The 142078-nt window shown below is 40.6% G+C and overlaps 12 protein-coding genes across 14 annotated transcripts in view; 6 read left to right on the plus strand and 6 right to left on the minus strand.

The window, feature by feature from the left end:
- Window positions 1-2297: 2297 nt before the first annotated feature.
- On the minus strand, window positions 2298-10265 carry si:dkey-229b18.3. Its single transcript, XM_026376452.1, has 7 exons — window positions 8949-10265; window positions 8625-8698; window positions 8182-8410; window positions 4433-6432; window positions 4135-4353; window positions 3522-3666; window positions 2298-3255 (listed from the first exon to the last, which is right to left on the minus strand). Exons 1-6 carry the CDS (start codon window positions 9292-9294, stop codon window positions 3562-3564), a joined length of 2973 nt encoding a protein of 990 aa, XP_026232237.1. The 5' UTR covers window positions 9295-10265; the 3' UTR covers window positions 2298-3255; window positions 3522-3561.
- Window positions 10266-11325: 1060 nt separating this feature from the next.
- chaf1b (chromatin assembly factor 1, subunit B) lies at window positions 11326-19488 on the minus strand. 2 transcript variants are annotated; one of them, XM_026376505.1, is made up of 14 exons: window positions 19403-19488; window positions 18886-19032; window positions 18196-18328; window positions 17962-18082; window positions 16463-16566; window positions 16191-16287; window positions 15996-16080; window positions 15663-15756; window positions 15483-15552; window positions 15309-15400; window positions 15028-15187; window positions 13985-14554; window positions 12622-12710; window positions 11326-11905 (listed from the first exon to the last, which is right to left on the minus strand). In XM_026376505.1, the coding sequence occupies exons 2-14, from the start codon at window positions 19009-19011 to the stop codon at window positions 11805-11807; spliced, it is 1842 nt and encodes a 613-aa protein (XP_026232290.1). In that variant the 5' UTR covers window positions 19012-19032; window positions 19403-19488; the 3' UTR covers window positions 11326-11804. The 2 variants fall into 2 exon arrangements, with proteins under 2 accessions (XP_026232290.1, XP_026232289.1); XM_026376504.1 differs by having other exon boundaries at window positions 18886-19013; window positions 19403-19472.
- A 1624-nt stretch (window positions 19489-21112) lies between these two features.
- morc3a (MORC family CW-type zinc finger 3a) lies at window positions 21113-29396 on the minus strand. Its single transcript, XM_026376503.1, has 19 exons — window positions 29317-29396; window positions 28559-28631; window positions 28050-28182; window positions 27610-27836; window positions 27193-27349; window positions 26868-27006; window positions 26611-26739; window positions 26325-26444; window positions 26121-26218; window positions 25854-25961; window positions 24834-24962; window positions 24431-24505; window positions 24227-24266; window positions 23947-24054; window positions 23740-23851; window positions 23584-23656; window positions 22278-23160; window positions 21927-22120; window positions 21113-21810 (listed from the first exon to the last, which is right to left on the minus strand). The coding sequence occupies exons 1-19, from the start codon at window positions 29353-29355 to the stop codon at window positions 21636-21638; spliced, it is 3012 nt and encodes a 1003-aa protein (XP_026232288.1). The 5' UTR covers window positions 29356-29396; the 3' UTR covers window positions 21113-21635.
- A 1238-nt stretch (window positions 29397-30634) lies between these two features.
- dop1b (DOP1 leucine zipper like protein B) lies at window positions 30635-48153 on the minus strand. 2 transcript variants are annotated; one of them, XM_026376088.1, is made up of 38 exons: window positions 47945-48153; window positions 44979-45156; window positions 44272-44453; window positions 44015-44185; window positions 43617-43806; window positions 43366-43464; window positions 42691-42814; window positions 42478-42587; window positions 42091-42202; window positions 41873-41993; window positions 41641-41760; window positions 41306-41414; window positions 40786-41022; window positions 40388-40692; window positions 39876-40279; window positions 39501-39772; window positions 39265-39417; window positions 39035-39135; window positions 38514-38704; window positions 36801-38397; window positions 36540-36639; window positions 36235-36426; window positions 35946-36068; window positions 35723-35857; window positions 35582-35637; window positions 35378-35482; window positions 35170-35236; window positions 34897-35056; window positions 33975-34057; window positions 33775-33884; window positions 33551-33700; window positions 33288-33349; window positions 33031-33120; window positions 32732-32868; window positions 32588-32643; window positions 32366-32509; window positions 32111-32243; window positions 30635-31829 (listed from the first exon to the last, which is right to left on the minus strand). In XM_026376088.1, exons 2-38 carry the CDS (start codon window positions 45114-45116, stop codon window positions 31572-31574), a joined length of 6897 nt encoding a protein of 2298 aa, XP_026231873.1. In that variant the 5' UTR covers window positions 45117-45156; window positions 47945-48153; the 3' UTR covers window positions 30635-31571. The 2 variants fall into 2 exon arrangements, with proteins under 2 accessions (XP_026231873.1, XP_026231872.1); XM_026376087.1 differs by having other exon boundaries at window positions 33031-33159; window positions 47945-48152.
- Window positions 48154-55812: 7659 nt separating this feature from the next.
- On the plus strand, window positions 55813-62614 carry slc5a3b (solute carrier family 5 member 3b). Its single transcript, XM_026376623.1, has 2 exons — window positions 55813-56037; window positions 58180-62614. The coding sequence occupies exon 2, from the start codon at window positions 58474-58476 to the stop codon at window positions 60607-60609; it is 2136 nt and encodes a 711-aa protein (XP_026232408.1). The 5' UTR covers window positions 55813-56037; window positions 58180-58473; the 3' UTR covers window positions 60610-62614.
- A 4306-nt stretch (window positions 62615-66920) lies between these two features.
- Window positions 66921-72924, plus strand: LOC113172808 (potassium voltage-gated channel subfamily E member 2). The gene is made up of 3 exons (XM_026375837.1): window positions 66921-66928; window positions 72298-72319; window positions 72595-72924. Exons 1-3 carry the CDS (start codon window positions 66921-66923, stop codon window positions 72922-72924), a joined length of 360 nt encoding a protein of 119 aa, XP_026231622.1.
- Window positions 72925-74011: 1087 nt separating this feature from the next.
- Window positions 74012-78866, plus strand: casq2 (calsequestrin 2). Its single transcript, XM_026375775.1, has 11 exons — window positions 74012-74524; window positions 76020-76104; window positions 76248-76348; window positions 76464-76575; window positions 77057-77130; window positions 77202-77332; window positions 77427-77472; window positions 77583-77637; window positions 77881-77981; window positions 78069-78143; window positions 78239-78866. The coding sequence occupies exons 1-11, from the start codon at window positions 74288-74290 to the stop codon at window positions 78470-78472; spliced, it is 1251 nt and encodes a 416-aa protein (XP_026231560.1). The 5' UTR covers window positions 74012-74287; the 3' UTR covers window positions 78473-78866.
- Window positions 78867-79532: 666 nt separating this feature from the next.
- On the minus strand, window positions 79533-95390 carry LOC113172699 (vang-like protein 1). The gene is made up of 9 exons (XM_026375708.1): window positions 95272-95390; window positions 90813-91062; window positions 89909-90080; window positions 85665-86093; window positions 85400-85575; window positions 84472-84605; window positions 82300-82450; window positions 81847-82081; window positions 79533-81517 (listed from the first exon to the last, which is right to left on the minus strand). The coding sequence occupies exons 2-9, from the start codon at window positions 90881-90883 to the stop codon at window positions 81257-81259; spliced, it is 1629 nt and encodes a 542-aa protein (XP_026231493.1). The 5' UTR covers window positions 90884-91062; window positions 95272-95390; the 3' UTR covers window positions 79533-81256.
- A 2718-nt stretch (window positions 95391-98108) lies between these two features.
- LOC113173630 (helix-loop-helix protein 2-like) lies at window positions 98109-99069 on the minus strand. Its single transcript, XM_026377097.1, has 2 exons — window positions 99056-99069; window positions 98109-98508 (listed from the first exon to the last, which is right to left on the minus strand). The coding sequence occupies exon 2, from the start codon at window positions 98481-98483 to the stop codon at window positions 98109-98111; it is 375 nt and encodes a 124-aa protein (XP_026232882.1). The 5' UTR covers window positions 98484-98508; window positions 99056-99069.
- Window positions 99070-105458: 6389 nt separating this feature from the next.
- Window positions 105459-106807, plus strand: LOC113173328 (ribosyldihydronicotinamide dehydrogenase [quinone]-like). Its single transcript, XM_026376741.1, has 6 exons — window positions 105459-105513; window positions 105628-105792; window positions 105878-106008; window positions 106112-106225; window positions 106298-106399; window positions 106469-106807. Exons 1-6 carry the CDS (start codon window positions 105510-105512, stop codon window positions 106766-106768), a joined length of 816 nt encoding a protein of 271 aa, XP_026232526.1. The 5' UTR covers window positions 105459-105509; the 3' UTR covers window positions 106769-106807.
- A 9661-nt stretch (window positions 106808-116468) lies between these two features.
- Window positions 116469-121504, plus strand: LOC113173751 (atypical chemokine receptor 3-like). Its single transcript, XM_026377285.1, has 2 exons — window positions 116469-116660; window positions 119082-121504. The coding sequence occupies exon 2, from the start codon at window positions 119151-119153 to the stop codon at window positions 120285-120287; it is 1137 nt and encodes a 378-aa protein (XP_026233070.1). The 5' UTR covers window positions 116469-116660; window positions 119082-119150; the 3' UTR covers window positions 120288-121504.
- A 19656-nt stretch (window positions 121505-141160) lies between these two features.
- rpe (ribulose-5-phosphate-3-epimerase) overlaps window positions 141161-142078 on the plus strand; it is a 2862-nt gene continuing 1944 nt past the window's right edge. The window contains exons 1-3 of the mRNA XM_026375665.1: window positions 141161-141328; window positions 141714-141793; window positions 141916-142055. Of these exons, the coding sequence (XP_026231450.1) occupies window positions 141207-141328; window positions 141714-141793; window positions 141916-142055 (342 nt within the window). The 5' untranslated portion in view covers window positions 141161-141206. The remainder of the gene's footprint in view (window positions 141329-141713; window positions 141794-141915; window positions 142056-142078) is intronic.

The raw sequence follows: 142078 nt of genomic DNA on the forward strand, positions 1-142078 counted from the left end.
CTCTCTCTCGCTCTCTCTCTCTCTTGCTCTTTCTCTCCTTCTCATCCCGACAACCCAGGCATGCTCTTACCCTTTCCATCCTCTCCATTCCCTCTTCAGTCCTCTCTCTTTCTCCCCCATTCCTCCCTCCCCACCACCCCCTCTTCTCTCTCTCCTGCTCTCTGAGAATGTGGGGGCCCCACTAGCATAAATTGTCAGCTGTTCCTGGGCGTACTCTCCACGGCTCCCTAAACTCACATAAGCCTACATATGCAGTCGCTGTTGGTACAACGGTAACCCAAGTCAGCCCTGTTGGTGAGGAGTCTGAAAAAGTACACCAAGGCGCCCAAATAATGCTGCAGGATGGAGGCACTGGGAGTTTTACTCTATAATAAGCTGCAACAGACACTCAGGCTAATGGTATTCTAGGGTTGACGTCAACATGCTTCCTTTTTGGCCTTTTTAATTTACTAAATGCAAACACACTATTATTAGTCTTCACTATGCACAAGCAGTGTTATACATATAATACTGCCTTTGTGTATTGCTTGCTCTCTGCGTGCAATCAAGGACAGCTACCAAAAAAAAAAAAAAAAAACACCACTCACAAATGGGGTCGCTCAGTGCTGACCTCCATAGACTTAAGATTGTGTAAACTGATCATTAACCTTTTTTGCATTTTCCATAATTATCACTGCAATGTCTGCTTTTAGGGATAATAACATGCAAGAATGTGAAGGTAATTAACATTTTGTACCGAGCCAAAAGTCATGAAAAAGGTTTTCTTTCACAAAAGGACAATAACAACCTTCTTGTTTTCCCCTCGCTCTGAGATACTCCACATTGGGGGTGTCTTGAGGTTTCCAAGGGTAGGGGTTGATGTGGCTGGAACCATTTTGCATTGTATTCTTATTGTTACTGAGTAGCCATTGTTTTCCACAAGTGTACGCTGTCATCTAGTGTTGAGTTTAGGTACTGTTCTGAAGAGACATGGTCTCGTGGAAGCACAAGAGGTTGGATGAGCACCACAACTTGTACTCTTCAGTACTTGTACGTGAATGTTTGTGCACTTGAAACACCAGCGACCAACATTAAAACAGAGCAAAAAGATGCAGAAATATTAATGTATATTTGCTTTAGGGATTAATTCCCTGTTAGTGAACAATCAAAGAAACAAATGCAAGAAATGCAAAGTGTGTCACAAAGACATCCTCGCTATGTCTGTCTGTCCCGTTTGATGAGCATACACCACTTATAACAGTAAGTGTCCTGTCAAAACACTGCAACCTCACAACAGTTTGGGTTTCAGTGACTCGATCAGAAAAAATGTGGAGGTTTCAAGACTTCCCTCAGGCTGTGCTCAAACCGTTGGAGGCATAAATTAGTCTCAGTACAGTACATTACAAGTGTATGTCAATTTATGAATGCATTCTGCTGTCCATAAATATAAATTCACTTACTATACATGCATGTGCCCACCTGCTTGAAAAACAATGGGTTAAAATGATTGTGGTACCAAAGCATATTGTGTAAAATCTACTTATTGCTACAAAAAAACTTTTATTTAAACTATAATCAACCAACAAAATGTTATAATTCTTCTTTTAGATGGAAACAACAAACAGATAATCATGAGTGTAGACAAGATGGGTGGGGTTATTTTATATTTGGTGTGTTTAATTTCTATATTTGCTTCACTGAACATTTCCTACAGCTTTATCTGATTGATTGTGTTTACAGTTTAACTTTTAGTTGCTGCTGTCATTGCTGTATCTTTCCTGTTGCTGTAATAGTAAAATCTCCACCCACTTACTCTTAAATTGCTTGAATGTATTTAATCTCATCTTGTGCACAGTATGTTCTAAAACAGAGAGCTCCTTTTGTGCTGCAGATGAGTCAGTCAGAAAGGATGCGAAAAGAGGTGATTCACGTCTAAAGCGCTTCCTTATTCCTCCTGGATTAACTTCCACAGACAGAATTCTCCACCCTCCCCCTAAATAAATGCAGCGAGCCCATTGAAGACCGAAGAGTCCAGTCTCTTTGGTCTTCATTATGGATCTTTGAAGAGGATTCAATTAAGACATTTCTACATTTTTAATTTGTCTGAAAACATTAACTACTCAAAACATACACATCATGTGAAAAGCTAACATCTATCAATTAACACAATAAGAGAGGATCTTCTTGAGACACCAGTATATGAGTCCCAACTTTACCGATGCTCATTTGTCAATATATTTGCATTAGCTACCCAGTGTTACTTTCAGCCACAAATTATACATTGAAGTACATGTAATTAAAGAAATAATACCAACATATGAAAGGCAAAAATTTATTCAGTCTTTTAACAGATAGCAAGACAGCTCATTTATTTCTAAAATCAATTTGTGAAACATAAACTCTTTATGTGCATTTGCTCAGTAGGAGAATGTGAAGTAGACCAAGAGTGTCTTGTCTTTGATTAAACGTGGAAGAAAAGGTCAATAAAACATCAATAATGACACTGTGGCTTTGATTACCATTGAGAAATTCACATTAAAAACAAGACATTTCCCTTTTTAAAAGTGGCAGTCTTAGAAAAGACAGTGGACTACAAATGGCCTGCAAATACACATGCAGTGACGTCACCATACCAGCCCCGAGTCATGGACTATGTGAGGCTACAGGACCAATATGAAAGGAGGGAGAGACTAGTCAAGTCATTCACAAGTTATCACACCAAAAGGACACAGACCTGCTCAAACACCCAAAGGACAGGAAGGTCTCATGCCTTTGACCCCCTCTAACTTCAAGTATTCCCTCCAACGCTTGCAACACTTCAAGTATTCTCTACACGGACTCCGAACCTTCAGTTTCATCACCACTTCTTAGGTTTACAACATAAGCTATAAGTGCACTCAAAATGTATCTATACATAGAAAAATAATGAAAACAATAAGTAGCAGTAATAGTTATAACAATTACTTTACATTTCATTTTATACATAACCATGGTGTTATATCACTTTATACTGTGGCAAAACATTCCCCGCCCCCTGAGTGTAATGTTCAAGCTTAACCATCTGTAGCTATGGTAACGCATACAGGAACAGCAACCTTGGTTTGGTTATTTAAATAACATTAGCAATCACTGACAAAGGCAATGATTAGAATCAGAATAATTATGCCTTTCCGCAGACCGTTGTGCACGTGTGTGACGGATGCATTATGTACAAGCTGCTGATCGATCACGTGCCTCTGGAATCAGTTTGCTGGTGTCAGACAGATGGCCTTTGTCCTGGAAAAGAAATCAAGTGTTAAGAAACACAGAAAGACAGGACAAGGAAAGTCGGTGCAGATACTGAAGGTGTCATTTTTTGCGATGCAGTGTATTGACAGCTCCTTCTGCCATTAACGGAGTGACAGTAAAATACATACTCCTACCTCCTCATTTAAAACTCTGCCTTTAGATAGCACCACAAAGGACGTCCAAATAAAGCTTAATTCAATATCAGCTATTGAATTAAGAGTGGCTCAGTCTTGAAATGTGTCACTCTCACCCACCTCATTCAAACTCCTTGAGCAGACAGAGCTTTCAGCTGCTTCAGGAACCAGCAACAATGCAGCTGCGGCATTTGTATAACTTGGGGTCATGGGTGCGGATGTGGTTGCGTACATTCCTCAGCCGGAAGAACGTCTTACTGCAGAGCTACAGGGCATAGACAGGGGAAGACAGAAGGTCAGAGGCACAGAAATGACCAGAGAATAACGAGGATAAAGCGTTGATCTGCATGATGTCATGTAGTGTAGTGTCTGGATCAGCTGTAACTGTGTCAAGAATGTGCATTGTTCATGACGACAAACACATTCAGATGTATCACTAGCACTGATAACAGAAAGGGAAACAGTTATAAAAAAGGGGAATTGAGTTTGTGTCCTACTCTGCAGTTTCCCCCAAAACACTGTGGCTGCACAAAGTACCCCCCCCCCCCACAGTATTACAAGGCTTATTTTTTTCCTCTCTGCAGTGAAAGATGTAGCATGAACTAGACCACAACCAAAGCAACACCAAAAGCTTTATTCACATGAGCAGAAAACATGTTTGCAGATTTTTGGATTCATGGTTGCTACTTGAGAGCAGTGAGGTTCTAGGTTGGTTAGGAGAGTTCGTGCTTACCGGACAAGGCCAGTGCTTTCCCTCGATGTGCCTGAGGCGATGCATGATTAGAGAATCACAGTCCCTGTAGGAGGCTGGGCACTGCAGACAGGCATGTGCTGCTTTAGGGACCTTAGGGGCTTGACTACGAGGCCCTCGAAGCTGCTTTAGCCTAGCCCGGCGTACTGCATCCAGCATGGCACAGCTCCTGCTGCTCAGGGCAAGGACTTTACCTTTTTGCTAGAGAGAAGACAGAAAAAAGATGATTAACAAGAGGGTTATTTTTATTTTTTCACAATATACCACTCATACGACCTACCTTTGGCATTGTCCGTGTAGCCTTTGACCTGGCAGGTTTGGCCAGATGAATATTGTTATTTCGGGAATTATGCCTGGGTCTCTGAACCCTGTTTTGGCTCACTCCTCTCTCCTCCCTCTCCCTCTTCACTATAGGTAGAGTGGGCGGCCCTCTGGCTCTCAGTGTCCGGTGGGGGGGCTCCACAGCTCCAAATTTCTCCCCAACTTGTGACACAGAGCGTGTTAAGCAGATATCGACACTCTCCTCCTCTTTCTTTAGTACCGCCATGGGCCCCCCTGCTGGCCGGCAGAAGCCGAACAGAAAGCCAGAGTCCAGTAATTTAATGGGTGGCTTGCTCTGGCGTTTGCCGAGGTCTGGTGAGGGAGGATCAGAGAAGGGTCCACCAACTGGCACTGGATCTGCTGGCTCCTCTTTAATGACTTTGTACAAAGGGTGGTTGTAGATGGATGACGGAGGAGCATGCTCCGAAAACTTTAATGCACCAGGTTCATTATCCTTCACTCTCAATCTGGTGTCCGTGACCCCACTCATCCCCTGGCTTCCCAGCTTCTTTCCCTCCTCCCTGGGCTTACACTTTGTCTTGTCCACCTCTCTCGAAGAGCCCCGCCTAAGCTTGGCCTTTGTTGCCGGTCGGCTGCTGTTGTAACGCAGGGTCCTGACTGTCTCCACAGTGACTTTGTTTCTCGTCTGCGTCCTCTGTGAAGGAGGGGATTTTTGAGGCGTCTGGCCACAGCGACCGTTTGATGAAAGAGGGAAAGTTGAGATGGAGTACTCAGTTGGTTCAGATTTGAACCTGACAAGGGTTTTGTTGGTTTTGCGGCGCAGAGGCGGCTTGGCAGGAATTTGGGAACCATCACCCCTTCTTACCGACCGCCTGAGTTCTCTACCCCCAAAGGAAGACCTTGAGGCAGGCTGGAACATGTCTGGTAAAACACCTTTGCTTCGCATGCTTCTGTCACTTGGAGGAACATGTTGCTGGATGGTTTTTGGCCTCTTTGTTGGAACCTGCTCCCCTCTGACTGGACCCATAGGCTTGGTCTTCACCGACTTGCTGAGCAGGCGATTGCTGACGGGGTCACAGAGAGGAAGCGACAGTGCCATGTCTCCGTATGGCAAGGCTGGGGAGGTGGAGCGGGGCTTCCTCCGCTTAGTCAGTGAATAGTTGTTGGCCTTTAGTTTCCTCAGTCGCTTCTTTTGTCTCCAGCCAATCAGATCTTCTGGTCTGGGCAGCAGAGCAGTCCTTTGTAGTCCGAGAACATTCATCAGCTTGTACTTTTCCTGTGCTCTCGCATAATCCTGTTCATCCTCTCCAACATCCTCCACTTCCTGCTTCACTCTCACAGGGCTGCATGTAGCACTAGGCCTAGATCTTGAGGTGCGTGAGAGGTTGGTGATGGAATGAGGTTTTCTGTTTTGTCGAGGGCTCTCTGGCATTGGCAGCAATCTCTGAACCTCCTTTGCAGCTCCACGACGGGAACGGAGAAGACGAGTGTTCGATGGAGATATGGGCGAGTAATTCTGTGACTGAATATTGGCTATGGCTTGTCTAGGTGTAGCAGCTTTTTTGGAAGAGGGAGATTTGAAGTCCATGAGCTTCATCCTGTGTGAGGGACTCAGAGGCAGCCCGTTATGGCCCTGGGGTTTTGCCATTCCGCGCAGTTTACGCCTGGGACTCCCTTCTAAAGATCCATCTGAAGCATCTAATGTCAGACTGTAGCCGGCATTCATGTTGTCCTCTAGTCCCAAAACCTTTTTCCTTTTTCTTTCCCTGTGCTGTTGATGACGCTCATGGCATGCAGCAGCACAGGTTGAGGTAAAGCCTTTGCCAGTTTGGAGATGCAGTTCCTGCTCTTTCATGAGAGCAGAGCAGGCTTCCACTGCAGGCCACATGCCCAGGTGTCGAGCCATGGCAATGACTTCAGGCAGGTCCTCCTGGCGTACACACAGAGTGGAGGAGTAGGAGAAATCCAGCAGAGACAGAAGGCTGTCCTCACTGAAACCTGAGGGAAAATAAAGGCTTTAATTAGATATGTTGAGCGGCGGTCAATCAGCAAGTGAGATGAGGAAGATGAAAGCAACTTGGTGTAAACAGAGGATCAAGAAAGAGCAGGAAGAGTGGGAGCCAAGTGTAAACATAACAGTGGAGAGTTGGAGACAATACAACAACTGCTTTAATCATGGACACTGCTGCTCCTCTGCAGGGGGATCCTCTGATCCTCTGTAGTTTTTAGATTTGTTTGAGCAATACTAAAAAATTAACACTGCCAATCTATTAAGTCGGATACATAATGTGACTGCTTATTTACTGGATTTTTTTCATCTGGACTCTCTGGTAGATGTATGAAGCCATTTGCTCCTCTGCTCCAGTCTGGAAGTGGTAATCACAGTGAACTGCTGAAACACTGCTGACTGTAATTAAATTAGTCATTGATTAAAGCTGCAACAATTGGTCAATCAATTGAGTTGATAAAGAGAAACTGATTCATCAACTATTTTCAGTAATTTTCCAAACAAAATGCACACACAGTGTATGTGTCAGCTTGGCTCCTGTAACATTTGACATAACTTGTATAATTGTATAGAAATTGAAAAACTGTATTTATTTGGAAAATAAAATGATTAAGTTGTGCTAGAAAACCAGTTTGTGGAATGTACTGGCCGGCATTGCAAAACTGTCAAAGATGGGATTAAAATCCAAAGGTCATCGAGAGGAGAGACATTGATTCTTGTTTAGAAACAGAGTTGTGTCTTAAAGTCCAATTAGCCATTTTAGGCACCGATAATTCCAGAAGTAAAATCTGACTTATTTGTACATTAGATAATGTTCTGTTCATTAGAGCACTTCTACAGCTTGCATCAGCAAGAAACCCAGAGAGTCTCCTGGTTACGTCATAAGTGTCAATGGCCACAACTGTGCTAGAAAATGTCTCGTTCCATGAATAACAGTAAAAAGGAGTTTTTAGAAATGCACTGGAACCCTGAAGTTCTCTAGACATTACCCAGAGGAGCTGGGTGTGAGAACACAAATCTCCAAGTCAGTCGGCCCGGACATTAAATGTACATTCCTGTGAATACAGCAGGTAACTGCCTGGAAGCCAGGGTTATATACATGTAGCACTGTTTGTAACAATGTGTCTTGCTTTGCTTCGCTGTAAACAAAACAAAACACCGTTTTCCACTGTGCACATCATCGCATCGTGCATCCTGCATGCTCTTTACAGGGACCATCCCCCTCACCAAAACTAAACAGACTATTTCCCCACTCAATCACCGAGCTTATTATTGTGTGATTTAATTTACTAATGGGGTAAAGAGCTAAAGAATAAACTGCTGAGAAAACCGAAATGCAGTGTAAAGGAGTACATTTAAAATGTTTACATTTACTCATTTGGCACTAGCTTTGCTCCGTCTTGCGATTAATATAAATTCAGATTCAGTGTCTTGCCCAAGGAAACTTCAACAGCCAGGGATCATGCTCTACCTCCTGAGTTTAGCCACAACACTTACTTTGCATCAGTTTTAAATTTTGAATTCAGCAGGTATGGTGACACATTTGACACCAAGTGTTTGGAATTCCTATGAGTGCTTAGATAAACTACCAATTGGAACTAATTATTTAAATTTGAATTGCGCAAATGCACCGTTTTGTCACCTGTGTGGAGAAACTGACTCATGTGGGTTTTAGGTCCAGATCCACCCTCTATTACTATTTGTTACCCTCATTTTGACTTCCAGGTATCGGAGCTTACCAGTGAGATCTATGTCTGCTTTCGTGCTCGAGTCCATGTCTGTGAAGATTTCCTGGAAGTGATCGCTGACAGCTGCCAGGACGGCTCTGTGGGCCGAGTAGGATCGCCCGTTCGTCCGCAGGGTAATGTCACAGAACAACCCTGCCTCCCGCTGGCTCCTCAGCTTGCTCAGCATGTCAGCGCTATGCGACGCCCACGTCTTTGTGACACAGCCTCTGCCACCCAGCTCCTGAAAGGCAAAGATAGCAAGACAAGAAAGGCAACATTTCAGAAATATAATGTGTCACAAAACACTCGCAGGTGACATCTAGAGGCGTATGGGCACGACTAAGAGAGAATGAAAGCAAAAAAGTGAGTTTAGATGCAGACAGAACTTATTGAACTACTAAAAACTAGTGTTATTACTAGTGTCATCATCGTCTGTGACTCCGTCCTGGCATTACCTTTGTTTTCAGGGTGCGCTGGCGCTGACACTCAGGACAGCTCAGGACAAAGTCTCTAATCTGGAAGTACATCCCTGCAAAGAAAACAATTAAACATCAGAATATAAAAGGCAAAAAAGAGTGGGGATAACTTCAAAGATTCATACAAAACAAAATAATTTGTGCCTAAGTAGGTTTAATGACCACTGATTGATTTAATCAATAGTATGTGACTGCTTTCAATATGTTTACACTAACTTAACAAAAAGTGGGAGAACCAGTAACAAGCTAGAAGCTACAAAAGTAAGCAGCCACATGCTGTAAGGAAGACAGTGCTGTTCATACCCTCCCACCAGTAGTTTTCAGCCACACATTTGTAGGTCTCCTCCAGGGAGAGGTGGCGCTGGCCAGGCCGCCGCCGGTGAAAGGTGGAGATCGCCTCATGTCTCCGGTCCTTATCCAAAACCTCCCGGTAATTAATGAAACCCTTCTCCAGCTTCTTGCGGTACAGCAGTCCATCTATCACCTCAAAGTTGGGAGACGGTCGTGTGGGAGGTCCACTCCCCTGGGAGTTCCCGAATAACTCCACATCCCGGGGTCTCTGCGTCTCTCCATCCGCCCAGGGACGGGACGCACAGAGAGTCTCACAGTTCCCGTAACGAGTGTTGGCGTGAGAGCAGTCGCCGGCCATCTTAACCGGTTTCTATTCAGACGAACAAAGTAAAACTTGATACAGTATGCGAAGATCACCGTCTGTGAAGTGGTCAGACGAGCTCTCTTTAGCTCCGTGTGCGCGTCCACGTGGATACGGTGACAGCAGACCTAACAATGCCCCTCAAACAGCACCACACACCCTGCTAGCAGCCATCCACACGCTGAAATCAACACCCACTCCTCTCATTATGGCTTCAAAAGTCTCTAAGAGCTGGGACTGGCTGCTTTGTACTCTGGCTGTCAACGAGGGGCATCACTTCTCACTTTCCCAAAGCAGTTGCGAGCAACATCCCCAAAAATCTTACCACAGCTGCACTTTCTGTTTCGACAACCCTCGGTCATGTGCCTGTGTAGTTTGTGTGCTTTCCTTTTCTTTCTTTTTTTTTCTTTTTTAAACACCAAGCTCCATCAATAGAAATGTTTCCCTGTTCATCCGAGTGCAGATAATAAATGCAGCCTGGAGAGGATCGCGCCAACAACACGGAGCCGACTGATGGAAAGTCACCAGTTTCACAGCGGCCACGCAAACAGGCTTCACCGCCGACCTCTCGCCAGCAGTCGGTGTTCCATCTACCTCAGGGGTCGGGGGTGGTCTCCGGAGCTGGATGTCGGCAGGCAGCCTCACCTCTGGCGTTAACTTGTGATTTCTTTCCGCCAACTCGAGTCGGAAGCAACATGATGACGCAGCTATCGGCGCAGCATCGCCACTTCAACGACCTAAAAGCGAGGCTGTCTCCGCGAACGGCACGAAATGTTGCTAATCACCGCCGGGTCCTCTCAAAAAAACGAGCCAACACGCTCCGGCTAGAAACCCGACATAGTTGATGCCCCGCTTGCTGCCGCAAAACCAGCCTGGTGGTCAAATAATCCAAATTTCCAAACTCGTAACCTTCTGTTTGTTGCTAATCAGCAGCCTAACCGAACCGATTCCTCCCCGCCTCCAGACAAAAGCCATTAGCAGAAGCTTTAAAGAGCCTCCGCCAGGCGAGATGTGATTGGCTGTAGGAGCTGTCACTCAAGCTAGTTTTCGTCCCCTGGTTGTCAAGGTAGGTTGCTCGCTCACGATGCCTGTCCACTAGTGTTTGCCTCACTAGCTGCACAAATGAAGCACGAAGCAGCCACTAGGCTGCAGGTCCATCCCCTGAAAAGAAGAATAAAACAGTATTATTTATCTAGAGCACAGGCCACTGTCTGCTGTCATCTCAGTGTCACTTAAAAATATTGCATTATTCATTTTACAGATGCTTATTTTTCAAGACACACCTGACACAAAATGCAAAAATATATATTCTAACCCAGAAACCTGACGTAGCATGAGAAATTAAAATAACTATGACATGAATATATCATCCAGAAGTCTGTCAACATTGTAATGTAGTAAATACATTTTAATCATTGTTGAATTCTAAAATTATCTAATATATAGCTGTCAAACATTAACTTATTCAAATCAAAACAGAGCAGTATCCAAATACAAATATGAGCAGATATGACCTTTATGCAAAATCTAGATATTTTCATTTATTAATTTATCGTATTTTTTTAAAAAAATGTCTCATCTAATTTTCCAGTATAGAAAAATTCATAAAAAACACAACAAAGACTGGGACGCTTTTTTACTGCATTAGTTTTCTACTGTTTTCAGTTTGTGTGGATCAAGGACATACTCACTGCATACTTAGATATATATATATATGCAACTCAGTCCAAACAATAATAAAATACTAGAATACACTCAGATCATGGCTGTTGCCTTTCTTTATTTGAGAAGTAACATCAAGAGTAGTTTTGATTACACCAACTCCTACAACTCAAACATGATCACTTTATTTTTAAAAGGCTTTAAGGGTTAAATTCGACCTGTTTTAGGACAGGTTTTCCCCAACAGTTCTTTCCTGGCGATTTAGAGCTTCTTGTAGTTAATTACAATTATTGAAAAACTGACAAACTGCATACAAAACAGTCCTGTATACATGAAGACAAGAGTTCAATCGAAACCACTTTAACATGTACTTCATATGAAACATCCTTTATTAGACAATAACAAAAATGCTCTTAAATGCTGGACAGGTCATAGGTTTTCGCTCAGCAAATATATATCCAAGTTGTATGTGCACAGCCCACAGCACCAAACCTTGTATTCTTTTATTCAGTTTTGCAGTACATGACAAAAAATGACAATTTTCCTTTTTACAACTGCATCCAAACTCTCGTATATAACACAGTTACCTCATTACCTGCTTACTGTAGGATACAAAACACACACGACTAAAAAAAGAATGAATTTAATGACACTTAAAGCAATGCAGTTTGTTTTAAAATTCTGTATATTAAATGAAGTTTAAGCTTCATCTAATTGCACCAGGAGAGGACTTCTCACCCAAACGCTATAGGATTAGATCCACTAGGTCCTGGAGCTTTAACTGCCACAGTCTCTGCTGCATGTGCTCTTTTCTGTTATAGCATCACACATTTTCCAGTAAAACACTAATCCTGGGTGACACTGGTCTTTGCTGGGGGGTCTGTGGTCTTGGGCCGTTTGGACTCTGGAGGCTGGCACACTGGATCAGTGGGAGGAGAAGGACGTTCTGGGGAAATACAGATCAAGGGATCAGTGACAGATGGGTTACACATGACACCATGATTCTGTTCACAAGGCTTCTGCTGCAACGTAAGAGATGTATTTGATGATGACGATGACATACACAGTCATGGCGTAATGCTGTATGTTTAAATGTCAAGTTGTTTCATCCACTTTATAGAATAATTCCACTTCACTGTGCTTAAACTACACCACACTTCATTAACTTGTTGGATTTGTTAAAATCATATACAGAAAAACAACAATAGCACAATCTGTCACAACTATAAATGCACCAATTCAATCTTCAGCTTCGGTACTTGTCCAATCTGCCCTAATTATATGGACTAGGATCAGATTTAGTCTAGACAGTTTTATTTCAGTATTTCATAGTTTCAAGGATCATTTACATTCAGTCCTTGTGGACAGATATCTAGTGCCATAGTTATGGATAGCCTCCTTCTGCTTTACATAATAGTGATCCAAATGGATTTTGGAAAAAGAGATGTCTGCTTTCTGTATTGTCAGAGACCCAGTGCTGAAATATCCAAATTAACATGAGAAGAGATAAAGTTGGATTGTGCATACCTAAAAATAACAGAAAGTAGAGCAAGCATGGATGATTGTTTTTCATCAGTATAAAAAATTATTTTAACCATCAATATTTTCTTGTACTATTTGGAGCATGAAAGAACAACGGTCACAGAGGTTGCCCTCACTAACCATGTTTGGCCTTCTCAGTGGAGGAGGGAGTGCTGAACAGTGAACCAACAGCTGGAGATCGGGGTGCAACAGGAGTCAAAGACACTCTCCTGTAAACAAATACAAAAAGCACAAATATTAAAGAGGCTACAAGCATAAAATCAACAGGAAAAAACACAAGAAAAAATGTTTAATAGGGTACAAAGTTGGCCACAGTTGGTTGTTGCCTACTAGTTCAACTAGTCAAGACAAACGTTCCAGGTTACACATACAAGAAAATACCATGCGCAGACTGGCCATTGTTCTACGAGCACTCTGCCAGTGTGATTATTTTAATAGCAGTGGGGGGTCCAACGAATCCCTCATGCCAGACTGGGCTTTGTTCTCACTGCCAGCACATTTAAAGCAACCAAGATATCAGAAGCTTATCACAGCTACTTCTACTTCTCCTGTATTAGTACTAGTTACTCTGGCCATTAGGAAAGAAAGAGGTGGTAAAGTGTAGTCTGTGTACTTACTTCCTCAGTCTGACTGCAGTCAAAACACATTTAAATAATTCAAATATTTTCATAAATTAGCATGTATACACGTGTGAGGCAGCACCTGGCTTCTACACTACAGTACATACAAACACAACTTTTATTACCCAAAGGACTTATAAAGTTTAGAATGATCTAGCAGGGACAGAAGTTAAATTACATATTACATTTATTCTTTGGGCTTTCAGGATATTGTGTCAAATTTAGTAATGAAGACAAAATGTTCTAACTGCTCTTAAAGCGTTATGTAATTTGGCTCCACTGTTAGTAACAACTTGTGGTGACAAAGCTTTTTCTGTCTTAGCTCCCTGATGATGAAACAAGCTCTGGGGTTCACATCAAGAAACTTCAGTATTTTAAACCTCATATCAAAATGAATTTATTCTCAAATGAATTTTATAGATGCTTCATTGCTCTGATTTTTTTTCTGTTAACAACTGTTGCTTGTCTAATATCAGCATTTATTACTTATTGCCTTCTTTTGTGCACACTAGATCTTTGTAACGCTCCTTTTTTAAATGTTCATTTTCATGCAAATTATAAGCAGCAAAAGACATGTGGTAAAAACTTTAAGTAATCAAAAATATAGTCACCACAGAGACAGTTTGATATTCATAACAAAGGTAATCAACAAATTTGACAATTTAAGTTTCTGATTAGTTTGAGTTAGTTTACAATCTTAAGACACTTGACAGTTTTAAAGTCTTAAGGCCTAAAAAATGATACTGAAAATAACTAATTATAGCCTGAAATATTCCAGATAATAATAATAATAATCATAATAATTTTCTTTCTTGTTTCATTTTCTCTCCCTGTCAAAATCAATAAGGACACCTCGTGTTTACCTTGGGGTGGGCCCCTTTGGGGTGGTGGTGCCCTTGGGCGTTGTGGGTCCCGCAGTATTTGCACACAGAACTTTAGGGGTGGAGGGAGTAAGGGGAGCAATGCGTGGTTGGGTTGTGGAACTGTTAGGGGTGAGGGGTGCTTTGCGTGGTTGGGGAGTTGATGGTGCACTTGTACTTCCAGATGCTGGTGTCTGGGCTGTTGAAGAAGCAGTGACTTTGGGCGCAGTGGACTTTCCCCAGCCCTCCAGAGTGTTTAGGGTGATCCTACGTGGCTGAGGTTTAGCCTTAGCAATAGGGGTGCTCTTCTTCTCTTCTGGTGGGGTTATAGGAGGGGCATCTTTGCCAACACTTGTTTGAGGTGAAGGAGTTGGGGCTGAGTTTGTTGGCTGGGACACAGGAGATGATGTCTTGGCTGACTTCTTGCCCTTTTTCTCAACACCACTGTTTGGGACAAAGACCTCCAATGTTGGAGGCTCCTTCAGGGGAGTACCCAGCTCCTCAGGTGAGAAGGACAAGAAAGAGCAGTAGCCGTCTGTGGAGGACACCGCCAGGAACGAACCATCACGAGACCTGAACAGGATATAACAGAGCATTCACATGAAATGTGATCTGAGCTTCACTAAAGTCACATATATAAATAACACAGTATTTTTAAGCTAATAAAACATGATCAATCATGATCTTTTACGTCTTTATTGAACACACCCAATAAACATAGAAAGTAATAAAGGAAAAAGTAATAACGTGTTGAACCACCTTTGGCAGCAATAACCCGAAGCAAGAACCTCCTGTAGCTGTGGATTAGATCGGAACTTTAGACAAGTCTTACTTGTTGAACTGCCTCATGTGATGTTAACTCTTGAGATCATTTACTTTGTTACTTTTACTTGCCACTATATGCACTGTATTTTGTTAAACAGCTATCAAAACAATTCCCCCTTCCTCAAAACTAAACCATCAGCTAAACAGGGAATGTCTGCCTGAGGGGATGAAGTAAAAAGACAAGACAACTATAGAACAAGGTGTTGTGCATATGTGCTTACCATGTAAGATCACTTAGAGTGTGGTAGTGGATGTTCGACACCAGACCAAAAGGAAGAGTCTGCTGAGTGTCATATAAGAAGATTGAGTCCTCTGACGCCACTGCAAATACCATACGGTACGGCAGCTGGAATAGGTTGGGAAGAGCCTGGACAGAACCATCTGAGGAGGATAAATAAAAAAAAAATGTATAGAGAAACTGAGAAAATAATGCAGTTCAGACAATTAAAGGGAATAGATTTTATTTGTTTTCTCTCTTAACCATTGGCAAGTATGGTTGTACCTTCTCCCTTCTTGGTCCTCAGCTCAAAGTAAACAGGGCAGCACCGCACAGCCAGTGTAGCTTTAGTTGGACACGGCAAATGGGCGATAGGCCTAAAAGACACAGATAGAAAGTTCTATTACCAGCATCAATATAGCAGACAGTGATTCTGTGTAGCATGTCAACAAAAGTTACCTCTTAAGGCCCTTTCTGGAAAAGATGTAGGTGGTATTAATGATGTTTTCTCCAATCTCGACACATCCAGCTAGAGTTAAAAAAAGAAGGAGCTTGTTTTATATAAATTACATTAATTGGATATTACAACCCCACAGTGTTGCCAGGTGAAATTGCACTTTTGACATAATGTGGTTGTACCTGGGGCAAGCAGGAAAGACCCATCTGGTGTGAATGACAGACGTCGAAAGAAGGATCTCATACTATCATCATGAAACATTCTATACTGCTTGACCTGCAGCAATGAGATTATGTATGTAACACGTCTCACTAAAGATATCACAGTTTAATTACATAATTCTAAAATCAAATATGTGGAAGCACCATAAACAAGCTTTAGTCAAGACTAACAGAATTTATTTTGTGGAGAAAAATGTCAAATTTGGACAAACAAAACATGATTAAGTTGTACCATTTAACATTTTGTCACATCTAACACACTCAAGTATCATTAAGAGTAAAATGTATACTGACCTCTCCATCTGCAAGTGGCCCAGAGCTCATTTTACTGATAGAGAAAGCCTTCTTCTTAGTGTGTGTACTATACACACGCATCACTCTAAAGGAAAAAACAAAACAAAAATATATTTGCTGAAATCCCGCTGTCAGTACTTGGATAAGCAAAAGCAAATACATATGGTCTACAGAGTGTTTAGAGTGTTGTTGTACCTGTCACAGCTGAGGGTGGCAATAAATTGCCCCAGAGGATCCCAGGTCACCCCCTGCACATAGCTCTTATGGTCATTCAATATACACAGCTTCTGTCCTAAAGCATAAAAACAACATAGTGCAATATAATAAATACAATGCCAAAATAAGATATAGACTCATACATTCTACAGTATAATTTGCATCACTAAGTACATAACAAACATGATGACACCAAACAGAAATATTGTATATGCAATACATGCACTTTGTATCTATGACTATGAACAAACCTTTGTTGATATCCCACATAATAGCAGTGTTGTCAACAGATCCAGAAACCAAGAAGTTTCCATCCCGAGTCCAGCAGATGTCGTACACATCCTCTATGTGTCCCCTAAAAACAAATTAAATGATGTTAAAAAAAACACTTTATCTTGGTGAACTTAATCATACAGTGTGTCATACTAACCATCCTGCTCAGTACCTACGGTGAATGAAATGTTCAGCCAGAGCACTGAATAAAGATTTACATCTTTGATAAGTAAATGAAGTAATGTACTGTAGCTACTGATTAGTAACATCAGTAAAATTACATTCACAAAGCATCCAGTCACATGACTGGGAATAGACTAATAGGCTATTTACAGTATCATTTAGCAGACACTCGAATAAAGCTAATGATCACCATCTAACTAAAGACACAAGCTGTGCCCTGCTCTTTCTCTGTGGATAACAGGAGTCACCAGGAAAATAAACCATATACCTATAATACAGAGCTAAATAGAAATATGGCCTTTATGGAATAAGTCTAGTTATGCAACACATAACTAAAGGAGAGGAGGTGACTTGTTAAACTGCAACCACTTTACCACGTGGCTACATTGACGCTAACATTAGGTTTTGCTGTTTTGCAAACATAAGATAAACAGAAGTCATATTCAGATAGGGAGGGGAGTCTGTTTGAGTAGGTACAAAACTATAATATGAGGTGTCCTCATCACGGTGATACACGTAATATAAGTATCACTTTGTGGTCTTTATGTATTAACAATAAAGGACTCATCTTTGTGGCCAAAAAAATGTGAGTGGGACATCTCTATTCAGAGGAAGCCTAATTTAACACATATTGTAGCAAGCTATTTAACCTTAAGGTCTAACAAACATGTTCAATGTCTTTCCTTCCTCATTAACAGTGTAATAATAATTATTGATACTGATCAGTAAGAAGAAATATGAATAATATTTTGCCCGTATTAATAATATTTTGCCCGTACAACTCAAGTGTTTTAATTTGAAAAACAATTAAAAAGATGATGACAACTGTATACTCACAATGCTAAAAAAGATATTTTAAAAATGCAGAAAAAAAAACCCAAAATTGTTACCAACAATGGCTAGACTGAAATATCTTTAATTTTTGTTAACTAAAGCTCACAAAAATCTAACACCACAATTTCCACTGCTGGATAAATGCCAGGTGAACAGCAGAATGATGCAGTTTCCCTGCAGAGTACTTTACTTGGAATGTGTACTTGCATTATTGATTGGTCAATGTAGTGCACCGTCATATTTCATTGCAGCACAGCAAATCTTCAGTGGGGGTTAAACTGTTCTGTTGACACCCCCAGTGTTTAATTAAACAAGGAGGGTGTGTTTTTAAAACAATGCTATCGTCGGTCTGAACACAGTCTAAGAGTCTTTGGGATCAAAGCAAAAGAGGAAATATTGTCATTAAAACATTCATACTTAATGATTAAAGCTGCAAGATTTGAGAACCTGAAACATTTACCTCAGTGTCTTGAACACAGACCAGCTTTCCTTATTGAGCTGAGCATCTTCATCCTCCTGAAAAACAGGTGCCTGCTCAGGCTCCTTAGAATCATTGAGTTTCCACAGCAGAATTGCTGCATCTGTATCAAATAAAAGAATATGACTTAAGGATCACTGTATTACCCTTTCCTTTAAATAGTAACTCATAATTTTATTTACTCTATATGGCATTTAGGTAATATGTAAAACATACCATCTCCTCCTGAAGCGAGAAGCTCTCCGTTAGGACTAAAGCGTACTACGTTGACAGCCTTGGTGTGTCTAGCAAGATTAGACAAAAACTCGACCACCGCCTTCCCGTCTGGGCCTGTGTCTACCCGCCAGAGCTGCAGAAATAGAGCAAAACGTCTTTAATACCCCATAAAGAGCTTTAAACAAAATACCATTGTTGCAAATATCTCTCTCTGTCTCTGTCATTCATCTCTTTTATTGTATACAAATTCATAATTGTTTTGTGGGGTTGACTACATTGTATAGTTTTAATGCAGGCTGCACATAGCTGTATTCATATAGTTCTTTTTGCACTGTCCTATTTAGTACAGTACTTTTACTTCTTCCCTCTGTCTGCTGCTGTAAAATTGCAAATTTCCCTACTGTGTGACGAATAATGGTTTATTGTATCTGTTAGCTTTCCTAGCTTTTATAATCGAATTCATGCAAGCAACTAAAGCAACATAAGTGTTTTGCCTTTTGTCTTGTGTTTATGTCTTGCAAACAAGCTGACTTTTAGGGTCATATTCATGCAAATAAGTAAAGTCACATTTGTGTTTTGCCTTATGTTGCGAGACTTTACAACATTTTAACAGCATTCAGGTCAGGATGGTCTGTTTTCCTTTTACAAGGAAGCAGATGCTGTGCAGTGCTCATCCCTGTCTCCACTCACCCTGACTGTGGTGTCCACTCCAGCAGTGGCCAGTCGGTGAGTGCGTCCATCAGAGCTGTGCTGGAAGTCCAGACTGTAGACTGGCTCCTTGTTGTGCCATGCAATCTCACACGTTACCACCTTCATTTCTTTATATCCAACACCGACCAAGGGAAAAAACGCATTTACGTTAAGCACGGTAACGTTACTCCACACATTTTTACACACAACGGCTCCGACTGGATAGCTATCATAGATGGTTAGCTTAAAATAAGGTTGTATTACGGGTTACAGACGACAGGGAACCAATTTAAAACAGTTTTGCCCACACTCCCACTAACTTAATGCTAACTGTTAACTACACAAGCTAATATCGTTAGCAATAAAATTAGCGGCTCTGTCGGATGGTTTGTGTCTGACGTTACAGATATATGCGTGCTTAAGGTGTTGTCAGCTAACGAGTACGTTAGATGTAAATACGCATTACTTGTTTCTGTTTATCACTTGAAGCGAAGTTATTTCGAAATAACTATTTTACCTCCTCTGTTGTCCTGCTGAAGACTTCAGGAATTTCCCGCGTACGATTCGTTCAAAACTTCCGGTTCGCTAGGCTGCAGTGATTGGTCAGATTACCGGAAGGAAGACTGATGACTAAAACAGCAGCGTTAGTTTATTGAATTTAACTCTGTTCAAAAAGTTTAGACAGCTCTATTAAACGCAAGTATCCCAATCAGCCAGGGTATTAATCTGAAATATGCAAAGAAAACAATGCCCTATCTTTTTCCATCAGGTCTTGTATTACTCCTCAGTTATTGGCCTGTCGGAGCGACCTATGGGGTAGAAGTGAATGAAATAACTATTACTCCCACCGGGAAACTGCTGCTCTCCGTTAAACAATAACAAAGCACAACAATACAAATACAAAACAACACACACAAATTAAAAGGAACAGTTATGACATTAATGATTATTATTATGATTGTATGATAATGCAAAAACAGTCATAAGTTCCTAATGCAGTTTCAGTCCTATCCAGTTTATTGGCAAATAAGACTGAATTTCTAATTTCTGAATTTCTACAGCTGGCTACTGTTTTTCATTGTTGATGTGCTGGAAATGATTAAGCCCACGCATGCCCACAAAGCTGGTCACTAGTACCTGGTAATCAGTGACGTCTCCAACCTGAAAACATCCTACATCATCAGAGAACTTCTGAAGATGGCAGGATACTGAGTTGAACCTACAGCTTGGGGTAAAGAGGGAGACTAAATTGTCACTTTCAGAGCACTTGTGCTGCAGACCACAGTGTCAGACACATATTTCTGGAAGGACAGTCAGTGAAGTATTTTTATATGTGAAGACTGTACAACAAGATATCCTCTAACTTCTCAAATTACGGACAAAACTGAGAAGAAACTAAATGTGTAAGTCTAAAGAGACTTATCTTTAAAACACAGAATCTTTCAAAATCAAAAAAATTATCCAGACTTTCATTATTGTTGAGGACTTTCTCCTCTCTCCTGTTCCTTCATATGCAGGTCCATGTAAAACAGCTGTAGGTAAAATATATTTCACATACATCAGACTTTTGTGGTAAAATGTATTCATGCTAATCCAAAATAAACTTTCTAGTGACCTTTGCTTTTCTTTCGAAGATATACTTTTAAGGAGTTTCACTATATGAGGCCAAAGATAAACCCTTTTCAATCAATATTGTTTTGAAACATGTAAAAATACCAAAGCAACAAAACTGCTATGTATATGGGCTTTTTCTAACATTTTGACTCAAATATGTCCTTCTTGAATCTTAGCCTACTTTTCTTTTATTTTTGCAATTTACAGGTCTATTTTCGCCCCTTAATCAATGAACCCAGTCACACTGTTTGTATTATATTCCTGTTTATTGCCTCCTTACTAATGTGTAAACTAAATTAATCTAAATTAAAATAGGGAATAAAAGAGTTAGCTAAAGTCTAGTGGTGAAGCAGAAAAAGAAGAGGAAAAGAAGACAAAATACAAAATCTATATAAAGCAATTAGAGTTTGAATTAATTTGACATCTGGTGCCAAAAGTCCTTGATGTTAACACTATACTTTTTTTTTTTTTGTTCAGTACACATTGTATTATCTCAGTTTCTGACTACCATGTTTATTACACCTTTTTTCAGTTTCTCTAAACCATAACAATAAATGGACACTTTTATTAAACATTACAGTGTTTCTTAATAATCTACACTTAACTAAAGACAAATGAGAACATATTGTTAAAAATGTCGGCAAATTTATTTAGGAGCATGGTTGATTTTTTATTTGATTCTGATTTTTTAAGCATTTATAGCAGACATGTTATAAACAGAATGTTTACATTTCTCTAAATCAGTTTTTACTGACAGATTCAATGCACAGAGGAAACTGCTGTTACTGTTAAACAGACCGGTGTTAACAGGGTTATTCTGCAGTTAGGAAAACTGTAACATAAGATGTTATTACACTACAGTGGACTGATCAATAACATGAAACGGTAATTGATTACTTGATTCTAACCAGACACCTAAGATTAAACATTTGCTCTATAACACTCATATACATATTTATGTATGTTTTAATATATTGATTTTTAGAAAAGTAGTGCAAAGCAATGTTGCATTTCCTGCATACAAATATAAAATCTGTAAATATGTACACACTTTCAAATAGACATGAATTAGTTTCCACACTCATAGGACTCTGTATTAAATATGTACGAGCACGGTACTTCAGTCCAAGATTGATTCATTCATCATTTCTTGGTTCGTCCCTGTGCCCCCCCCCCTGCTCAAACTGTTGTTGGACAACCTGTTCTAGGATCTCATCAATTACATTACACTCAAAATTCACTTGGTCCAGGTCCAGAGCCGGCACATAGGTGACGAGAAGGTGTCCAATGTTTTGCCGAAGTTCAATCAAACTGACGGAAAAGAAAAAAGGGACAGCACAAATGAACATGACTGAGTTCAGAAATGAGTGATGGTTCTACGATAAATCTTACAACATGTAAGGGGGAGGATTTTCTAACAATCTTACCTTTTCAATGTGTCAGAGGTTGAATCTGTGCCTGAATCTGCAGCCCCTCCTGTCTCTTCTGGGTCTGTTTGTACAGAAGAAGCAGTGACTCTTTGTGAAGTTCCTTGTGCATTTTCCCTCTGCTGCTGCAGGCTCAACTTGAGCTCTTCACACTGGGATGCCAGGGTTGCTCTTTCCTCCTCCAGACTATCCAACTGGTGGTACAGCACACAGGAAACCCCAGGAAGAGAGGTGATTATACATAATCATATGTATGAAAGATACATGATGAATTATACGTAACAATTCATGATTTTAATGTAGTGGCACATTGGAAGCGGACTTTACCAACAGCTATAATTAAACCCTGACCTGTGAGCGCAGTCTGTCTTTCTCCTTGTTGCTTTGATCCAGTTCCCGGAGCAGATAATCAACTTGTATGAATATATTTTCCTCATCTGGGCTATCTATCGACTCATTAACTTTTTCTTTGGCATTCTCTGTCTGAACAGCCTGGTGAGAGCACTCCTTCTTTATGCGGATCTGAGACAGTTCCTGCTGCCTGCTCTGCAGGTCTTGCAGCTGGCATGTAAGCTTGTGAACTTCTTCTTTAAAGGCATCTCTCTCCTGAGCTGTCTCTTGCACCATCTCCAGAAGTTGGTCTTGCTGTTTCTGTCCCTCGTTACAGTAATATGCCAAGAAAGATTCTACATCTTCGTCACTCTCCATATTAGGTGTCACTTTATTCTGCAAGGTTTCTCTATCTTGATTATCACTTCGAGCAACACCATTAGATGTGCCCTGCTCTGCTCTCTCCTCTATTTCATCTTTGATCTCCCTCTCTTCCTTCTTCACTTTGGGCATTTCTGTCTGGGTCGTGGTGCTGGCTAGTTCTGGAGGAGGTGCTGACAGGGGACTGGTTGCTACACCTGGTGACCCTGTCGAGCCTGTTCCTGTGCCATTTGTCTCTATTTTGACATCCACAGCAGCAGCATTGTTACAGTCCACCAGCATATTGATATCAGCATCACTTTGCCCCGTCTCGGTCTTCACTTTAGTCAAATCAAATCCTGGATTTTTTGGCTTAGGTGTACTGGCAGTCTCCAAGATGACAATGTCATCATCAGTATCATCACCATTATCAACAGGCACTGGTGGGGAGAACAGTGGCCTCACGTTTGTATCTGAGGTGCGCCTTTGGACTCTAGGTCTTTTGGGTGTTGTTTCTGGACTAGCAAGTTGTGTTCTTTTTGCCCTGCAGTGTACAAAAAGTTAACACACTCCATTAATGGATATATTGAACGTGAGCATGTATATTTCAATGCTGTTTTCACAATTTGAACTTTGTTACTAAAAAGCTGGAGACTTGTGTTTGTGGCTGACATTCACATCACATTGAACAAAACTGATGCTGTCTTTGTAAATCTGTTCCCTTTGCTACGATAAGCCAAGCTAGCTAGCTGACATGGTGCTGTAAAGTGTTGTGCAGCTTGTTGTGCAATGGGGACAAGTTACATAGTGCAGGAACAGTTTGTCTACTACTAGGCACCCAGTGGAAATAAAGATGCCACTTGCCCTATTAGCAGTCTGTCTACCATCAAAAATTTTGAAGCTGTTATTTTAATGTACAAATGATACATGTTGGTATTTTAAAATTCCAAACTACAAAAACTCATACCTAGGGGTGTCTGTAAACAGAGAGCATACACTGGAAATAACTGGAAGACCACTGAAGGTGGAGGGGCTGCAAGCTACAGAGATAGAAGAAAAGACACATTTTAATATTTAAAAAGGTTTTCTTTGTCTCTTAAACACAAATAGTAATTCTTCTTACCAGTTTGGGAAATGGCACAGGACGTGGATTCAGCCCTTGCAGCACCACCTTGAAATGATTCAGTGCAAATCCTTCTCTTTGGAATAGTGGGAGTGGAGGGGGAATTGATAGTCTAGCAACAAAAACAACAACAAAAAACATTATCTAAAATGAAAATGAATAAAACTCATTAATCCTAGATCTCTGAGTGTCTAATGGAAAACGCACCGTTTGATGCAGCTGCCGTTTAAACTTTTCGTGATCCTGTGTAAGAACTTCAGTTTGTTTGGTGAGAAGAGACAGACGGCTGTCGCGGTGCCTTCGTTCCTCTTCATCCTATATGAAAAAAGTAACTTTCAATGCTATCTATCAATGCTGACAGAGAGTCAGAATTAATCAAATCCATAGGAAAACTATTAAGACATCAGTTTATTCCAAATTGCAGTGCTGTGTTACAGGAACCATTTGGAAGAGTTAACAGTTGCGGTTAAAAACAGTGTTCCCTTACCTTTTGTTTTTTTTCTTGTTGCTTTTTGTTCTCCCTCTCTCTGTAAAAAGTGAGCCACAGAGATGAGGACCCAAACTGAAGCCAGTCAACCCATTAGAACTGATGTAATTAAACAGCAGCAGCTTAACACAAGGCTGCAATTCTTATGGAGTCTAAACATTGAGTAACAGTTTTTAGGCAAATGATGTGACATCTGTAACTCACTGTAATTTATAGGTCTTGCGGTATGTAGGTTGGTCATTATCAGAGTCCTCAGGCTCCTGCTCTACACTGCAGCTCCTGGGAAGACAAATTAAAGGGAGGTCAAACATTTGCAAACATCCTCTGAGTTCTTTGGGTTAAGCTTTTTTTTTTTTTTTTTTTTTTACTTGCAGGGTAAGCAAATACATACTAACCCTAAAACCTATCATGTGCATTATTGTGGCATGAACAAAAAAGGTTCATGAGTTATTCTAACTAATGCTACTTTTTTCAAAATAAGCAACTGTAACCAATTTATATGTAGAAAGAAATTAAAAATACAGATCTGTGGATAGGAATGTCAGTATATTTTTTTCAAATCAGATTGTGATTATTGCTGTTGCTTTATTGGCAGTGCTCTGGTTACCTGAACTGAGGATCAGGATTCATATGACAGAACCATTTGTCTGGAAGCTTCTCGTGGTTGATCCCATCTGGGAGTTTGCGCCACTGCAAACATTCATCACACTGCACCCAGTTTTGATCTGGTCGCTTCCTAAGGACACAGATAAAGACCAGTATGAGTACATGGAGAGAGTGTCCATTGTTCAAAATTCAGTGGCAAGAAAATGTATCTAAACCTTTTGGAATTTCTTATTTTTCTAAAATTCATTTGTTAAAAAATGTGATTTGATCTTCATCTAAGTCAAAAGTCTTAACAAAATGATGTGCCTAAAATAATAACACAGCTCTCATGTTTTCAGCTTTTATGTCTTAACTGAGATCAACCATAAAAACCTTATAGAGCTAGTGGAAAAAGTAACACATACTTGGAGTCTTGTTAAGAAAACTAGTTTGGAGGTGTGGGCTAGAGCTACTTTGACTGACAAAAAAACACTCAAACATTTGCTCTGCAAAAGAAGAATATGCTTATTTGAGCCATGCCTCACCAAAAGGAGTTTCAGAGGATCTATGGTCAACAATTGTTGATTTACATAAAGCTGGAATGGGTAACAAAGTGATGTCAAAGAAATTCACCAATCTGCACCCCCGAGTGACAGCCAAAGATTTGAAGGCATCATTGGAACTGGCTAACATCTGTGTTCATGAGTCTACAGGAGGGAAAACATTGAACAAGCAGGGTGTCTATGGCAGGACACCATGAAGGAGGCTACTGCTTACTAAAAAGAACATTGCTGCACGCCTGAAGTTGCCAAAGAGCACATTGACACTCAACAATGGTATTAGTAAAATGTTTTGTTAACTGAGGAAAGTAAGTCAACCAGTTATTAATTCCAAGGGTACACACTTTTTCCATTAGCACTTGTAGGTTTTTATAGTTGTTCTCATTAAAGATATGAATGATCAGAATTTTTTTGTGTTGTTATCGCTTTAGGCACATTATAGTATACAGTATACAAATAGTCAGTTAGTAAAATGTACTGACATGGTATCTTCCACTGGTGTAGTGCAGGCTGGATTGTCTTTGTTCCTCGTGTAACGGATTTCTTTCCAGTACTCTTCCAGTTTGAGCCCCAAATTGTAAATTGTTTTCCTGTACCAATAAATAAAGCACTTCAGACTTGTACATTTCAGGAATATGACTATTACATGAAGATTATATGTTTTATTTGATGTTAAATGCCTAAATACACAAACCCTCACTGTAATCAAACTAATATCATCAATATGAATGCAGCACTGATGCTTTTACCTGTACTTATCTGTTTCAATGAAGCTCTGTTTGTTGTGGGTAGGATCCAGAAAATTGCACTCTATTACTCCAATGACCCCAGCACCTTGGTTGTTGGCCTGTAGAAGGCAACAATTGACAAGAGATGAACGCCAGATGAAAACATTTGGAACCCCTTTTACAAAATGGACAACAAACACACTCACCATAACAGCAGAAACTAACCTTAAGCTGGCAGCCCACACGTTCATAGGCTTTGATGAGCCGATTCTTGTGATACATCATGATGCCGTACTGGTCTTTACTTTTGGTGTTATACCCAAAAGTAATACGAATACGTTTGTTCTAAAATAACATATAAGGAAAACTCAAGAGCAAAGATATGAACGTTTGATGTAAAGATATAAATCTACAGTTACATACACATTTTTACATATTACCTAAAGACATATTTAAAATCTACAAACAAACAAACAAAAACACTCCAGAGAGCCAGTAAAGCAAAGGATACAAGAAAAACAGGCTTGTAGTGGTCCTTTCTAATGCAGGCCAGACTCTTTTCAATGAGCTGAGATTTCACCTTTTGACCACGTATGACAACCTGCATCCGAGGCTTCAGATACAGAACGCTGCAGTATGCCTACACCCATTAAATGTATTTATAAAAACAATGGAAAAATTATAATAATATGTAAAGGTTGAGAAGGTCAGGGAAAGTCAAGGAAACAAAAAATGTTTTTTAAGGACATGCTTAATACTGCTCCCTACCCGCAGTGAGTAAACACTCTCAGGGGTGAACGAGGTGGCCCTGTCTGGATGCTCATTCATTGTCTCACAGACATCAATTGGAATTCGGATGTCGTATCGGTCCTTCACAAAGTCAAACTCTAATGTTCCATTAGATGTCCTGTAAAGAACAAAACATAAACAATATATGCAAAAAGTGCTGAATCACAATAATGTCTCATGAGTAATCTTATCTCACTAGATTTGACTTGATGTCTGTTAGACTGTTGAATGAGAAACAGGGCATCAGGGTACATTATCAACTACACCTTACATCTACAAGTCTCTGTGTGTGTCGACTACCAACCTGCGGAGATTCCAGATGATGATCCGTGTACCAGTATTTTGTGTGCAAATGGGGTGACTGATGGCATTGAGTTCATTGAGAAGCTCCTTCTGTGTTGTGAAAGGGGAATACTTCAGGATGTCCTGTAGACTGGCTTTGTGCTCGTCTTTTACAGAGAGTAAATCTGAAGTTAAGGACAACTTCAGATTGAAGAAATTGATTTAGAAAATAGGCCTTTTTAAAACATGTCAATTTCAAAAGTAGATTTCTATCCAACTTAAAAAAATACTAAGAAATGCTGAATAACTACACTGGCCAAACTATAGATCTTACAAACAACACAAACCCAATTCAGCAGACTATGAGACACTTACGATACCAATACATCAAGAAGATATGAACATGTAATGTGGATTCATGCATTACATCAAAGGATATTCTCATCTGATTCACTCTGTTCAAAGCAAACAATTGGTACACTTATTTGCTTAGCACCGATCCTTTCCAGGTAGGTCTGAGAGAGCATCCCAACACATGAGGTACTCTTCGACTTGGAAAAGACAATGGCGTCTTTGCCAAGACGCATGGATCCAGACTTGAAGCCATTGCCATAAATTCCTATTGGCTGTACACCGTTTACAGCAATCTTGTCACTGTACCCAAAGCTTGAGGGGAAAAATGAAAATACCCTTTAGTAAGTAGAGTAGCATGAAAAAGTATGTGAATCTTTTGGAATGACCTATATTTAGGTACAGCAACACATTTTACAACAAAATAACATTTAAAATAAAATTAAAAATTTTGATAACCAAAGGCAAAACTAAAATTTGTAAGTGTATGAACAAGTAAACATATTTTTACATAATACCAAGCAGTACCTGAGCATCTTATGCATAGTTTCATGGTCCAGGCCATTTCCATTATCCATAAAGGAGAGGCATTCTTGTTCATTTACTATAGTCTTATCAATCCATAACTGTTTGGCATTGACATCCGGATCATAGGCATTGTCTGCAAAAAACATGACATAAACAATATAAATAAATATTATCATTCACAGACAGAGGCATATTTACCAATTTATTTAATCATCTTTCCTTCTAATTACAATTTTAAATAGTTTGTGAACTTTTGATACAATTTTTTGAGGTTTAGCAAGTTAATTTTTTGTGCAATTTCAGCTCAGCGGGCCTTAGTCGCCATTGTCCGATTTTCATCTTTATGATGTGGCAGCATGTAATACTACAGCCACTGACGCTCCCCTAGTCGGGATGGTGTTTTTCACCTTTGGCACAATAAAACTCACATCAGTAGTATGTAGTAAAACAAACGTTAAATAAGCATGGTATCGATCTGTAACCACAACTTTGTGCTGATGATGACTCACCTATGAGCTCAGCTATGGCGCTAAAGGGCCAGGTGTGGCTGGTGGAGTTGGCGTGAAGAAACTTTGGACAAAGCTGCAAGTGGAGAAAACTGATTCAGTCTACATCACCTGGATCTTATGAGACAGTTTTATTATGACCATCACTAGGGATGGGTTCTATCCTAATGTTTTCACTGACAATGTGAGAGTTGTGCAGTTCTATTCAGCAGCTTTCAGTTTCGCTTCAGGTCAATTTTGTACTAAAACCAGTGTGTGTACATTTCCCATTTGAAATGAATGTGATGTTCAAATAATACCAGCAGCTGTGACCAGCACAGTTTTTTAGTATACAGAATATAATTTGTCACACCTACCTAACCTACAACAGTAAACAAATCTGAGTGTCAGAGGACTATGACAGAGTTTAGTCCTTAAGATTTACACCTGTTTGACAGTAAATAGAAACTTTAGAAACCACTAAACCGGAAGTCAACCTTGGCTCTGATTAAACCCACATTTTCCTGTCAAGTTAATTCACATTATACTTATTATACAAACTAATTTATCGCTGCCTCTTCACTAACTTCACCAACGTCCAGCTGCTCAAAACGTAACCACAGAGATAACAGTGAACAGTTTGTCCAACATTACAGTCAACTCTGCAACGACACAGCTCCAGTTGCTCGCTAACCCGGTTTCCCACCTTGTTATGAGTGGTTCACCTGAGACAGTCCCCAGGTGAACGGGGCAGCACGGAACATGCTAACGCTGCTACTCACCGTGCTCAGCGGCACACCGCGGTCCGTCGCCGCCGCCATCTTCACTTAAACCCCGATGTCAGTCACGGAAGGGCACGTCCCACTGAGTCAGCGCCGAAAGTGATTAGCTAAACAATAACAACGTTTATATTTTCTTTCTTTTACTGTTTAATATTTATTCTACAGTATAGAAAAATAGAAAAACACACCTGGAAAAACAGTCAAAAACGTCACGTCTTCTTCAGCTCATGTTGTTTCAGATCCTCACTGTGTGTGGTTCATTTTCCTCTGAATATTACTGCTATCTATTAAAAGTTGACAATAATAATGTTAAAGAAATTTATTATATCTCCGTTTATATTAAATCTCCGTTTTAATGGAATATTAAGCTCTCCTGCGACCACTTCCGGTTTAATTTCAGAATAAAAGTAAATACATTGTTTAAAATGCTTTTTTTAAAATGGTGAAAACTATTCTCACATGTTTAAAGTGTCCCATCATCTCCCGACTTATGACGTGTCTATGGTTTAGCAATTAAATTAAATTTAGTAATTATATAAATAACCTGGAAATTATCTATGGGCAGTCCAAAGCCTAAAGACAATTGTCCAGGTGGGAATGGTTTCAGTCCTGTAATGGACATGGACCTGTCCAAGGTGAACCTTCCTCTTTTCCATTGACAGCCAGGATTTACAGCTCGGTTACCACCTTACCAGGAAAAATTGTTAAAATCAGTAAACACAAAAAGTGTGTTTGCACCACACCAGTGGAATATACCATGTCAGTACATTTTATTAACTGACCGTCTGCACATACAGTGGCAAAAAACAGTATGTGACCGTTTTGGCATTTCATGGTTTTCTGCATTCATTTGTCATAATATGTGATCTGATCTTCATTTAAGTCATGAGTATTAACAAATAATGTGCCTAAAATACTAACACAAAAATTCTTTATTGAGAAAAAAACATAAAAACCTCATAGTGCTAGTGGAAAAACTATGTGAACCCTTAGAATTAATAACTGGTTGACTTGATCTTACTTTCATCAGTCCACAAAACATTTGCCAATACTGCTATGTCAATGTGCTCTTTGGCAAACTTCAGGTGTGCGCAGCAATGTTCTTTTTAATAAGCAGCAGCTTACTTCGTGGTGTCCTGACATAGATACCCTGCTTGTTCAATGTTTTACCTACTGTAGACTGATGAACACAGATGTTCAGAACACAGGTTGTTTCTTTACCTCATTAAAGATTGTTTGTTGTGCTGCTGGGGTCATTTTGACTGACCGCCCACTTCTTGGTAGAGTAGCCACAGTCCCAAAGTCAAAACAAAGCATATAGGCTTAATATTTAATTTATTGAGTCTCATCTCTGTTAATACAGAATCTGACCTCTGTCCTTTAAACATCCAAAATAAATTACATAAACATTCAGCATCGTGGAAGAAAAGACAACGGACAGCTATCAATGAACAATTCCAAAAAAAGGCTGATTTCCCTTAAACCCTAAAAATGGCAAGCATATATTTTAATTGTGTACAACCAGTAATACTTTCTGGTGTACACAAATCACATTCAGTAACTTACTTAGAAAACATAACATATTTAGTGAGGGCCTGCAAGGTCTCATAATAACTACAAAGAAAGTACTTCTACAACAATGTTCCTGAAGAAAATCAATCAGAACATTCTCAGACAGTCATACAGTTTGTATGCTTGTACACAGAAGGTGTGGTTAACCAGAGTTAAGAACAAGTCAAAAGAATGTATTAACAATACTCAACAAGGTCCTTCACAGTAAATCTGCTATTGGGGGTCAAACTAAAAAACATTGTTGGAGATATGGTTATTTTAGGGTACATTGCCTTGTAATGACTTGGTAATAATCTGAAGTTAAGATAGTAGCTAGTTTAATGGTAAATTCTTTCTAATCTAAAACTATATGAAGCAGAAAGAATAAACATTAGGACACAATCTTATTGTGTGAAGATTTTGCAATTGAAATGTTAGAAGAAGCTTTCCTAAGTAATTAATACCTGTAATAGTACCAATCATTCTCCAAAGCCCATTGAAATAACTACAACAAAGTCCCTTGGGTTTTCCAGTACTGATTCAGTGTGCAAGCACCTCAGAGGTACATTGATTTATGAGGAGTTAAAACATTAAAACAATTCCAAGTTCACAATACCACATTGCCACCGGTTGTGCCTACTGAAGGCATTCCACCTGTATGACTGCAAGTCAAAGCATGATAAGGGAACCTAGTTCATGAGTTTTTAACTCTCCATGGAGTCCAGGAACTCTTCTTCAATTATCTGCTCTAGCCTCTTCAGGACTGTGTCTGAACTGGCTGCTGGGTAGTCTGCTACTGGGAAGTGGGACATAGAGTTGGAGCAGGAGGGAGGGCCCTGGAAGGAACAGCAAAGGGTGCGAAAGAAAGGCAGCAGCTGTGTGATGGAGGACAGGAACCGCTGAGTGAGGAGGGGGAACTCCAAATGGTCTGTGGAAGATTCCTCACTCAGTCCATTCAGAGTCTGAAATAACAGAACAGGCATGATCAAGAGTGAGATGTGGTCATTCCACAAAACAACATCTTTTGAAGTCTTTTTTCCTTCATTTTTTTTTACTTTAACAAAAAGCTTCACTTTAATTACATTTTATTTATGTTTATTCAGATGATTTAATTTTCCATGATCACAGTATAACCAACAGTAATTCCAAGCATTTCCCTAAATGACCATTCAAGAGTGCAGACTTTTCAATGGAAACAATGGTAAGTTTGAAGGTTATTGTTCCTACTGTTGTATGCTCTTACCCCATATCGCTGCTGTATCCTCTCCAGTACTCTGACAACATGTGGTGTGCATTCCTGCTCGCCCTCTATCAGCGCAGTCTCAGGACCACCGTAGCGGTTCACATCCACCTCAGGGACAAATGCCCAGCGATACCTTCACATATAGAACATAGAGTTTAATAGTTAAGCAGAAAATAACACCCAAAGAAAAATAACTTAAAACAAATAACATAACCTCTTACAAAATAAGTTATTTGGACCTAAATAAACTCTTACATCTGAAAGATTGGTATCATTTCTGGAGGAAATGCCAGGGAGGTGTCCAGAAACTTGCAGGCTGACAGGTACATGTCCAACTCTGCCTGAGAGAAATTCACTGGTCCATTTCTTTCAAGGGTTCCTCGCAATACTTTAGTTTGCCTAGGTGGTACACAAGAATTTAGGAAAACACCGAAGTGTCACTGAAAAAGGAATGTCAATAAAAGTCAATAAACTTACTTTGAGACGTCTTTATCAGTCTGTAAAGCTTTCTCTAGACGCACAAATATGCGGATCTGAAAAACAAGTTAAAAAAGAAATTACATTACCATAGTTAAACCAGTATAGTTCATTAGCACAGACTGTTTGAGGATGAGATATTACCAGTTCGGTGACCATAATTGGCCAAAGAGATGTCAGGTGCTGGGATGAAATTCGCAACAAGAGAACACGAAACATCAAGAACATCTGGGCTGAGACAGCAGGGCTGGGGTTCATGCGTAAAGCCTCAGTGAGACGTTCTAAAATGGGTTAAAAGTGATATATTCATCAAACAACAGTAAATTCTAATCTGTTTATTGTCTGCTTATGTTTAGTTATCCGTTTTTCCTCCAAATAACATAATGAGATAAAGCAAATAACTACACAAAACTCTACATAAATACTGAGTAACAGAACGAAACCTTGGATTAGTGGCAGATAGAGATGATACTGGTCGAGTTCTCCACTGAACATGGCAAATGCCTGGCGCTTCAGCAGCATTGGTTTCTGGTCTACATTAGAAAACAGTTTGAGGGAGCCACTCTGCATGCCTACAGCACCAAAAAACAATGGTTTGAGAAAGCAAATAATCTAAAACATCTCTGTCAAAAGACATTTTTTTCTTCTTACATATCCAGTGACAAATTAGCTGAGCTCATGTCCAAGAGGCTGTACTCACTCATGAGGTCTTTAAACATGGTCTTCTCATGAGTCAGCAGGTGGTCAATAATGGACTTCCAACTACAGGAAACACAGGGCAGCAAAGCAGCGGGCATTAGATAATGGTGGTTTATAATTTTTTTTACGTAATATAATAAATACACAGACAAACATACTTTAATTTTCATCTAAATTCAAGCAAAATAATAAAACACTTTTTCATAAGTTTAGAGTGATGATTGATTACCTTGAAATAAATTCTAATCCAACAAACAAACTCACCTGGGTGCACAGGATGCATCCATGGTGAAGAAGAGGGGGTCCATAAAGAGCTCGAACACCTCTTTCTTCCAGGCCCTTTTGGTGTAGGCATACCCACTCAGACTGCTCAGCAGCTGAGCGCCCGCTTCAAAGCTGGGCATGTTGTAGGCACTAGAGGGGAGACAGAGATAGTTAGAGGGACTCTAATAAGATCAAAGATCAAAGTTAAGTCATACAATGGTTACCTGTGGTTCTTCAGGTAGGGAAAGACATAGTACATGAGTCGAGAAATGAGGGGAACTGCTTTCTCCTTCTCATCACTGCGATATACCATGTCCAAAAGTGGTGCCAGGACCTGCAAAAGAAAACGGTGTGTTAAAGAAGATATTCCCAAAGGTTTATTCACTCACTCAGACAACATGAATAAGAAAACATAGAGTTCTACCTCAGCTAGGAGTACCAGAGCTTGCACACTGTACACTGAAGGAGCCGAAGAAGAAACCATGGTGCTAGCTTGAGCCACTGACTCTGACCGGGGGATAAGAAGAGAAAGAGAGTGAGTTCACATGTGACTGCTATCAAGCGATGAATGATTCTAGTATATTCTTTATGCTAGCTACCCTAAGAGGCATCTCGGGGCTGTGATCAGCATGCGTAGCAAAGATGTTTGTTTTAAGGTTCAGAGAGAGCAACAGAGATGTCAATGTATGATCAGAACAGACATGTTTAATCATAGCATGAACATCTTTCAGGTCTGTAGTTTCCATAGATCTAAATACGGATACCACTTCAGTGACTGCTCTTACTTAAAAACTAGTCAGTCATTGCAGTTGAAGCTCTTGTGATTTGAGCCCAGTAATAAATTTTCTTTCAAAGTGAATTCAATCTTTTCCTCTTGTCATTTAGATCATAGTTTTCCTTTAACCTGTTGACTGTCACTGTGTTTATACAGAATAATTATTTTATTTTGAAATAAGCCCTTCTGCATATTTACAAGTTAAAATCTGCTAACTGCATATCTACCAGTGTTATCACTTATTAACACTGCTTCCAGGTGGTACCTGTGGTTACTGCAACACTTGGGTTTCCATGGATACAGAGCTAGACCTCTAGTCTTAGGTTGAATTTAAAAAGAATACTAAACTCAGGTGTACTGTAGAAGGAGCAGTGTTTCCATGGCAACAGCAGTGCTTTGTAGGCACAACTTTGTCCAGTCTGACAGAGGAATATATTAAAGGTCCCTTATTAATCACCTTTTAGGTCACCTTTGTATATTTATGTCTCTCTGGTATACGTAGACACAAACCAAGTAAGTTAGAAGTGCACAAGCTGGCTGTGCATGAATGTATTCAAGTATCTAAAGTTACCATGATGATCACCATCCATGTCTGCTTCATCAGGTTCATCTGCTTCCTGGCACACCTGTGGCTGCACTTTGACCTCAAGGCTGCGGCTAAGCCAACTGGTCTGCTCCAGAGATGAACCTGCAATCCCACCTACTGACTCAAGGATCCGCTGAGTCACCTCCTGATAATAATATAATGATACTTTTATTATTAATATGACAACAGTATTTTACATGCATGTCTCAATCAAGAGCTTTTTGATTTCTACGACTAGCAAATCATCATGCATCTTACCTGTAAATCTCGAGAGTCCTTCTTATTGTCCATGTTGGGGAGCCTATTGACGAAGTCATTCAGGATTCTAAAAGACAGATAACTGGATGTTATATTTTCCAAATTAACAAATGTATACAAGAGGAAAAAATAACAGTAATATACAGCAGAAGCATTATTATTACTGCTAATCGGAGTATAGAGTAAGTACTGAACGTGTAGAACTTACCCTAGCAGTAAGAAGTGTCCAGGTGGGGCCAAGTTGAGCTGAACAGACTCACGCAACAGACTGAGGAGAGGAGCAACATTTTCCTGCAGTGCCTGGGCTGAAATACTAACCACACAAACAGAGGTTATCAAAAAAAGAAAAGCATTTGTAGAATGGATGTATTAAACTCAGTGTTTGGACTTGTACCGTGCTTTCCCCATTTACCTCTGTATATAGGCGTAGCTGAACTGTAACATAGGGATGTCTACCAGCGTTGACTTCTGGTGGACAGAAAGGTGGACAATCTTACAAAAAACATTTCTAGAATATTGTTATATATCTGTCTGTGCATGTGCGTAATTATACCTGTTCTCCTTTGATCTGATGTGGTTTTTTTACCACCTCTTTAACCAACTGCAGGATGGTTTCTGTGTGCAAGGTATTCAGTGATTTCACCAGATCCACAATGGTTAGACGAGACTCACTGGCTACAGGTAAAACCTAAAGAAGACAAGTGTTTATGCCAACAACCATTCTAAAGCCAATCGGTGACTTAGATGTAAATGCACCCATTCACTGAAGCTCTTACTTTGTTTCTATGTCTCCTTTTATTCTTCCTGTTGCTCCACACGGCTCCAAGTGAAGCCATGAGCTGAACCCCATACTGCCTAGTTAGAGGTACTAGAAACTCCAGTATTCGTTGCCGTAGGATCTACACATGGATACAACATAAATGTATACAGTTTTCCATAATAAGAAATTCACATAGCTAAATATAAGGGAATATGTAAACATGTTTCAAGACCAAAAAACACATTCAGCATTAATTAATTGTTTAATTGCAGACATGAAGAAGAATGCATGTTTGCTACATATACCTTGGTGCTTTTAAAATACACAGAGGTAGAAGTGTGTCTGCTGCTCTGAGCAGAGTCAGATGCCCGCCTCTGAAATTCTTCCCTTGTGACTACACCCCACAACAATGCCATACTGCTGAGCATATGCGGTAGTGCCTCAATTACTGCATTGCGTGCATTACGGACATCCACAGGATCACAGGCAACTAGAGACTGACAGAGAAAGAGAAAGGAAATGAGCATTCAGTTTACCACGGATGTGATCATAGATTGTGTGTGTGTGTGTGTGTGTGTGTGTGTGTGTGTGTTATGTGCTCATTCCTAACCCTCTTGTTTTCCAGTAGACAATAATGTGTAATGGTGGTCAGGCCTTCTAGTAGAGTCAGAGGGTAGTCAGGCGCGATGTTCTCCCTCCTACCACTCAGGCTGATCAGACACAAACATATCTTAATCAGCACATAATAGTGTTTACGCAGTAAAACAACAAACCTCCTGTTTAAATGTTAAAATATCAAAGCAGGGAAGATTGTACATCTGTAAATATAGCGTCTGTAAAGTAAGTGAGAACCTGTGTTTTTTAGTAGTACCTCTGATTTGTCTTTCCACCATCATGCTCGTAAAGTTTGACTAGCTCGTCTAAGTTCCTGCAGATCTGACTGATGACTGGAGTCACAATGATGCCTAAAGAGCGTCCCAAGTACGGCAGGGAGGAGCACAGCAGTGACACCCAGTGTGGGTGCATGGCATAGCCGTACTGTGGGTGCAGAGCCCTGGCTGCAGCAGAGACAAACATTCCTTGGGCTGTGATGGGATGGCTTTGAACATACTGGGCTGCCTTGATGGACTGCTGGAAAAGTACTGCAGTTTGCCATTCACGAGCGAGGGGGGAGCTGGCGGTGGGGGATTCACGGGGCTCCCCAGGCTGGCCAGATGCTCCACTGGACCCATTTGAAGAGACAACTCCTCGAGGCCAGACGTGGTACTCCAGGGCTATGAGAGCCTCAAGGAGTTTAAGTAATTCCATTTGTAAGGGGTATTGCTCCTGCCCCCCTCCTGTTCCAAGATTCACCAGGCTCTCCTCTGACAGGCCTCCCTGTTCGTCAAGTAGCTCCAAACTCCTGTGTGGTCCCTTGTCTGTTCCCCTCTGGCAGACATACATGGATGCAGAAAGTGTAAGCAGAGCATATTGCTGCACTTTACATCCTGACAGGAGTTTGCGGATTGGCTCCAGACTGGCCCCATTGCCTTCCTGTCCACGTGCAATGCAGCCAAGCTGGCTCACCATCCGGGTCAGCACCACCACACTCTTCACCTGGACCTCCCTGTTCCCCTGCAGGTCTAGTGGACCCAGGCTGAGATAAGAAGGGTAATGAGAGCGCAGGAATCGTAGGCACAAGGATACCAGCAATTCAATGAGCAAAGATGGTGGAGTGGAGGGGAAAGAGGTCGGGGACAACAGGCTGCCATAGAAGCCTTTGCCATCCTGAGCCTGTTGGTGGCGCTGCAACAGGTTGGACACCAGGTTTAAATGTGCAGCAGAGCTTGTGTCCAGAGAGGTGGTGGAGAGAGCATCGACCAGAGGACACTCAGCACTGCTCCTCAGTAGGCTGTCTAGAAGCTCCAAGCCTTGGAGCAGATGGCGCCAACCACCCGCCACTGGATACAACAACACATGTCTGAACAGAGAGTCGATGGCCTCTCTCTTCTCGCGCTCCTGTTTTAACAGGCGAGACCTGGCCATGGCCTCGAGCTCTAAATCCTCTTCGTCCTCACTTGACAATGAGTCAGATACCTGCGTGTGCTCAGACTCTGCCCTCCGCAGGCCGTTAACCATGGCTCCTTCCTCAATGCTGTGGGACGGGATGGAGCCAGAGCTGGAGTTCTCTGTTGATACCTGGGGACCACTGGTGTCAGCTGACTCAGTATGTTCACTCTCAGCCTCTTCCTCCTCCCCCACTCTATCCTCCTCCTCCTCTTCTGTCTCTTCACTCTCCGTCCTTGATACCACTAAAGTGTCTGGTGGTTTAACCAGTTCTGGATCACTGTCTAACTCTGCCCACAGAGATTCACGGTCCACAATGTTAATTAAATTTAAGCTTGTGACCTCCGTCACCATGGAAAATGCAGATGTATCAGACGTTTTAGTTGAGCTTCGAGTTCTGTTACTTAGAACCTTGAGGTTACCTTGAAAACAAAGACAAGTTCATGGTGGTAAAACACACCCAGCAAAGCATACAATCAAACCAAAGTTAATTATTCCAAAGCAAACATGCACCAAACATACTGTGAAAGACACTTACCAGCAGTGAGATTTTGTTTGATGCTCTGAATAGAGCAGTGCTGAGTGGAGGGATGAAGCAGTAACAATAGAATAGGTTCCAGGATTCGAATGACGTCATTGAGGGACAGAGCCCTGACAAGCCAGCACCGAGCAGCTGCACTTATTGAGCCATCGGTACAGCTCAGACTGTCCACCACAACACACAAAGAGCTGAGGAATATAATAAAATTTATAATTTTAATAAATACAGAAACAACAGACTACTATAAGACTTGTGGGGCAAACAAAAGGTTACTGCAGAAGGTAACCACAGGCTTTTACCTAAACTGAAAGAGGTTTTTCCCTTTTCAGTGACCTTCGTAGAACACCTGCTTTATATCAACATATAAATGTGTTGTGTAGCACACTAGCACTAGTAATTTAAATGCAGAAGATGTAAACTTTCATAAAACAAATATTCATTTAAGTTGCGTGCATTAATATCTAATAACTATCTTTAATTCGTCTTATCAACACACTGCTTTTCAAGGATGTACTAACCGATCAAAGGAGCGATTGAGCGACATGGTCCTGTTGTTTTGGATCTCCCGGGTCAGGTGCCACAACACTGTGAAGCGGTGTTGAGCTTCTAGTCTAACAGCCTAGGTCAGACAAACACAGGGGAAACTTTCGACTTACTTTAATTTGTTTGCAGGTCTGTTATTGTGTCCTATTTAAACAGACCCATCTAGAAGATAGTGGAAAAACTAAAAGTGTGCCAGCATACTCACCTTGTCTTTGTGCAGTAGCGCCTGGCAGATAATGTCTTCACAGATAGACACTGATGGAGCCAAACAATGAAGCCTGTAAAAGAGCTCCACACAGGAAATGTGCTGCTCTCGCCGCTCCACGTCCAGCTGGCTCCACAGTACCTGGGACACCCTCTGGGTCACAGCACAAAATTGGAAAAATCATAAAATGCCACAATTATAGTAAACCTAAAGTATTTTCCTTTTTATAACCTAACCTGATAGAAATCTGTGCCCTCTTCTATAGCACGTAGCAAGGCGGGGTAGATAGGAGGCACAGTGACCATCTGCAGGCGACCACTCAGAGGGTTGGAGTCAGATGTCTGGTAGCGTCTGTGCTTGTCCTGAATGACCAGTGCTAAGGACTGAGAGTGGTTGATTAGCTCCAAGAGGCAGGCCACTGCTGTGTGTTGAATGTTATAGTCTCTGGACAAGCAGCACAGCGTCATCAAGGACCTCAGCCACAGAGGCAAGCTGTCCACTTCACTGCCTGAGAAAAACAAAAACATTTTAATCACTTCTTTGCTGGTTAAATCGTGCAGCTGACAGTAGTATAAACTCAGTGGTCTGAACATAATCCATTGTGTGCTGACCTGTGTGACCAAACATGTCTGTGTGGAGAGCCAGAGTCTCCTCTTCACTTAGGTAGATGGGAAAAGTGGTGCATTCGAGCAACAGGTGACAGGTGGCGGTGAAGGCCTGTCGACAGGCTTCTGAGATCTCTGCTTTGCCACGTGGCATGTAGCCTGCTGCCCAGTCCAGACATCCTACATGCCCACGTGCCTTTGTCTTTTTGGTGGGGGATACTGAGAGCTGGGAGTCAGATAAAGGTCGGGCTTTAAGTTTGTTTGGTGTGAACAGTTCAGTCAGTTTGTCTTTAATTTCACGCCCCCCTAGATTTGCCAACAACGTCTTCTGATCCACAGAAGTGACTGTTAGATCAGGCGTGAGTCTTTCCTCTGGTTCCCTGACATCCTCCACCTGCACCAACAGGTATCTGAAACATGGCAGGAGTGGAAATATTAACAAATTACAATGAATAAAAGTGTGCTTTAAAGAAGTTAATTTAGAATATAATGGATATGACAACAGCTCAATATTTTACCTTGTGCTTATGAAGGCCAGGATATCCTGTAGACACTGAGTCATTGTGTCTATGCTGCCTCCCCTCCTCCAGACTCTCTCACCTTCTTTGCAAATTCCATTTTCCTCAGCCCCCATTCCTGGTGGGAGATGCTGCTCTGATGGCGAGGCGCTGATCCCCAATCCGCTGTCTTCAGACCTGAGTGCTGGATATACACCATTCGCAGGCTCTGCCTCATCTCCTCCATTTCTGTTCAGCTCTTCATTTCCATCACAACCAATAACCTGATCGATGCCGCCATCTTTCTCTCCCTCCTTTTCGACATCCTACACAAATTATCATTTTCTGATGAGCCACAGTCAAACTTGCAAAATGTATAAAAAAAAAAACACAATGACAGATACTGTAAAATTCCCAACCTGAGATTTTTCATCTTCCTCCCCTGGTGTCTGTGTTTCCACCTCCTCTGTTTGTGCCTTTGCCTCAATGTCCATATAAGCCACAGGCATTTGGATCTTACTCAGGACTTTGAAGCAGGCGCGCAGGCCCTGTGTGACATCCTCCAGGCTAACAGAGTCCATGTGGCTGTGCATGGTCCGCAGCATAATTCCCAGCATCTCCGGGAGAAACTGGGATGGGATGTCAGCATGGAGCTCCTGTGGATAAAAACAGTCAAGTAGAAGATGCTGCGTATAGTTTTTTTTCTGTGTGTGTGTGTCAGACTTGAGTCATATATTGTAGAATAACTGTCCGTATTTATTTAAATATGGTATGTGGTGGATAGGAGGAACAGGAGATCAAACTTGCCAACTCTGTGACTAGCTCCAACTTATTAGCTGTTGTTCTGAACCTGAACATAGAAATAAATATCTCTCTGCCTCATATCTAAAGCTTCACTGCAATTGGTATTCATAAGAAAACTATGGATGTGTAATTTACCAGAGGAAGGACATCTAGTAGGAAAATGATGAGACTGGACATCTCTGTGACAGAGGGAGCATGATGACTGCCGTCCTTGTGAGGAGACGTTGGTGGATTGTTTTTGTCACTATAGAGAAAGACAAAATAAAATGATCCTTTTTTTTAGCTTGTAACTTTTCAGCTTTTGCCTTTCTTTACTATTATTTCTGTAATAAGCTCTACTATACTTTGAATGAATGAATGCTGAACTGTAATTATATTCTTGCATTTTCTGTCAACACTACATATTGTAGAGTGAGCACCCAACAGGTTTACATTTTAAAGGTAAACACATTCTGTCATGTCTGCCATACCTGAGAGAAGAGCAGAAGCATTGAGTCATGTACTCCCATAGGTATTCACTGTTCATGGAGCTCACAAGCATATTCACCGTCTTGATAATCTCTGAAGCATTTTTATTCTCTTTTATCTTGCTGTATAAGAAAATGCGACAATAACACCATCTGTATTAATGTTACTGTTTGTAGTAGCTCAGCCAAATATGAATTCAACATTGAACATGTGTACATCATCCTTCATGGTCACCTGGCTAGTTGGTTGCTTGAGAGCCCTGAGCTAGCGATGGTTTCCTCCCCCAGCATCTCCCGACAGTAGCTGTAGAAGGCTCGAACCACCTCCAGCAACACACTGTTCAAGACAGCTGGACCTGAGCAGTAACATCAGTCATTAACACAGTAAAACGGGCCTAGAACAAAGAGTGAAGGGTTATGTAAATTGATGTGCTTGTGTACTGTGCTGCCTACCTATCTCTGGTTTATCCAGCAGACTGATGATAATGCGAAAGGGCTTGAGATATCCAATCACATTCTCTGGATCACTTTCCACATCCTTCTGTTTGAGGATGTTAATCAGAGCCTGAAGTGAAACAAATAGTTGAGAATAAGAGGAAGACAAACACGTCTTAGCACACAGTTTAAACAGAAACATTTAACCAAAAATCCCTAAAGAAGAAGTTTCTTTTTGACATTTAACATGGTTTAGTTAGATATTCTAAAAAAAATATGCTAATAGAGAGTTTTGAAGTTTTGGATTTTACTACTTTAAGACACCCAAGCTAGATGAAGACCAACAACAGCATATGTCTCAAAATGTCTGTTGTGCATCTGTGCACTAACACAGAAGACAGTCACCTGTACAAGGAAATCTCTAGAGTAGGTGTTGAAGTAGAAAGACATGTGTTCCTCTATGGTGGTAGATAAAGTGGGATGTGGTGCGACCATTTCTCCTTTTATGTTTGTGCCTGAAATGACACACATAAGAAGTCAAACATTAGCACATAAACTGACAGAACCAGTAACTGGTAACAGTAACCAAACTCTGTCTTGTATTTTAATGATTAGCACCTAACAGCCAGGCGTAGAGACGTCTGTTAAGGGACATATCTCTGCGAAGTAGTGTAAGTGAAGCTGCCGACACTACTGTAGCCATGTCTTCGGCACTCATAGCAATACAAGCCTCTACCGGGTCCTAAACCAAGAACACACAGTGTGACAATCAGCAGAGGAACAAGAGGAAAGAAAGTCAGAGTTTAAAAATAGACTTGCTTGTAAAATCAATTCACAATATTTTCACCATAAAAGTGATCCAACAAAGCCTTGGTTACACCTGCTGCTGATAACAGGTTTTATAGCCAACTCAGTATACGACTAACAGTATCATAAATAGCGGATAATATCCTGGCTTTTATAAGGGAGAAGCTGACTGACTTCCTGTTGGCTCCCTGCACAGAAGAATGCTATAAAATAAAACAATCATATGACTATGATGCTGTCACACTGAATGGATCCGTTTGTGATGCTCAAAACATTTTATTCACTGTTGATTTTTTCCAACAATTGTGTACGGCTAAATGCTTTTGGACCCAATGTTGCATAATGATTGTTTTGCCCCCCCTCATTTCTATTGATCAAGATAAAATGTAACTCACCAAATAAATAGTTCAATCCCAGTTTTAACCTGATAATCTCAACCTAACTATTGAGAAGAAAATGCAAAGCAGTTTGTGTGTGTGTACCTACCAGACATGAAGCAAAGGGGAAAAAATAGAGCAGGATTTCAAGCATGTTCCTCTGCACCAGGACATTTGAATCTTGCAGACAAAGACATACTGACTTCACCTGGAGTTCAAACAGAGACAGTAGAACTAAACTGAGACATGGAAAAACTAAGGTGAAATGTGTCCAGAATTGGGAAAAAAACATCTCTTTAGTAAACATGTTCAGATGTGGGCTGTACACCTGTGCGCACTAACACACAGATAGGCACTCACCACTAGGCGGTGGTCGTAGCCTAGCATGTGTGTTTGCTGGCGAAGGGACACCATGCGGTCAAAGTGAGTCACTATAAAGACAGAGGCAGGCAGCCGCACCATGGGGCTGACCAGCATGCTGCCCCACAGAGCACCATAGAAGACCTGCTGACCCACCAGCAGTGACAACTTGACCAGCAAAGCATCAGTCCTGGACAGTAGGAGAGAGATAAAGGACAAAATGAAGAGAGGTCAGTGTCATATTAAATGATATGTCCAATGATAAAACCATATTTCTGAGTAGCAGACTGGCTATTAAATACACAAAATAAATTACAGAATAGAGTAATTAAGACTTAGGCCTATAAATTAAGAAATGAGAACAGTTTAAAATGACAACACCAGTGTCAGCAGTCTACCTGTCGTAAACCTCCAGCCCCTCCTCGAGGCCTGGCAGGAGTCCAGTTATGAAGGCCTGAAGACTGGGAAGCAAAGCCCTCTGCAGAGGCAGATAGTATCGCTCATACAGCGTCAGCAGCACAGGCTTTACTGCCATGGCTGCATGGCTCAACAGTGGAAACAATCCTGAGCTAAAAACCAGACACACACATATTGATTCAGATGAAACAATGCACTTATAATCAGGCCAGTGACAGTTTTAGGCCAGTGTCTCTACCTGTAAATGAACAGATCCTTGGCCAGCCATTTAGTTCCTATGATTTTGAAGATGACCTCGTATGTCTCCAGAGCCTTGAGGTGTACTCCACTGGGCAGGGCCGGGTGTAGGCACTGAGCGAGACGTTTCCCTATGATGAGCCTCTTGGGCAGAAGAGAGTAGCGGAGGTTGCTCTGCAGGGCCTGACAGAAATAGACATATAAGGATGAGCTAGACTGGTTATTACACAAAGAAGGTAATACAGTGAGTGGGAATCTGGAAACACTGTACAAAAAATGAACCAAAAAAGAGGAAAAGAAGTTTGTGTATATAGCTCCACCACAGTTTCATGTTTATCAGACTAAACTTCTCTCTCTCACATTCTCCATGCACCTTAAGGGCCATTTTTTGTTCATCAATGCACACAGACACTCCAAAGTAAACATCTGCTCTGAAAGTCAAAAAAGAAAGTGACGCATTCGCTGGCCAAAATAAATGGCCCAAAGACTTGAGCAATATGGTACACAGAGTATCTCGTGGAGAAGCAAGAACTTCCTCATATGTACAGAGAACTGAAACATGCACAGCAGCCAAGAAACCGACACCTGCAGGTATCGAGACTATAAGAGAAGAGCTTAAAACTGTAAATGCTACATAGGTAATGCACAAGAAACAGAAATGAGAGAATCATTAGAAGCTACAGTGTTTGTATGTGCATCATACTGTACCTTATTAAGCTTTCCCAGGGAAGAGATAAGATCTGCCCACTCACTCGAAGACTCAAAGTTTCGCAGCGCTTTCTCAATGACTGCCGCATAGTTACGGTAGCGGTAGTCATTCTGCAGCTCCAACTCCTCAGGATCCATGATATATCAGTCTGATCCCAGCATGTTCAGCACAATATGTCTACAAAAAGAGCAGAGAAAGAAAAACTTCTGAGACAAAAAGAAGAATCAGTTCTGCTATGGTCTGCAACCTGCTAGATAGCCACTGCGGCTTGTTCATGGCAAATAAAATTAGCCAATTATCTCTGTTCACTGACATACACAGGCTCGGAGGTAAAGGAGACAAATATCCTCATTCATAACGACTCAGTGTTTGCCTGACTGACCTGTCTCTCACTCAGAAGGAAGGAGTGCTAACACAAACTGCGTGGCTCTGTGAGCACTTCCAGACAAAAACAAGTTCTGGGCTGGACAAACATGCAGAGAGATACAGATTATTTCTATCTTATGCACACAGTGAAATTTTTAGCTGCATTAAGTGATTTTACAGCCTCTTTGGGGCAAAATTAGGGCAAAACTGACATAAGATTAACATGTAAAGGTGTTATGTCAAAGACGACAGCACATAGTGGCATTATTTAACAGTGACATTATCATTCATTTGGAATTATAAAGTCCACTATTTACTATTTTTTTCTAATTTGCTCACAATATGAATTAATGCAGCTTTAAAAGGAAAGAAAATGTATTTTTTAGGCTACACAGGCAAAAAAAACTTAACAAAATAACCAACTTCTAAAAATAGTGTAAGTGTAATAGTGTAATCTAGATTTCATACACATGACAAACACAGTGATGCATGATCATGCAGTGTACTTGAATACAGCGAAGCAGAGATGGGCGGGGGAGCAAGAAGAATGGATTAGAGGAGCACAGACATCTGGTCTCCCTGCAGCTGAGCTCAGAGGGGTTTTACCATCGTGGACAAGCCCAACAACACGTGCTGGGGATGGTGATAGGGCATGAGTGCTGAAAAGCACAAGTGATTGACAGAAATATCTGCTGGTCAGGGTCTGAAGTTAACAGGTTACGTTCTTTGTATTTTGATGCAAAAATTAAATTTGAATGAAATTTATTTAAATGCACTCTCATATCTTTAAACACTGAATACTATACAGTAGGTTCATTGTTGCTTTCAAAACAATCAAATTTGAAGACAAGAGTTCAGGGTGTAATAACTTGCCATGGGTATTTTTTAAACAGACTCAACAATCACTCAGTAAATCTGAAAAAAATTAATTGTGAAAGGAAATAAGTGGTAATTGGTGCAACACACTGCCTAAAGCTGACCTTTAGAACAACAATAAAGTAAAAAACTGAAAATAAACACTAACCCAGTTCTAGACCCATGGGAATGAAAGGGATTTGTTTCTTGTTGAGAAAACACATAAGGAGGTGAAAAGGGAGCGAGGAAATTGAGGGCATAACAAATAAAATGAGTGAACAATTACACTGATGGATGGATGAGTGATGGATGGAGCATTTTTCTTCTCACTTGCTGATGGATTATTGCACATTGACAGAAAGAAAATCATCAATGATCCTCAAACTCCACAAACATCCATTAACCTGCTACAAGGCAGCATCTTATGTTACTCATCAGTCAAGGCAGCAGCCATGTGGAGCGTTAACAATAGATTAATTTTTATAAAGGTCTCCTGAAACTTAAATTAACCAAGCAAAACATTTTACAGGTGAAAACTCAGTTAGTCAGTTCCTTGTAAATAGTGCTTCTGAGCCGATTGTAATACATGACAATATTGAAACATATGTGATAAAATAAAGAACCACTTGCTTGTCAGTGGTCAGGGCCTGGAGTTTATTTATTTTGGGAGATTTATTTTATGGGTATTGTCACTTTAAACTGTTAAAATGTCCACAAAGTCCACAAAGCAAACTAACCAAGCATAAAACACTTCTTACCAATACAAGTCACATGAAGGGCTTGTGACCCATCATTGTAAAATCCTGGTTGGTAGATACACTTTGCGATGTGTGTTTACCCACTGTGACAGCCCTGATATTAATTTGATGAGTTCATTAAGAAAAGGTCAAAGATGAATTTGTCTAAATGCCAAACATTCCTCAATAACGCGACGATTTCTTTACACAAACCTATTTGAAATGTTTCTACCTGCTATTTTTCTATCTGCATACCAGGAGTTTGCAAAAATCAAACAAATGTGGGTCGTAAACCTCTTAATATCCAGTGACAACTAGATAATCAAATTTATTTCGAAGGCCGGACAGAACTAAATGCACATTCTCACTTCCTCATTGTATGTCTCAGCAAAACAGCAAGTGAGATAAAAGCATGCATTTCTGCAGGCTGCTGCTGGGCAGTGGAGTGTGTGCTTTCAGGGTGGACACACAGCAAGCCCCGCTTATGGACTGTGTCACCTGACTGACACCACCATTACAACAGGCTTAATGGGACTGTGTTTAGCTGTGAGATAACAGATAGGAAGACAGTGCTTACAACATCAACAGTTGCCAAATAATAGCTGGCTGCAGCAGGTTTTGGCCTGTGCTGTAGCATCAGTGGAGCCTACATCTGATGAATATTATGTAACTGCATGACCACAGATCACACGGGGTGATAAAATGTGTGACTGAAAAACAGCAAAAGGCTAAAAGGTTATTGCTTTAGTCAGACACATATGCTTGCGAAACCGTGTTAGCTAATGCACATTGTTGTGAAGCCTACACCTGAACTACAGGATAACACAGGACAATAGCTAGCTAATAAAAAACCTAACTTCACACACATTTATCCGTAAAGATTAAATTGTTTATTCTGTCAGAGTAAATAAAGGAATTAAATGAACACATCACGGAACAATGGCGTTAAAGCAGACTGCATTGCTGTTAACGAGATTAGCTAGCTATCAGGTGCATCAATGACTCACCAGAGAGACAAGACCAGGATGAACCGGAACCAGCTCGTTTCAAAGCCACATCCCGGGCCTCATGGTGCACCTTTCGCGGTAACGCAGCCCCGGCAGAAGGCGTAGCAAACCCGGTATTTGTCCTCACGGTGCGTCCGTGTGTGTGTGAGAGAGTCTCCAAACATCCCCAGAGCGCCAGGGGTGACAGTCGCAGCGGGGCGGGATCCTCAAACTCAGCTGATTCAGAGCCGGGCGGGTTCACTTCCGCGCTGAGGAGGGGTGGGGCGGAGGCATTTTAAAGAGTAAAGGAGGCGTCTGTCTTCGTAGTGTGGTTTGAAAATATTTACACAAAACGCTCTCGCTCGGTATTACCCACAGCAAAAGGAATCCAGTTTCTATTTTCACAGCTATTAAATGGAAATAGACTTACCGCGAGCTCACCGCCCTCTGGTTTTGGTACAGTCCAGGATGTGCCGTGTTTACAAACCTCTCACCTCACTGTCAGATATTCAGGGAGCTGCTCCATGCAGGCTGCTATATTCAGTATATATATTTACTGTAGATACAGATATTAACCATGAAATAGAATTACTCAAAAGACCGGTTCGCAGTTTTGCCTCAAAACAATAGCTTATAGCAGGTTTTGCTTGTTGTAACCTGCACTAATCCAGTTAATGAAGGCCTAAAAGATGCTTCCATAAGCTGGAGGGGGGGGCAGCCACTGTCCAGATGTATTGCATATTTTATTTAAACACAAACGACAGTTTCAAATCGGTTCACGGACCCAAATTGACCCTTTAATACTTTAACTGTGGACAACACAAAACTCAGACTCCTCACATTTTAATACAGTTAAACAAGTAACTGTGGATATTGTTCTCCATCACATTCACTGTAAGGAATTCATGACACTTCATAGGAATAATAATTACTGCATACAAAAGCTTAATCAGTATTTATATGAGCACTTGACTTTAATTTTAAGACTGACAAGAAAAACTATGAATCTATATTATATTTATATAATGTACATTGTAGTTTACAATAGTTTTAGATATAATTTTACACGCAATAAAAACCTTTCTCAACGTCAGTTATTTAGATTTATCTTAATCTGAAAAGGTGCATATTTAATAAACTATATAGTGGCCCATTGAAGCTGCAATTTTAGGTCCAATACTGGTAGCAGTACTTCTAGTACTAGGATTTCAGGGTTTAGAGAATGTGTGATGCTAGAAGTTTTTACATTCTTTATTATAATTTAATATCATATGGTGCTAATTTTGAATTATATCATATACTGGTGGGTATTTTAACCAAGAACAACGTAAAAAAATCTTGGATTGAAAGCCTTGAATTAGAATTTTAAGACATTCAGAATGAACTAAAAACTGCATCATTTGGGGTTTCACCTACCATACAAGGTATTTATAGTTCAGTCTATTAGTTTCCCTCATCACGACACCACCTTGTGGAATCATTGGGTTATAACACTACAACGGAAGTCCATACTCAAAGTAAGGTTGTTCATTATTATTACAGCCTTTATAACAGATATTCTGTTTGTAACTCTGATAAGATAAGATAAACTTTATTAATCCCCAAAAGGAAATTCAGGACAGATTATCACAGCATCTTTAAAGTTTTCCTTTTTGTACTTTCAATACAAATGTCCAACCCTCTTCATCGCTTTTTCTGTTAAGGGCCATGGGCCACTCCCGGCTGTCACTGTGTGGTAAGCAGGGTTCTGTCACAGGGCCCCCCAGATCCACGCAGATGTTTTATTTGTAATTGTTTGTGTTTTGTCCACACTAGCAAATACAGATTTATGTCTGTAGATGGAGCTCCTGCATTTGCAAACATGTTGAACCTGTCAGTCCTGCAAAAACTCAGTTAAGCTATGAGCAGTACCAGATATGCAAGTGCTCAGACAAAGTCAATGACAGTCTTACAGAGTGAAATGAGTAGGTGATTTTTGATGTAGCCAATTAGAAAATGTAAAGAAATCTAAATGAGGTATAAACTCCAGGAATACATTTGGAATAATTTATACTTTACTTCCTGTTTGATATTATTTGTAGAAATTTCAAAGTCTCCCTGGAGAAAACATGTTGGCATTTTTATCTGGTTATTTCCACAGAAGACATAATTTATTCATCATTTAAGTAAAAGGAATTTCCAAAAATATGATTTTGACAGGGTGTCGAAATGCAAAGTTACCACAGCTCTGCAATTACTTGGACACAGTAAAAGAAGTTTCTGTAGCTGCACCAAAAATAAAGGGTCTCCAAGACTCTAAGGGACTGTTTATAGGTGTTTGTATAATGTATGCAATTATTAAACAACAAATATTTGTCATGCTTCTTTTCAGTTTATCCAATACATTGATACTGAGAGTTAGGACCGAAGTCAAATAGAGGTCAGTCTTAAATTTGTCACTTTGTCCTTCCTCTTCTAATTGTTCTGTGACAGAACAGGTAAAGTGGTTAATAGTAAACTGCATTTGCCCTCAAAGTTATTTTAACTTTTAAAACTTTCCCCCACCATATTCACTAGTACTTCACCATTTAAAAAGGATGTGCACTGTGTAAAACAGAAAAAAACCTGTGTTGTACTCACTTAGTCTTATAGATAGTGGATTTATTTTCCTAAATCTAATGGAAATTATAGAATGACAACAGGCAGTGGAATATATAGAAACTAGGTCACAAATGTGATCCAGTCTTAACAAACCTAGACTATGAATAACATTTTATCAAAACATTTGGACTTTCTATTTTTTTCAGTAATTTGTATGGATAGGGTCTGTTGCCACAGACAGAGATAATTATAGAACACATTGTGCAATTGCAAGAAAAACAACAAAAACCCCTACACACCCCTAGAAGTGATGCTTTTATTGGCTACATATCACATAATACAAATTTCCAGTTATTGATAGCTCTGAGGGACAGTGCAGCGACTGTTAAACAGTAAACAAGATGCAAGGTGCAAGTGTGTGTGCAAGTCCCAGTATAATTCCTTGCGTACCTAAGATGCACCATGACATACAAAATACAACTCAATACAATGTGTAGGGGTGTAGTGGTTAAGTATTAGTATGACAAACATCTAGAATATGAGTAGCAGCAATGTAGCAATAGTATGTAGACAGCTGTTACTGAATGTGACGGCCTGTGGAAAGACCCTTTCTGGTATCTGGCAATTGTGGCATACAGAGCTCTGTAGCACCTGGCAGAGAGGAGAAGCTGGTAGAGGTTGTGTCCAGTCTCTAAGGGGCCTGTGGTGATTTTTCTTGCCCATTTCTTGGCTCTTGAAGTGTTCAAGGCGTCTTTCGAAATCATCAGAGCAATCTTGCAGATGCATCACAATGGAATTTTGGCAAGAGGTACAGCAACAGGAAAAATTGGAAGGGCCAAAACTGTGTGGACATTTATATCGGTGCACAAAACATTCTCCAAATTGTTGGCATTCTCCAAAAGATTGTCATTACCATGCTGATTAAAAACTTGTGTTGTGTGTACTGTGCAGCTGTTGCATGCAGCCTCCAAGTCCTTAATAGAAACTTGATCGTTTATACAGCACTATTTGCACTACATCAGATATGTTACTACATCTTCAACAAGCTCTTTTTCTAGTTTGCAATATACATGGTTATATAACAACTATATATATATCACTTATATAACAACTACCCCTGAGAGACCTGTTAGCCAGGTTCACTAGAGTTAGTGTTTGCCAAGTCCCCTGTAACGATACCCTGGTTATGACTAATGTGCTATGTGATACAAAGTGGGAGCTGTGGTCATGTGAGTACACTGTATGCATGAATGATGTACAAGAAGGAGAGGCAAACAATGGATTTATTGTCATCTCATGTGAGGGGGTCGTTTTTCAATGTTTGTTTGTCTGTTGGAGAAATAACTCAAAAACCGAACCACTTTCAATGTTTGGTAGAAATAAAGAACTAACTGAAGCTCTTCATTTTAATGATATTTGATTGTATTCATCTTCAACTCATTATTAATTTCTAGAAAAGCGCTGGCTGCATGATATAAACTGCTATAATTTGGAACATGCACAGTGTTCCAATTTATGCCATCTGCAAATTAGACTTATCTGTGCCATATTGCCTGTAGGTGGCTCTACAGCAACATGTTACATTTAAACAGTTATACAGTACCTTTGTGGTCCTAACACCCAATATTTAGGCTTTTCCTACAAAATAGCACAATTGTCTATCATTGTATTTGGATTAACATCTGTATCAAGATGATAATTATACTTACCCAAAATTTCTTAAACTGAAATGGACTGCAAATCTTTTGAAGAAGTACACAATCAAAATTAAATGAGAAGAAATCTAGTTTAATCACAATTAATTGCAGCCACAGCCCTAACTCTGTTGAGAGTTATGAGCCACTAGATTATTACTACCAATAATAATCAAATATAATAGTAAACACAACTGTCATTGTTGACTGGTTGCACTGGTTTAAAAAATTGTATCAGCCAGCGATCAGGCTGGTTTGCATCGTGGTTTGTGAGTCATATCCTGAGGAGCCCTCTTCTCAGATAAGGTTGTGAACTCTCTTACCTTTAAAACAGTGAAGAACGCTCCTACATGGGTGTGACACCAGACTTCACCTTTCAGGTTTTGTGTGTTTTTGAGCTACTAACTGCAGTTGGCTCCTTTTGTCATTGATTGCAATAAAAACCTACAGTTTGTTAAGAGACAACCACGTAACTGCTGATAGCTAATAGTAAGACTAGCAGTCTAAATACCCTGCTCAAGCACTGTTACAAGCAGTTTTATTACTTACCACAATTTAATTAAAAATAACATCTGCTGGTCCTGCTCGAAAAGAGAAAATGAAATAAGATAAGGGCAGAATAAAACCAAACCCAAAAGACACACAGCACTCACCCACTATCACCCAATTGGCTGCCACCAGGAAACCCTGCAGAATAACAGAAGGACCAACTGTACAGTTTGAATGGCTTCCTTAATACACTTTACATTGTGTCAAATTAAGTATAAGGCACATTAACCCTCAAATCTACCACTTACCACCTTTATTTGGGAACTTTATTGAACCTTCTTCCTTGAATTTCAGTAAATCTGTGTTTTCCTGTTACTAGCTCAGGATAAAGAGGTCAACTACACCTTATGGTGGGGCTTTTATTAACTAATAACCTGGTACTGACACCTGTTTCTCCTTCCTTACCTTGCTAACGCCTGGTCTTAAGATGCATTTTTGGCGAATGGATCACAAGTGGACAGTGCTAAATATTGTAATCTGATCATTCAAACTACTTGCCAATGTGGTCTGGGATGCATTTGACACACGGTGTCTTGGCTGTCCACTTGCGATCTGATGGGCCAAGATGCATCTAAATCCTAGGTCTAAATAGAGCCCTGAATCCTTCAGTCTCACACACAAGTGATTACAAGGTTAGCAAATATTTGGCCTAGTTGATGCATAGAAGATCAAATTAATTGGAGGGCCTCCACTTACAAGTAGACCTCACACGTGTGCACACACGCACTCATTTGTCATAAACCGTCAACCACAAAAAAGCACTTCAGTGATGTATTACAGACTCTGCTAGAGGCCAATTTAAGGCTGTGTTTCGCACATGCAGTAACTGTACTTTAATCTGTCAACACTTTGGCATAATAGACTGTTTGACAATTTTGTGGTGATGAAAAACATCTCAAAAGCTTTTAGGCAAGTTATGACATACAGTGTATGTGTCAACACCATATAAGCACACAACAGTGCTCTCTTTTGTCTTTTTTATATATTGTCTGCTGCTTGTTGTTTTTTCCTCTTTCCAATCACCCCAACCATTTGAGGCAGATGGCCGTCCACCCTGAGCCTGGTTCTGCTGGAGGTTCTTTCCTCTGCTGCTCCAGTGGGATTGTTGGGTTTTCTTTAAATGTATAGCTGTGTTGATATAGTCTGTTTGGTATTAAACCTTTCATTCTAAAGTGCCTTGAGATAATAATATTAATATTTTGTTGTGATTTGGTTCTATATAAACAAAAAATAAGGAAAAAGAAAAATTAATTAAATACTTGGTTCAAGCAAACAGGCCTTGTTAATGTAGGACTGTGAGATTAGAGTTGTGTTGAGTGATTGATATTAATGCATATCAAATCTAATTGAATCACTATTGGATGCCCCATTCAACTAAAGCACATTGAAACGCATTTTTCATCTCATTGTCTCTCACGGTCCTTTTTATATTTATTCTAAATTAAAGGTAGAGCTGCCTTTAAAACAAATATAGCAGAGGTACATTTTCAGTCCACATCTGCGGCTTTGACAGACCGCAGCGTTTCCCTCAGTAAACTATAATGACAGCACTTTGCCATCGGAGGGCGCCATGATCAATACTAATGTAAAATGTAATCACACGAGCTTTCCAAAAGGATAAAAGCAACAAATCCAAAGCTACACGGTAAAGATAACTAAGTCATTCACACTCCAAGATCAGAACTCATTTCCGCTATGCGTCCTCCGACGACTCGCTGCTGAAGCGTAAACACGCAGCATAGACGCGCAAGGTTTCCTGGGTAATGTAGTTTATTATGAAATGGAAATTTCCAATATATCCGTTGGAAGTGGTGAGTGGAAATTTACTCCCCTCCTCCTATAATATGCAAAGCTGTGTCTGCTTTTGCAGGATGTTTTGTTGGAAGTCAACCATGCAACTACTCACAGTTGACTTTTATTATGACAAATATGTTTTTTTTTTTTTTGCAGTGTTGTTGATAGGCCTAAGTAACCTTTTATTATCACCATTCATGCTATTATTATTATTATTATTATTATTAGTAAGTCGTATCAGTAATGCTAGTTATAATACACACACTTATTTAGATGGTGAAGTGTTGTTGACTGAATATATAAAAATAATTTTATAGCATATATAATAAACTTGTTTTAGCAGAATAAACCTGATGTAGCTTAACCTGAAGAAACACTATTATGTTGCAACCCCACACAATCAAGGCACAACAGTAACTGTGCATCACATGGTGGTCGCAGGCTATGAGTGGTGGGTTTCCTTCTATTGCTCCAAACTGACAAACACTTCCTCTTGATCACTAGCCAGGATGTCCCCGGGCCTCATCTATGCCAGAACACTTGTAAAACACAAGCATGTGTTCCTGCAGAAGTGAAGAATGCATACCTTTGTATTTTTTTTTATGTATATTATTTTTGGCATACAGGGTGGATTTCATTCCAGTGAGGCATTAGAAAAAACAGCTCTAAAAAAATTCAAGATAAGAAACCTTTAAGGAATCAGTTGACAACTGCTGTTGCTTTCTAGGCTGCTCCAAGTCTTAACCTAAAATCTGATTACTAATTAAACTTCTAACCAGTCGGAGCAGATCTTTCCAGTAGTTTCTATGATTTGCAGCAGTTTAGACACATTAGAGGTATTTCTGGTTGATTAGCCACTGATTTCACCTTCAATTAGGCTGATGAGCTCAGGTAGCACATGAGTTGTTTTTTTTCCAATACAGCAGGGAGTGGTTTAGATATTTTCTATGCAATTATCTACAAATATCTAAATGCAAATATCATCTCCAGTTGCAATGAAGTATTACAGAGTAGTCGATGCCCAGTTTTCATAATATTTGATACAATGTGGAGCTAATTTATCTAAAGTTGAAATAATTAAAAACTTTAAAAAGTGCTGTAAACAAAACATAAAAAAAAATCTTTTGACACTTGTTGTAAGGTGTTGTTTACATAAAAAAAACATAAACATAAAGGCCAATAGAAGAGTTCAGTAGATCAGTAGCTGATGCCGTTTCCAGTGGGCGTTTCGCACCCAAACGCGTCACGGGTCTGCTACACGTGTGGGGCGTGGATGTGAACTGGTTCCTATAAGGAGGAGAGGCAGCATTGTCTGACGGTCACCACGGCTCAAATGAAACGGAAGATACAGAGAAGATAAGGGTCTGCAAGAGACGTCCTCTCGACACATTGACAGGGGAGCCCTGCGCGGTCAGAGGCGAGCAGCGACTCTGTGGGGGACGGCGCTTCAGCAGGGAGCCGCTTCTTCCTCATCCACATGCGTGTCGATGTAGCAAGGTAGCATATTTGTTTAGTTTCCATGTGCGTTTTATGTTCCTGTCACGACTGCCTGACTGGTCGAGTGGCTTTTCTCTATCTTTTTAAATAAGGTACGCGGTCACATGTCGGCGTTCAGCCCGTGAAGCTGTGTTTTCGGTAATAACAGTGAACATACCACGTATATGTTGTGTCATACATCTCAGCTGAGTGCGATTAACCTACATTTCACAGCTGACGTCAGTCAAGGAGAAATATTTCACACACCTGAGCAGCATCATGTGTCACTGTCTGCTTTATTAGTGCGTAATTGTCATGTGTGAAGGCAGAGCTGAAGGGAGCTATTAGAGATAATAGCAGCTTCTTGAAGCGCAGCCGGAAGAATGAATGACTGTTCTAGAAATTTCCTCCGGTCTCATCTGTGCATCTGTGCATCTGTGCACCGTTAGATGCCAGGTCGTGGTGTCTCTTCTCTTCTCCTCTGGAGTCACAAAGACGTCTGGGCTCTAGTTAAAGCACCATTGTTTTGAACTGCAGCTATCCACCATGACACTGCTCCATCATTCTCAGCTGACTTCACCCGCTGCCTTACCTCCAGCCTGGATTTGTCATGATCTTTATTATGGTGACACAAAACAAAGGTGGAGCCGTGACTGCCCCCCCACCTCCCTTCAGCAAGAGAGTACCTTATATCTGAAGTTCTTCTGTGCTATAGAAAGCAATGTGATCAACATAAATGTGCTTTGAAGTTGTTTGTACTTTGCTATACCTCTCAGTCTAGTTAATTGACTTTGAGGTAGGTCTGCCTATTCTGTCTTGGCCTCGCTCTTGGATTCTCACCTTTAACTTTGTTTTGATGGAAACAACGTCATTACTAGATTCAGCTGCAGGAAGGAAATTAAATAAATAAATAAATAAACCTGTTGTTTTGTTTATCCCAGTTATATGAATCAGAAGGTGTTAAAGTTGGTGTCCCTGCAGGCACTGACAGTGTCGTATTTTTATTTTGGCAGTGGGCTGATTGAGAGCTCTGTAAGTAGGTCCTGCTGTACTGGGATGTTGATGTTTGATTCCCGGTTTATATAACTTGAGTAAAATGTTAATAATCTGTTGAATGACACTGCTGTGTTTCAGAGCAAGCGTTGACTACTTTATGGTGAACGCATGGAGCTTAGCCCTCAATGATGATGAGATGGTAAAATGAAAACAAAGACTTCTTTTATAGGGAAGGATGGCTATGCATAAAGCCTGGTTTTGAAGATGAAGGCGTAGGGTTATTTTTCTACCATGCATGGCAGACTGAAACCTCAAGGGAGGCCAGGCAAACAAATATGTTTGTGCATGTGTACTTGTGTGTCTGAGACACTGACATAAAACAGATGTTGCTGACACAACAATTTCTTTTGCTCCATCCCGCTATTATATCTTAAATTTATATTTGCTATACAGTATTCAGAATAGTACATGGCTAAATGCAAGTTAGTGTTTTCACTCCTAGTCAGCAGTTTAGCTTTAGTAATGTCAGTGTAATAGAATAAGTGTATGGTAATACAAATGGAAAAAAAAAAATTAAATTTAAAAATTAAAATGTCATTTTGTCTTGTGCATCCCTTTGCTCTTTATTTATTCATAGATCAAACCAGAAAATGGAATAACACAATTTTGTGCCAGCACAAAAAATCTGTCTTTAGCTTTTGCAAGATTTTAAAGATGATGTAAGTCAGGCCATGTATTAGGTAATTAACTGCTTAGTTTTTTTTTATTCCCACTTTACTCTTCACTCTAGATTTCTCACATAATGTTATTAAGCTTGCTTTGAAGTTTTATCATGGTAGTAGCACGGTGTGAATCCCATGTGATTAAAAAAAATAATTTAGGGGCAAAGTCATAGGCAGACTACACCAAGAACCAGAGCTGTAAATAAACTGCAGTGGTAAAACCAAATGAATTTAAATCTAATATTACTGTTATTTTTCATATTACGTCCTGAGTTCTGTTTTGAGCTTTGAGTGCAGTGTTTTTAAATGCACCATGTTACATATGTTTCTATGCTTTTTTTTTTTTTCACACATGCTTTTGTAAACGTTCAGGCTCATGTGTATTTTTCCTCTCACAAGTCAGATCTCTAATGAGGTGTTTTTCTTTGTCTTTGCTGTCTTGCAGGAATGTAAATTCTAGGCTTTTCTTGACCAAAGGCCTTCAGCATCCTCCTGTAAATCTAGAACGACCTCAGTGCTGGTGGATAACCCCCTCCGAAGCACAACTAGTGAATTTGACCTGATAGTGGATACTACAGCTTCCATCCAGACAGCAAACCAAAGCAGAGCATTTTCATTGCTTCATATTTATCAATTAAATCCATAACTTTGACTGTTTAATTTCCTGTTCGTGGAAGGATTCATATAAGCTGCAAGCTTTGCATTACCAACTGAGACTTTTACAAAAACATCTGTGAAAATGGGTACTGGAATGGAAGCAGCGGACATATCTGTTGTAGCACTATATTTTGTCCTGGTGCTAGTCATCGGGTTTTTTGCCATGTGGAAAGCCAATCGCAGCACTGTGAGTGGCTATTTCCTGGCTGGACGCTCCATGAACTGGATAGTGATAGGTGCATCACTCTTCGTCAGCAACATTGGCAGTGAACACTTCATAGGCCTGGCTGGGTCAGGAGCAGCAAGTGGCTTTGCCGTTGGAGCGTGGGAATTTAATGCACTTCTGCTAATGCAGCTGCTTGGCTGGGTGTTTATCCCTGTGTATATCCACTCGGGAGTCTACACCATGCCTGAGTACCTGTCGAAACGCTACGGCGGCAACAGGCTAAAGGTTTACTTTGCTTTCTTGTCTGTGATGCTTTATATTTTTACCAAGCTGTCTGTGGACTTGTATGCTGGAGCACTTTTTATTCAGGAGTCCCTTGGGTGGAACCTTTATGTGTCTATCGTTCTGCTCATCAGTATGACTGCACTGCTAACTGTCACCGGTGGACTTGTGGCAGTACTGTACACAGATGCACTTCAGGCAGTGTTGATGATTGGTGGAGCCCTAACCCTAACAGCCATCAGCCTAATCAAAGTTGGTGGGCTAGAGGGTGTGAGAACTAAGTACATGCAGGCAGTTCCTAATGTTTCTGCTATAGTGGCTACTGGAAATTTCACCTATTCTCCTTCCTGTCGCATTGAACCCAAACCAAATGCTCTACGCATGCTCCGAGGTCCTCTGGATGAAGACATCCCCTGGCCAGGCTTTATTCTGGGTCAGACTCCTGCATCTATTTGGTACTGGTGTGCAGACCAAGTCATTGTTCAGCGAGTATTGGCAGCAAAAAACCTCGCTCATGCCAAGTGCTCAACACTTATGGCTGGATGTCTCAAGATTCTGCCCATGTTTGTCATAGTCATTCCAGGAATGATCTCCCGCATTTTGTTTGCGGATGAGATCGCTTGCATTGGACCTGAGCACTGCATGTCTGTGTGTGGTTCTCAGGCTGGCTGCTCAAACATTGCCTACCCACGCCTGGTCATGGCAGTGATGCCTGTTGGACTCAGAGGTCTGATGATGGCTGTTATGATTGCAGCTCTGATGAGTGATCTTGACTCAATCTTCAACAGTGCCAGCACTATATTCACCCTAGACATCTACAAAACAGTTCGGAGGAAGGCATCACAGCGAGAGCTGCTGATTGTGGGCCGCATGTTTGTTGTGGTCATGGTGGTGATCAGCATTGCCTGGGTCCCTGTTATTATTGAAATGCAAGGTGGACAAACATACCTCTATATCCAGGAAGTTGCTGGGTACTTAACTCCGCCAATCGCTGCCCTCTTCCTGCTAGGTGTGTTCTGGAAAAGATGTAATGAGAAAGGTGCATTTTGGGGAGGCATGACTGGTTTTACACTAGGCACTCTACGACTGATCCTTGCTTTCATTTATCGCCAGCCTCGCTGTGACCAGCCAGATGATAGGCCTGCCTTCATCATTCATGTTCACTACATGTATTTTGCTGCTGGGTTGTTTTGGATTTCAGGGCTGGTGGCAGTGCTGGTTAGTCTCTGCACCTCTCCCCCAGAGGAGGAGCGAGTTCGCACCACCACAGTCTGGGGGCTGCGCAATATTGAAAAAGTTCCCACCAAAGATAGCGAGGAAATGTACAAACTGACTGACAAGAGCCATTGTAATGGCAATCAAAACCTCCATAAAGAAATGCCCCAGGATATCAGAATAGAGAGGTGTTTGGATGGGGCAGACGTCAAACTCTTAGTTCCTTCCACTGACCATGACCCAGCAACCCCTAGCACCGAAACATCCCCTGCCAGCACCCCTGCAGAGCGATTTGGGAATGGAAAGATGGAGATGACTGGTGCAGAAGAAGGCTGCCATGGGAATGGGGAAACTAGCATTTGCATGCGTATATTCAACTGGTTTTGTGGGTATAAGGAAGGAGAACGAAGCACTCAACAAAAAGGGGTGCAGGATGACTCAAAAATCATTGCAGAGATGTTGTATGAGCCACCTAGAGTTAAATTGCTCCTCAATTTGGGCTTGCTATGCATCTGCTCTGTGGGCATCTTCATGTTTGTTTATTTCTCACTGTAGTTGAAACCAGCACTGAACTAATGGGGTTCGATGTGGGGACTTTTATGAAGGTGGAAGTTATGTGGGGGAGGGTTGGGTTCTGTACAAACAGTTGAAGTATCACAGATTTGAGAATCTCCATCTGTAATATTTACAGTTGTTTTTAGCTCTCTAACAGGGCTCATTCTAATCATTTTAAATGATTAAAGCTTCTCTACATGAAAACTGTACTTTATGACTATGAAACTTATTTGGCACTGTTGTGTCCATTTTGTACAGCACTTGTTAATCCTGCATTAAAATTATCTACTGGGATTTTTAGAATTGTAGAACTCTAAGTGAATTAATATTTGCCTTATTTGACATATGCACTTGTCTTTCTTTATTTGTTTGGTGAAAAACAAATGTTTGTTCCACTCTTGTTGACTGTGACTGCAGGCTTAGTTGCTGGTGTAGGATACATACATCTGTAGTAACTTTTTAGTGCAGTTTTGTAAGTTTCTGCTGCTGAACATAGTTATTATTACTCAATGTATATCATTAGAACCCAAGTATGTGAGTACTATTTAATTTTATTTTGCCCTAAATGTATGTTGCAAGATTGTTAGCATGTTGCTAACAATAAAAATTATTTCCATAAATGTCCAAAGTTTTTGCTTGAGAGATACTACTCTCTATAAGGGGATCATTATATAGTTTATAAAACAAGACCTGTTAAATGCTAAGAACCATTGTTTCTCGGTTGGTGTTTCATATGACTAATATGGTCTTCATTATAATTATTAATTTTGTCTACTGGAGGTATTCCACCAAAAAATAATTTTGTCATGCTAACAGTTAAAACCTAGTATTTTGAATATGTATTTGTTTTGCAGCACCGAAACCGGATAGAAGCACAAGATAAGGAACTGCTTTCCTTTCTAAGACTATATTTGTCAGAGAAGAAATGTTATTATTATATGGTACTTATTCATTTTGATGGGATGTTCAATGTGTTGTCACTGACCAAAATCCAGTCACATCTGGAGCTGTACTGATACTTTTTAACTGTTTATATACTGTATATTCTTCTAGTGAGTTTTTGTATGACTGTATTTTGTGTTACATTTCAAAACCAGCATACAGGTTTTTATGCACTGCAACTACATTATAACAAAAAAGCTACGAGTTCAAATGCTCATGATTCTTTGTCAATTGCCATTTTGTGCATATCTCATTTTATGTTTTATATAACGTGTTGAGTCTCTTGCATTATGTTAACATTGTGTTCAATGTAATTCAGGGCTCTTTGGATCACCTGTAATGTACATTTATTTAGTAGTAGGCTGTTTATCTACTGTGTGTCATTTAGTGCACTACATATAATCTTGTTTCAAGTGCATCTTTATCAACCTCCTACCAAATGTGTCTTAGTGTGCAATGCTGAAGTTAAAAAAACAAACAAACAAAAAAACAGACAAAGAAAACAATAATAAAAAAGAACTCAGTTTTACATCCTGAAAACATTGTGTAGTGAACACCACATTTGTTTAAACCTCGTGATAAATCAGCATTGCCATGTAGTGCATTTTCAGTTAGCTGCATATCTGCAGAGGGTGATAATGTAAAGGAGAAATGACATTTGTTGCAGGATTAGCACAACACTGGATATGCTTACTCAAATTCAACCAGGTACCTGACGTTTATGACTTTTTGGATTCGTAATTTTTTTCAACAGTTTAATGTGTCCGGACATAAAATAATAAAAACGGTAACAACGAAAACATGCAGCATTTATAGTGTATTTCTAAAGTTTGGGAACAGTGTTGAATGAATAACATTAGTCCAAAAAGTCCGTGTCATAATGTGATAGGCCAATAAATATCAGTGTCAGGCATAAATGAGGCATGGCATATAGAGTATTGATAAGTGATGATTGCTTTATGGGAAAGAGCTTTAATGTTTTCTTTCTTTGTGAAAGAATATATATATATATATATACATTGTTATTTTTTATGGATTTTATTTTTAGAGACTGGAAATAAAGTTTCTGTGGACACAAAAAGAAAGACGTCTGCACTCATTCTTTGTGTTGCGATAACAGCCAGAGACTAAACTTTCCCTTGAACTGGTTAACATCAACAACATTTACTGTAAATCAGTAAACAATTAGTTTACTGATTTACAGTAAACTAATTATGATGTGTTTTGAATGTCTTGTAAAATCAGGTGATTTGTTGACTTGTGGTGTACTAAAGAAAATTGCAACATCAGAAACATTCTTTATTGATAATGTGATAATTGGCAGGAGCCAAGTTGTAAGCTATCTAAGCATCTGTTTTCAGGAAATTGCTGAATGATTTTAATTCAGACCAGATATGTCGTGGACTCACTAAACTTTGCGAATTATCTCATGTGGTTATGTTGTTATTGACACTAATTTGCAACTTCTGAATGACTGCATTGTTTGCTGGTCATATTTTGCAACTTGCTCTCATATGCGGTGATTGAGATGTTGTTTTCAAGACTCTGGATGTCTGCAGGAATTCATACGGGGTTTGTATAGAATACAAAATGAACTTCCAATTCAGTGTTTTCTATAAATGACTAGGCTTTCTGTTATTGTCGACCAGGATTACATAAACCCAAGTAAGGTCTTATTAATCTGCTCAGAGCCAGAAGAGGATTGGGTGCTTCCAGGCTTCTTTACACAAGATTCGACCAATGAAAAAGCTTCGATCAGTGGCTTAAAAATCTCACTTGTTTCCTCTTTAGCTCCATACATCCATTTATCCTCTGTTGGCCAAAAGTCACTGCTCTGTGACTTTTTATATCTAAGAATAGGTTAGATTAAAAGTTACTTCATGAAACACATTTGATACATCATACTTGTTATGAGGCAGTGAAGCCAGCACGCAAAATGCTAAACTAAGCGTTATTATAACATTAAATAGTTAAGTCATGTGTTGACTAATACCCCATAATACTACTGTACATATTCATACATTATAAAACTGCAAACTCTTTCTGAGAGTGACACAATCAACCCTGTTGAATTAATCTCATTTTAGAGGCCATGATCTGTATTCCTATTTAGACAGTGACTCACATCAGTGATGTCCTATGACTCTTTATAGCAACAAGTGAAATTGTAGCATGCACACTCTAAAGGGGGGTGTGTGGGTAGCGGTTGGGAATACACTGTGAAAATGACTCACCTTTCTTGACAGGCCTTTATCAGGTGCCCTGACCATGGCATTTATGTGAATAAATAACTTTATTACTAAATGGAAACTTTTCTTTTATGCTCCTGAAAACCTGACCTTCAGTTCTTAACTTGATCCAAGGAGGACCACACTAGGACATTCTTGTGCTACTGTGATGTTGACCTGTGCAGGAAGGTGTGATTAATATTTGTGCATCATTTATTAAACCACGAGTGCGAATGAATGCTTCAACATGTGACCATAATTCACCTCTGCATGAAGAGCACTGCGCCCCATTGCACCCCTCAGGCAAAAGTCAAATAAATGAGTAATTAAACACTAAATATCTTACAGTGTTGTTACTGAACTGATTAAGCCTTCAGCTTTGCTTTGCTTTTGTTACTTGTGTATTTGTGTACTATACTTAAAACACAAAAATTTAATTGTTTTGACTTTAAGAAAAGTCAATGAATAAAACATATTCTGTGAAAAATGTAGTACAACTGTATTTTTAGGCAAAATCTTGAGCAAATGTAGACATGTTTGAAATGAATATTAACATGACGTATATTTAAATGATTATACTCCAGAGGTGTTTGCAGTTGTACTCACTTTTATTGCATTAAAAAAAATTCTATCTAGTCAATCTAACCTGTTTCTTCATAGGAAAAACATAAGAATTTATTTACTATAAAATTATAATTTTAAACCTTTTAGAGGAAGTACACAGATGATGAAAAGATTAAAAATAAAAAGTATTGTCAGAGAAGTAAAGGCTCACTTTAGTCCTGATATTATGTGTGATTAATAGACAATAGAGTTTCATCAGTTTCCCAGTAATAAAAGTGAAAGTTGGGAAGTGCCATCTCTCTGCAACGTTTAGGTGGGCTTTAGTTGTTGTACCCACCAGGTTATTGCACAAGGCTATTATTTGTTTAACCTGAATCAGTGGTTCAATAAAGCTCTCTTTAATTATGTTGATGTTTTTCCTTAAGTAAATGAACTGAATATTTCTGCACCACTGTTTATTTAAATTATATAAATGAATGGTTGTAACCTAACCTGTGCAAAATAAACTGAGCTTGTATTTGCTTGTACTTCTATTAAAGCTTAAGGCCATATTTGTGTTGGTGTTACTTTAGATCACTGCTGCTGACACAACACACTTTGAATTTGACAGCGCTGTTAATGATACTACTTTGAATTCTCTTATATCTTTCCAACTGTCTAACATTATGCTAACTCTGCAACCAACCCCCCTTAGACTCATACCCTCTCTGTTTCCCTAGAGGAAACTAATCATTTTGTCCTTGTGGAAAAGTACTGGCATCCAAGCCATGCTTTGTTCATTGTCTATTTTGGACAGTGAAAACACAAACAATGGTCTAAAACAAATGCTCCAAGTGCCTTCACAGCAGTGCAATGGTGATGTTTATAGATGAGTTGAATTAGGCGGTATTACAATTTATTGAAAACTGTACATAACATGCATAAAGAAATGTAGCAATGTTATATGAATGCTATAAAACAATGATATGAATGTACTGTAAATATATGCAGGCTTCCAGATGGATATCTATTGATCTAAATACAAAGACATAGCTAACAATTGTAATGTATGTATATATTGTTAAAGGTTACTGTACATATTTTTATATATATTTAACAACATATCAGTCTCAGAAAACCTGGATAAGATGCCGTTTATCTGACGATAACTTTTCCCTAGAAAACCTATTGCATAAATTCAAACCTATTAACTTACAGTGCATCCTGTTGTTTTAGTGTTTTCTGTGATCCAACCTTCTTTCAATAGTTTGTCTTCTTGTTATTACAGTTTGGCACATCTCAGGATGGTACTCTTTTGGCAGGGATGTCGAATTCAGGAATGCTCATTCATAGCATTTCCCAACATGCTGTGTACTGGCTCCAACAAGCTGATAAAATGGTTCAGGTTAGATTGATGGTGAAGATAAGGATTACAACTGTGGTTAGGGTTAAAGTCTGTCAATCCTCTGAAAACAGGCAGGATTTAGGATTGTCAGAGAGGTTCAACTTAGGACATTTCCCTGAGCATGGAAACCTACCAATATCACCAATATATAAGAACAATAGCAGCGAGAGCATCAAAGTGAAGTAACACACCTAAAATTCTGTTAACTATTAACTATAAAATTACTCATATGGTGTCTCTGGCTACCTCAGCTGGTTAGTTATGTAGCTGACACAGCATTGGATGAACAACATTTTGACACGCATGCATTAGGAAATGCCAAAGATTTACTTAACAAAATAAATCTTGACTAAGTTATATTTATTAGCACAGTTTCACAGTGCTGGTTTAATAACCACTGTTCTTAACATCTGTATTCCACTGCCAAGTCAACATAAAAATTCTAATGTTGTCATCTGATAGGTTCAAATACACATAATACAATAGCAAGAAAAAGTATGTGAACATTTGGAATTTCATGGTCTTCTGCATTAATTTGTCATAAAATGTGATCTGATCTTCATCTAAGCCAAGAGTATTAACTAATATGTACCTAATAACACAAAAAAGTCTGATCTGATTTCAACACAGGAAAAGAAACAAACCCGAGTGACAGCCAAAGATTTGAAGGCATCATTGGAACTGGCTACCATCTGTGTTTATGTGTCTAAAGTAGGTAAAACATTGAACAAGCAGGGTGTCAATGGCAGGTTACCACGAAGGAAGCTGGTGCTTATTAAAAATAACATTGGTGCACGCCTGAATTTTGCATTGACACTCCATAGCAGTACTGGCAAATGTTTTGTGGACTGATAAAACTAAGATTGAACTATTGAATGAACACACAGCACTGCCTCTGGCATAAGAAGGTCACTGCATATCATCATGAAAATATCATCCCAAGTGTAAAGTATGGCGCTTTGCTGCATCAGGGCCTGTCCAGTTTGCAGTGATTGAGGGGAAGATGAATTCCCAAGTGTATCAATGATAATGTGAGAATGTCTGAACGTCAGCTGAAACTCTGTAAAGGTTGGGTGATGTTACAGGACAATGACTCAAAACTCCAGAGGAAGTCCACAACAGAATGGCTTCAGAAAAACTAAATCTGCCTTTTGGAGTGGCCAAGTCAGAGCCCAGACCTCAACCCAAAAGAGATGCTATGGTATACTGCATATACTGTATCTTGTATCTCTACAGATACATGCTTTTTCTTTATGTGATGCTACTGTATACTGGTGTAAGTATATGCATTTGAGACACAGTCCTGTTAATGTGAGTTTTTGACTATGCATACATTAGTCTTTGGTATCATATTATTAAAAACATTCTGAAGTTTTCATCTTTGTGTTGTCACTCAAGAATGCTGTGATCCAGCAGTTTCATTCAAGTGTGTGCACAATGCATCATGTTGAGCTTTGGAGGGGATGGCAGTTTTCGAGGGGAAGGCCTGTTCTAGTTGGGTTCGCAAGACATGCGTGAGAATTGCTTGAGCTACATATATTTCTGACAAAAGAGAGGCAGCACGTAACATATGATTCATGTAACAGCCTAAGTGGCGGTTAGGCAGGTCTGTTGGTGGAGTGTTGTGAAGATTACTTATATCACTTATAGAGAGATGAAAGTTTCCCGTCCCTACCCCAAGGACAATCTATTCACTATAAATTGACAGGGAGTCATGGATACATTTAAAACAAACAACAAAACAACAAACCAGATGAAACATTTCACACAGTAACTGTAACCGCAGTCTGATTTTGAACGCCTATTGAAAAATGTGTTCTCTTGTAGACTTGTTCATCTGGTTCCACACATTCAACACTACTTTCAAGTGCTGAATGCTGCTCTTGAACTTCCTTCCAGGAATATAAGGCTCTGCTTGACTGATGTGACTGGTGTTGACTGCAACCTCAACAGTTCTTTCGGCATTTGGAGGATGATGCGATGCCTAGATTTGATTTTAAAACCATTGGTTCGCTTTAATTCAGTTAACTAAGCCATCAGGGTCTGGCTTCTGTAGAGTATGGCACGCCTGTGACAGACATGCAGCTTCAGTTTAACAAGTCATTCACAACCTGTAATGTCTAACCACATTCCATGAAAAGTAAACACAACCGCTATCTACAGTACCTCAGGTGAGCTTACGATAAGCAAACTGTTCTAGTCAGTCAAGCCACATGGTGAAGTCTGCATATACAGTAACTACATATGTGCAGTAGTTGTATTACCGATCTACAGTGTACAGAAAGTACAATTAATGGCTTCGGAAACTTTCCAGGACTACACAAGATTCAAGTAATTAGGGAATTTATTAGTATAAGTGAGTAGGATGTTAATGTGAGTGGGAATTATTTAATTATTCCATAAATATAATTCAATTAAAATAAGACTAACTGAACTGAGTACATACAGTATTGCATATGTAACTGTGTATATATATCTGCTTTTCTGTTTTTTCCCAAATGACCCCAGACAGAGGGCCACTGGTTATTCATGCATCTAGAAACTTTGAAAACATCACTGTTATTCACTCTCTTTGGGATGACAACGGAAGCAGCCATGTAGGGAATGTGATGTGACCTTTCAAATATACTGCAAACACATAGTCAATGCATTCCTGCCATTCCCCATGCACTGCCCCAGCTAATCTATGGTGGCATGCCTGAGATTCTACCATTAATCCATGGAATAGGGCTTCAATGGCAAAAGGAAATATTTACCTCCTTTAGTAATAACAGCCGGAAGAATAGTGTCTAGAGCTAATGAATGTGAAGTGATGATACATCTGATGGTGACAACAACATATTTGATATGGCAAATCAACAGCACACCCGCTGTGCTGATAAAGCGTCTGCTTATTGATGTAATGCTGAAGAAATAGCAAATTAGTTTATGTGTTATGAAGTAAACCTTATCAGCAGTTCGTTCTTTTGTAAGTTGTAATTTAAGTTGAGAAAAACCCATCCTTATCTCTTATTTCTCATACGCCTGCAGTAGCATGGGACTATGAACTCACTGCCACAGCTCTGAGAAAATAGGTGAGGGTGAATGGAAATATTTAAGATGGTAGAGAGAGACATGGACGGTTTAGATTAAATGTTGAGCATGTTTTTGTGCTCTTGGGCAACACCTACAGGGCTCGAACTTAATTCTCCTTCCAAATTCTCAGAATAAGGAAAGGGAGCTATGAGGAGCACAGACAAAGTGTTAATTGGCAGCCTAACATGTTCTGTGCCTTAAGCATGGGTTTAGGGATTAGCAGAGGTGGAGCATGGGAAAAATGTCCATGCTAGGCATAAGTAAGCCAGCTACAATCAACAAACAATGGGTACTCCAAATGCCAAGAAGTGGTCTGTTTGGAGCCAAGTTTCAGTCAAAACATGAAGCGTGTTTGGATTCAGCTTTGTGACTGTGGCACCTCACAATATGGCCTCTTAAATGCTAATGTTCATACTATCAGAGATGTGCTAATTAACTCTTATCCAGTCTCTGATTTGAATGTACCAGATTCATCCAAGTCTGTCAGTGCCAAGTTTATCCCACACAGCTGCATCACCATGAATCAGTTCAGTAACTTTGACAGAGACTGTGCGTTATGAAGACAGTGTCACTTAAATATGTCTCTATGCGTCTGTCAATAGGAACTTAGACCTAAATCTATTTTAATTGCTGCACTTGTTCGACTGGATATTAGATGATTATATATTTCACAGCAGATCAGTGAGAAAACATGGACAATCATGCACCTGCAACAGAACGGGTGTGTGATAGTCGAAGCAAGAGGCCTTGTGTGCATATGTGGAAAAGTACTATTGTCCCTCAAGGTCAACAAAACAGAAGCCAGAGATGTGGAGTGAGATTCCCATCACAAGCAAGTTACCACATGACATTATAGCTATTGAAGTAAAAAGAAGATGAATCATTTTAATAGAAAGTTACAGATGAATGCTGTTATTCCCTGAAGGGCAAACACAGTAACGTCATTTAAGATTTAATACCAGGTGAATGGCCAACTGTCACAACTAAAACTAAAAACTCATCAAAGTACTCATTTATACAACGTATGCTGACTCCTGTGACCAACAGAAACCTTATCTATGTTAACATGAACCTCCCTCCACAACCCACCTTGTACAGACACACATTTTGAATCTGCATTTCGGTCTTTATGTAACATGTCTAGCACGGGGTTTATGGTTCACTGGCTCCAGTGGCACTGGCCTTCCTTTCGCATATGTCGGTTCTGCCTTGGGGTTTCCACTGCTGACCCCTGATGTTAAATCCAGTCAGGCTTGTGGTGATGTTGGATGGCTTCTGGTAGTTTCAGTCATCCTTGCTTACATCCAGGGGAAGTTTTTACAACATTTCTGATGCCATTTGAATTTAGCAGTTCACCCCATGTTTACATGTGTGTTCAGGCTGAGCAATAAAGTCAAAGCTTCACAGTGACTGGCTTACATACATATGTGCAGGGGCAATCCCATCAGAATATATATGTGTGTGTGTGTGTGTGTGTGTGTGTGTGTGTGTGTGTATATAAAAAACATTCTTTACACACGTGTCAGTGTTTGGAATGGGCATTTTGCATCCAGTGGTCAGCACTCCTGCCTCACAGTGAATCTGCCGGCTGGGTGCCTTCCTGTGTGGTACCGTCTTCCCACAGTCCAGAGACGTGTGGTTAGGTTAATTGGTGACTATAATTTGAAGTAGGTATGAATGTGAGTGGGAATTTGTCTGTGACCTGTCCATGGTGTGTGCTGCCTCTTCCCCAGTGACAGCTGGGATTGACTCCAGCACCTCTGTGACCCTTAAAAGGTAAAGCAGTAATGGATGGATGGTTATTTGTATTGAGCATTGCACTCCTTTATATTTATGAATGTGGCATTTGACAAAACATTTTCAATATACAAATTACATTTTCTCAAAATAAAATGATGAGGTTTCCAGTGCTGACCAGAGTATCTTCAAGAATAACAAGTAAAGTGATGAATTCAGTGCATAGTATTGCAGTTTAAAACAGTATTAATATACAAATGTAGGATTTATAAGTTGTAACTATGGGAGTTTCTACTTTTGGCACATTGTAAATGAGTTGTTGCTGTAAGTGACTTTAATTCTTTAGGAACATGAAGCTGTTACATTGAATTGGGTCCATGTCCTTTATTGTGAAAAGCTTCAGAGGTTCTGGTCCCCTGCTGTTAGTTCATTTAAACACACATTGTGTTGTAACGTCCTTGCATCACACTGAACAACCCGAGAAATTCCTGATGTTTTTAAAGAAACATTAAGTTGTGAAACATCAGCCTACTGAAATGCCATACTATCTGAATATGCAGCCACCGAAAACTGACCAGAGATTGGGAAACAGATAAACTAAAAACAGTTGAGGAAACTGCCATAATCTCCCCTTTTTATACTACAGTATATGCAAAAGTTTTTGCATAAGCAAATTTGGAATGACAAGACACTAAGTGACGAGAGCCCTGCAATGTAGATATCATTGTCTTTTTTATTTTACAACAGCTTAAACAATTTGCTTGTCATATTGCACATAAAATCTGTTTTATTTCCCATGTTTCTACCTTCTACTGTCATTCTCTCTCTAAGCTGTGGATCTTTACCAGTTTAAAACTCACTTCTCTTTGTGTGTATGCATGTGTGCATCTGTCCCTTTGTATCTGTGCTCTTTGTACACACTGTTCCATCTTTATTTTGTTTCACTTGTACAGAGAAAGTCAGCCCAGCATCCACCCGCTGGCATTGTATTGCAAAACATAAATGATCTGGGAATGATCTGAGGTGGTGGGAATCATCCCCTCCTGCAGCGTGGCTCTGAGGGAGAGATACACCGCCCCTTCAAACACACAGTCTAGTTTCAAGCTTTCCTATTCAGCAAACAGACATGCTGAAGTGTCCTTGAGCAAGACAATTAATTCCTAATCACTCCAGGGTGCAGACAATGATACCTTACAGTACCTTAAATTGTCCTCACTTCAATTCAAGACATACGTTTTCTCATTTTTTATAGAACAGTCATTGTTAATCTGATAATGAAGCAAATGTTGTCATACAACCTTTAAATGTGCAGAATCATACTGCCATCTAGAGAGATGTTCAGTAAAAATAAGTAAACTACACTAGTTTAGTACTTACAGTACTTGTCTTTGTAATGTGCTCCCTCCATGTGGGCACATTAGGAATTACAGGTGACACTAGCTAAGTCAGGACAGTATTTAATTATCTATTTTCTACCTTATGCATGTGTGTTTGGGTTCTAACAAATTCCAGCACTCCCTTTTCTTAATCAACTGAGGCCTAATAATTTCAAGGTCAAGTATCTTTCACCTGGACACACAAACTCCAGATCCAACTGCAGAAAAGATTAACAAAGTAAATAAAATATGACCAGTGTTTAACTGTGTGCCTGTGAAGTGGTGAGCTAATGACCTAGCAGCTTACTCGGCAGACGGCAGCATTCTTGATCAGTTCTTTTCTCCCACTCCTGGGTTTCTTTATTTTCAGTTTTGTGAAGAGGCCTTTGAAAACCTGGAAAAAGGTTGGTGGTATGGAAAAGCTGAAACAACATGGTAGTGTTTGTCTTGGCTTATTTAAATCATAATATGAGTAGCTGGCGGTAGGACTGCACTAGAATGAGGGTGTGAGGAGAGAAAAAAAACATTTTTGTTCTTGCTAATGTTTCCAGACCACTGATAATTACCGTTACCAGACTGTTAGTAAGATCAGACTAAACCTACACTACAATACTAATTAAACACATTTAAAACTTGAATACAGTAGCCGAAAATCAGCATTTGTTTTTCCTCTGATTAGATGAGTGCCTCTGATTGGTCCAACTTGACCCTTCACCTGAAGGACTCCCTGACCAGTACTTTGGGTCACTATCTTGACAGCTGGAGGGATAACGTGACAGCCGCAGCCAAAGCTTTAGACAAGACAATGGCTGAGGAGAACGTCAGGGACGTCATCTGGAATCTGGCGGTGATGATCGGCATGTTCGCCTTCATTGTTGTGGCCATCCTGGTGAGCACAGTTAAATCTAAGCGGAGGGAGCACTCTAACGACCCCTACCACCAATACATCAAAGAGGACTGGACTGCTCAGAAACAGCAGAATGGCGCTGCAGCTAACTTTGCAGCTTGATAATAACTGATGTTGTATAACATGCAGTTTAGTTTATCTTACCACAATGGTTCTCAGCCAACTACTTATCATGACACTGACATTTTTACAGAAGACATTTTGATATTTGACTGTAAGATTTCAACAGGTGTGAATAAAATTTAGTTTGAGGGTCGTGGTATGGTGTACGTCGCCTCACTGTCACATTGTTGTACAGTAACTTAGCCACTGATGTCTCTTTTTGATTCCATTCATCATTATGTTATCAGTAACACCCACATATCCACATATCCCCAGCCTGCAATAAATTCCTGCTGAAGTACAAGTACCTCTGGTTGGAAATTACTTTTTAAGGCTCTTAACCTTCAGGAGACATGCTTCTGCCTCTAGAGAGCAGCAAATGCACTGACCCAAGCAGCTTGAGAAGTGTTGTACTTAAGAACAGAGCGGAGATGGAGAAGATTGAAGAGAGGCAAAAATAGAAGTGCAGCTGCTGTTGCTTTGTAGATTGTGTGAAAGTAGTGTAAGTGAAGATTAAATGTACAGTTAAAGAGGAAGTCTTTGACTAAATGTGTATGTTTGTGTAAAACATTCACATTTAGTTGAGAAATTAGACACAGGAAACCACATTGTCACAGCAAAAGTTACTATGTTAATTTATATATTCAACCCATGATGGGCTGTCCGACAGCAGTTTCCCCATGCAACAATTAGATAGCATGTGGTGAAGTAATTGAAACTGCCACTGCAAACTATTGGACTTTCCTTTTGCTCACCTGACATACTGTGTGTGGGGCTGTCACTTATCATTTTCTTTCTGCCTTTTTTTGGTTCTCACATAATAACCATCTCAAAATAACTGAACCCCCAAATCTCGGGGGCTCAGCTCACTCCTCCCACATCCCTGACTTTCTCAGAGAGAGATGTCGCCACAGGGAGCAAGTCCTGTAACTCACTACTAAACTCCCAACTGTTGTCCTCCAGTATCTCTCTTCCTCACTCCCAGTTTTATTTTTAGCATTCAAACAACTGGTCTCCTAAAAATGGGCCTGTTCTGCGTGGGTAGGGGCCGAGGAGAACTACTATGTATGGTATCCACCCCCCCCCAGTACCTCACATGCCTGACGGTACTCCTCTTTCGCCTTTGTGTCTACAGAGAGGAGGCGTGAAGAAGTGATCGCAGTGGGAGAAATAGGTACTGGGTCCTGAAGATGCTTTAGAAATTGGACTTTAGTGGACACACTGGGATGCTTGTGAACTGCCACTCACGGACCACTTTTTTACCTCCAAAACATTTCCTGTTCCTCCACGGGGCTTAGGTGACCTTTCTGTTTTTATACTGTGAAACTAAACAGTACTGTGACTTCTGTGAGTGTATTGGACTATGCTGTCCTTGTGGCTGTTCCTGATCCCCTGCCTGACCCTTGTGCCTCTGGCCCCGGCTGAGAAAGGTCTGGAGTTCCCACAGTATGACGGGAAAGACCGTGTTCTGGACATTGATGACAAAAACTACAAGAGAGCGCTAAAGAAGTACAGCATGCTGTGCCTGTTCTATCATGAGCCCATACCAGACAGCAAGGAGCAGCAAAAACAACACCAGATGACCGAGTTGGTGCTGGAGGTAAAGTAGAGCAATAACAAAACAAGGTGCAGAAAAGAGAAGGACACCAAAGGATAGAACCAGAACCATGTCATGCATGATAGAGTTCACATTACTTTGTATGAGTTTCCTCAAGGTCAGTGTAGGTACTGCATGAATCCAAACTGTCCAGCACAGAAGTTCAGTCAAATGTCACCTAAGTTTATTTCAGCCCAATTCAACGTGTGCTTCCATCCTGTGTAAATACACAAGGCCACTTCTCCCTGTGGCTTTCCTTTGCTGGCAGAAACTGAACGCATCAGGTGTTTTATGCTCTTGAACTACATTTGTGAAGAGCACAGCTGACCTCTCTTTTTACTATCTTGAAAGTGAAAAATGAGAGAGCACAAGGAATTTTTTTTCTTAAATCCAGGCTGAGCTAAGTGGCTCGATACATGTGTAATTGATAGATTAAATCAGTCTCTCTTTGAATCTCATACAGCAGAAAAGTTTCCCCTGTCTCATGTTGCACCAGGCTCAGGGTGAGCTGCTCTTTGATCTGTAATCTGAGCCCTGCTGTGCAGTCCTGATATTAGCTTCTCTTATTTTACACAGCACAGGTGGGCCATGTTACTGTAGACACAGGGAACCATCTACAAAGACCTGACTCTGACTGTTACTGTCAAGTAAAATGATACTTCAGTCTTTTTTTACTGTACTGCAGCCCGTTTCATTTCTGTTTTTCTTTCCTAATTGATGGAAAAAACTTTATAGGTTCAAAGATGCTTGCTTTGTGAGTTTTCTTCTTCACTTCTTGATTATGCAGGGTCACTTTGTTTGCACATTACCACCACCTGCTGTAGATCAGTGGAATAGTGTAAAACACTGTGAATCGTGTGTATCTCTCCATTGTCGCCATGTTTGCTTGGGGTTGTTGTGTTTTCTACATAATGCTATAAATAGTTATATTCTGTAACGTCTTAAATATTACACCCCAAGTGCCTTGAGATGGCTTTTGTTGTGATTTGACACTATATTAAATAATCTGAATTGAATTAAATTGACACATACTGCTACCAGTTGCCAAAAATTTGAAAACTGTGTCTCTGTGCATTAAAACACACTTTAATAATATGTTAAAGAAGCATTTATTTTTCAGTATTTGTGGCAGGATAGTTGAAATCTCTACCTGTACATCACTGAACCGTTACCAGAACAATTACATTTGCTCATGTGTTGGTTATATTTAGAACAACGCAGTCAAGGTGATTATGTAACAGTCTTTACCGGCCCCGGGCAGCTTGGACACCTCTGTCAGCTCTCCAACTCTACTTTTTTTTCCTTGAGGCTTTACCCAGCACTACAGTCACGCTCTCATTCATTTTTTCCCCAAAAGCTGCCTGTGTCCCAATATTTTTTTTTTAAAGACTTGTAACTTAGGACTCCAAAGGAATCATTTTCTTTTTTGTCTTGTTTCTTGACATACAGTACATTTTGGACATGTAATCCTTTGTTATCTTTGTTTTTTTTACTGCAGCTTGTAGCTCAGGTTATGGAAGAGAAGGACATTGGGTTTGGGATGGTCGACTCCCATAAAGATACAAAGGTGGCAAAGAAACTTGGTGAGTATATGAATGCAGAATTACCTTTATCCAGCATGTATGCATGTATGTATTTATCCTCGATCACAGTTATTTGATCAAGGGAAATATAACTTCATTTTTAGGAGTGGTCTTTAAATGTATGTCATTTCCTTCAATCACAGGTTTGGAAGAAGAAGGCAGTGTATATGTTTTTAAGGCTGATCGGGTGATCGAGTTTGATGGCTTGCTCTCTGCTAACACCCTGGTGGAGTTTTTGTTGGATGTGAGTAGAAGGATTTAAGGGTAGATTCACAGCTGCTAGTGCTAAACAACACCAGTCTTGCCAAATTGACAAGCTTACTCCAATGCTTCTCTCTCCTCTGTGTGCCTATCTCTAGCTGTTGGAGGATCCGGTGGAGGTGATAGGAAATGCTCTAGAGCTGAGAGCCTTTGATAGGATGGAAGAAGACATTCGTCTCATTGGCTACTTTAAAAGCGAAGACTCTGAGCGTAAGTGTGTGATGCAAATGAGACGAATGAGTGTTTTCTTGCTTTCTGAACACAGCTCACTATCTTATTAAATAGCTTGATGTTGGGCCTTCTGTGGCTCATGTCCATTGTTATAACACAAGTTCATTTTAACCGCCTCATCTCCATGGATTTACAGATCCAATTTTACCACTGCTAAACACACAGCTGCCACTGCCTGGTCCCTTCTCACATGCTTTGGAAGGACTGAGTCTAGAGTAGTTTACTTGTGGTGATGAGCCACAGCTACATCCCTTCAGACCAACTGTGGGAGCATTAAGTGGAGGTCAAAGTTCAGCTATTTCCGTTCCCTGAAGTGCAAATGTCATGTATACACACTAAAAGAAAGAACAAACAGATGTGTGATCACGAAAACAGGAATACACCAAAAAACCCAGTAGTGCATGAGATAATATGGCAATGACACTGTGTAATGTAACTAACTGCTCTGTCTTATTCTCAGATTATGAAGCATTTAAAGAAGCTGCAGAACAGTTTCAGCCCTACATTAAGTTCTTTGCCACCTTTGAGAAATCTGTAAGTAACCAAGTCACAAACAATTCAACAGACGTAACATTGTTTTGATGAATATGTCACGGCTGCTTCAGGTGGCCAAGGAGTTGACCCTGAAGTTGAACGAAGTGGATTTCTATGAACCTTTCATGGAGGAGCCCGTCACTATTCCAGGAAAGCCTCACTCTGAGGAGGATCTGGTAGAATTCATAACTGAGCACAGACGGTAAACAAGAGCAACACTAATACAACACATGTCAAAAAACAAAAATAATACACATTATAACAATGAGCTGTCTTTTTTTCTGTGCCAACATCAGACCAACTCTGAGAAAGCTGCGTGCAGAAGATATGTTTGAGACTTGGGTAAGTGATATCCACTTGGGTGCAAAGGCAACACAGACATTCAGCATTTACCAGCACTTCATTTACCAGCACTTCAAGTTACAATTCATTATTGTCTTCCATTTTCTCAGGAGGATGACATTGAGGGCATCCACATTGTGGCTTTTGCAGAGGAGGAGGATCCTGGTGAGTCTATTTGCATAAAACACGTCAATGTAAAAGTGAGCTTTAGATAGAGAGTCTACCACTCTTTATGCTAAGCTAATTAGTTGTATCAAATCTCATGTTGTCTAAATGTCAGCAAGGAATCCCCGAAGTGTTGAATTGTTGCTTAAAATGTGTACGTTGTTTTTCTCTTGTACTGGTCTTAGCCGGCACGCAATACTGTTTCAGTATAATCTACTGCGGTGTGACATTGCTTTCTTCCAGATGGATATGAGTTCTTGGAGATCCTGAAGGAAGTGGCCAGGGACAACACTCACCTACCTGACCTCAGCATTGTATGGATTGACCCTGACGACTTTCCCCTGGTGAGCCACGACAGCTTTAGACTCAGACACAGTAAAAACGTGAATCTGCAGCTCTAATTTCATCTGTTTGACTGTTTGACTGTTCAGCTGATTCCCTACTGGGAGAAGACCTTCAAGGTGGACCTGTTCAAACCCCAGATTGGAGTAGTGAATGTTACGGATGTAAGTCCAGGACGACCTGACAAACAGTTTTACATGATGCGGATGTTGAGTTTCAGCTGACGTTGTTGAATTTGTCTTTCTGTGTTTGCGAGCAGGCCGACAGTGTGTGGATGGAGATGGAAGATGACGACGATCTGCCCAGCGCTCAGGAGTTGGAGGACTGGATTGAAGACGTGCTCTCTGGCAAAATTAACACAGAGGATGATGACGATGATGATGATGATGATGATGATGATGATGATGATGATGATGATGATGACGATGACGACTTAGATGATGATGACAATGATGATGATGATGATGATGACGACGATGATGATGATGAGTAAATATTCAAGTTGGGTTTAACATGGACTTCAGACCACTGTAAAGTAAATTTACAGCAAAGAGAGAAATGTCCAAAATATAACTAAATATAAATACAAATTTTAATTTATTATTATTAGGGGATTATTTTTGTTCTCTGCTGTCCTATTAACCTCAACCCTCCACATGTATCTCTCTAGAACTGTCCTCATAACAAGTTTTACCTATTACATTATATCAATTTAACACAAATGTAGCAGGATTTTGACTTGTTTGGGAGTACATTTACATTGTTATACATGTAAATATTACTTGGGTAAAGGACCTCAGTACTTTTGCTATAACTGACTAGCACGATATTGTCACCTGTTCAATCACAGACATTGTGGTCCATTACCCTCGATGTCAATAAACCAGACTGGGTGTTAAACGTGTGTTTCCAGTTGTTTTTTCTTTTATGCTTCACTCTCCTTAAAGTGGATACAACTTAAGGTGTAATGTCTGTTTACATAGTAAAATTACATTTTCTGCCCAGCGGGGTTATAGCTTTGAAATAGTAAAACCACATGCTGACAGTCAATAGCAAACCTCTAATCTCTTCTTTCATCTCTCACTTCTTTGTTTCCATCCACCAGGTTTATTCCTTAGCTGAATTAATGGGGCAGGCAGCTACTGCACGGGGAGATAATGTTGTCATTACACTATTGGATTCACATAAGAAAGCTCATTCGAATGCTAATTCCTCATGTTCATGTCCTCATAGCTGCACCTTTCTCTTTTCTTTAGCAACTTCTGTATTACCTGCTCGTCCTTATTCTCTGCACAATAGAAAACATGAATGAATGCATGAATAGAAAACCCAATCTATAACAATGGGAGGTCTCTCAAAGAAGCACACTGTATATTTGACACTGTGGAGTTGAAAGCAGCAGGATAATCCTCACCAGAAACCTACATTTATTTAGAATAAACTACTCTTTGAATACCACGGAAACACCATTGACTTGTTTTCAAAAATCTGACTGAAAAACCACTGTTAAAAAAATACAATAACCAAATACCTGGAAAAGGTCAATACAAATATTTATTTATTTTATTTTTTACAAATGTGACTTTGACACAGCTGCTGTGCTTTTACACGTTCTGTTGTATAAAAGAAGACGACAAAGGACTCATGACTTGTCTGCTGCATGACATTTGGGAAAGCAATCTCTTTTATCTTCATTATGTTCCCTTTCTTTCTCTTTTCCTCTCTCGCTGACACACTCACACACACACAACACACACAGAAACACATTTAAAAATGGATACTGAGTTGATCCTAATACGTATAACTGAGGCACATGTGTAGTCAAGAAGTATTTACAACCATCACACTCAAAAACTCCTAACAGAACTACACCGTCAGTGACCACAGTAACACTTGTAAATATGAAATGTACGTACATACCATTCACATTAAGATGATTTAAAAATACATATAAAATATTTGTACAAATTAAGAAGATTGATTGATGTTCAGGGCAGAGTTTCTATTCCAGTAGTGGTCGATAGGTGGCAGGAGTGTGACACTCAGGTGCCCACAGGAGCAATACTGACAGCAGAAATACTGACGCTGGGTTTATTAATTTTAAGTTGGTTGAATTTACACAAAATTATAGATTTCTAACACTGAGTTAAGTGCCCATTAAATTTAGACAGGGATTCGATGTCTGAGAAGCAGTCAAATGTTTTGAAACAACGCCTGAAATCTGAGTTTCATTACTCTTATGTGTTGTGCTTTTTCTTATGAAGCTGAAAAGAGTAGCTGTCAGGATTTATGTTATACGGAGGGGCTCTGTAATGATACACCTTCTTCTTGGTGAATTCAAAAACAAAATCAGGGTCATTCTGAAATTCAACAGCACAAAGGTTAATATGACATATATAAAAATGTCAACCACAAGAACCTCATACTGTCCAAATACTAAGTGTTTCTATTAGCCTACAAAAAGATCAGTGTACACTGCACACACTTAACTCTACAAACGCAAACATAATGAGTAGTCAGAAATGTTTGTTTACAATCTCTTGGCGACACAACTCCGTTGTCCTATGGTTGGCATTCAGTTCGAGAGACTCCATTTACTAACGTGTCTTCGGATATTTACAGTGCAGTTATCTCCACAAATACAGCCCAAACAGACAAGGTAAAAAAATATTAAAGTAAATAAAAAAACAATTAATCAAAGCATTATTTTGGTATAAAAGTGTGGCAGGTTAAAGCATATTCACATATAAATACTGTACACGCATCTGTAATGCAGGACAGATAAATAATCATTTAACTAAGACTGAAAAAGAGTTTGTTTGAAAAGGGTTTAGTTTATATCGCATGTCCTTGTCGAAAAGCAAAAGAGAAAGGGGTACAGGTTGAGTGTATTCTGCACTCATCAACACACAATCTTGCATCTTGAATCACACACACTCATCCTAAATCATGAACTCACCCATTGCAGGCACACACTGGTGCATGCAAACAAAGGAAACATTTGCGAAGTTCATCCGAAGTGCATAGAGGAAAAACCTGAACTGTGCTCTGCAAATGTCAGGGTCGACAAATCCAAGCATATTCCCTCCTGTTTGCTGTCTTTTTAATCATCTTTCATATCTCCCAGAACCGTTCACAAGGACACAAAAGATACTCTATGTGGGAAAAATACATAAACATGAGTACAAAAAACAGTACAAAAAGTTATTTTAAAAAAAATCAGGTAACCGTAACAGTCCTGTAAGTCCAGATCAGCAGCACCAGCACAATGGCTCTGTTAAACTGAGGTTTCTGATTGGAGTAGCAGTATAAACTTATGAGACTTGGGGTCGATGTACTCTTCAGTCAGTCGGATATAAGGAATGCTCTTCACAGTGACAGCCAAGCTAAAGTCAAGACACCTCAGCAGGAACTCTGTCCCATCCTTTACACCACTGGTGACAGAAGCCTCACTGACCAAAGTCCACTGATCAGCCATCCAGCGTTCAGGGCCGTACTGCAGGGTGGGACCAGGGGCCAGGTAGGCCTCAAGGAAGGCCTGCATACAAAGAAACCCATAATACTCCACTAGTTTCCAAGATATAATTATTTTTAAATTACAACTTGGAGTTGTCTTATTTCCATATTTTTTGGAACTATTTCTAAATGCAAAATGATTTGTTTTATCTGTTATATTAAATTGTTAAGATCTGGGACTATGGCAGCAAATGCCTCACTTTAAACGCTTAATTCCTGATACTAACATAATCATCAAAACTGTGACAATAAGAAATAATTTAAGATTCTAAATGTAAACACTGTCTATTATGGTTTGAAGTAATAATTACATCTAATCCTTTCCAATTTGAGGTTCAAAGCCAAACTCACCTTAGGGCTCATGTTATTGACAAGGCAGAAAGCGAGGTGCTTCTGGATGCTCTCCATGCTGTGGCAGTGCTGCCTCCTGGTGGTGCGGAGGTACTTCTGCAGGGCACGTGCCATAGAGGGAAATATGGCCAGAGCTGCCTCGCGCACATCCATAATGTCTGAGGGGGTTGCACGCTCATCCTCTTTCTTCATCCGCCGTACATGAGTGAAGGCCTCCTCTACAGCCACCACCAGCCTGACAGTGAGGCAACAAAAGCACAGCAGTTAGCCCACTGACATCTTGTGTGAGGGATGTTCTTTCTGTTTCTCACTTGCACATAAAAAAAACTTTTTTTCCTGGTGTTTTAAACCAACCTTAAGACAAAACAAGACACACATTCATGTGCTGCTGTAACATTTATGTTTATATTAACGTGCTAATTTCAGATTTGTGTTATGGTTCCCATAAGTCACCTGGCTCGACGTTTGCGGACCCTTCTCTCGTAGTCAGCCTCTTCGTAATACAGCTCACTGTGGGCACTGTCTTTGCGTTTGGCAGCAGCTGTAACCATCGCCCGTGACTGATTCCCATTACCAGGCTGAGCCCCCGCTGTGCTCCCTGGAGCTGCACCAAAAAGAGAGGATAGGGGCAATTTGGTTATAGCAGTCTGCGCTGGGGGAAGTGGTCCCTGACCCCAGACTCTGATTAATGGGCTATGTCTCAATCTGAATAGAAGAGGGAATAGGTCACATAGGAGGACAGTTCAGATCTTACACATCACTAGAGGTATAAAACAACTGCAAATCAACCTGCTTGGTCAGTCTTGATCCCATTGTATACATCAGGGACGTATGAGACAGATTTGAGGACTCTCCTTGTTAATCTGTGTAACTTATCTGGGGCATCCTGCCAGATCACACGTTTCAGTCACAGAGAATGATAATTATAGCACCAAGAAAAGAGGCAACTTCCACTGGTAGCATCCACATTTCTCCACAGACAGTCTCATGAAGAAACCTTTGCATTGAGAGGTGGGGGTAGATTAACTATTCATCATTTTACACTTCAAAGGCCATGGTTGTTGTCTGATCTGTGAATTTACTGGTTCACAGATCGTACCATTAAGCTAATGGAGCTTGTACAGCAATATATTAGAATTCCTGGGGTATCATTGTGGGGGAGTAAGATCTGGTCCATATTCATGAAGATCAGCGCAGTTTTGGGGGGGATATAGCGAGTAAACCCTGCAGGTCAGGTAAGGACATAAATCATTAATGATTCCATCAGCATATACGTGTTTAGGTGTGGATGTGTGCAGGTGAGACAGAGGCAGTGTGGGTGTAGTAATAGTGTATACTGCAGAGAGACTGCCATCAAATCATTTTCACAGGCAGCATTGTAAATATTTAGCACTGAAAAGATGGGTAAACAAAAGCCTTGTTAATTTCCTGCCCTACATAATCATGCTATGAGAAGAGCGACTGTAAATGACCATGAATGAGAAAGAGAGAAAGGGGTGGGGGGTGGTTTAAGTGAGTGAAATAAGAAATAAAGAAAGGGGGGAAGTGAGTGTGCGCAGAGCTGGAGACAGGCGGAGTGGGAAGAAGGAGAAACGTGGAAGTATGTGAGGAATGAGAGATACTCTGATGAATTATTTAAGGCTTGAAATTCCACAGCCCCCCAGAGGCCTTTCCTCTGTACTTTGATAGGGAAGGAGGAGGGGTTGATGGGAAGTACTCTGAGGACACCATATCCCATACTGCATGGCTGCCATAGATCAAACCCACTGTGCTGTCAAGGTGGGGTTTTGACGAGTGGTGAGTGCAGGAACCTTTTTGCAGCAAGACAGGGTGCAACATGAGGACTGGAGTGTTTATATGGGTGCATAGAGACAATACAGTATATTAACATCACACAATACAGTGTGTGTGTGTGTGTAGCATGAGTGCTTTGAGCAGATGCAATATGTACAGTACATTATGTCTCTAGGCTTTAGAGTGCAGTAAAGATGGAATGAAGTGAACCATGAAATGAGCAGATTCCCGTTAGAAAGTGCTTTGTAGAGTGATGATGTCCACAAGATATGTAAAAAAAAAAAAAACAGGACTGACCGAACAACTGCATCAAACCACTCAGCTTCTTTCACTCCAGTAAAAAAAAAAGATAATTTAACAATTACAGGACACACTGTCACAATGCAGCAGCCTCTGGCAGTGTAGCAGCAGAGTGTGTGTGTGGGGTCTTAATGTGGGAGGGCAGTCAGGCTCAGGACAGTTTCCATGGACAAACAAATTTACTAAAATTGTCCTGCTGCATTTTCTCAACAGATCACTTTGTTCTTTTCCAAAACACTATTAACAAACCACAAGATATGAACCACGTTTGGCCTAATTTTGTCACTGGCACCATAACAAGGCTCTTTAGTCGGACGTAACCTGCATGAACAGTAGCACTGCTAACAGTTTAGTCAGTCTTAATCTTTGTGAAACAGACTATCTTGCATTAGAGTAATTATTGACACACATCAGGCTAAACTATTATTGTGAAACTGGCTCCTTGAAAACAACAAAAACACTAAGAGGCAAATCTACTAAGATGTTAAATAATATGGGAGGGAATTAACTGGCACAGATGAGGAAACTAACCATCTACGTTGTAGACCTTTAACCCAGCCAGGTGTTTGGCAGCCCTCTGCTTCGAGGCAGAAAGAAGTGCTGGGTTATGGAGTGGAAAATCTCTGTAGTAATATTCCAAAATGGACAGAGCAGCCCTCTGAATGCTGTGTAAGACGAGAGAGAGAGAGAGATACAAGATAAAAACTCAAAGACTGCAAGAATACAATTTACATTACAGCTGACTAACATGTTAAAAAATGCTCTTTAATCCATTGAACATGAGTTTTTGAACAAACACAAGAGTTTCCCTGTTGGTTCTGCTGTTCTCTGCCTGGTCAAGTTATTCACATGTTACTTTAAGTAGAAGTACTCCACCAATTTATTTTGCACTGCTTTAACACATATTTAACATCTATACAGTCGAACCAGAGATGCTGTTTTTTTCAATCTTAACTTCCTGTTTATTTATTTATTTATTTTCCCCCCCCATAAAACAAAAACACCTCTAAATCACACCCAGAAGAAGACTGAACATTTGAACTCCATTAGGTTTTTAGCTGCATTGCTCAGACCTTATCTAATTACCAACTGATGTCTCCTTGTCCTTAGTCACAAGCATGTCCAGACCAGATACAAAGCAAGACTACAACTTTCTCATCCATCCCCCCAGACTCTTAGAATAGCCCATCCTGGGCCAACTAGATGAGGAGACTGATATGTAACTCAATTACTGTCTGTGGCGGTCTTCACTGTGGACAGGGGCCTCCAATTACATAGTAGAATGTAATTAATCTGTGCAGCTGTGTGTATCTCAATGTGCACTGCACAGAAAGGTAATATTCACATGTAAAATGGTAAATGCTAATTTTAATTATCATCAGTTTTCAAGTGTTTGCTTAGGAACTGCATACAGGTTATGTATCTGGACAAAGTCAGTATAGTCCATGGACATGCATACCTGAGCTGTCCTATGTTGTAGTGACGTGTTTCTCCATCTGTGGAGCGAATAACACACATGCTGTAGCAGGGCTGAATTTGTCGGAGCTCCAGCAGCACTACAGCCAGGTAATGGACAAATAGCTGAGAGTCCACGAGGGACACAGCAAACTGGACGATACCATGGTAGTCCTCATCCTGCTCAGACCATATCACAATTATAATCAAAACATGATGATGACAGATGAAAAAAGTTATTTATTTTATTTAACTCAGGAAAGACCCACCTGAGCATCTAGGATCCGGACCCCATAGAAGAGCCAATAAGACATGGTGAGCAGGAGTGTAAGTGTGATGAGGAAGGCACGGTACACACACACTCTGGGCAGGCTGGCTCGGCCCGGTCGGAGAAACAAGGCCCAAATTGCCACCAGGAGAATGAGGAGTTTGAAGGAGATGGAGAGGAAGAGACCTTCACAGGCGGCACCGCAAGTCTCCAACCTGTCTGGCCACATCACTGCTGGAAGAAGCAAAAAGACCAGTGGTGTGGCCAGGACCAGCAGCCCCACACACAAGCCCACAGCCAGGGGAAGATAGCGGCGAAAGCCGACGGTCCGGTCCTGTATTCCCTTCCCCAGACCAACCACCTCCTCCTGGGAAACACTCAGCTCTGAGGTGCCTGTCACTGCAGTGGTGGTTTCTCCCCAGTTATCATCCTGAGAGGGGAAATGGAAAGGTGCATTAGCCTGGCATCACTACTCTTTTCTTTTTTTTTTTTTTTACTTTATTTTCTATATTTAATTGTCTGAATTAACCTTGATACCTTCAGATCTTACTTAGGTATAAAAGGAACCTTTAAGCTTGATAGAAATAGGGATTTGATTTATATGGGAAAAATAGCAATGGCGAAATATTCATCTGAATCACTCAGACAACAGTGCTTAAATGTTCTTGTTCTTTGCAGATGAAATCACCACAGATTTAATGCATAATGCACAAATCAAATTTTTCAAGCTACTTAGAGATGTTTTATTTACTCAGAGTTTTGCCTCATTATAACAAGCCTTCAAAGTCTTGAAGTAATACAGGATGACAGGACGGGACGTGCACTTTGGGAAGATGCACAGGCAAAGGTACCCTCCCCGCACACACACACACACACATAGACACAATGAATAACAACAAAAAAAGCCATCATTGCAAATTAGAGTCACATTTTTTTCTTCCTCGCCAGCAGGGTCATTTTAAACATAAATCTTCCAAACAAAAAAGACACAGGGAGAATAAATTAATGCTAAATCTGTTACTTTTTGTGTGCTTGTCATTAATTCATGCAATTAGCTATTCATTGTCCCCTAGAGTGTCGCTGCATTGTATATCATTCCAATTTCAACCAATCGCAGGAGCAGCATCTGCAGAGGACGAGAGGCGATAGAAAAATGACAGGCTGAACAAATAAGCCTTAATGGCTTCACACACGTGTGCACACAGGCTGTGAGTAAATAAGACGGGGAAAAGACACATTAACTGTCACCTAACTGGGAGATGTTTATCCCACTGTCAACTGTGTCATTCCAGGTTGTTTGGAAGTTTGCAGAAACAAATTAAGTGAAGCGTGGTGCTATTTGGGAAATGTGAAATATGGAACCAAAACTCGCAATAAGGAAACTCCAACCTAAATATGAAGTCTGACCTCCATTTTTGTTCACAGCTAATTAACTCAGCTGCGCTGGAGGAGCAGATGCCGAGAGGAGTCGGAAGATGAATGAGCATGAGAAGGGTGGTAGGAGGGAAAGTGGGAGAGGAGATGGCGACAGTTAAGGTGTAAAATAGCGGAGGAACAGCAGGGTAGGGGAGCTGGGAGGTGGGTGTGTGAGGTATCTGTTTAAGTGTGTGTGAAGCCAGAAGCAGACTCTAAGCTGATGTTTTTGTCACTCCAAATCTCAGTAAATCTGCAAATGTTTGCCTTGTCTCTCCTCAGGATAAAGTCAAGCTCAATGGCAAAATAGGTTTTTCATATGATCTTTTTCCTTCATTTTGTCATTTTAAACATCAACAAAGCCAATCACCTAACACAGGTGTGATTTATGAGCCACGATGATACTGGTATTTCATGTTTATTGTATTTTTTGACTACAAAATCAAAACAAGAGACATTGGAGCCAACAGGGAACAGCTTGACAACTCTAAGGCTTACTGGTGGTTGCAGCTTCATATTGACCAGACAGATACAGAGATTTAGACTAGACTGAGCCGACACTCCTCGCCAGATGTTTTCCTCTGATTCTCTACATTTGGGATGCAACATCTTAACATTTCATTCCCCATACCAATCTCTCCGCCAAGGTGTTTTTTCACAGACAAGCTTCCATGCTAATGTCTCATTTAGTGAAGAAAACAGTGTACTGTGGGCTGAGCTAATACAGTCATTAAGTCTCAGTGGATTAATCAGGAAGATTAATGCTACACTAATCAGGGCTGATCTCTATATACAGTAAATTGAGAAGCGAGTAACTGAAAGAGAATGAAACAGTAAGTGTTACAGGAGCGGCATGGTTCTGGCTGCTTGCTTGGCAGCCTTTTCATTTGGCACAGGGTGAATGTGGATTATGTTTGGGCCTGTTCTACCATCACAAAGCACAACACAACAACATACTGATTAACAGAGCTCGCAGAGACTCACACATATACACAGCAAACAGTCTGCCAGCTACAAAACACAATGGCTCATCCCCACTGGTCTGTGTAGAGGTTAAAATGACTTTAATTTGCTGGTTTGTTTTTTTGGTGTTGATGAACATATAGTGTTTATTTATGATGCCTTGCAGGTTTCCTTCAGTATACTCGTTTTTAATTAGGCGGTTATTTTTTTTTTTTTTACAACAAAGTAGCTGTGGGTTTGTTAATAAAAAGAAGGTATCTGTTCTTCTCTTCACTAAACAAATATATAAAATAAGAATATGTGCTTCTTACCATATGCTTTTTGTGTTGCCAGAACTAACATTGTGACAAAATTGAAACTGCTGCCTTCCGGCACAAAGTCACAGCGTCTAAGTGTATCAAAACAGCACGGGCAGTTTCAGTAACAGATTTGGTCTCGCTATGACTCACTCACACACAAACACATGCACAGAAGCCGTGGTCCAAGACCGTATCCTTATGCCATAGGCATGCGTGTAAACATGGAGGATTATTCATATCAGCTTTCCACAATGTGCCGTTTGGCTGGATGCTAAGGCTAATCTCGGTCTGTGAGAATGTCTCTCTGCACTTGAGCCTGTTGGTGCTGGTGATGGTGTTATAGCGGCATTGCCATCAAACTGAACTGCTCCAAAAAAACACTGGCTGGAGTGGACTTTAGTAATGGTGGTGATGGTAATAGTGGTGTTGATGTGCTATTTGGACACGTTTGTCTGGAGGGCTAATGCGATACAATGGCAGATTACCTTACACCGCCAACAATAGATGGAAGCTTCAAACTGACAATCACATGACAGCAAGGAATGTGGCTGCCGAGCCAAGAAACAGATGCTGAGCCGAGATGAGCAAAATAGGTCAGAGCTCCCAGAAATGGTCAGTCTCACCGAAGACAAGTAAATCCTAATGCCATTAAATGATACTATCAGTTCAGAGAAGTGCACGTTTCGCAGTGACACACACACTTTTTCCTCTTTTTCTCATATGCACAAACCAACAGTCCACATAGATTGGAAAAAAATGCTCTTTTACAATAGACTTCAAGTAGGTCAGAAAGCCTGTGATGGTAGCCTAAGGCAGAATTATCTCTAAAGAATATCTATCACTCTTTTTTCTGAACCTTTCTGCTTTTCACTTAGCTTGCTATGAGATAGCATGAGCTGCTCCATACTATTCTCATATCCGTGCATTAAATATGAAGCTGGATCCAGTGAAATCCATCCAGTCGGGTTCTGTGTAAAGCTACAGAAAAATACATACAAGAACCACTAAAACTCACTAATTAACACATTCTGATTCCCTCTGTTTCCAATCTTTGAGCTGTCACTCTCTCTCAGACAGGTAAGAGAGAGGTATTGATCTTCTATCTCATCTACCTGTTAGAAGGTGGTGTCTCTTTAAACAAGGTCAAAACAGCTGACTTCATCTTTAATTCCCATACAAGTGCATATGCACTGTGTTTTTGAAGAGCATTATTACAGCATTGTGAGGCCCTGTGTCTGCTTAAAACATATCACACTAAGATTATAGCTTCATGGGATGAAGCTGCTCTGCTTTCAAAGCTATGACAGTATCCAGTATAGAAATCCATCCAGGCCTACTGTATAAGAGGGATGCTTTGTTATTACGTGTTAGGCGCTGTGGCAATGGGCATTCAGCTGTGTGAGGGCAAATTTATAGGTTCATGGTGCAGAGTTTACAGCTGGGCTACTGGGCCTTTTCTTTTCTGTACATGTTATCACTGCAAACCCTTTTTTGAAAACATGTGTTTCTCAAAAACATTAATTCATTCAAGGCTCTTCCCCTTTTTGTCCAATTCCTCTCAATTCCCTACCTGGGCTTCATCTCCATGATCTGCTGCTGGTGTGGGTTCTCCAGGCAGTGGCTCTCCATTGTGAACAGGTGATTCCTGGGATGGTGTGTCAGGGGGGTTGATGACTACAGACCGCTCAGAGCGACTGCTGTCTTTACTGCTGCTGGCTTTGTGCCGCTCACGGCTCCGATCCCTAGAAAATAAGCACGTGAACAGATTCACAGTGAACGTCCATACAGGATAGTACAATATAAATACAGACATATAGACAAAACATGCTTATTAGTTCACGTGGAGGTTACTTTCTTGATTTGTTGTTTCGTCCATAAAATGTTGATAAAAAGATAAAAATGCCTTTGTCAGAGCCTAATTTGAATCCGTCTGCCCCTGTAATTAATATTTGTTAATATTTTATTAGCAAAATATAATAATAACAAATATGAACAACAAAAATAATGTAGTTAGTTGGAGTTCAACATGACCCAAAGCGGGTGGATAGGGAGACATATTAATATTTCAGCCGGCAATAACAGAAGTGAGGAATAAACAGGAATCAAGCGCTTCTTTCATTTACAGAATAGACACAGTCAATCACTGAAATAGATTAGAACTACTCAGCTTTGACGCCCCTAATCCTCGAGTTCTGTCTGTTTCAATCTCTTGCTTATTCCCACTCTGTCTCTCTCTAAGTCTCTCATCTCATTTATTTGGCTTCAACTAACATGTGGTCTGCCCAAACTGAAGGCAAACACAACAAGCTCAATATGTGCAGAAATAAATTCCAGTAAAAAATACTGTAGCGAGGGCCAGAGTGTGAGATGCAACATGTGATCCAACAAAAAGAAATTGGTGTCATGGGAAGGGGGAGGTGGAGAGATACAGTGGAGAAGGAGTCAGATGAAACGCAGAAAGACAGGAGACATACCCATGTCGGTTTGATCTTCCAGAGCGGCTGGAGTGGTAGGAGTAGCCCGAGTGGGTCGACTCAGTGTCCATTCCAACGCAGTTCAGAGGCGGCGAATGGCCAGGGGGATGAGAAGAGACTCGTTGTGTGACAAAGAGGGGAACTTAGCAGCAGTACTCAGGAGGAGGAAAAGGTTGCTATAGAGACAGGCCTCAGGAATCCACGGTAACTGACTACGACCCCAGAGCACCGCTTTAGTAGCCACATTGACCTGAGAGATGGGGAGATCCAGCATTAGATATACGGTATTAGCGAGGCTACAGGCCTTTTTTATGGTTCTTACAATCCAATGCATTTTTAGGGGGAACAAAATATCAAGTTATCAGCATTTTTTTTAATTGAAGAGAACTGCTTTGCACTATAGAATTTGTAGGGATGCATGTTGTTTGTTGTGCATGCATTTACAAGAAAGCATCATTTGTAAATGAATGATTTCTCCCTTTTCTTACCTGAATGTAACTGTTTTCATTGTGAAGCTTTTTCCTTTCTGTCTCTCAGTGAAGTGTTTTTTTCTGTCTTAAATCAGCTATTTTTGTCAAGTCTTGTAAATTAATGATGCATCTCAGTAGACTGCCTTTTTAAATATATACCATGTGTTTATGAGGTTGAAGAGAACCTGCCTCACTCATATTCAGAGCCTTAACATGTGCAGTGTGATATAGGCAGCAAGCTGGTTTTATTGCGCTTCACCATGCATGACCATTCATTTAGACCTCCATCTACATCCTGTCTGTTTCCCAGCTGTTGTCCTGACAACCACCTGCCAATCACCAGCTGCAGCTCAGTCTCATTTTACTAACTGGGATTATTCTCCCTCTTGTCATTTTCAGGCGACTTGTTATCTTTGTGGCCAATGGTGCATATAAAAACTAAAATAGCTCATTCAGCGTTATTAGGATGTGAATCTGCACAGATGCACGGAGATCATGCTCTGAAAATGATCGTAAGAAGATGACGCTGCAATGTAGCTGATTTCCATTAGGTTGAAATGGCATTAAATGTGTTTTTCTTCCATTACCTGTCATGGGAAATGTGGCTGGATCCACCGAAGATTTTCCATTAAGGATAGTCAAACAATACATATAAATGAGGTATTAACATTCCAGCTCTCTCTGGAATTATTACAGTATATCAGGGAAATGCCAGAATTTGTACTTATTACTTGGTACAGAACTGCACAGTGGTCACCCAGCTGTAAAATTATGCTGTGGTAACAAGAAGTGCAGTTTCTCTAAGAGTGAATGTGAAATCATTCTCCATTGATGCACCTGCTTGTGCGAATAAAAGCTGGGGAACACAGAGCTGTATATACAGGACTTCAATGAATAATGCACTTAAACATACTAGATTTACCACTCGCAGAGTCGGAGCTAATGCTGCAGCATCACATTTTAAATACAAACCTGAGTTTTGACGACCGGCGGTCAAATGTTTCATCCCTAACCCACATCTGGAGCGTCCACTGTTGCCTTGGCAACACTGGAGGCAGGAGGCCCCGTCTAACAGGAATAATCAATCATCCCTGCTGAGAGTAAATTTGTGTGATACACTTACGTGTGTGTGAGTGAGGGTATGGGGGTTGGCACAGCATGAGGGCATAAAGAAAGCAAACAATGACTTCTTATCACACCCAGCATCCATATGGTTAAATGAATCAGCCTATGATTTGAATAAAAGCTGTTAACCCCCTGGGTGCTGATCTCTGAGCACGTGGCAGTGGTATGTGGGCCAAGATGATCACTCCGAGAAGCCACTCAACCAGGAGACAAGCATGAAGAGGCATAGTGAACCAGGCCATGTAGAAAATCGCAGCCACAGGGTAAGAAAAACTATCAGTTACAAACCAATGGATAACTATGAATAAAGCATGTAGGGATAACAATGTGAGTCAGAGGCGGGCGGCTGCCTGTTTGAGTTGATCCATCAAAAAAATTCAGTAGTTCTCTGTGACGGAGTCTGTGTAGAAATGATATTCTCTGGTGAAGCGTAATGGCATCACTGTAAATGGTTCTGCTTGGCTGCACCAAGAAGAGATTCACAAGGGCAGAAAGTGACACTAATGTAAAACAAACACTCATTAATGTGTTTGTTTAGCGGATTCAGGCTGTTGCCCAGTGGGACCTACTGTAAATTCACATGGTCACACTCCAAGGTACAGGTTCGCGTGGCATTACAGATTCATTTTTTTTGTTCTATAAAGACATTATAACACACTATTACAACAAATACTGTATATGTAGGTCTCCATAGGAAGACATTCAAAATCTGCCAGCATTTTCTCTACTAATCCAACTCATTGATTAGCAATAAAACTGACATTGTGGGATTCTTTGTGGCCATCAAACTGGGAAGACAGAGAGAGGTGTAGAATTGGAGATACTGTTATAGTGTGATGCAGAGTTGGCACCCTAAATGGCACAGATCAGTCTCATAGCTCATGTAGAGAGCATGCTGAGGCCTGGTTACCATGGCATCTGTGCCCTCCCTCACACCCATTAGCTCATGTGCCTTCCTTCCTTCATATGTGCCCTGCCCTAGTGGCATTATGCCATAATCTGCCAGATGCAGCAGCTGGTAGTCTGCTGTGTTATTTCCCTTCACAGTTGTATCACAATCTAAAAGCAATCTGCAAACTCCAAAAGTCCCATCTTTTCCACAAAATATATAATTGAAGGCTGCAATATTAATTAAATTAAAGGCGATATTCTTAATTATCTGATTAACCCTTTGGTCTGAACATCAGCCGACTGTCTAGTGCTTTACTGTAATAAAACACATTGTTTAAAAAGTGGCAAGTAAAACAAAAGAAGCAGACACACACATAAGAGTAACAGAGTCCGTTAAGCTCAGTAAAACCTCTTTGAAAACCAACAAAGGGTGACACAGTATGTGCCGCTATTATTTATAGTGATACGAACCTCCAGTGCCTCCATGGACTAATCCAGAGCAACAGCTGCTGATTAACATATTCTACTACTGCAGATTGACTGAAATCTCACAAACTGAGGTAAAGAAATGTGAAACCTCCATGGAAACAGCCTCTCTTTTTCCTAATTTATTGACCTCACCTCTAGGATATGTGATGCAATTGTGAACATGTTTCTGTCTATTTTCCTTTCATTGTTGATCTGACACGCTGCCATGTAATTCTTGGCACATGCATATATGTTAGGTATGCACAAAGAGCATACCTATGACCTCTGAGTGACAGGATAGAGACTGGACCACTCCCCCACCCCCTGCTCTTTCACACTCGCCCACAGACACACACAGTCACTGAGTAAAATGAGAAAGTTAAGACCTGACACAGTTCTCTGGAATGCAAACTTAGTCCCCCTCTGATCCGCTCATGTGAAACTAAATAAAAATACAGGGAGAGGGGTTGAGGTTGTGCAGGGGGAGGCTTGTAAAAGAGATAACCCAGTGCATTCCTACTTTAAGAGCAGTGCTTTAGTGTATGTAAGCACACTCCTGGACAATGCTCTACTATGCATCATGCTTTACACAGTGCTATCTAAGCTGTGCAGGAACCTAATGCTCCTGTGTAGCCTAGAGGAAGCTGAAAGGTAGCTCCATTTCTCATCACACTGACACACTGCCCTGCCTGCCAGAAAACAGCCTTCAAAAGAGAACAATGGCCCAAGCATTCCCAGCACCACTTTCTTTTGATCATTAATGGCAAGAATAGCTTGCAGGGAATGACTCATCTGTTTAAGAAATTCCCATACCTCAGTGGCCTTCAACCTTTCTTCACAGCACCTCTCAGCGCTGCTCAATAATACATGGCTGTCGGTGCTACAGTTTCACTGCAGCATCATGACTCTGGGATACTGAGAAAATAAAAAAATAAAAAAATAAATAAAATGCCACCGAAGGTGTTGGAGGACACACGTGAAGTGGCTTCAGTGGTAGTAACAGCTGTGCACAGTGTGCTTTCCAGACAGCTGCTGGTGATGGCGACACAGATAATCAACCTGCAGCAGCAGCAGCAGCAGCAGCCTGATCCGAAACGCCCCAAACAATATAGGCTGCAGGATCTGAGAGCAAAGGATGCGATGTTACTTTTCGATCAGACATACAATAAAATCTCCTTTTACTGTCACTCTGAGCCCCAATAACCACAGCAGGTCCTAAAAGCTACACTATCACCTCAAATTACGCATGCGTTATGCAGATTCAGTCTATTTATTCATCCTTAAAATGGGTGTTTAAATAAAACGCAAAGCTCCGAGGTCAGCCCACAGAGGAGATACACAGGTGAGGAGGACAACAACAGACCAAAGGCTGCATCTGTCTGCTTTAAAGGAAACCATTTTCCCACGGCGACAGCATTGAACTTCAGCAGCACCTATGTGAGGCTGTGTCAGGCTCGTGTAAGGATACAGCCACATGACTGAGATTATCAGCCTGTCAAACCAACCTTTCTTTCCTCTCAGACGTGTGTCCTATTCCTTCAGTTGCGTCTCGGTGTGGATCCGTCGTCGCCGTCGTCTCCGAGCCTGCGCCCGCACTGCTGCTGCTGCTGCTGCTGCTGCTGGGAGGCGCGTCTGCACCGCACTGAGAGACTGCTCCCTCACACAAGCCTGGCCATTGTGGTTGGCAGGACCAGAAAGGGGAGAGGGAGGCAGCATGGAGGTACAAGACACATTTAAAGAGCTCTCAGATGATTATTTGCAGCTGGAGCCCACAAGAGGTCGTGCTTTACGTGTGTTTGAGGACTGCTCCTACTCCTCCTGAGGGGATAGATGCTGATAAAGCAATTATTTTGGAAACAGACATCTGAAATAAACATTTGTCAACATTTCGCATATTGGATTTTTATTAAAGGAGATGAAGTAGATTTAAAATCTCATCACATACTTGTAAAAAAGTACCATGCATGTTGGGAAACGGTGGCTATGAGGCCTGTGCAGGTTCTGCATAAACCCATGATCTTGAGGTTCCTGTCTTGAAAAGAGTACAGGGTTCCTGTGCCGCAGCCGACCTTTATTATTTCAGCTAATATTGTGCTCAGACGATCCACATTCCTAAGTTATTGTGTGTAATCATTTTACCACACACACAATACAGCAGCACAGTACCCCACCTTTCAGGTGGGGTTAATAAGGGCCAAACAGTTCATTTTCAGCAAAGAGCACCTGCATATGATTACTGTGATTACTCAGCTGATTAGTATCATCCCAGAAATATAATTTCTATGATTTCTATAATTTCTGGAACCTTTGGTCTCATAACTACTGTGAGACATTAAAATACACAGGAAATATTCTTAGATCTGTCTTTGATTTTTGGACTTGTGGAAGCTGCACAGGAGGTGGTTTGGGACATGAATCTGCTCCAACTAGAGAATAGAGAAAAAAATGTAAAGGAAAATATCCACATTTCACTGGTATTCACTGCAGCTAAGAAATGATGCATTTAAATGTACATTCTGCTGACTTTGAAATCTGAACATCTCTGCAAACTCGTATGTTGTGATTGACAAAATGCAATGAAAGGTGTGTTTTCAATGACTCAGGACACACAAAAATATGACAGATATATCTTTCAGTATTGTATTGAACAGCAGATACATATAAATATTTCTTTCAGAATATAGAACTGAGGATATTAAAAAGGGAACACACAAGACATTGTTTGCTTGGCTTTTTTTTTTTTTTTTTTTTTTTTACAGCTGAATTTGCTTTACTGAAACTCCATCAGAGGGCAGTGTTACTCCTTACAAGCACTGACAGGTCTGAAGAATATACATGCAGGAAGTGAAATATTTAGAAAGCTTAATGTCCTGATTAACATCAAATCACAGCTCCAAACCTGTTCAGTTTAATTTAAGGATAAACACCAGGCACTGTGCTGTGGTTCAGAGCTGTATGCAGACTCATAGCTGGACCAGTTTTAGTTGATGAACTTCGACTAAGACTATACCTATAAATAGAATATTACCAATCATCTGGGTCTGGGTTTTATCCCTTTTCCTGCTCCATTTATCTTAAAATCTGACGTTAGGCTTGGCCTCTCCCCATACCTAATGTATGTAGTGAGTAGACCAGTGTGTGTAATGTGCAGGGTGCAGACAAAGGGCTGTCACTCTTGCTGCTGCAGTGGACATGAACAATACCCCAAGCCCCTTGGGCCACATTATACTTCAGAGACTTGCATAAAAGGATGACAGGCAGGCTCTGGCTAATAGAGAGAGAAAGCAAAGGGGAACAAGCAGGAGTTTACATCCACAGCCTGATCTCATGCGATATAAAAGATGTGTTTTGGTTCATGTAGAGAGCCAGAGCAGCGAGTCAAAAGCCAGAGAACAAACTCAGTTGTTCATGGATTTATTTATTATTAAGTATAAAAACATGGGGGTTATGCTAAACATCTGAAAATAGACATTCATGGTGTTGTTATGATATTTCTATTGGTTTATTTTTGACTGATGATAGGAAGATTCGTTCAAGGAAAAATAGTCGGAAATGTAAATGTAGCCCACTAATGCCACCCATCAGTGCACCTATGATAACATTATGCTAAATGGTTTGACAGGTTTTTTTTGTTGCTTCTTGTGCACTTTAACATTACTGTCACATTTGTATGAATGCCCATATGTGTGTGTGCGTGTGTCCCGAGGGGAAGCAGATGGATGGTCATCATATGGTTGCGGTAGTTAGTCTGGAGAAACACCTGCCTCATCCACAGGGAGAGGAACCCCAGCAAATTAGATCTAACACATGTGTCGAAGAGATGGAGCTTTACTTGAATAAAGAAGAGCAAAATGAAAACACAAACATCAAAACGGATATTAAGTTGAAATTAAATAAAGTCTTTCGAATCATGATAGGATAATAACCTCAAAACAATAACAACCAGGGATGAACATGTTCAGGTGTCACAGTTTATTTTCAACATATGCATGTGCAGCAGGATCTCACATAAAGCACAGAACAGACCGGTCAACTATTTGTTGTGTAGCTGAAATAAATATATTTACAAATGTGTGCGAACAGGAATCATAGTTGCAATAGATAGTCCAGACTAAAACAAGACATTCAACGTCAAGCATTGGAACATTTTAGTAGCTTTAGTACACAATTATCACACAGCAGCTGCCAGCAGTCCTGAGATTTCCCAAAATGAAAGGTCAGTGAAGCTCCCATAATGATCTCAGACTGCACAGTAGGCTGCAGTGTGTATGATGTTCAGGGCTGCTCCATTAGATGGACACCATAACTCCACTCCTGTGCTTCACAGTCATCCTGCCTCAGCCTAAAGATCCAGAACATGATTGAGGTAGGAGATGTAACAAATTGCGAGTCGCAGTATCTCAATCTTGGACAACTTCTTGTCTGGTGGGAGCGTTGGGAGCAGTTTTCTCAGTTCTGCAAAGGCCACGTTGAAGGCTACTACACGGATCCGCTCCCTGGAGGCGTGCGCGGATCGATACTTCGCCGTGGCGCGCCTCCTGCGCCTCTTCTCCTCCCTGCTGAGGACGGGAACGTGCGCGGAGCGCGCCTTGCCCTCTCCATGTACGAGCTCTCCAGGCATGGACCCAGACTGCACATCCACAGTGTCCAGAAAGGTCTGCGGGCCAGGTTGCCCCCAGGGCAGATCGTGCTCGGGCTGCTCAGGACTGAGCATCATGCTCCTGTGTGCACACTGCAAATAGGACAAGTTAGTCAAAGTACAACGATATATTATGACAATTATCCTCCTCAAGTTCACCAAGTGCTCAAGTTAAAAAAACTCAATACAGTCTTTAAACATAGAGGATTCGTGCTGCCTCCATGTGGCGACTGTTACGCAGCCACTGGCGCTGTCCCAGGTGCTGAAAACACAAACCGGACACCCCCACAAGTCCAGACGACGAATATCTAAAATCCACGATGCGGTGTCGAAACACATGAAACATGGAATCAGCAGATATTAGAGCACATCACAGTCTGGATAGAGAAATAAAAACATCTTCACAGGAAACCACCCCCCTTTTTAAAGAAAAACGTTTTGGAAACTTTTTGTCAATATCATTATTTCTTTATCAAATCATCTAGAGTGAAGAAGCAACTGAAGTCTTAATGTTTTGTTCTTGTGCATACATTTCATTATGACTTCAAATTGAACAAAATAATAACAGCTTTGAACAATCTTAACTCCAAAAAGTCCAAACATTTCAAAGAGCACAGCAAAATGCGGGATAAGTGTTAAAAATCAGCTCACCTTGTACATTCAAAGAACCAAATCTGTCATGTCACATATTAAAGATGCCTCAGTTGACACTTAGTGCAGGCAGGCAAAGTTATCTCCCCATCAGCTTCCATGTCGTCTTGGTTTTCAGCTGAGTTAAGGGTCTGAACGCAGGGCGCAGCCCCTCTCGTCCTCCTCTCTGTCCATCATGGTGTCTAGTGCACATCACCTCCCTCGGTAGGAGCCAGTCTGCCTTGTTGCTCTGTCTGTTTTTTCCATCAGACCTCGTCTGGCTGCGCGCACGACAAGACACAACTCTCTCTCCGCAAGAGCGCAGCGAAGTGACGACACGTACAGAGGGATAACGAGAAAGTGTTTATTGACCAAACCTCTCCCTCCTTTCGCTTTTATCCCCAGCGGACCTTCATGCCTACAGAGCCTTATTAATTAGATTTGTTTGTGCAGACGTGTCATTTCAAATATTACAACCCAGTCAAGTTTTTGGTCTCTGTGAGGTCAAGTTACCTCCTGTATCCAAATAGAAAGAAAAATTCTCCATTTAATAAACATAACATGCAACAATCCATCAGAATCAGACTGAAACACCTGCTGGCTTCTCTTTATCTCCTAAAGAAGAGAATCACACTATAAAGTTACACAAAAGCTGGTCTACTGTGGATTTGTTTGTGTTTTTGTAGCCTGCTGTGTTGGTCAAATAGTATCTACCACATATTGCGGCTCTGGCATTTTAGTCTGATCATGTCTTGGATAGAAATGTCAGTGCTAATCATTCCTAACATAATCACTGGGAGTAAATCACCAAAAGGCCCCCACCTCTGTGCCAATGGTGGAAAATATTTCCTCAGAGACTGTCAGAAATGGATCATAAACGCTCAGTTGGGATCATGTGTGGTTATTGATGTTAGCCTTACCATGTGGCTAACATCATTATCGTTCTCTCATGATGGGATGATTTGTGAAAATTGTCATTTTAGTGAGCATTAACATTTGTGTACCCTTCTCAGAAATGGCGTGATTGAAGGTTGAGGGCAGGAAAGGCACTGTTTGCTTTGCATTTCTTACATATGTGACGAGTTGATGCAATATTTTGATTGATCGGAACCTTAGACTTTAGTAATATCATTTAATTTTAGTTCAACTCATTATAACATCACATTTACACTTAAAGTAAGTAGACTGGATATGGAAAGTGAACACAAGTTGGATCACATAAATCCCCAAACAGAAAAATATCCAGTCCTCCACTACAAGTACTATAAGATCTAAAAACGCATTTAAATTAATTGGGCTTCTGCTTCAAACACCTGGCCAGTGCCAAGATGATTTAAACATCAGCTAAATGATTTACCTTTCTCTCCACCTTCATTCACATTATTCATATTAAATGACACATCATAACTGCATGTGTAAAATTGGACCCCCCCTAATGAAAATCCACCACTTGGCTTAAGTCGAAACCCTTGTGACTACAACACAGGCAGACTTTCAGCATCTGTGACCTTTGCTGCGCTCTGCCTCATCTCGGCTGTGTCCTCTCCTCCCCTTTTTCTACACCGATTGTTGTGGGTCTGTCTCAGTCTGGATGCCATCTGTTGAAAGGCCCGAGCCACGAACCTCACTTTGTCATCTCCTCCTCCTTATCTGTTCATGCGTGTACGTGCAGTTTTGTGTATGTTAATAAATACACACACGCATAATCTTTTTGATGCCATCTGCAGTGAAACAGCGTGTTCTTCTTCTTCTTTTCTGCAGATCAAGTTGTTGTGTGAACTCTGTAAATGTAAATAATCTGAAGCTGTTTCATTTTAATTTGATCCCTATTGTTTTTCCACCCCTTCCCATTCCCTGCCACAGTTTCCTCTCCTGTCTGGTTGCCATCTGTTGTCATATTTTGTTTCTGCTGATTTGGAATCAGATGACATCTAATCGATTAGCTTTGTCACTATGGTTACTGCCATGAGGAGGAAGAGGGGAGTGGAGCTGTGGGAGCGAGGTGAGATAATAAAACATTTGTCAGGATTTCTGACATAAACTCCCCCTCAAAAGTGGACAAAATAACTAAAATGAAAGTTTCAGACTCTCTGTTTGAGTGTCAAATAACTTATTTCATTACTGGAAAGAACTTGAGTAGAAAAACATAGAGCGGGGTACTATGCTGTACTGTGTGGTATGTGGTAACATGATTACACATAATAACTTAGGAATGTGGAGCTTCTGAGCACAATATTGGTTCAGCCTATCATTGTTTTTGCTAAATCAACAGTTCAATCCAGGCACCACTGTTCTGTTAAGACACAGAACTCTCTGTTCTTAAGAGGGCCAGTCATATTTATCCATTTTAATAGCCAACAAATATCTACATGTTATTTACAAACAAAATGAAATGAATGAATGAATGAAAAAAGAAATGCATCTTCTTGCGGCTTCTACTTTTTCACAACAACCCATCCAGCTCCTCCAACATGTTTTTCCACAGTTTCCATTTCAATCTGGCACTTGGTTCAGTTTTGCTCTTAGGCCCATGCACAAAATACCCAAATGTATAAAACTGAAATAACAACTTAGCAGAAGAGGATGAGGCAGCAAACAGACCCTTAACAAACTATAATAGATGCAGAGACGCTTAAATGGAAAAGCGAGGTGGCAGGATTTGTTGCACAGCTGAGGATGACTCTGGGGAATGTCGCTGTGATGTTTTATGTGAGTTAAAATTCAAGAGTTATCTCCTTAAAGCGTAAAAGCAATTTGTTGTTTATTCTTCTGACTAGATAAACAGGGCTCCCGTTCAACCAATTCAAAAAGACAGTTGCAGAGGACAACTGTTTCTAATTTCTCAGAGGCAGTTGATGGACAGTGGAGAGCCACGAGACAACGTTGTGGAGGTAAAGATGGAGACTTTCACATCAGTCAGAGAATTTACTCTGGAAGAAGTAACTCTCATCTGTCTATGTCGTAACTTTAAATACAGTCAATATGAAAACAAAGTTTGTCATTCACTAACAATAATGCAGCAAAGACAGTGTTTCACTAACTTTTACCTTGCGTCAAACACATTACAAGAGACTTGTTATCCTGGCGATAGAAGAGAAGAGATGAATGAGATTATAAGATGTTGCATTCACTGGTCCGTCGAACTATGACAAAAGCATGTCAGTTAACATACACGTTCAATTGAAAATGTATGAGAAACTGAAAGTGAGAGCAAGAATGGCTTGCTTGGGGCTTCTTCCATCGCAAATCCCTCTTCCTGACATGTTTCATTTACTTTTGTGATTTTTGGCTACTCTCTCTATGAAGGTTTACAATCTTATATTTATTTCTCACAGCTGCTTAATAAGTAAGACACAAACACAACAACGCAGGAATCCACAGAAGCAACTGTTTGATGTAGGTGCAGGTGATGACACGTGGCATCACTGATATATATATTTAAATAAACTGTTTTCTAGATAGTAATGCTAGATAGTAATACTAAGCCGGACAAGTTAATTAATGTGTTTTCATCTCAGACAGACACAATTTATTTAGTGGTAGTGGTAACATTTGGTCATTGTGTTTCCCTCCTTAACTGGAAAACCCTTAAGTAGTTTGAGATCAATGTATACCACTGAAACAGAAGTTTAAAGGTCATGGTAAGCAAAGAGGCTCAAGATTGTGAAAGAGACCTTTGAAAGATCTAAACTTTCTCTGGCTGCCATGAATTGAATGATTTTTAATTAGTATCCCTGCCAGGCAGCGGCACAGAGACTGTGCCAGAAGTATCAAGAGGTACAGTAAATCCTCGCTCTGTTTACTTATTGCCATTCCAGCGATGTGATCAGTGACATTAATTTGCTAAAGATGGCAGTTTGCATGCTTTAAAATAATTTTGTTGTGCTTTTATATAGCTACAATTCACGACTCACCATCTGGATGGCTATTACTCACGTTGGCCTCAGCCACCCATTAGCCTGGCAGATATTCAGAAGCTGTGATTAAACCATAAACCATCAAATCAATCTCTTGACACCATCTAGTGGTAGGAAGTCATACACAAGATAATAGGCTAAAAAGTGGATGGTTACTGAGATAGTGGCCACAGATACAAAAAGTGCACTCCCAACACACTTGTTTCTACTTTTTTAGTGATGTTAAGAAATTAAAGCAGCATAGTCAGTATTTAGTCTATGGTAGAGATGTTCAACTCACTATGGAAAGTCATTAAAAACTGGTCATTTGCAGTCTCTGCATTTAAACAAACCTCTCAGGACCACAGATGAGATTCAATAAGGCAGTAGTTTATAGGGAGCATGCGCTGTTCAGCACAGCAACTGACAGAGGCACACTCAAAAGTATCTAACACATACAGTTCTTTTTATGAAGTAGAGATGGGAGGGAGTTGTTTTTCTGTTTGTGCGAAAAGGAGTAACAACTGGCAGCTGTGGCTTTATAATTACAATGAGTTTCTTTTAGGTGAATTTAATGGTGGAACATTCTGTCTGACTTCCTACGATAAAAATTCAGGTGCACTATCTCACAAAGACAAAGGCATGCTTGTAAGAGTCACTTCAAATTATGTAGTGTCATGAGAAGCACAAATGTTAAAGGATAACCTTCTCTTATATATTCCTAGCAAAAAGTAATCACCCTGAACTAGTTGGTCTGGACATCGACTAGGCTAATGATTTTATTCCTTCCCGTTTAACCTTATTCTCGGGATCGTTGTCTTGCTACATAATCCAGATTCACTTTTAAAATCATTCGTCTTTAAAGACAAGTTGTGACAAGCTGCCCTGGCCACAAAGCTGCAAAGCATCTCCCCAACATTACACTGCCACCTCCATGCTCGACAGTAGGTTTGATGTTATATTTGTGGAATTCTCTGTTTAGTTTACACCAGATTTAACAGGACTGCCATCTTGAACTTATTGTGGACTATTTGCCCCTTGTGGGAAGGTTCATCATTGTTCCAGGGAGTGAACACTTTATTCCAGTTGATATGTCATCACATTTTTGCCTTAGAATGCAAACACACATACATACACACAAATACAGAAGATGTCAGTGCTGCAGAAAATGGACTAAATTGAATTGTCTCACAGTGGCCACATGATGGCACTGTAGGCTAAATTTCAAATCAGGACCCAGCTTTCTTTACAAAGTAAAACTTGCTGAAAACCTCTGTACTTGTGCATGTGCATGCAACTTTTTATGTGCTTACTTTTAATTTGGCCCTGATTATATGTAAAGGAGCTTTTAAAGGTGTGCTGCAGATGTTGCTTTCATGTATGCCATGATGATAGGAGTGAAACATATGACTCACCCTGACCATGCTGAGCAGTATACATCAAATACCAAACACATGTAGAAGTAAGTGTGAAACATACTTATGAGCCCAGCACACAATGTTGCAACAAAAACAGTCTTGGATCATATAGCTCAATATATCACAAACCATGAAATGGTAGCTCCTAGCACAACACTCGATCCATTCCCATCACAACAGAGGGAATGCAGCCAGAGGCTCACTGTGGAACACAATGAGCACCAACATGTTACTGTGATGATGCCATGAAAACATGGAGGACACACCAGTGAAAAGAGTTAACATCATGAATACATCAGAAATATCGAACAGTCCATGTTACAAATTCTCGATCAGTCTCAAAAAGTGAAATAAAGGAGAGACAACAGGAAGGAAGATGGCTCACCTAGTGCCTCCATGAGCCTAACTCATGGGGTGTCCCTGCAGGCCTGTGTGCCTATGTGCTAATATGTGGCAGTTGTTTTTAATCTCCACCCTGCCTCTCCCCCCCACCGTGACTGCATACACTGTACTTAAGATTGACTTTGGTCCCACATGTGAGCCAGCTCATGTCTGCCTTTGATGCGCACTGCTTTTTACAGGGCAACGTTCGTGAGCAGGCTTGACCGCAGGCGACTGTTTCTTTAGAGGAAAGTAATGTAAAGGAAAACACAGAGTTATAAACCAGCAACAGTAGAGTGAGTGGATCACTCAACCACATCTGCTTGATGTGGGCTGAAAACATTGGGAGCGGCAAACAATTTTTAAACATCTTGCAGACAGACAGACAAAGACAGACACGCATGATGTGCATACAGTTACAGTGCAGAGTGCATAAAACAGAGAAATACACAGACTCTGGCTCAGGGTGAACGTGCACGTGTACTATTATAAATCTATCTACTATCTAAACCTTCATTTTAATCTGCAGGTGGTTTCTCTGACTAACAAAACATATCCTTGGCCTCAAATGGTACATATGAATGTGAACAAGAGTCCTGAGAGCTAATCCTACTTTGTCAGCTGATTCGTTGATGACCCTGATTGCTGATTGACTGCACATGTGAAAGCGCAAATAAGCCATATGCTTGGTGTATAAATGCAGCAACTTGACGTGTGCTACATGATGAGCTTCCATTCCTGTTTGCCATCATCACTGACTGTTGGTGCCTTGCTGTAAGATGGGTGAGTTTTGCAGTATTTATCTTAAGCTGTCATTTTAGCTGTGATTAGCAGTTTTTTTTTTTTTTTTTTTTAATCTGATGGCTTAATTTGTTTTTATAATTCTTGGCTTTGTAGCAAAGAAAGTGCTGTTGGTGTATGCCCACCAAAGCTCTGGCTCATTTAATGCTGCAGCCAAAGATGCTGCTGTTGAGATTTTAACAGCTCAGGGTTGCACGGTGGAAGTATCTGACCTGTATGCTATGAAGTTTAAAGCCACTGCTACTGCTGAAGACATCACTGGTATGTAATTATACCGCTGGCATTGGAATATCCTAATTGCTCTTCAGATTTGTGGCTAACCCTCAGTGGTATCTTGTTTCTATAGGTGGAGTTAAAAACGCTGAACACTTTTCTTATGGAGAGGAAACCAAACTAGCATGGGAGGAAGGAAGACTAGCTGCTGACATCAAAGAAGAACAACGTAAACTTACTGAGGCAGACCTAATCATCTTTCAGGTAGAGTCTCAGTGGCAGTAATGTTTAAGGTCTGTACAATGAGACTAATCTTCCCCCAACCCTCTAGATGTATATATATATATTTTTTAAAATCCATTTTTAGTTTCCTATGTACTGGTTTACTGTACCTGCAATCATGAAGGGCTGGTTTGACCGGGTGCTCACGCTAGGCTTTGCCTATTCTGTGGAGAAGCCATACAGCCTGGAAATCTTCAAGGTAGGAGGATCAAGAATGCATAGCTCTTACTAGTCAAAAGCTCTGTCTTCACCTTCTTGCCTTTCTGTATAGGGCAAGAAGGCCATGTTGTCCTTCACCACTGGAGCTCATGAGTCTATGTTCAGTGCAAATGGCATCAATGGAGACATCAATGTCACACTGTGGCCGCTGCAGGTATAGTTTCTGCATGAATTAACTTAAATTCAGGTAACATCACAATAACTTTTAAATTTCTGTCTCCAGAATGGTGTCCTGCACTGCTGTGGGTTCCAGGTTCTGGCCCCACAGATCTTTTGGGCTCCATCTCATGTTTCCTCTGAGGCTCGCAGTGCCATGCTAGAGGCCTGGCGTACACGACTGCAAGGCCTCCTGAAAGAAGAGCCACTCGTCTTTACTCCCCCAGAGTGCTTTGATAAGGAAAAGGGTTTCCAGCTGAAGCCTGAGGTCCATGAGAAACATGCCACCAAGGAGTTTGGCCTGACTGTAGGGCACCACCTGGGAAAGCCACTACCACCCAACAGCCAGATGAAAGCTGGTGTCTGATCAGTCTGTCTGGTTTAAGTGTACACTTTAAATAAAGGGTCAAGAAATATTCTGGTCTTGGTAAATTCTTTAATTCATCAGGGGCTGGTCAGTCTGGGTACAGTACATCTTTAAGATAAAAGGCTTGAAGAGGTAGCAATGATTTATTTTGCTAATGTTCTAAAGGTGACTGGGGTGGGTATGACTCATAGTCGGCATTAATGGGGGGGACAGTGTTTTATAGGCCATTATCAGGACAAATGGTGAGTGGGGCCAATTTTAAGGTTTCCCTAAGGTCCTTAAGTCTACTTCTAAAACTTTAACAAATGTTAAAGCATGAGGGTATGTTTGCTGACAACTGACTTCAAGTTTTATTTGGCCAAACCTTGACTATTGCAAGTTCTTTGCCCCTCATCCCAAAAGGGAAAATGAGGGGCAACTTGTTTGGATTTTGATGGTCTACCTGAACAACATTGTGTCTAGCTATAATTCAAATGACTACTAGTTGGCTCATGGTAACAAAACCTTAACCTTATCACCAAACCTCAATTTTAGAGCTTATGACAGATTTTTATTGATGTAAACGGTTTAAAAACACCAAGCTGTAACTTGGTTGGAGGCCAGAGTTTAGTTAGTGCATTAAAAAAAATAAAATACTGTAACTCTAAACTTTTTAATTGCCCTTTGTTTCATCTCTGGGATCAGATCTACAGGGCCTCTTAAAGCCTTAACTTCCTCTCACCACTTTGACAGGAAGAAGGGTTTCCAGCTGAAGCTTGAAGTCCATGAGAAACAAAGTTTGTTCCAACAGTGTGACCTCACCTGGGGAAACCGCTTCTACTCAGCAACCAAAACAACACTGTGCCATTTTGGTTTTACAGTGCAAATAAAGTTTCATCTTACAGATTCTTACGAACATGTTTGAGTGCAAAGAGTTATTGCCTGTTGTGAGTAAATTGTTTTGGACTGGTTATTTTAAACAAGTCAAACACATGTCTTGCATGCTGTCTGGTTGAAGCTGGAGTGTGTACCTTGTATACAGACATCCTGACGAACAAACAGTCCGCTCGCATGCAGGTTTGGGCTATACACGGAAACATAAGTGGCTGACCACTTTTCCCAGAGAAGCAGCTTTTGTTTGGGTATGTAGGAAATGAGATGGGGGTGGAGGGGGGAGTGGGGTGGGGTGGGTGTACACACTTAAGGAAATGGCCTTGTGCTCTGATATCCAGACCACAGCCTGTGACAAGTAGAAACTCGATGGTGTGCTCATTTCACCGTTGGGGTTTCACAAGGTCACCGAGTGTGTTTGTGCTGAGTCGAGCCTCGTTTGATAATCACCTGTCTTGAGTCAGAAAATGAAAGAACAAATTCAATGGTTTTGAATTATTCAGTAACGTGTTAGGGCATTTGTGTGTTTCATTGTTTAGTGTGGTGCTAGTATTTGAAGTTTCCCAGCTAAAAACAGGATTCATATTTGACAGTATGCTCAAATAATTTCTCAGGCGCATCATTATGCTGTAATTCACTTCTTCCTTTTGGTTATCTGTATATACACAGATCTACACATTATGTGAACAAATCTTGTAATTGTCAGTTTGAGATTTTAAGGACTTCTTTTTCTATATACATTATTGTCAAAGAAAGAAAACTATAGTGTTGGACTTGAATTGATGGTTTTGGTGCCATTGAGAGTTTATTTATATGAGGGCTGTGCCACAGTGTCTGATTTGGTATCTATCCTGGTCACCCATTGTCCATCCTAGTTCTCCCACCCTGGCTGCAGGGAAGTCCATTTTTGGCTAGTTCAATGGGAGGAAGTGGGCACCGTCTCGTACCAGGAATGGAACGAAGCCGGAAAAACACTTTTTTCTCAAATAAACACATTTATTCGGGCACACGTACGAAAAAGCAATGTAATGTTCAAATGAAGTCTGAAAATGGAGTGGACTTTAGTAACCCCAAAACACTAAACATTTAGTTAGTTTCCTTTTTAACATGTTACACTATATATATTATATGCTTTTATAATGTGTACTCAAACTGGGTGTTTGGAAACAGCTTCATAACAATATTTAATCTCCTGATACAAAACCCTAAAGTGATGTTTATTTATTTCATTTCACTGTTGCTTTTACATTTTACATTTTTTTATTCTCATCTATGAAAAATAAAAACAAAGCAAAAAAAAAAATCTTTCTGAAAATGTCAAACTATTGCTAAAGGACTGTCATATTGTAAATGTTCAAATTGTAAATACAACAAATAACATTAAGAGTTGACTCTTGATTCCCTGTGGTATGATTTGAGCAATACATTTGAGAATGCATTGCAGAACCATATGCAATTGATTGTTCTTTGCTGACTTATGGGTGTTTTGATTAGGCTGTAAATGGGTCCTTGTGTTTGCACCAGATGTCACAGGGTTAACAACAGGGCAGCCATTAAACACTATGATCCAAACAGACAGAGAAAGAAAGAGAGAGACACAGAGCTGGTGAAGTGCAGGAGAAAAAGCAGTCGGTTGAAAAATTAGGCAAATTATTTATATGATCCATACGCTTGCTCTTTCAGGGGCTGCATTAAAATCCAATCAATTATACCGCATGGAAAACCCCAGTGTGTTGAATGTTGTCTGTGTGTAAGTAGGTCCATGTGTGCATTTATATGAGCAAAGTGAGGCACAGTTCAGGGCAGTTATATTAAGATTGGCAGCAGGAAAGGTTTGTAATGAAGAACTACCGGCGTTTCTCTTTGTGCTTTAACTTCAGTTAAAGCATAAAGGGTACTTTTGTATCACAGAGTGTCCATTGTGTGTTCCCCATCATTATGAAACTGGGGAATTCACTGTGACATCTGAGCACAATCATCCCCCCACTACACCAATCGGAGTAGCCTCTTAAATCAAGTATTTTATGTAGAACATAGATCGGTTCCCACAGTCCATATTTAAAAAGAAAAATATGAGATTGCTAGTTCAACAAAGCACTATCTCCCTAACTCACTGCTAACATATATAATTTATTTGACATCATTTATTTTCTTATAAATTCTGTGTGAGAACTACTTGAAAGAGTTTCTAAAAGTGCAGGTGTGTGAGCGCCTCAGAAAGATCTCACAGGGCTCTGCCATGTATGCTTGGGATCTCAGCCTGAACAGCTGGTTTGAAATATGAAAAAAATAAGGATTTACTAACAGCTGTGGAGGAACACGACCACAAACAGAGCCAAGGAGCTATTTACAAGCTCTGAAAAACAAGAAGAAGAAAAAAAAAACATGAGGGAAAAAATAATAACAACTGCTGCCTTCTTCCTCTTTTCATGAACTTCTGCAGGATGTGTCTATCATGCCTTACTCTTTTCAACCTCATCTCCATCCTTCCTTTGTGTTAGTCTTCTCCTCTCACCAGTGTGAAAATGCACAGGAAACTTTTACCACAATGGGACTTTTCACGCATCTTTTGCTCATTAGGAATTTGAATGTTCACTGGAGGCGTACTTCTTGGGGTATTGGGCTGTAGTTGAACACATATAAGCAAACGCTTTCACAAATCAGACTCCTGACAGGCGCTTCACTCAGCTCGGCTGGCTGTGATAGGGCCCAGACAGGCCTGCACTTTGCAACTTTCAAACTCTTACACGGAAGGTCTGCCATAATGGTTTTGATGAATGGATGGACGTCCGGCTATTGGCTTCCATTCAGGCTCTGATGTATTGAGTGCCTGGTACTGGGAGGTTGACGTGAGGCAGAAAAGCTGTTTCGTATTTACAAGCAGAGGTTGAATGTGGCTGGGAGGTTCATGGAAGGCTTTTGGTGGTTTGGATGTGAGTGACAGGGTTAAGACTGCAGTGAGCCATTACGCTCCTCTCTAAATCCCTTTCTATACTGTAATGAGAAGCAGATCTATACTATCTCCAACAGGGCCCATTGAGTGATGGGAGAAACAGACACGTGGTGAAACAGCCCATCTTGCCCTGTTTCTGTCCCGTTTGATCCATCGCTCCAGTGTTGGCTGCTCTTTGCTGCAATGTTCATTCAGTTTTGTTTTATAATCCATCAAAGTAAACAATGAAAGACTACAAATGATCTGATGTTTTTAGTCTGTGAGTAGATGTAACAGGATGCTCAGGGGTTACAGATGAGACTATGCTTGAAGACTGGATGGATAGGAGTGCTAGCGCTTTTGCCCCTCACTAGGAGCTCCAGGCGCACAAGGCTCAACTCCAGATGCTGCCTGGGTTGCCACATCCTGGTCATAATCCCCCTGCAGTGCCACACTTGTGTGTATGTGATCACTGAGGAGACCAATGAATGGGAACCACCTGGGACAGAGAAAATGGCTTGAGGTAAATTTCCATCACATGTTGCACATCATTTTGTGCCGCAGGGAAATTTTTAAAGGAGGTGATATTTACAGTGTATCGCCATTTAGATATTTTTCCCATTAAACCAAGTCAAGCTTAATTCTTCTGGCATGTTTATCTACAGTACTTATTTCATCATCTTGTGTGAGTGCAGTGGAGTTGTGTTTATATCCCATAAAGCCTGCAGTGTTTCTCTTAGTCTCTAAGTGTTAAGGCTCAAATTTGACATTTTTCTGTTTACAATTGAAATGCCACTTTGTCCATGTTAGCAAAGCCTGTTTACAATTGAGGCAATTTAAAAGTTTCAAACTCAAGTCAAATCAAACCAATGTTCTCAGTGATTGCTGAAGCTTTCGTGCACAGTTCTCTGATAGCGAGGCAACACCTACAGGTAATGCCAGTAGCTGGAGAAGCTATTTCTGCAGGCTTCTCCATAACACTGCATTCCAACAATGCTGATGGCCTATTTTTCATTTAGCGTGACAGGACAATAGGGGAGCACGTTAGCCACCTTGTGTGTGAACTCTGTCAGCAGCATTGAGAGGCGGCGTGTTGTAAAGCACATATCAGTATGGTCAGGATAGGATTACTAGATTAGAGCTGCAGCCCTCAGGGGAGCACAGAGAGATGGACACCTTCTCATGCACCTTGTGGACAGATTCTGTCATTCCCTAAGCCATGCTGGTCACACATTGTCCCCTGGAGCAAGATTTTTACCTCAGCTATCACCCATCTTCTGCATGATCCCACTGACCCTTCTCATATTAATGAACATGGTGTGGGTATGTATTTGTGTGTATTATGTGTGTGTCTAGGAACACAGAAGGGTGGGGCTGTGCAAAAATCCGTAAGGCTGAAAGAAAACAACTTGCACTTTGTTTGAGTTACTGCTGTGCGCAGAGATGACAGACAAAATCAATGGACTGTGTGAGCTCAAGCAGTCATGCACAGCAGCTAAGCAGGGAGGCAATAACAGATTCAAAGAGAGAGTTGTGCAAGAAAGGAGAACAAATATGTAAAATGCTTTGTTTTACAGCTTTCTATCTCTCAGTTGGTTGATGCTATGATACCAGTAGTGCTGGTGTCAACGCGGTGACTACGAGTTGACAAACCAGTGGTGATGTTTACCTGACTCTGTCATTTCCCTCATCTCCATGAAGTATTTTTTGGTTTCACTTTCGTTGCTTTCGTCAGTGTTATTTTCTGCTGCAGCCGTTTTCAGCAAAGAAAGCTCTTAAAAGCCCACTTTATGCTACCACCTCTGCAGCAAACGACAGGCAGTTAAAGTTACTGACTGACTGGCGAACACAGAGCTGCATTTAGCAGCTTAAGAGCTGGATATTTCCCTCAGGAGTTGGTGAGGCACAAACAATCCAGAACTTAAAAGAGAGTAAATATTGGACTTGCATTCACCATATGGACCCAAGCTCAACTCTAAGTGTAAATAAGAAACAGTTTTTTATTAGTACACCTTATCAACTCACAACTTGATGCGGAGGTCAGCCTGTTTATGCCTCCAAGTGGCAAAAACACAGGTTTAGGAACTAATGTATTTCACATACTGTGCCCAGTTAACACAAAGACTCTTAGTATATTCTCACTTTTCTGCATGCTTGACATCTGAACAGGTCTCAGGTTTCACTCGCATTCGGGGTTGGTGTAAGAGAGGCTCTGTCAACGTGTGGAATGCCTCGATTGCTACATTTCCCGACAGGGACGCACTCTTTCTGCCAAACACGCACCTGCACGAACAGATCCCTTAGAGACACAAAAGATCACCTCATCACAAGCATTAAGCATCAGCAGTGACATAAAACTGGCTGAAAGACCAGAGATAAAGTCAAATAGCTGCCAATCTCTTATCCCTGGAATTTTGTTAAAGGTCCAGCGCTTAATCTCATGATCACGTACTCCTTCACAAGTCCCATGTACTTCTCATGTACACATATGTGCTTTCAGTTTCACTCACCCAGGCCCAACTCCCCCTGAAAGATAATTGGAAATGGAAGTAATTAAGTGAAAGTTGAATGAGGAAAGCAGCGGATAAGGAGGAATGTGAGGGAGTAGAGAAATGCAAGAAGGAGCTGACAGTTAATGGTAAAGATGTGGTGGAGAACGAGTTCGAGAAGGACCCTCTGAATGGAGATTTGCACGAAAATAGACGGCATCTGTTGGACCCCCCACTGTGACACAGGGCTATACTACAATAGAAACAGCAGCCATTAGAAATAACTCCCTAAATCTTTCTCCCTCTGTTTGCCTTTTCTCTCCCACACTCCTATCCACCCCTCTCACTCTTTTACGTCATCTCTACCATGTTTCCCTCTTGCTGTCGCCTACCCTCTTCCATTTCCTTATCTCTTGATCGTTCTGTTTATCCTGTTTGTGGGAACGTGTATGAAGACGTTGGCCCTGTTTAAAATACTGAAACTGAACTGAACAAAGCCAAATGCTTTCATCAACCCGTGTTTGAATCATGGAAAATAAAACTCTGGATGCCAGGTACTACACTAAAATACTAGAAGCATTGCAGTACTGAATAAAAACAATTGTAAATTATTAAACCTGCATTTACTGGTGATCTGGCTACAGAAACAAGCTGTCAACATTTATTAAGAAGGTATGATGAACATCATATCTCTGGCAACATTAGAGAATCATGATCTGATCCTTGATGAATGTCCAAGTCCAATCCACTCTATTTTTTGCTCTTGTTTGGTCTCCACCAACTCCACCAATTTAACATATCTGGCAAATATTTAGCCATATGCTCCACCGTGTTCACAAGATAGTAGCTGTCTTTGTCTGTCTGCTGTTTGGACTTGAGCACTCAGTGTAGGATGGGTTTGTCATTGAAAACAGCTGCTTCCAAGTGAGAGAGAATTAAAATAGTGAGTTGATAAATCACCTCCACAGATTGAGTTATTGCTCTCACACTGGTGGTTTGAATATTTTGGTGGACATGGGAAATATTGAATGCTACCATTATCAACAGATGTCAGAAAACACAGTGTAAGAGGCTGAATGGCTGCGGACTGGTCAGAGTGCCCATGCTGATCCTTACATATTAAAACACCACCAGATGCTTTTAATATTGAGGTTGATTTGATAGATTTCAAATCATAATATTTTGATCTATGATGAAATGAAATTATATTCTAAATGGCATACTGTGTTGATGTTTGCTGCTCAAAAGACTTACAGAGTTTTTCTTGCATAAGATGTGTGGTAGCTCCATGACGTTTTCTCAGACAACATGCACACAAGCACACATATTACCCCTGCTGTTTCCAGTCTGGCCTCTCTGTGAATGAGGACTGCAGAACAGAGGTTGGAAACAGTCTGCAAGGCTACGGATGCTTATCAGAAAGGCTTACAAATCCCCCCTGATGCTCCTGATATGGAGGACAATGGGTATGCGTGCGTAGTGTGAGTTCTCTTTAAAGCCTCATTGAAACCGACTTCAGTGCTCTGCTGTTTAATGAGGTCAGAGTAACCTGCTGGCTGTATTTCATCACTGAATACTGGGCATGTAGTCATGATAAAATGTAGTAAAGTGACCTGGATCAGTCGGTGATATCCTTTTCCAAAGCAAATATGTTGGACACACTGTACCTGGTCAGGATTTTAATCATTAAGAATAAAATCATAAAATCCCACCCAAGCTCAATCAAAGTATTTTATAATGATTTCAATTCAAACTATATTTATCAGGGCATTCTTTATATAAATCCCACAGTTCCTGTTTCTTTGTGCAATCCTCTCTGTGTACTGAACTTGGGGTTAATTGCCTCCGTGGAAGCAGCTGCAAGGCCACCAGAGTTGCAGGTGAGCTTTCAGCAGCTTTCAGTAAACACATGGAGCCTCCTACAAAGCTTTGTGTTGCTTCCAAAGGATGTGCCTGAAATGAGACTGTATAATGCTCAAACAACAATGAAACAACTAAAGCCCCTGTAACTGATGTTGCTCATAGTTTGAGAACGAGAACTGCAGAATTAAAAAAGGAAAAGAAAAATGTAGCCCTTTGCACTTTAATTGCATCAGACTGTTTAGACTAATTCTAAATACCAGAAATTGGCATCAGATAAATCTATGAGCTGACTTTTGAACGTGGTTTTTGGAGTTCGTTATTCAAAGGGTGGTTCCCTCCGTGTACTGTAACGTGATTTGGGTTTAACCAGTTTGTTGGTTTTGGGTGGAAGCAGACTTACCGACTTTACTATCTGAAGCACTGGTTTCATAATTAGGTAGCTGGGGTGGGGCGCTGCAGGGAGTGCAAGGCGACATCTTTGTAGTATGTTTTGGGGAGGTTAATATGTATTGTGCATCTAAAAATCTATCTTACATAGTGTGGATTAGGAGTTGGTGTTATGTTGTAGCTACAGTAGCAGTCAGAAAATCCAGTGCTACTTGAAAAGTCATTCAATTTTATGTTAAGTAATACTATAATAATAATACAATATCTATTTCTATTGGTTTCATACCTTAGACTATTACTTTATGCAATATATAGTGGCATGATAATAGGAAGTGTGAAAGCAGACATATTACAGGAACAGTGTGGCCAGTGAATGAGTTATTGGCATACAACTCCTTCCATATGAAAACATGGAAAAAAATAGTTAATCTGCATGTTGAACACTGTGTGATTAAATTAAATTATTAGAAACCACATAGAGCAAACACTAAGCCGTAACAAGATGACTGTCACAGAAAGTGTGTGCAGCATCTAAATAAGTAGGTTTGAAGTGTCAGACGTTTGCATGTACACACAATATTATTTTATTCTTGCTAATTCTTGTGAAACATTCATTGTGATGACAGTAATTTACTGTAGAACATTATTCTATATAATATAGATACTACTGAGCCTACTGAGAATGTTGTATACCTGAAACAACTTACCGTATATGAGGTAACATCTAGTCTAATGTTGATTAATGTTTTAGTATGATCTATAATAAATACACAATTCGTTTAAAATACTTAGTGTAATTAAAAAAAGTTAAAGTTTGAATTTGTTATACAACATGACTGCATTTTTCTAATGTACCTTTAACAATAATAATAACACATCCTTTTGGTGCGGCGCATGTGTCAGACATGTATTGACCTGAATGGCATTTAAAAACCTGTGTGAAGTGACATGCCATGTATTTTAATGGTCGGCAGTGTTGCATGACATTTTGTATTATGTGTTGTCTATGGCGCATGGAGAGACGGAAATTCAGTGTTTTCTTTTTTTTTTCTTTTTCTTTTTCCTGCTTGGCCGAAACTCGCCCAGCTCCTTGCTCTTTATTGATCGCTTGAGGGGATGCCAAGTCAATACCCATAGCTGCTGGGACCCAGCCTTGGAGGCGTTGCTCTTGTGAGTATCGGCAAGTGCGCAGCGCGCAGCACGCTCAGATTGATTTCGTGAGGCGGAGAGAAGTCAGCGCGCAAGTTTCCTGCGGTGGAGCTGAAGTTAGATCCATCACACGAAAAGGAAAATCTGTTCCTCACGCGACAAAAAAGGGGAGATCACGGCGAGAGGAGGAACTTAAAAAGAGGTAAGATGATAAAAGGAGCTCGTGTGGGCATGAGAAGTGTCGTTTCTCGGCTGTTTAACAACACTTTGAACCCTGGAGATGCTCGACGCCTGCGATTTTCACCTCTTACTTTATAGCTACTAGAGTTTAATTCTTACTTTAATTTAACCACTCTATTAGCAACCGTCCTTAAATATATTAATCTGGATTGATACGTCTACTCAGCATTATCCTGAGGAAAGTTGGGATATTTTCTTCTTCTATTTTCGTTGGGGTTTTGTTTGGATCTCTCCATCTTCCCAGCTGCGCTGTTTGCCTTCCCATTCAAACGCAGAGTCGGTCAGACTACTGTAAACTGACATCTGATAAGATTGGGTTTGTTTCCAGCCTGATATAAATCGACTGTGACAACAATGACATTGTATGTATTTGCCGTCAACAGCTCTCTGGGATCTTTGTGTTTCCCTTGTGCGTCTACGCGGAAACATGAGGGGCTGTCGCACCAGGCAAATATTTAATCCTCAACTGAAGCCTGTGGGAAAAGTGTAGACGCTGACAGGAGAAACTTCTGACAAACATGCTGCACCTGCACCACTCCAGTCGGCATCATTAGCACATGAAAATATCCCTTTGTCGCTTTTATTTTCTGTGTATTGGGAAACAAAAGGCGTTTTCAGCTCATCTGTAATTAGCTGCGTGCGCGCTGAGAAGAGCAGAAACAGAGATGCAGAGAGGAAAAAGAGGCACAGAGGTGGACTTCATGCACTGTCTGTGTTATCTGATGGCGTGGGTGTTAAAAGGTTAATGAGCTTGAAGCCTGTGGGGCTACCTGGCACCTACAGGTATTTTCCATATAATATGAGAGAATTAGACAGACACCATTGTGAGGGATTATCTCGGCATAGAAAATCCCTCCTTGAGAATGAAAAGCGCTCCCCATTGTGTCGAAATAATTGAAAGTTAAATTAAATGTGAGGTATGTCTCTTTGCAGGCAGAGGTGGAAGAAGCATTTACATACATTAGATTCAGATACTGTAGAAGTATTTCACCAATGGCCTCTGTTAGGAGTGGGCAGTGAGGACAACATCTCCTTATGTAGTACAGATATTTTATGTACTGTTAGAACTGTAGATAAAATAAGATGATGAGGTGGATCATCTTATAATAACTTTAATTAAATCTGAATTTGCAACGAGAAACTAAATTGTTAAATAAGTGTAGATGGAAATATGGAAGATATACTGCAGACCAGACAGCTGCACATCCTAATGTGATCCAGGTGTCTATGGAGATGCTTATTTTCACTTTGGCTTGTCTTTCATCATCCTGTGTCACTTTGTGCCAATTATCCCATGCACTGTGCACGTCTCCGACACAGACAGATGTCTGTCGTGGTCACATTTCACTGCTTTCCTACGTGCTGTGTCACCCAGTGGTCGGTGACCCTCGTTTTTTAATCACGGTCGGACCATTTTGCAGGCGTCGAGCCTCCCGCTGGTCTCTGTTCACAGTTCTCTCCGTGGGTGTACAAGTCGGTCTGGGGCAACAGCAGGGTTAAGCCGCTCATGTTCTGGTTTTGATCTGTCACCTTTCACCTATGATCTTTCACACTGCAGCAGCCTGCCAGTTAAGGGAGCTGAGAGAGACATCACAGCCAAAAACCACGAACATAGATCAGATCAGCTAAGCAGGGCTGAATGTTTCAGTGGCCCTAGGCCCCAAAAGTTACTAGCAAGTCAGGCAGCAGTAGACTGGTGCCACTGTGATCGTGCATAAGTCACTTTACCCGTAGCATACATGTGGGCATGTGCTCGTGTGTTATTAAATGCAGATGTTGTAAAATGACGTATTTGAGGTTATGAGCAACCTTTTCTTTGATCATCTGGGTGGTGACAGCCCCTCTCACCCTCTCCTTGCTTGTCTCTAGAGAAGAGAAATATGTTTTTTTCTGTTTTTTTTTTTTACTTTGACAAGGATGTTAAGGAAAAACATTCTTTAAAGTGGCATCAGGTTTCCCACCCTGACCAACACTTTGTCTCAGGATGCCCGGAACGCTAGGGAAACACACGCTGTTTGGAGTTCTCGATCCCATTTCCTTATGTCTAATCTGCACTGTGCTAGTAGGGCTAATGTAAACATTTATTGTACTGCTCCCTGACCACACATCAATCATGGAGAATTCCTGTGTAACTGACAGCAGAGAGCCACTAACTCATGAAAGCAGTGTTTTAACAAGTTAACCACATTAAGATTCTTCAGGATCTAGTAGCATACCACGAACGCCTTTATGTTTTTATTAGTTCATGCAGTTTGATTCCACATGGGTAAAGTATGACATGTTTTTGCAACTGAAAATTGCCTCGATATTACTAGAAGGATAAATGTAAGAACTGGCAGACGTGTGTCGCAAGAAATGATGAGCTAATTTCTTTTTTTTTCAGGATTTTCCTGAGTCGACGGTGGTGTGTTTTGTCTCCAAGTGGTCTGTGATCGTCTCCCTGCACTGAAAAATGAGTATGAGTGCCAGCGACATGGAAGACCTGATGGTGTCATGGGAAGAACTGAACTTGTCCGAAACCTTTAGCAACATATCAAGTGTGGATACAATGGTGTGTGTCACAGCGTTCAACCGCAGCGCTCTGCTCTACTCCATGTGTGTCCTCTACACTTTTATCTTCGTTATCGGTCTGGCTGCTAACGCTCTGGTCCTCTGGGTCAACATCCGTGCTCAAAGAGACTCCACCCCTCGCCACGAGACGCACATGTACATCGCCCATCTGGCAGTCGCAGATCTGTGTGTGTGTGTCACTCTGCCCGTGTGGGTGAGCTCATTGGCCCAGAATGGTCACTGGCCGTTCGGTGAGGTAGCGTGCAAACTCACACACCTGCTGTTCTCTGTCAACCTCTTCAGCAGCATCTTCTTCCTGGCCTGTATGAGCGTGGACCGTTACCTGAGCGTGATGCAACATGAAGACAGCGAGGGAGGCGTGCGCAGGAAGCTGATCCGTCGTGGTGTGTGTATAGGGGTGTGGCTTCTGGCTCTGATTGCCTCCTTGCCGGACACCTACTTTCTACGTACTGTGAAGTCCACACACGGAGACTCCATGCTGTGCAGACCTGTGTACCCCGAGGAAAACCCTATAAAGTGGATGGTTGGAGTGCAGCTGAGCTTCATCCTGCTGGGCTTCGTCCTCCCATTCCCTGTTATTGCAGTCTTTTACGCCCTGTTAGCGAGAGCTTTCACACGCTCCTCTTCTTCTTCATCATCTTCCACGGTAGAGCAGGAGCGCCGTGTGAGCCGCAGGGTAATCCTGGCCTATATTGTGGTGTTTCTGGGCTGCTGGGGGCCCTACCACGGCGTCCTCCTGGCTGATGCCCTGTCACAGCTGGGCCTTGTGTCTCTGACCTGTGGCCTGGAAAATGTGATCTACTTGGCTTTACACCTCACTCAGTGCTTGTCTTTGTTCCACTGCTGTTTCAATCCCATCCTCTACAACTTCATCAACAGAAACTACCGCTATGACCTCATGAAGGCCTTCATCTTTAAATACTCCACGAGGACGGGCTTGGCACGCCTCATCGATGCTTCCAACCTGTCTGATGCTGAGTACTCTGCTGTAGCTGTAGAAAACCCACCACAGATCTGAAAGTTACGAAACATTGGACATTCCCTGAACACTGTTTTTAGGTGATTATAATGCAACGAAAACCTTTCTTACAACTTATTTGTTCTGATCAGAATCTGTTCACTAAAAGCATTATGTTTGTATACATAGATTAAAAAAGTCAATCTAGTATCAAAGGTTTTACTGAAATCTGCTTGATTCCAGACAGGCTAAACTCAACTTCAATGGACTGATTAAAAGCACTTAGAAAGTAGGTTTATTATAATTGCTGATACTGACATGATATGAATATTGTCATTCATTTGTAAAACCAAAACAGTGACTATAATTGTATGAAATCATTGCCTCATATGTAGGATTGTATAGTGTGTGTGTGTGTGTGTTTGTGTGTGGTGTACATATTCTGTCGGGCATTGACCGTTAATAGTATCAGCTCAGCAATATTGTTAATCTTTTTCTATCAAGGTGTATTTATGTATTTTTATTTTTGCCTCTTTTACATTGTAATGGAAACTTGTCAAGCACTGATGCCTGCTTAGTGCTCCACTTCATACAGGTCTGCCTCATCGTTTTAGTTGAGCCACTGACGGGCTCAGTGTAGTCCTGCTGTCTCATTATTAATCATAACCTCGCGTCACATTCGCTGAATCCTTCAGCCACACTATGAATACATTTTAGTTGTTTGCTGCAACAACTAACATTTGAGAAGAGAAGGTATGTGTAGCTCCCATCTCTTCTGAAATATACAGTGTTGTGTAATGCTGCACTGTTTTGCATCAGTGCTAGTCATCCTGCTGCTTCTGATTTTGATGACCAAATAAATTCATTTATAGCTTTACTTCTCTAATGAAAGCAGCAGCTGTGGCGTGTGACGACCAAGTGTTTATTAGGGACCAAATAACAAAAGCATCACTGCAGTACTTTATAGATTGTTTGTGTGCGTGGACAGCTTGATACCAAGAGACGACATTTCATGTGTCAGAAACATTGAGTTGTACAGTTTACTCACTGTCTGTTGTAGGAAACATGTTCTTTTGATATGCTGTCATAGAGCATATTGTGTCATGTGATTGGTTACACATGGATGCTGTTATACTGGAAAGATTTCATGTTGCGATTACAAAAGACTGGAGACATGAACATGTGTCTCCAAGAACAGAGACATTCCTTTGTTGTAGTAATGTGTAACATGTGTTTTGTTATATATTAAATAAAGAGAAAATGTTTTGCCTCAGTGATTTCTTTAGTTCGTGTCAATGTAATCTCACAACTTAACGTCACCCGTGCCTCAAGAAATATTGTGTTTTAGCTGAGAGGCTTTGATGGAAGTATTTCAGAAAGCTTTTACTGCTTTATTTGAGATATTAATAAACAACAAACACAAAAGCTTACTGTATTAGCATCACATTTTGTGGTTTCTACCAGCTGTCACATGTGTTTTATAGGCAGCGGAAGAAGTAAGTGCACCTCCAATTGTGCTCTATGAGAACTGTAACACATTGGAAAGGTAGTTTATTAGTCCTTTGCCACTTTAACCCCATTGATCGACCTACTCTTCTGCGTGACGAACAACGCCCTACCACTGCTATCCTCAGGACACAGAATGCAGCAGCCTTTCAATTTGCGGTCTTGCAACAAGCTGCCAGTTATGAAGACTTCAGCATCTTCCGCTCATGGGCACCCTCTACCCACTTGTTCTGGGAGATAATGAGCTCATTCAGGAAGACTATTTTGGCAGTTAAAAACCACATTACCATGTCCTGTAATTGGGAAAATGTTAAGTATAACATAATTTGCCCAGGGAAAGTCCCTCAGGGATATTTTTCACTTTTTGGTTTGCATTCCTCTTCTTCCTTTTCTCTTTAATAATTAAAAAGAATTTAAGACATGCTTGGTCATCCTTTCTCTTTTTATAATTTTACTTCCTTCCTATACATGCACAGTGTTTGCCAAGTCTCTTTTTTTTTTTAGTGTTTCGCTTGAGACAATATAGTCTTGGTGACAGGATGTGTTGAGCTTCAGCTCAACACTGTGCTGATTCACTGGTGCGGGCAGGCAGGGTGTTGCAGGATAGGATGAGGAAGTTGCACAGGAGTTTCCAAAGGTCAAAGCAAGCGACTGATCTGCTCCTTGTGAAGCTGCCTTGATCTTGGTGTGTGCTGATTACCTCTGTCACAATCATGGCCTCTCTCTCTCCTTACTTGTGTGAATGATTTTCCCAACCTAAGACCTTGCCTATTCACTTGACCCCGAAGCCCTTCAGTTTCTTCTTGATGTTTTGCTTTGCTGATGACTTAACAATCCCATTAAAACAGAAGGTAATGTTCAAATAAAATAGTAAAATATTACGATAATAATAATGCATTTGTAAAATATTTTATTCACTATCATTAATATTATTATTTTGCTTTTGAATAAAGTGATAACTGAACTAACCTGACTAACTTAACTGACTTAACTGTGAGCCCATTTGAAGGTCCTTGTTTACTAACTAATAACTTAGCATGGTAAAAGTTGAAAATTAAGAATATGTAAGAACATGTGCATTGCAAGCATAATTTTAATTGGAACTTTACAGTTATTAAAATTAGATTTGGAGAAAAAGCCCCTCCACAGACAGAGACTAAAGATAAGATACAAAAGCTTGGAATAATCCATAAACCGAATTACCACAGAATAATTGCAGTGCATTGAACCTGGAGCCTTGGGGTCCCTGAAGAGTCTGGGGTGCTTGAGGCTCAGTTGCTTGCTTGGACCAGTTTCTGATCCAGCCTCAACAGACATTGTTTAATTTTTCATTACTGCTCCAGGCTGAAATCATCTTTTGTGTTGCATGCATGAAGAAAAGGTGATATTGATCTACTGTGCTGACTCTAGGTTCGATGACAACCAAGTGTATATAATGCCAAACGCTCATTCTGACCACACTAACCATGGATGTTTACATTGAAATACGTTTTCATTATAATTGCAGATGCTCTGTTGATATACTGTATTTCAGACCAAATTCAAACTGAATCATTCCAAACTATCCCACACATGTTCAGGTGCTGCAGTCTATGAGTTAATGGTCAGTGTTTTACTTGGCAGACTTGTGCACAGCGAAGTGTTTTGTTTCCTTTTCCAGTTTGTCAGTTATGATTTGCTTTTGATTTTGTTCTGTTCCAAATATAAGTTGCTTGTACAGGATGTGTCAAACAGACTCATTAAACTGAGTGAAGAAAATGTTACACTGGAAACAACAGGAACAAACTCTGAAAGGTTTCCCGTATAAGACTTAATAAATCTTCTGATGTTCAGCTCAGTCGTCGCTTTTGTTATGACTGATTTGCATGTGAATGACTGTACCTCCCTGGTAGTGATGATCAGAGTCTGATTATAGGTAACCATTAAAGTCTATTAAAGGAGCGTTGCTTTACAGCACGATGATAGTCTACGCATTATGCAGAGAAGAGATAAACTTAATGAATGATGAAACAGGAAGGAGGTTCAGAGTTGGAGAATAATTTAGATCAAATGGATTTGTAGAAATGTTTTCTGCTGGAGGGGGAGGCTTTGCAAACGCACTGAGCACGCTGGTAATGCACAGTAGGATACATTTACGCAGACACTACAGGTAGCTTTGTAGTTGTAATTGTAACTTGCATTATTTCTGGCCCATTTTCCAAACGTTTACCATAAGTTCAATTTCCAATCAAGTCTTTGCTTGGTTCACTCAGTTCGTCATAAATTCCACATGAGGACTTTTGGCTAAAGGGTCTTGAATTATTAATGAAGTCCAAGGTGAAAGCAGCAGCTGCTTGTGCTCACATGGAGTTTTTGGTGTGAACATAAAGAAAGTCAGAGGATACGGTTAGTTTAGCCCCCCATGACTCTAACGTTATACCCAGATGCTGGACAGATGTTCAGTCAAAGTGGCAAGACAAAATTAGATTTAAAAGACCATCCAGCCTGTATTGGGATCAAACAACAGCCAATTTACAAAATCACGGCTTATTTAACCTTCCCAGCACAGACCTGAGAACATTAACTTGAGGGCAGATTCTTTATGTGCACTAGAATACATCAAGCGAAACTGAGGTCTAACCAAAGCATCTTATGCTGCTGTGTTCAGGACTGATGAGGATACTGTAAGGCTCTTTGAGAACAGATGATCCGTGCACCCATATGTTCCTTTACAGACAAGTGGAAACAGAGAAAGGTTCTGCAGCTGAGAGCTCTGAAGGGAGGTTCATTTTATTTGCCCAGGTTTTGAGATATATCTCTGAGACATTTCTGCCTTGCTTAAATATATTCGAAGTTAATCATATTTCAGTGTGGATATAATAAGCACTGTGGATTATCCAGAGTTAACTGGGACGCTAAGTCTGAAAGTCTGAGTTTTTCAAATGAAAGCTTTCATTTCATATTCAGTGTATTTGGTGTCGAGTGTCTGAACTCGTGGACAGTAGACACAACAAATCTCTCTGCATGGCTGATGAAAGAATTAAAGAGCATCATTTAGCACTTGTACAAAGTTGATCAAAGCAATCAAATAATCACAGTAATGAAGCTAACCTCGCGTCTGTCGGCTGTTTTGGAGCTGGGCTGTTGCTTAGAACAGCGTGTTGAGTGAGACAGAATGAAAACAGTAAAGCTGTGGGCCACAAAATCAAAACAATGATGTGAAAAAATACTGAACGCTCTGTGGAGCATGAGATAGCCGTGTGATAATTTTTTTTTAACACAATCGCAATCCCCTTTTCACTTTACACATAATCATTTCTTCTACCACCTCCCACCCCCTGATCAAGTTCAGCCCATCATACACCAGCCCTGCCATTGCAAGCGTGGAAGCTCTAATCTCTTCCAGAGCCACAAATGTAACTGTATATGCAGGACACACATGGCTGCATGTCAATGCTTGATATTCTGGGAGGTGGGCTGATTTATACCACACTCCGTGCCCAAGCTACAGTTTCGGTGTTTAGATGTCACCTAATTCATTCCGCATCCTGTCAGCTTTAAACGCCTCAGCCTCATGTGTAACTTTGAATTCGCCCTCAACGCGATCCGCTCAGTGGCACGCTTGTGTCTGAGCGGATGATAAAACAGCACAGACATGAAAGAGAGGCGAAAGCAGTGTCTTTACGACTTATGGAGGCACACAAATCCATAAAAGCCAGTGCCTGTGTTTTTTAATGCATGTCTGTCATATATTTTATATGCACCCTGTAATGTGTTTGGAATGAGGAGGAGGCCGGCATTAACCTCGAGTGAAAGAATCATGTTGCTTTTTATTCAGTCATTGTTTATTTTACTAATCTGTCTTCTTATCTCTTCACATTAAGTGTTTTGCTCTGGTGAGTAGCTGTGATTATGGGTTGTAAGATATAGCATGATAACACAAAGAACTTATGCTGCACCCCAAAAAGCTCCGAAACTTTCCTTAACTGCACAGTTTGGGGATATTTGGCTGTGTCAACTCACCGCTCTCCCTGAATGGATAATGAATTCTCTTATCTACAGCGCTGTGAGACTGACTGCAGGTAATGATAGCTTGTTTTGACCCCTGAGGGAACATTATAGAATGAAGGTGTTGATACACTTTTGCTTCAACTGTCAGTGTGTGTTAACAGCCATAATCAAAGTAGGATTTACTACATGTTCCTCCCTGAAGTGACAAAAAAATACCAGCCTTTGGCTGCATGTAATGTTTTGTCTGTGATGATGCCTGAGCAGACAAATGTCCTCCTTTGGTTCCTGTCTGGGGTCAGACTGTGGCTTTCCACTGGAAAAACAAGCCAGTTTATTCAGACAAAAGCAGGGCGTCTCAGTTAAGTCAACATGACATCACTGCACCAGAACCCAGTTTAATAAGCTTCAAAAACTTGCAGTTTCCTCCTTTTCCTTTTAACTTTGTAATACACAAAGTATTTATGAGGGGTTTCCAAAATAAAAGGTTTGGTCATGATTAAAATGCAGCTCTAGTCATGTGGAGGCAAAGTGAGCATTTTGATTGTTGTTAACTTTAAAATATACAACTTCAAGATCTTATTCTTTTCAAGAACTAAAACTTTAAGTTTGTAACTGGGTTTGAAACTTGAAGCAGCAGGAGTTTTATATTCTACAACTAAGATATAATGTTTTTACCAGCTTCTGCCTTCACGAATTATCGCGGCGCCCACGATGTAGTAATTCAGTTTTTTTCTGTATTCTGACATTTTCATTACAATTACTGAACATTTCTAAACCAGAATGAAATGCTATTTGAACACATGCCAAGACCCACTCATTCATCACACAGAGCAGAACTGCACAGGGTGTAGTGTGTGTTGACGAAGATGGAAAACTTTTTTTGAGTTTTGCCTGGAAATGATTAAATGTCAGTAGAACTCAGAAATTCTCAGAAATACTCGAGATTTTTTGACAGTATCTGTACATCCTCCTGATTCACTGAATAATGCCTTGTGGAGGCCAGTTATTCAGTTTATATTAAGAGAACAAAAATCAGAACTCAAACCTCAGTCTTTGTGAATGGTCTGCATTAAATGATGGCACATTTGCTGTATATACTGTAAAGGTCAAACATTTGCCCCTTAAGATGCTTTTAACCCTTTCAGTGTCTGACATGATCATGGTTTTTCCATAACCTAAATTAAATCTGTGAGTATAAAAGTATAAAAATGTGAATCATGGTTTGAAAACCATTACAGCACCTTCAGCCCTTTTGTTTTTAACCTGCATAGCTGCGGTTGTGGTTACATTTCATTCATCCGTCTTTACCCATTAGCGATTCACATTGTTCATCACACACACTCCTCTGTTTACACAGAGGGTTAGTTCAACAGTTATTGTCACTGATGATGTGTCTGTGTTTATGTCTGTCTGTTACTAGAAGGAAAAGAACAACTTTCCCTGTCACCCCTTTGCCTTTCCTCCCTTTCTGTTCCTTCTTTTCTGCACAGCAGGACAGCGAGACTCTGCATCGGATCGGTTTACAGGGAGTTTCTCTCACCATCAACGACACACACACACACACACACACACACACAGCTCACACCCCGGGGTGAGAACGAATGTCTGTCATTCAACAACCACCTTAGAGCGTCTTGACTGAAACAAGAGGTACTCAACACCCTCTACAACACCCCAGTTATTCCCCCTCCAGGAATGAAACCTCAGCAGGTCAACTAGACGAGCTTTGTTTTGGTTGCAGATTCATTCCTGTTCAAGCAACCTGCGGTACACATCGCGCACCCTGCTCTCACAGAAAAAACATCTAAATGACAATGCCTGTGTTGAACATACCAGCAGAACCAGGATGAACTGCATTTCACCGTTTCCAACAAAGCCCCACTTTGATTCTGAAACTGAAACTTCTGTGTCTCATTGTGGCTGAGGTTTGCTGCAGTTGGCGTCAATACAACAACCTCAGAACCTGACTGATGCTGTTTCTGTAATCCTGCTCTGTGTATTAAAAAAAAAAAAAAAAAAAACGCTTCCTCGCCACTGTTTTCCTAAGCTTGGTTTCACAGGGCTTTATAAACCTTTGTGTGGCTTGACAAATGAGTTTGTAAAACAGTTCCTGAGAAATAAAACAAAATCACAGTGAGATGAATGGGAGAGGAAGTTGTAGTTTCCGGGTGGGGCTGTGGGTGGTTTAGGGCGGGGACACTGAGAGCTGACACGCCTAATATCTGCATGTGTGTGCGACACCAAATCTCAACATTCGCTCACCCAACTAACCAAATGAAAACATGCCACGGATTGTACCCCCCCCCCCCCCCCCCTTGGCCTCTGGTTATGAATAGAAGATTTTCAGAAGCTGAACTCGGGGTTCCTCCTCTCCTGTCCCCTTTTCACCCTTGCTGTGATTTCAAGTCTCCCCATGTAGCACATGTGTTTGCTTCCAGACTTCACTGTTGTCACAGCTGCGGCTATGTCATTGTTCCAAAACAAAGATGTTGAAAAGGAAAGCTGCAGGAGACGTACGAAAATAGCTAATGAAGCGATTGGCATCTCCTAATATCACCATAGAAGGCAATTCATCTGTAAATTGGCAGACAGGGTAAATCATGCTGATTCCATGAACAACACATTTGTTACTGTTCACAATTTACCAATAACGTTCCCAACATGATCTGCAGTGGATCAACAAGTCTAAATTATTTTTGGCTGAAACATCAGAGAAGTCATTAACATGAGCAGCTGACTACAGGGTAACAGACACAGGAAGTGACCCTGTAGGCAAAGCTCCTTTTGTGACATCCACGCAGAATCAAGTGTATGGACTCGGCCATTTCTGCCATTATCAAATTAAGTTACCATGGCAATATGACACATCAAACAACCATGATTTTTGGGCTTGAAGCCAAAAATGTCTGAAACATGACAGGAAAGATGAAGGAGTGAGATATAGGGTACTGCAGAGGGAATGTACGCCTTCTGTGTCTAATTCTCTAATTAAAGTGGAAACCCCCCTCAACGAAATGAAAACAATTTGATGAAAAAATGAAGAAAAAACAAGAAAATTGCCTGACAAAAAAAAAAAAAAAAGCATATTGCTTGTCTTTCACTGTGAGTCTTTCATCATGAGCTCTCTTGGTTTGCTTGTCATCGTCTTGAGGAACGATTATGTTACGCTGGACTTTGTGTGAACTAAAACCTTCAAAAACGATTTAATTACAAACTAAACCTCACACTGGAACTTGCACAAGGATTTAAAAGAAGACAAGACACCTTAAACACTAATCATGTGTCTCTTCCGTAGTGCTGTGTCTTTTGATGAAAGTCACCATAGACTGTCTGAACCATCATCAGCTCAAAATGTAATTTGTCCAGTAACAACTGAAAAAATGCTAAACTAACATAATGAACACGTACGCATTAAACCTCCTTACCATTACAATATCTAATGGTGTACTGTATTTTTGTTAGTGTTATTGCACTAACTTTGTACCTACCTGTCTGAGTCTTATACTGTGTATGAAATCACTCCACACATTCACTTCTCTCTAATGCACACTAAGTAGTCCACTCAATAGTGAGCGGTAGAACAAGACTTTGCTTGCCAATCATTGTCAAATTGCATCATCAATAATAAATAATAAAGTTGTGCAATACTAGCTGTCTTATCTCTAAAACAGGGACCAGTGCATTATGGGATTGTTAGTGATCGTGCATGCCATACAGGACTACAGTACTTGTTCCACTGTGGAAGCTGTGTGTGTGTGTGTGTGTGTGTGTGTGCACTATATACTGTAGAGATACACTCATTATTCAGACACGCCTACAAAATAGCAAACACCCTGTACAGTGTGCTTGATTAATAAACTGGATGTGATTTTGGACAAAGCCATTATTGTGTTTTAACATTGATTTGAGGGTTTTACAGAAAGTTTAAGTGTGTGTATGTTACTGCACTGTAAGACAAAGTATCATTGTTTTACTTTACGGAGAACATGGGTTATGTCAGTGACCACTTTTGACTCCTAAGCATGTTCAGTTTCTCCGAGTTTTCACTCTGTACGCTCATACCTGGCTGTGTTTTAGACTGATGGATGAACATTTTCATTGAGATTGATACGCCACAAGTAAAGGCTGCAACCCAAACTGGGTTTTCCATCCTGCCTTTACGTTTAGTAGATGGTTTGTAATTCTATAGGAGAAGTGGGGGGATTGGACAAACACAAGTTTGGGAGGGGGAGGTGTGCTTAGGTGTGTATTTCACCACTCTGTGCTGTAGTATTATATAGCTTTCCATCACATTTCTGTCACCTTGTAATCTATAATGCTAGAATAACACCTGAAACACAACAGCCATCAGTAAACTGTCACTCATCCGCACCCAAACTAATCCACACGTATACACAAACTCGAAAGCATCTATCATCCGTAACTGTCTAGTAGCTGCTCTGACAGCACACGCCGCAGCAGCTCCAGAACTTCCAGACATCATCCGTCACCTCAGCCCAGCAGAGGAGGTCTGTGGTTGGGACACACACAGGCAGCAAAAACGTGAGCCGCATTAGGCCTCAGACTGGACACACACAGACCTGCATCCGAGGGTGGACAAGTACAAACACATATAAGACCTACGTGCACACACAGGTGGCCTTTTTCATTGTTCCGAGCTTTAAAAAAATGTTTCACCTCCCTCTCTTTCGTAACCCTGAGTAATAACTTACAGTCCTTAATCCGCATATTTAATTAAATCCTCATACATTTTCCACAACCTTGCACTCTTTCTCACCAGACCCTTCCCCTCCTCCTGCTTCTCCTGCGAGGTGGATTATGTTTGCTGGACGGTGTATAAATAGTGCTGAGTAGGTGGCCTTCTTACAAAAACACAGATACACAGATATCAAAGGCTCAGTCCCGTTGTTTCAAATTCTACAGACATTAATCAAGACTCGTGTTTCACAGATGTGTCTGAGCACATGTGTGCGCTGCTTTCTGAGTGCGTATGGCCGTAAACGTGCGGCATGCACTCATGCGTGTTTCATTCTGGAAATCTGTGTGCAAGTCACACCAGCTGAAAACATTTGGTAGCACCGTTTACACTTTCTCACAAAGTCTGGTACAGCTAAAGCTTCAGGTAGATTTCAAACGTCTCAACTGAATTTATGATTGTTTAATGACTTAACGAAATCAGAATGTAACTCAGAAGCACAGTGAAGGTGTTGACGACATACAGTCCAGAGTAATAGTAGTAAATCTGTTCTTCCATTAGTGCACTTACTGTTAGTGTTCATGCCATTCGCATGAGAAGGTTCTACTCTTTTGGCAAAACACGTGGTCTCTCACTGGCGTTGTTTAGAAATTTTAGTTTGAGATATAAGGTTTGTTCTAAATGACTTTTAGGATATAGGTGAAGGTATATATAGCATCAGATATAGAGGATTCCAGGTTATCATTGCCCCTCAGTCCAAAGCAAGAGAGAAGTATGTCAGTCGAAGTCTGACATTCAGCACCACCCTCCACATCATGCCTTTTGCCACCCAATCTCCTACTTTACCTCAGGGACTTGTGGAAAACTCTACATTTGGTGTAAAATGACTGATGGTGATCTTGTATCTCTGTGTGTGTCATTGGTGATGAGATAATGACGAGGCTGAGATAAAGAGGCTGATGGTTTGGATTTAAGATGAGGCCGTGCTGCAGTAACAGTGGTCTTCAGCGTGACCTCATATCCCTTACTGTCACGGAGACAGAGATCCTGACACAGCATCACGATTCCACAAATATCAACTAATCATTTTCCGCGTCGCTATTTGTGTAGAAACATTTGTCTTTGTTACGCTATGTTTTGTGGTTTTCTTCTGTCTAGTGTTGTGTCTAGTTTATAGGCATGAGTCAAACCAGGAAGTTTGACAGTTGTAGCATCAAATGTCATGTTGTGGTGACGAAGCTGTGAGCAGAACGCAGGGTGTCTCTCTGCTGAGAGAAAACACTGAATACTACAGCGGCGGCGAGAGCTCAACACACTGCAGCCTGAGAAAACAACTTGTTTCTGTATGTGGCTGCGTTTTCTCTTTGCATTGTTTTTTCCTCTGCATGTTTCGACTGTGTTGTCAAATTGGTGCAGTCCTAAGAATCAAACCCTGGTGCACAATAAAGTCCAATCTTGGAAGTAAATAACAATAAAACATACCACTTCACTTCAAACAGAGTCACAACATTGTTCGCATACAAGCTTCACAGAGGATTTTATAAGTGAACTCTATATTTGGTGAATTGTGATGTCTGTCAGTACCTGGATTGGTGCCATGAAATTTGCACAGTAACACATTTTTGGTCGCTAGCTATTCACTACTCTGTCTGTTTGTGCACTGGTATTGAGAAACAGCTGTTTTCTTTCTGGAAACATCTGCCTGGTGCAGCTGAAATGACTGTATGAGAGCAGTAAGTGAAAACCAAAAAACATTTGGTTGTGAGTTGAAAAAGACGCCAAAACACTTTACAGAGCAGAGAGGAATAACAGGGAAAGGGGAAGTTCTCTGTGTGTGTGTGTGTGTCACTGGAAGTATTTTTCTTCATATTAAATGTAGTAATGTGATCTATTGGCATTTAAAAGAATATATTAACTAGCTATAGCAGCTATTTGCCCAGTAGTATAATCCTGTGCAGCCCTGGAATGCTGCAGGGCACAGAGGGAAGCAGTGTCCACTCTAACCTGCACAAACATCTGGACGTCATATCAACCACCACTTCTCAGGAGTGACGCAGAAGGAAAATTAAAGAAACCGCTCTTATAACCCACGTCTCCATTCTCCTGATCTTTGCCATCACTGCATATGTTAAAGTCTTGCGGAAGATTTCACGCGACCTTATGCAGCAGAGACGATATTGTCTATATTTACCCAGCTTGGAGACAGCTCTGGAGAGAACAATGAAAATTGGCCTCCAGTGGCAGTGAGCTGCTATTTAAGAAAAAAAATCCAACACGAAATGTGAAAATGTTGCCAAGGCAATGACATGAATCACTCCTTGTTTTTCTGGTAGTATTATAAGATGTTATTCACAGGTTTCTCTTGTCCTTTGTCTACAAGGAAAGCGATACTCCCACCGGTCACTGCCATAATCATCTAAACAGTTATCCTGTTTCTTTATGTATTCATGGTTTCGCTGAACATTATATTCTTTGTATTGCACAAAGGATTCAAGTTAAATTTGAGAACACTGTGAAACTAACAGACATACATGCACACACGATTTTACTCCAAATTCAGGAGCCTGCCCAAAGCACAAAACATATTCAGAATACTTAATAGTCAGACACTCGGGTTGTTTTTGCACCGTGTCGTTTTAATCCAACACAAGTGCCAAAAACATTGCAGAAGAATACAATGCACATAAAAAATAATGATGCTCTTTCAGATTCCAGATTTGGTGTGGCTGAACTTTCCCTCACCTCCAGGGGCAGGGCAGGGACACAGCAGAAAAAACACACACAGAGAGCTGGGGGAAATTCCTGCCAGGGATCCACGAGTGTCTTAATACCACAGGAATGCACAAGTGAAATTTACATGACTGTCATGACAACTACAGATATAAAGAGATGAACCCAGGTCACCCCAAGCCGCATCGTGTTTGTTCTTATTTGTTGCCGAAATGTATTTTATTTTATCACAATTACAGTTTTATCACTTTGCAACATAAAGACTTTGTTTGCTAAAGTAGGTGTTTGTGTGTTTAGAGCAATGAAGTCTTTAAGGGATCATCTCAGAATATGTGTGTGGTCTCTAAACAGGACTTATCATATGTAAAAACAGCAAAACAAAATGAAAACGATATGAATCTTATCGTCCAGTTCCTTGTAAGATAACAAACATCATTAAGTGGTTTTAAAGAAACAAAGCTCTGGATAACAGCATTTTATTCCATTAGAAAAATGAAAGCACAAACAATTAAGCTCAAACATGATAACATGGGAGATTGGTACTGTTTGTTGTGTTGCATTTGCACTTTTGGCATATCTGCTTTTATTTTATATTCAATTATAAGAATATATCAAGAATTTTAGGATTGAATTCTTTTTTGTGGTGTATTTATAGCACACAACTCTTTTTTTTAAACACGTGCTAGCACAGGTTGTGAACAAAAATCTTAAAGTAACGTGGTTACTAGTAATTAAATGAATTACTCACAGGACTGGTTATTTTACTCTAGGGAAATCCACCCTGATGAAGCACAAACAACTTTCATTTTCCACTGCTAGACCTTACATAACCCGGTGAGGGAACACACTGTCAAAGCCTCCAAAACAACATTGATTTGTTTCACTGCTGAGCTTCATTGCTGGGTGGATCACCTTCCATAAATGCCTGCATTTCTATTTATCTTTCAGATAGTTTCTAAATTAGTAAGAAAAAGATCTGTCAAGACTCGTGTGGATTGGTGGAGCTCCCTGTTGTGCCTCCGCTCCTGTTGATGGAGCGTCTCTTGGTATCTGCTGGCAGACGGCCCGTTGATACTTACTCTTCAATTGCAATCCAGATTTTTTCCACTCTATTCTTCTCTCTAAAGGCCATCGGATGCTTCCTGACAAAGAAGATAAAAGACAAGTCCCTGCCTCTATGGAGCCATCATCGTGCAGGCTTCAGGAAACTTACAGGGGTCGTGTTAAACGCTCTATTAATTTCCAAAATATATGATATCCTTTATTTGCTCTCCGTGGGCTTCCCTGTAGATAGAGCCATAGCTCCAATTTTTAATGCAGTACTGTGCATACTCTAACACAAAGTACTGTGGCTCGTTCTGCTATACATTCTGGCTACATGCCAGACTCCTCTAGTAGGCCACTCAAAGAGGCCAGCACTAGCCAAAGCCTAAAGCATTCCCATGCCAAACAAAAACACATCAACAAAGTCAATATTTAGCCTTTTATGCTGCCAACGAGCAGCAGGAATAGAAGAATGGGAGAAGGGAAAATACCTCAAAGGACAGCTGAAGGCTAAATGAAAACACTCGGGTAGTAAGAAGGTTGGTGAAGTGCTCTCGACAGTCTGTGTCTCCAGAGTGCTGTAACCCGCCACACTCCTACTCTTACTTCCGTCCATTCTCTGCGTGAGGTTAATTGGACAGTGGGAGACCACATTGTCAGGATGTGTGCGTAAGTCTTTGCTCTTCTGTATTTCAGGTCCTTTTTTTTTTTTTTAATGGAATGAGAAATTTCCCGTGATAACAGCTTTTTCACATTTCACTGCCAAGAATGACTCAAGTGGAGTCAACAGAAATCCAGGCTCTAAGACTCCTACAGGTCCTGGTCAGTCTGGAGTGAGAATCTCCACAGACAAACGATGTTGCTCTCACAGTGACAGCCGTTATGAATTTATTGCTTAGTGTTTTTTTTAAAATAGCTTTAAGCTGCCCCTCTGTGTCCTGGGTGTAAAGTTATAATGGCATGGATAGCACTGACATCTTTTTTTACTCAATATACAGGAGGTAGAGGACAATACCTCGGAGTTTCATGAAAGCTGCGTCTTTGTTGCATTATGCAATACTGAGATTAATAATTCTTAAATTTCACCGTGGCTGTCAAACCGTGGCCTCTTTTCCAAAAGAGATCTTGATCCCAAAGAGATCACCTGATTAAATGAAGGTTATAACGGACAAAGGTGAATCTGGAGAGAAAGCCGCTACCCTTTTATTGACATTTAATGGGTGAGTGTCTGTTATACCAGAAATACCCTGACATTAAATGACATTATCTGTGTGTGCACAAAAATACACTTAAAGTGAGAAAGAGTGAGGCTTATTTTAACAGCGTTCTTCTTGTTGCCCTTTATTTGCACTACTGCTACTTCTACACTAGTTTGCAGTTGACACTTCCTCAGTGTTGTTTCCAACTCTTATGATCCTTCAGTAACTTTTTTTTAATCACAGCTGATTTTTTTTCTGCTTCCTTTGCGATTTAAATGATAGTTAGTTTGAAGGAACAACTTCTGAAAGTCTAATTGTACTGTCATGTCTGGTTTGCAGCTTGTCAGTATGTGATTCGCTGACTGCTCTCCTCCCTCGAGGGTCATTCTGGTCAAATCCTGTCAGGAGAGCGTTTGACCTCAAAGACAGGAAGAGAGAACGTCATGAAGATTTAGTGTGTGCGTCTGTTCGAGCTCGTGAACAAGTACATATGTTTTAAATTCGGCATATTTAACTGCATCTGTTTGCATCCCAGTTATTTGCCTTGCAACTGTGCTGCAGTTGAAATCCATGGCTCTTTTACAGAATTTGTTGATACTGCTCGGCTCTTTAACACTCTCCACAGTGGGTCCACCAGCTGTTTAAAACACCAGATGGGGTCTGGAACCATACTCCGACTATTTATGTGATGGTGATGGTGATAGTCACTTCTTTTACAACACATTTATTTTCTCCGAAGGAGATGGACCTCCAGTTTAGTTTCTTACATCATCTTTTTTTTTTTCACAGCTTATTAGGTCTCAGGTCCTGATGTTGTCTTGTGAGCATTTAATGCTTGTCTCTGCAATGGAGAAAATTGGAAGGATTTAGAGAGAAAACATAAGGCGATGTGTGCATTGTGTATATGTTATTGAATATAACATGTACTGTACGTGCAAAAGCACAAAGTTGTTGGAGTTTGAGAAAAAGAAATTATAAAATAAATATAACATAGAAAAAAATCTCTTTGATCTCTGTCTGATCTAAGAAACCATTTTAATCAAAACTGGATTTTCATGAACTATACCTGAGCCCTTAAAGAGCTCACTGAAAATCATATTAAACCCTGGAATGTTTTTCCAGCAGTCCCCTTTAATGCACAGTGTCCAAATATTAAAGATTAAATCTGGTGGATTCGATTTTTTATGAAGTCAGAGGGTAAGCTTTACTCAAATAAACCTTCTCAGTGGGCTACAGGTATTAAATCACATAACATATTTTGAATATGTCCGCGCTTTCATTCTTTCATAACCTCATACTGTCATTTTGAAATGTTGCCTCGTGATCCTGTTAAAATGACACTTTGTCCTCTATAGAGAATTACTGTAAATCATGACTGGTGGAAGGCTCCGTTTCTCCCCAAAGGAGGGATTTCACAGGCAGTTACAATTAAATGCTGGTCACTAGAGCACTGAAGTGAGCTGTTGTCAGCGTGCATAAGTGAATGTCAAGCCAAAGAATACACACCATGATGTGAAATGATTTACTCCAGTTTCAACACGTTAAGCTGATCGTGTTGATGATCCAGCTGAATTTTAATGACAACAGTAACATCTCACTGCAGTTCCAAACTCTCCATTTTGTGCTATTGCAGGTTCAGAGGTCTCCATGAATCTCTGCAGCTACTGCATTCCTTGTTAGAGCATTGTTGTAATGGAAAGCCGTTCTAACATTTAGAAATGTGTTGTGCAAAACTGGAAATGTTTAGTTTAATAGGCCATTAAAAGTACAAGTTTAAGGTTTTCTTATCACCCCTCCTTTACATACATCACTGCTTGAATCACTACTTCACCTCAACCTATAAAGTTCAGTGACGGCTCACAGGATGTATAGACAATCCTGCTGTGTTTGTTCCTAATCCTTCTCCCCATCTTCACGGATATCCCACCATCAAATACTCACCCAATAAAAGTTTCCTTCTAGAGCGTCTACACGCAAGCATGAGCGTTCTTCCTGTGACCCCTCTTCACGGGAGGCAACACACACTTGATTGGGAGAATTAACCTACAGCGCAGGGAGGTTGCACCCAACTGGCCCTTTCCTTTCCACTATGGACCCCGACCACGGTGACATAAAGCCCAGGAAGGGAGAGGCTAGAAGTACAGATGTTCCACACGCTCCCTCCAACCATCACAAGGAGTTGGTTTATCCGTATCTGTTTGTTCAGGAGTCTGAAGTCAACTGCTGGCGGGAAGCAGGGGAAGGTTTCAATCAAGATAATACATGAAAAGTTTGTAGTTGGAGTTGAACCAAACTCTTATTAATCAACCACTCCGCAAAAAGACCCACAGCAGCACTGTCTACATTCCTGTTCCTGTATTATGATACAGAGGTTAAAAGTCACATAAAACCAACCTGTGGAAGAGGAATGTACACAACTTGAGGAGCACTTAAAGTGCACACAGAGGAATTCTTTCCCATATGCAAGTTGTTGTTAGTGCAATTTCCCAAGTGGGTTAGGGACATTGTTTTTCAGTACATCAGGTTTCACTGCGACAATTATTTCATAGCTGGAAAAATGATGATGTTCAGAAAACTGTTAAACAAATTCAAACGTGAGTAGATCTTAATTAGCCACCTGTAACATCGAATTCAGGACCTCCAGAGACAGATAAAAGTGCTGCTGCAGCCAGATGTCAGTGAAAAGTGCTGGAACCTTGTGGGAACACTCTGGGTTGAAAAAACAAATATTCATTTTAAAAGAATACTCCCACTGCAAGATGTAGAAGCACGTCAACTGCTGCAGCAGTTCAACGTTGCGAAACTCCTAAAAATGGCAACAGCTAGCACAAATTCAAATGAACACATTGCGCGAATGGAGTGGATTAGTCTTTTTTTTTTTTTTAAATCAGCATCAGCGCACATTTGTCCGAAAGTGCAGATGTAAAGACATTTTTAATTGTCTGTTCACAGATGACTGAGATGCAGGAATGCATGTAACGAGAAACTTTTCACCCACACTCATTAGTATCATACAGGGCAGACTGAATAATGTGCAGTCTATGAAGAAAGCAGGAAAAAAAAAACAGCACATACACACATGTTTGGACCTTGATAAGCCAAATAAATCTGAAAGTTGTATTATTAAATCTGTGGTGGGGCCCAGCCAAAAGGGCAAAGTTATGACTCCGTCTTTCTAAAATGAGACATGCGGTCTTGAATAAATACATGCATTTAACATAAAGCCCAGAAAATCATTTGGTTATTTCTGTCTCTATATACTGTTCTGTGTAGTATATGGATAACAGTATATGACAGCATAAGTACTACATGTAAATTAAGCATATTTAGGATTTTTCTTTACAATTATTCCACATATTCTGACAAAATTTGTTCTTCTTAATGCCATCAGGAAACTCTATGAGGGTACAGTACAGCGCTGGTAATTCTCGAGTGCATTTGAACTGAGAATATTTCAACAATAAGAAATAGAGAACAGCTTGACAGCATCCTGAAATTGCTACATTCCTGAGCTGCTGCTCCTCTGCTACACCAAAAAAAAAAAAAGTTTTTAATGAGGACCTTCAGTAAACAGAGGTCTTGAGCTGACTGGAATGATGTGCTTGGTGTTAAAGTTGTTTACGGTAAATCTAAAGGATGTGTCTTAAATTAAAAGAATGGCCCCTGTTGAAGGTGAAACACATATACTTCAACCCGGCCGGGCAATGTATCAACCTTGAGGTTGACTTCAGAGGAAACAAATTATCTAACCACTCTTAAATTTCTATTGTCCTCAAAATATTGTTTCAGCAAACTTAGTCACAGGCGCTGTAGTGAATCTTCCTTGGCCCCCTGTCTCATCAATCCTGCGCTGAGGAGTCAGAGAGACACGTTTTACAGACACTTACGATGAGGGACTTTTGTGTGTACAGACTTATAAAAGCCAGCCTCTTGCAGCTAAAGCAAGTCGTCTGAGCCTGTAGGTTTTTTTTTTTTTTTTACTACCTTCCCCAGAGACTCTTGAGGCCCCAGTTCTCTGTGACGCCAACTTACTCTACTTCACCCCTACTTAAAAATTGCATATATCATATCTGCCAGAGCGTGCCATGCCACCAGTGTTTCCATCATTGCTGCAGTAATGCAAAATGTGGGCAAAACTCATAAATGTCACATTCTGTTTAGCCAATCTAGGAATATAAGTGAGGCTCTTGGGCTCGTGGGCCGAGCCTTAGCCTCAGCAGAGTGCTACAGAGAGGCTTTTTAAAACCTCAGCCTTCTGCTTCTTATAAATCACAACAACTTACTCACTTATCTGACAAACATTCATATCATTTCTGTGGCCGGGATGATGGTGATAATGGGTGGAATAGCTCAAAACGTGAGGGAAAGATACCACTATCATTATCTCTGAGGAGCTGTAATGACACTGGGAGATGAAAATCACTAAGTTTAAATGATGCAGGTAGTACATCTAGTACATAGACATCTGGGACTAATTATACCTCTCATACTCCCTTATCTGGAAGCTGTCCACACAAATCTGTGTCAGCTAACTATGCATTTGTCATGACAAGATCATACTGATATCACATCATGATTGAATGAGAGGTGGGCAAACATTGGAGAAATCACATGTGATACCATTTACAGTTAGGTTTTATCAGTAACCTAATTTCTTGTTTTTATTTGTCATTTATTGGATTTTAATCTGGATTAGGCGACATACGGGGAATTGAAGGCTTTTCATATTCTTGTGTTTGTTTTTTTTGTTTTGTTTTTTCTTGTTGCAGGCCTTCAGAAGACAGGGCCCTGCAGGGAAACCTGTTCTCCATGCAAATCCAGTAACCTGAGTTCCATCAGCTTACTTTTCTAAAACCCAGACAAATTTATATTATTAAACATATGTGTCCTCTTAGCAACACAGACTAAAGAAATAATTTCTTCTATCAGGGCATTAAACTATTTAGTCACGCAGACATACAGCTTATAGCCTGAACCAGATGGAGAGATGTGGCTGACGACGACAAGCCTCTGAAATCTCAGAGAGGAATTAATTAGAATTGAGAAAGGATTCAAAAGGTTTGGCAATTTTATGCCTTTTGCCACTATATAAACTGTGGCCCACATTACTTAACAATGTGTCCTGATAAACGCAATGCACTGATTACAAAACGGTGTCTCTTACCCAACTAAGTTTCCTATTACTAAAAAAGCTTTTGGGTTGAAATGCAGTTTTGCAGGAATATGTTTTTGGATAATTACAGAGACAAAACACTGTGGGATTTAAAAATTAGACAAATAACAAATTGACACAGTTTATGCACCATGTAGAACTTTTCTTGCTCTAAATGTTTATTCAACCGACACAAAGCAATCTAAGTAAAAACTACTTTGAATGACAGAGCACTACCCGCATGGGTTGAGCGCCATCTGGTGTAAGAAGCAGGCACTGTCTTATTTACAAAGCGGAAGTGTGAGGGCAGAACATGGAGCAGAGAGCATAAAGTTAACAACAAACATCTCGAGTGAGGCTGGAAAAGCTAAAATATGTCGACAAAATAAAATCATGAACTTTTCTTGTGAGGAAAATAGAAATGTTACTTGAAATAAGGGGTAGATAAGATCTCTTCGTTTATTTTGTTTAGTTTATTCTTCCAATGTTTTTCCTCATCCTTACATATTTCAGGTGGAAACTTTATCTAGTCTTTTTAGTTTTTTTTTAGTCGCCACATGATTTTATTTTGAAGGGGTCAGCGGAAGTTCCCCGCCGTGTTGTGGTTAACTTGACTGACGTTAGCTGCCCGGCTGCATGCGGATAGCAGCAGCAGTGACAGCATGGCTTACAGTGCGAAGATCGGTCCGTCCATCCTGAGCAGTGACCTGTCCTGTCTGGGCAGCGAGTGTGTGCGGATGATGGAGTGCGGGGCTGATTATCTGCACCTCGACGTTATGGACGGGTCAGTTTACCAGTAGTTAGCTGTAATAGCTCACATGCTAACACCTAGCCACTCCAGTGGAAGTTCAGTGTGTGAGAGCTAAACTTGGCTAACACGAATAAGCTAGCTACATGAGCTGGCTCGAATATAAAGAGGAATTTATTTAACTGGGGTTTTCTGTCCAGAATGTGTCAGTGGCGAAACTTTTCAAAAGCACAGACAAAACAAAATATTATACTTTGTTCCAAGTCTGGACTAAAAACTTCTTTACTCTTGATAGTTTGGACATGTTTATCTTCCTGTGCACTTGTGCAAGGTGCTACTTTGCAACTGTTGTGCAAGATGAGCGAGTTTCACTGCAGCTGTATGTATATGCATAAATGTCTGCTTTTGTTTCCACTTGAAGGCATTTCGTCCCCAACATCACATTTGGCCATCCCATGGTAGAGTGTCTAAGGAAGTCAGTAGGCCAAGACCCTTTCTTTGGTGAGGAACCAAACTCCATCCACACATATGTTAGATCTAAACAGTGTTACTGATTCTGTCCCTGGGGTGACTCTTGACTGGTTTAGCTGTACTGCAGTATTGTGACTGTGCCACTGTTGCAGACATGCACATGATGGTGTCTCGGCCGGAGCAGTGGGTGAAGCCCATGGCTGCAGCTGGAGCCAACCAGTACACATTCCACATAGAGACCACCACCAACCCTGGGAACCTCATCAAGGAGATACGAGAGAGTGGCATGAAGGTGAGAAACTGATTACTTTAGAA

This window comes from Anabas testudineus, chromosome 21 (genome assembly GCF_900324465.2).
Source record: "Anabas testudineus chromosome 21, fAnaTes1.2, whole genome shotgun sequence".
Classification (NCBI taxonomy): Eukaryota; Metazoa; Chordata; class Actinopteri; order Anabantiformes; family Anabantidae; genus Anabas; species Anabas testudineus.

Bases quoted from the DNA above. Each gene is read 5' to 3' on its own strand.
- dop1b (XM_026376087.1), bottom strand. From the start codon at position 45,116: ATGGATCCTGAGGAGTTGGAGCTGCAGAATGACTACCGCTACCGTAAC. The intron at 41,994-42,090 runs GTAGGCAGCACA...GTTACTGCTCAG, and splicing joins GCTGGATAAACCAGAGATAG to GTCCAGCTGTCTTGAACAGT. The intron at 35,057-35,169 runs GTAAGATGCATG...TATTATTATCAG, and splicing joins AGGACTCTCGAGATTTACAG to GAGGTGACTCAGCGGATCCT.
- LOC113172808 (XM_026375837.1), top strand. The intron at 72,320-72,594 runs GTTGGTGGTATG...TCCTCTGATTAG, and splicing joins CTTTGAAAACCTGGAAAAAG to ATGAGTGCCTCTGATTGGTC.
- casq2 (XM_026375775.1), top strand. From the start codon at position 74,288: ATGCTGTCCTTGTGGCTGTTCCTGATCCCCTGCCTGACCCTTGTGCCT. The intron at 76,576-77,056 runs GTAAGTGTGTGA...TCTTATTCTCAG, and splicing joins TAAAAGCGAAGACTCTGAGC to ATTATGAAGCATTTAAAGAA. The intron at 77,638-77,880 runs GTGAGTCTATTT...GCTTTCTTCCAG, and splicing joins TGCAGAGGAGGAGGATCCTG to ATGGATATGAGTTCTTGGAG.
- slc5a3b (XM_026376623.1), top strand. From the start codon at position 58,474: ATGGGTACTGGAATGGAAGCAGCGGACATATCTGTTGTAGCACTATAT.
- LOC113173751 (XM_026377285.1), top strand. From the start codon at position 119,151: ATGAGTATGAGTGCCAGCGACATGGAAGACCTGATGGTGTCATGGGAA.
- LOC113173328 (XM_026376741.1), top strand. The intron at 106,226-106,297 runs GTAGGAGGATCA...CTTTCTGTATAG, and splicing joins ACAGCCTGGAAATCTTCAAG to GGCAAGAAGGCCATGTTGTC. The intron at 106,400-106,468 runs GTATAGTTTCTG...TTCTGTCTCCAG, and splicing joins TCACACTGTGGCCGCTGCAG to AATGGTGTCCTGCACTGCTG.
- LOC113172699 (XM_026375708.1), bottom strand. From the start codon at position 90,883: ATGGACACTGAGTCGACCCACTCGGGCTACTCCTACCACTCCAGCCGC. The intron at 82,451-84,471 runs GTTAGTTTCCTC...TTTTTGGTGCAG, and splicing joins AAAGGTCTACAACGTAGATG to CTCCAGGGAGCACAGCGGGG. The intron at 81,518-81,846 runs GTGAGTTTGGCT...CTTTGTATGCAG, and splicing joins TCAATAACATGAGCCCTAAG to GCCTTCCTTGAGGCCTACCT.
- chaf1b (XM_026376505.1), bottom strand. From the start codon at position 19,011: ATGAAGGTGGTAACGTGTGAGATTGCATGGCACAACAAGGAGCCAGTC. The intron at 18,329-18,885 runs GTGAGTGGAGAC...CTATTTCTGCAG, and splicing joins GAGTGGACACCACAGTCAGG to CTCTGGCGGGTAGACACAGG. The intron at 15,401-15,482 runs GTAACTTTTGTT...TGTGTCTTTTAG, and splicing joins TCCAGAAAGGGCCTTAAGAG to GCCTATCGCCCATTTGCCGT.
- morc3a (XM_026376503.1), bottom strand. From the start codon at position 29,355: ATGGCGGCGGCGACGGACCGCGGTGTGCCGCTGAGCACG. The intron at 24,963-25,853 runs GTCAGTACATTT...CTGTGTCCTTAG, and splicing joins ACACCAGTGGAAGATACCAT to GAAGCGACCAGATCAAAACT. The intron at 24,506-24,833 runs GTAACCAGAGCA...TTGTCTTCCCAG, and splicing joins AATCCTGATCCTCAGTTCAG to GAGCTGCAGTGTAGAGCAGG.
- LOC113173630 (XM_026377097.1), bottom strand. From the start codon at position 98,483: ATGATGCTCAGTCCTGAGCAGCCCGAGCACGATCTGCCCTGGGGGCAA.
- si:dkey-229b18.3 (XM_026376452.1), bottom strand. From the start codon at position 9,294: ATGGCCGGCGACTGCTCTCACGCCAACACTCGTTACGGGAACTGTGAG. The intron at 8,699-8,948 runs GTATGAACAGCA...TTTTCTTTGCAG, and splicing joins TGAAAACTACTGGTGGGAGG to GGATGTACTTCCAGATTAGA. The intron at 4,354-4,432 runs GTAGGTCGTATG...TCTTCTCTCTAG, and splicing joins CTACACGGACAATGCCAAAG to CAAAAAGGTAAAGTCCTTGC.